Source organism: Stenella coeruleoalba, assembly GCF_951394435.1.
Source record: "Stenella coeruleoalba genome assembly, chromosome: 12".
Classification (NCBI taxonomy): domain Eukaryota; kingdom Metazoa; phylum Chordata; class Mammalia; order Artiodactyla; family Delphinidae; genus Stenella; species Stenella coeruleoalba.
This window is the reverse complement of record NC_137158.1, coordinates 51,909,842-52,051,426: the sequence shown is the minus strand read 5'-3', so window position 1 is coordinate 52,051,426 and position 141,585 is coordinate 51,909,842. Positions and strand designations below refer to the sequence as shown.

At 38.1% G+C, this 141,585-nt stretch overlaps 1 protein-coding gene across 1 annotated transcript; it reads right to left on the bottom strand.

The window, feature by feature from the left end:
• Positions 1–22,981: 22,981 nt before the first annotated feature.
• Positions 22,982–125,848, bottom strand: PKIB (cAMP-dependent protein kinase inhibitor beta). The gene is made up of 5 exons (XM_079939722.1): positions 125,548–125,848; positions 101,866–101,959; positions 43,620–43,724; positions 28,971–29,147; positions 22,982–23,882 (listed from the first exon to the last, which is right to left on the bottom strand). The coding sequence occupies exons 3-5, from the start codon at positions 43,702–43,704 to the stop codon at positions 23,815–23,817; spliced, it is 330 nt and encodes a 109-aa protein (XP_079795848.1). The 5' UTR covers positions 43,705–43,724; positions 101,866–101,959; positions 125,548–125,848; the 3' UTR covers positions 22,982–23,814.
• Positions 125,849–141,585: the final 15,737 nt, after the last annotated feature.

Below are 141,585 nucleotides of genomic sequence, written 5' to 3'. Positions count from 1 at the left end.
ACCATGTTCAAAATTGCCATTGTTTTGACTTAAAAATCAAGAGAAAGCATACAGTTTTTATCAAAGAGAAGATGTGTCATAAAATATTGAAGTAATGCTTCAGTTAAAGATCTTGGGGATCCTTCAGGAGAGAATAGTCATTCTGTCTCTTTAAACATCTTCTCAAAATTTTAACAGGTCAGAATTGAGTTAAAATTTATAAATTTTTCAGAAAAGATTGAATCACTATTACATGCAGTCTTTCCATTTAGAAACCATAAGGTTTTAGCTCTACTTATTCAAAGGTGTGATACTTCTTTCAGTAATGTGTTTATCTTCCATGTATAAGTTTGTGTTCCTAATCCTTTTACTCTCTTCAAGATAGCCTTTGGCTGCAAAAATAATTTAAAACAAAATGAAGCAAAACTGCATACTCCAGGGATTATCACTTTTAATCTTAAATCTGTGCAAATCCAGCATTTGGATAAATTAATATAATAATCCTTGGATGCCCTATATGAAAAGCCTATTAAGAGAGGATTTTCTTGTTTTGACTACTGTCTAGGTTCAAAACACAGGGTTTCTTCCACTATCTATCTGTATATTTACCCTTAGATAAATTATCTAAACACTTTAGCATTTGTATCATTGTCTCGAAATGATGATGTTGTTTTGGATCATCAATTAGTCTTCTTCTTTCTCTAATGTCCCGGGATTCTTCCATACTTCTACATTATGTTGGTCCATTTTCAAATTTAACTTCATGGAAACTCTGGCAGAGAAGTTACGAGAACTTTGACCTATTTATGTTAACAGTCACCTTGTAGGAGCTTCATACTTCATACTTCCTGCACTCATCCAGATGCACTCAGCATTTAACAATCACGCAAATGCACTCAAGATTCTAAATCAAGGCAAACAAAACAATTCTATTGATGTAAAATTTTGAGATAAACAAAAAAGTAATCTCTTTAGGAAGATGGAATTGGGGAAAAGAGAAAGAACTAAATAGCTATGTTTGAGTTTCCCAAGTAAATAAAGCTAAATTTAACCTGGAAATATCACAAAATTCTCTTCAACATGACTTTTATTAAAATTTTGATTATTTACTTAATGAGGAACTGTATACTAATCATTGGCAAAAACTTTCACTTAAAATTGATATAGTAATACATGTGCAATTAACTAGAATTAGCTTGCATGTCTAGATTTTCAGCTTGAGCAATGACAAAGGTCTTTCTGTAATTGATTTGCATAGCTGGCACACACCCTATGGGGAAAGACAGCAGCCAAATACAGTTCAGAATTGTTGCCAAGAACTCTTGTTACTTGATTCGGAAACTCTTAGGAGGAACCTCTGGGCTCTATCCTGTCGCACTTTACACATAGGAGATACTTAATAAGCATATTTGAATAAATTAATGAATGGGGCATTGTGGGACTCATTCTGAGTTTGTGACACTAGTGGCCCTGCTTTATAAATTCACAAAAGAAAAACCCAAGAAGAGAACAAAATATGATGCTGGTCCTAAAGGGACTTGTTTCTTTAAGAAACTTTTTAAAGTATCGTGTAGCTCTACTATTTCCACTCTAAGATTTAGAAGTAGACTTGCTAATTGCTGTCCTAATGAGCAATGATCTCTAAATATTTTTCATTTTGCATCCCATCAATAAAATATATTTATCTACCTCACATTTGTGTATTTATTTATTCATAACTTATGTACATATAAATGAACACAGTATGCATATTATAACATATAAAATATAAATTGAAAAGAATGAGATGAAGACAAAATAAATAAATTTTTATATGTTATTTTGCTAATTGTAGATGGCTTCATATTACTGTTAACTACTATTTCGAGGCCAAAATACACTCAGGGTTGAAATAGGATGAAAAATGAGGGACTCACTGACTGTCATACACTCTTCCCTCAGGATCCTGCAGGACAAGTGACTGATGTGTGCCCAAGTGAAGGACCAATGTCAATATATATATATATCTCAGTAAAGATTTAGATCTAATCTTATATAAAATTAAATATGAATGAGGGCATTAATATTTTCTTCTGGCTTCTTAATAGATCATCTTGCTGACTCACAGGGATTCCTGTAGCCTCCTTGAGCAGCCCGTCAGGAAAGAAGGCCCACAAGCCACATAAAGGGGACAGAAACCCCAAGGACAGTGGGTATGAATTTGCAGCCCAGAACCTATATATAATAACATCTATCTTTGCTCTTCTGTAATTGAACTTGATTACTAACTTCACTTCCCAGAAAACTTTATATGGTCACTTTTTTGCACATTTAGTAAAATTTGTGATTATTGAGACATTTTAGGTTTTCCCCAAGTCGATTCAAGGATTCCATCCTCCTTCTCCATGAGGTTGCATCTAAGGTCTAAAGACAGGGAATGAGATGAAAGGGCAAGGGGCCAGGGGCCAGGGGCCATGAAGGAAGTGCTTGTTGTGGTGGCATCACAATATCTAGTCCTCAGTCATCTTCTTTGGACATTGGCCGTGCTCACCCTGCAGCGTATACGATGCTGAGGTTTCCTGTCCCACGTGAGAGAAAGGGCAGCGTCAAGAAAGATTCCAAGATTTTGGCAGGAGCAACTTACTGAATTGTAATTCCATTCAGAGCATTTAAAAAACCTAGAGAAAAACTGGTTTTGGAGGGATAAATCATTTTTCATTTGGAAATGATAAGCTTAAGATGTCTATTATGGGGCTTCCCTGGTGGTGCAGTGGTTGAGAGTCCGCCTGCCGATGCAGGGGACGCGGGTTCGTGCCCCGGTCCGGGAGGATCCCACATGCCGCAGAGTGGCTGGGCCCGTGAGCCATGGCCGCTGAGCCTGCGCGTCCGGAGACTGTTGCTCCTCAACGGGAGAGGCCACAACAGTGAGAGGCCCGCGTACAGAAAAAAAAAAAAAAAAAAAGATGTCTATTATGTATGCAAGGCAGATATCAAGTAGCCTTTTGAATATGGCAGTCTAGAGCTCAGGGGAGAGATTTAAGGATAGGATATACATTTTGGAGCCACCAAATCATATAATTGATCTTTAAAGCCATGGGACTGGATTAGATCATCAAACTCTTACGTTCCGAAGAGTGGATGTGGACAGTACAGAGAAGCGATTCAAAGACTGAGCCTTAGGAACTCTTCATTAATAAATCAGGAAAAGTAGGAGGTTCCAGACAAGGAAGCTAAAAAAAAGTTGTCAGTAGAGTGGGAGGCAAACAAGGATGGTGTTATGTACCAGAAGCCAAAGGAAGAAGAACTTCAAGGGGAGGGACTGATGAACTTTGTCAAATATGGATGAGAAATTGGGAGAGATGAAGACAGAGCTGATCTTCAGACTGGGTCATCTGGAGGCCACTGACGCCTCTGATAGTAGTGATGAGAGTGGGTTCCAGAGAAACTAAGAGAGAAATTGGACGTAGTGAGTACAGACAAGCCTTTTGAAAAGTTTTTCAAAGACAAGAACACATAAATTGGGGAAGTGGCTGGAAGGTTATGGTAAGTCATGGAAACTGGTTTTGTTTTGTTTTTTTCCCGCTGCACCAAGCCTCATGCAGAATCTTAGTTCCTGACCAGGGATGGAACCTGTGCCCCCTGCAGTGAAAGGGCAGAGTCCTAATCACTGGACCACCAGGGAACTCCCAGTTCATTTGGTTTTTAAAGGGGAGTATTACAGCATGCTGGTATGCCAGTGAGAATCATGCAGTGGATTGGGAATGATGACCAGAGAGGCTTGGACAACAGGGACAGTAAGGCTATTCCTAATGATAGCCTCCTAGGGGCAGTCAGTGTCAGCCCTCTTTACAGCCTTCACAGTGAAGGTATCATTGACTGTCTGTGGTAGTATAAAGTGAGAGTGGTGGGGAGAAGTGGTGGTCTCAGCAGAGGCATGGAGCGCTCTACAGTGTGCCTTAGAGCTTGCTATGGGCAAAGTCAAAGTTTGACATTGTAAAACTTTGTACAAAGTGACACTATACACCAGAGTGCAATAGGATAATATACTTTGTACTGTTTAACCATTGTGTTTTTCACCCTGGGAATGCTCTTTTGTTCCATTACTCTTTCAAACCAGACTTCAAGGCACCTATTGTCACCACTGAAGACAGGGAAGGAGAAAGGCAAAAAGAAAGTTTTGGAAGCTAACACTTTGGAGTTGAAAAAGCCTGACCTTTTAAATTACTTGAAGTTCTCATGCAAATTAAGAAAAAGGGTATAATTTCAGGAGAGAAATCCTTGAGAAGGTGGAAAGGTTTGAGAACTACAGGGCAGTGAAGGAGTTGTCTTAGGAGCAGGGATATTTCTTCCATTGAAACAGGAGGGATGGCAAGCACATGGGCACAGAAGCAGGAAAACTGGTGGATTTAATGTGAGAAAATGAGAAAACACCTGCCTGATTTTCTTGTATGAAATACAATACATTCATCAGCTGAAAACAAAGTTTAAATGAATTGAGATTATCTAGAATTGACAGAGATTAGGTAGAAACCACTTTGCGGAACTCCTATTTGAAACCAAATTTGAATTTAGAAAAATAAAGTTACATTTCTTATACAACTGAGTCTTGTGGGCTAAAGCACTACCCACTGTATGCAGAAGCCTGTCTATAACAAATACATGCACTACAGAACCAGATCATATTGAGGTGATAGGTGGGAGAGAATTGGCATGTGGGGATGAGGCAGACTCCAAAGTCAATACCAATTTCAGAAAAACTGCTGGATTGAGTGTAAGCAGACTACTGATTGCTTTGCATTTTCTAGGTAGATGCAGGGGAACCTACATAAGGAAAGAAACAAGGGTCAACAGTCTTATAGATTGCCACAGAGATTCAATTCTCTGAATCCCTGGAGAACACCTAGGAAGGAGTGAAGGTTTTATTTAGAGCCCATTCCTTAGGCTCTGAATTTCTTTCCAAAGCTGTCTACAAAAGCACAGCAAGACAGAGCTCCAGTTACCTTGCAGAGCTGTCATCAAGCAGCCTGGTGACAGATCGCGCTTTGGGAGAAAGGTTTAGACTCCATGGTAAAGCCAGAGAGAACCGCTTAGTCCCCAAGAGAAAATTGTTTCAGACAGCTGTTAAGCTTTAAGTCTGGAATAAGCATTTTTCTCTTTCTTTGCCTTTATGGAAGCAGCATTTTATTATTGGCTGAGACTTAAAAAGAGACTATAGCTAAAACAACAGAGACCATGCAGGCTTAGGCAGACCCAACAAACCAGAGAGGGGCCCCCGGCCCTATGCAGCCCAAACTCAGCCAGCGTTTTCTTTTTTGTTTGTTTGTTTGTTTGTTTTTTGGGGTTTTTTTTTGCGGTACACGGGCCTCTCACTGTTGTGGCCTCTCCCGCTGCGGAGCACAGGCTCCAGACGCGCAGGCTCAGCGGCCATGGCTCACAGGCCCAGCCGCTCCGCGGCATGTGGGATCTTCCCGGACCGGGGCATGAACCCGTGTCCCCTGCATCGGCAGGCGGACTCTCAACCACTGCGCCACCAGGGAAGCCCCAGCCAGCGTTTTCTTGATGGCAAAAGAATAGGCCATCACTATGTGGAAGGAGTGGATACAGCTTTGTTTGTTGTGTATAAACTCTAAGTGCCATAAAGTTTGGTTTGCTGGGTGGAAGAGAGACTATTCCGATTCACACCTATTGCCCTGGCACAATTATCCCTTTCAAAGGTGTCAGAAGCTTAGACAAAGGGTACAAAGCACCCTGTGTATAAGCAAAGCCAACTCTTCACCTCTTATGCAAGAGCTTTTACTGGAGCTTATTCCTGAAGAACGGCTTCCACCTGCTTCACAGCCAATTCCCCAGAGACGGGGAAGAAAGGATGGGAGTTTAGGCCAGCACGCGAAGGTGGAAAACCCCTATAAAATGACTGTCAATGCTAGTGAAGGGCATTGCATATGAAACCCACTACTTAGGCTTAACACTGGAGCGAGGGGAGGAAATGTCACCCAGAGAAGCACAGGCTGCATTGTGTCATGAGGAAGTTATTATTCTCATGAAATAGATTCTGTATAAAAAACTGGTTTTCACCCTTTTGGAGACTGCAGACAGGGACAAACATACCTCCAGGAGAAGTCAGTTTTCTTCCCAGAACACAAAGACTTATTAGAACAAAATAATATTTTGCAATATAAATCATTGATTCTTTCTTTTTGCTCCTTAGCCTTCTAGCAATCAGATTAGTAAGTTACTTTGCTAGTCAGCTAAGCCTCCGGGGAGGAGCCGTGCCCACAGAGAAGAGCAGGGAGAGGGTGCTGGGGTGGAAAGCTGGGGAGGGGCAGTGGATTCTCAGTTACAGAAGCCAAAACATTTGGGTATGGGCACCCAGGGACATCAACAATAGATCTGCAGGAAAGCCTGAGGAAATAAGAGCCAGTCCGTTAGCTCAGATCTCAGAAGATCCATAGGAAGTAAAGATTACCTGGGCTGGGGGGAAAGGATGGGAGAAGAGAAAGAAGGAAGACGAGCAGGAAGCCAGAGAGCTTGGGAGCCAGTGAGTCCCCGCTAAGGCCCAGTGTCCTCCACTGGCTTCCTTTCCCCGGCCGAGTTCTAAGGTGGAATACAGGACAGAAATCCTCTACTATACATTTGGATGGATCTGAGAGACAAAGAGTCAGTGCCTTGGTGCTCAAATGGAGTGAAAGGAGTTGAGTTCCCTTCTTACCCAGCAGCACAGCTGAGCATTAAATAAAAGTGGCCTTTTCTATTATCTAACGTGTCTGACCCAGCATTTTCCCAAGCTAAATGTGCTGAAAAGAGGTGTGAAAATAGCTAAGTGTGAAGTGAAACCAGAAAGGCCTTGTAGACAGGATGTGGTAGTAACCTGAGTAGAAACTTTAAAGGAATGTGACTTCTCAGCAAGGATGCTAGCAAGCAGGCAAAGATGATGAAAATCAAGGACGAGATGCTTCCCCACCTACCGTGCTTCCCTATGACCCATCACCTCTTAGGACCAACGTCAAGGATGAGAGCAGAGGTAATAATACTAGTAGAAAACATATAGGGCTTTCTCTAGACCGAGCACTATTCTATGCAGTTTACATATATTAACACATTTAATTCTCACAACAACCCTATGATGTAGGTACTGCTATAAAACCTATTTTACAGATGAGGAAACAGACACACAGAGGTTAAGAATAAAAATCCTGAATTAATTTAGGTTAAGTAGAACTTACTGACATCAGTTTCATGATCTCTTCTATACTAGAGTGATCAAAGAAAAAATGTCAGTATACATATATATTCATGTACGTTTATGTGTGTATAAATTTATTATAGCTGAATTTTCACACAAAGATTTAAACTCACTAAAAAGATGACTAATGTGAATTTTTAATTATGAGGTATTATGTATAACAGGTAATTGAGAATCAAAGTAACAGCATATTTAGCACAAAAACACAGAAAAACTCAGAGTAACTTAAGCAATCCAGAAGAACAGGAAAAACTCCACAGCATAAACCTAGTCTTTCAGCTTTTCCTTATTCTCCCATTTATTAGCTACCTCCTGACTTCATTTATCTCTCTTCATGGGCCTTCCCCAAAAGTAAATCATTCCAGTCCTGCTCTTATCAACACCTTAAATTCTTTCATGACATCCAGGTTTAGACAAAATTTCTTGTCTTCTCTGTTCGTCCTGCCTTTAACACTGCTGGATCCCAGAGTAAGAGTAAAAATGGAGGCCCACATGCTGTTAAATATATGTCCTCTCTCCCTGCCTTGACAAATACACCTTCATAATGATTCCCTGCCTTGACAAATACACCTTCCTAATCCAAAGACATATGTAATTGTATGATTTCATAAGGATGAAAATTAGCAAAATGTCGAAGACCAAAGAATTGTTATTATTGCACACGTCTGATTGCACTGTTAATGAACGATCAATGGATGGATGACTGATAATGAAAAGCATAATTTATAAATTATATAATTATTCAAAAATATATTTTCTTATGTTCATTTAAGCAAAATAATTATATTGTGATAATCGAGATTTTTCGTTTATTTTGTGTTCTATTGGCAGCAATTATTCTAGAGGATTAAAAGATATGTACTTATATTCAAAGTATACAAAGTTTGAATATAGTTTTTTTTTAATAAATTAAAATTAGATAAACAATAAGGTCCTACTGTATAGCACAGGGAACTATATTCAATAGCCTGTGATAAACCATAATGGAAAAGAATATGAAAAAGAATATATATGTCTAACTGGATCACTTTGCTGTATAGCAGAAATTAACAACATTGTAAATCAACTATATTTCAATAAAATTAAATAAAAAATTTTTTTAAAGATACCACCATATTCTGTAGATTCTAGTAGTCCAAACGCCCTAATCTCATAGAACTCCACTGGATTACAAACATCAAAAGCGAAAAAATTAAAATTAATTCAAAAAAAAATTAAAAGTATTTTCAATGTTTTCAAAGCACTTTTCTTCTGAAATATCCAATTTTATCTATTAAAATTACAAAGCAAATACAAATTTAAAATTAATGAATATTAAATTTATTAAAATTAATGAATACTAAATATTTAATTTTAAAATTTACATAATCTCATATATGTTAATAAATTTAAAACTACTCATAATTCTAGCATTCAATTTTCATCTAGTTGAACTGGTCTCACAATTTACATGACATCTAAAAGTAATACAAATTGCTCTGTTCCTTGCCACTGTGGAGGGAACAAGTGTCAGTCCTGGCCAATCCAAGCACCTTCTTTCTGTAGCTAAAAGGTTCAGTACTGAAACATGTCTCAAGTCAGACTGACCAAAGTATTCCAGAAATTATTTGCTAGAACTGTTGGGGAACAACAGTCTCTTTCCCCTGTGGGATGTTTAAGCTGGAAGTCACGCATCTGGAGTCATTGGTAGCCATCTTGTCAATCATACATCTGGTCCTAGTGTGAAAAATCAAAGTCAGGCAGAGGTAAGCAGAACCAAACGAGAGGGTCAGAGCCCTGTTGACTTGCTTGAGCTCCTGGCTACAGCCAGGAATAAACCAAACACACACACGAGGGCTAAAAAGTGTAGTCAGAGCCCAACAGAATTATTGAAGGCTCTGGACCCCCTTTTTTACAAGTTGGCTACACTTCTGGACTTACAGTTATACAAATCAATAAGTTATTTTTGCTTAAATTCAGATTGAGTGTCTGCATCTTGCAATCAAAGAGCACTGCTGAATACTTTAATCTATAATAACACAATTAAGATGATTAACTATTGATTCATACAACAGATGGGTCTAGATACTATTTAGGCGTGCCAAGGTGGAGGAAGATGGAGCAGGAGTGTGTGCTCTGTCCTCAGTAGTGATGTGGGTGGTGCAAACTGTACCGTCATAAAGAGTGTGCATTACAGACCCTCTCCCAGCTACTTAGTAGTAAGTGAACTGTGAAGCAAAGGTTAATTGGTTTAGTGTCCTCAAATAACAGACGTTTAAGAGTTCATTAAAGGTTTGAAAATAGTGAAGGTACATGGTATGAATGACATCGCATGACACGAACAAGAAAGTCACCATTTCACTTTTTTGTTTTTGGCCTTGCCACAGGCTTGTAGCATCTTAGTTCTCCAACCAGGGATTGAACCCGAGCCCCCTGCATTGGAAGCGCAGAGTCTTAACCACCGGACCGCCAGGGAATTCCCAAAAGTCACCATTTCAGAACCCCCATCTCTGCTGCCAGCACCTTCTTATTGGTTCACACCTTCCAGAGAACTCAAAATCCTGAACTTGTGGGACAAGTTGCAGTATTCCAATTATCTTATTTTGAGAGATAGATGTTTTTTAAAAATAACAATGAGAAAACTGAGGCAGTAATATTTATGAAAAATAAAAGAAAAATGGAATACTTGGGAAAAATCATCTTAATTTACCAATCTGTGAGCATTAGCACATATATAAGAAATATTAAAATACAGATTAAATACAGCTTTTTTTCTTTATTGTGAAATATGCTTGACTACAAACAGCAAACTTAGAATAACAAATCATTAAGTTTTAAAATCCTGATAATCATTGTCTAAGTGACTATGTAATCCCAACAATAAAGTTGAATTAATTCATTATTGAAGAGACATGGAAAAATACTAATTCGATTACATTAAAATGTTTTTTGACAGTATATTAGAAATCAAGATTTAAATCTTTTCACTGATTTAAAGGCAATAAGGATGACCATAGGAAAAAGGTGTTATATATGAGAGCATAATGATAGCCAGTTTTTAAAAGTATGCTGTCATTCTTACCAGATATTAAAAACTTATGACAGATCTTAGGCTTGGTAAATCTTAGTTACTGGATATCTTTTATTTTTAATATATTCTCAAAATTCTGTAAGATACTGTGAAATATATAGCTAGAGATAATATAAATTTATTTATTTATTTATTTATTATTACATGGTAATTTTGTTCTATTGTGCTTAACTCATCTAATAGAAAAAGTATGTTCTTAGTTAAAAAAACATGTTTTATGCCTAATACCTCCATATTTCTTGGAAATTAAGTAGTCTAATTATAAGTAGCTATGGATTTATTGTAAATATATCAAAAAAACTAGAAGAATCTCTCAAGAATCTTAAATGAGAAATAATGTAATTACACCATCCAGTTACTTGACTAGTGAAAAAGTCAGTACTTTTAGGTAAACTTACAAGTAGTTGAGTTCTTAAAGCTATACAGCTAGGAATTTTAGAGACCTGTGGGCATTACCACAAAATTTGAAAAAAATAATAATATACCTCTGGAAAATACACCTGAAATAAATTTCTTAATTTCCATAAATAGAATCTCATGTTCAAAATTTCAAAATAAGATACGTAATTTAATATACAGTGGTGATAAAACAAACATTTTAACAAACATTGATGAATTTTTTATTTAGATTTTTGTTTTGTTTATATATATTACATACGTGTATATATACATATATGTTGAGGCACGTATTACAGCAAATATGCACTGTATATACATGTATGTGTATATACGTATGTGTATACATATATATATATATATATATATGTATACACATACATTCTTCACATAGAATGAAGTATTGAGTCAACACAGTCTAGAGTTAAGTCCTTGCTAAAGGAAAAATCTAGAAATATTTTTCATTGTGGTTCCCAAAATGAGATTGCTAGACCCATTTTCCAGTGTTATTAAAAACTATTTGAAGCATGTTAAGGACTACTTAATATTTCATCAATACATTATCCAACTGCTCATTAAAACATCTGTGTCTTAACAATTCCACCAGCATGAAACAATAATTTATTAAGATTAAACTCAGTATATACTAGGCTCTGTGCTAAGCACATTACAGTAATATCACTTAAACCATCGTTAATCTCCTTATGAGGTACATGCTAGTGTTATTTTCATTTTACAATGGGAAAACGGAGACTTGCCTGAGGTTTACCATCTTAAGAGATACAGCAGCTATTCCAGTCAGGTTTGTCTGTCTCAGATCTCATGCATTTAACCACCACACCATATTGCTTTAACTGGGCTAATTCAGTAGTCAAAAAAAAAAAATTTTGTATTTTATGCACATTCCCTTATTTTTTTCAGACATTTGTTTTTCCTCCTTTGTTAACTATTTTCTGATATCGTCGCTCATTTATTTTTTAATTTGAAAAATGCTTATTGTTTCTTTTATATTGTATAATTGTAAACATTTCCCTAATTTTTATCTTTCTTTTGTTTTATATAATGAATTCTTAAATAATAAAACCTACAGCATTTTTCAAAATAGAATTTTTAGAAGAGCATCTAAGCTAATTCCTTCATGTAATATTTGAGGAGAATCAAAGTCACACACTCAGCTAATTGCTAATCTCTGAGTATAGCCTGGGAAGCAAAGTATATACTATATTAATATTATAATACCTAATTTGACCAGAACTTTCCAAACTGTTTTATTACTATCATTAATGAATTACATTTTACTCTTTTGTAAGATTTACTTACAATTAAAATGTGTGGCTATCTTGCTCAACTAAAACATAAAAAGAACTAAAAAAAGTATACATACATACATAAGTTATGTTTAAGTGATATAAAATATGCAGAGATATGTAATATGTATCTGACTTTTTTTCTCATTTTCTATTTTCTACCTAGATCCAGGAATAAATAAATACAATTAAAGCAAAAAGCCACCATGATTTTCTTGCCTTTCTCTCCCTCATTCCTATTTTGGAAAAAATCTTGACCTTGATCCAGATAGGTGGCCAAAGGCTGAGTATTACATTTACTTTGCTTCCAGTCCTGCTGTGAACTTCTAGATTTACTTTTTTTCTATGCTAGATGAAAGAAAGGAGGGATAAATAATTGACAAAATGAATTCCAAGGAGGAAGTCCAAACATTTGCCAAAAGCAAAAGATAATTTTTTTGCTTTATGCTAAGCTTTTCCAATTTGTTGTCTATAAGCATAAATATTTATGATTTAGAGTTTATTCTATCCCACAAGATAGAATATGATTTTGGAATTTTCCCTCATAGATAACTTGTGTTCGTGTGAAGGAAAAATAGGGTGACACAAGCAAGGTATGTTTCCAAACAACAGCAAAAATTCTCACACTCTTAAGTCCTGTTTTTGTTTATCAAAAAGAGACGTTGTGGGCTTCCCTGATGGCGCGGTGGTTGGGAGTCCGCCTGCCGATGCAGGGGGCATGGGTTCGTGCCCTGGTCCGGGAGGATCCCACATGAGCCCATGAGCCAAAGCTGCTGAGCCTGCGCGTCTGGAGCCTGTGCTCCGCAACGGGAGAGGCCACAACAGTGAGAGGCCCGCGTACCGCGGAAAAAAAAAAAAAAAAAGAGACGTTGTGAATCATGGAAGGCAATCCCTCTCACTCCTGTTGCCACCTGCTCCCTCCCACACTACTCCAAACACACACACACACCCCACACACATGCGCACACCCCACACGCATATACAAAACCGAGAATTCAGCCCTCAAAATACAAGAGGAGAGATTGTAGAAATGGGTTTATATATAACAATGTAATATTAATATTTTCTGGAAAGTAGAGTAAGTTATAGGAAAGACAAATTCAAACAGGAGCAGTAAAGCATTGTTTAATGTTTTGGTTCTTTGTGACAGTGATAATAGGAGCTGCATTTTAATGGAGGGCAAAACACTGCTTTGTAATGTGAAAAAAAATTTTTGACTCTATACTACATGACCTCAAGTGTACCAAGCTCTTTACAGTGGAAAAATGTTTTTCAACAGCATACTTGGCAAACTGCAAAGATAACCTCACATTGCCAAATGGGCTCACAGCTGCTTCCTAATTTACTTTTTCCACAGTTTGTTACTCGATGTTACACATACTATTGGGCCATCCTAGACTAATCTGGCTTCTCAAAAATCTCACCACGGGACTTCCCTGGTGATGCAGTGGTTAAGAATCCGCCTGCCAATGCAGGGGACACGGGTTCAAGCCCTGGTCTGGAAAGATCCCACATGCCGCAGAGCAACTAAGCCCGTGCACCACAACTATGGAGCCTGCGCTCTAGAGCCTGCGAGCCACAACTGCTGGGCCCGTGCGCCTAGAGCCCGTGCTCCACAACAAGAGAAGCCACCACAATGAGAAGCTCGCGCAACACAACGAAGAGTAGCCCCCGCTCACCGCAACTAGAGAAAGTCCACGTGCAGCAATGAAGACCCAAAGCAGCCAAAAATAAATAAATAAATACATTTATATTAAAAAAAATCTCACCATGCCTGTGTTTCAATTTTACTGTTCCTCTCCTATTACCTTCCAAAATTGTTGAAGTCAACCATTTCTGTTCGCAGAAAAGCATAATATAGAAAATATGGTGCTCGTAACTAATGAGCATAACTAATAAGCTCATAACTAATATCAGCTCATAACTAATATGTCTGAAACGTGTTTGTTTTCCAGTTGATGCTGGTAGAGCCAACAGACTCTAAATTCGGTGTGTTCTTCAATATTTATTCAGTAAAGAGAGACCCATTCCTATGTGTTTCCTAGGCAACCATTTGGTGAAAACCCTGCAGTAATATAATTTTTCTCTCTATTTTTCTAGAACTGCCTAATTTGTTCCCCTTATTTTCCAATCTCCATTCCTCCTCACACTTCTCTTTATTCATTATCTTTAGTATTTATTCTTCTCCTCTTGCTTTTCTCTCTTATTCTCTTCTCTTCCATTAATTAGCTAACTTTCCTTTAGGAAAGAGTACAAAACCAATACTTGCCTTTAAAGTTGTCTGGTTACTGTTTCGTTCCTTTTTAGAAAATCCTCATAGGCCTTTCGTGGATTTGGAAATTCTACTCTCTTATGCTACCAGAGCATGGTTGTGGCCCCAGCTTACGAAAGTGCAGAAGACTTAGTGACAGAGACAAGAGGGGTTCAGACTCTAATTTCTACATCCACCTGCTTTCTCTGAAGACTGAGGGTATTTGAAATGAAATTTCTTAACGCCGAAAACAAAGAGAAAGGGCAAAGAGGAGAGATTGCTTGTGTTAGCAGATTACTAGCTAAGGTAAATTAGATATGCAAGAAATACATCACCTGTACCGGGAGGGGATGTGTGAAGGCTGAGCTGGCATTGTACGAACTGAAGTTTCTTGCAGCATCTAGGTCCTTTTCTCTGATATAGAGATTTTTTTTGACAGAGTCGGCCAGTTTGGGTTAGTTGCTACCCATTTCCCATTTATTGACTGAGCATAAAGTGTAAACTATTTTTATTTATCTTATTTAAGAAGATAAAGGAGTTTGATAGTTTCATTGCATTGGTTCACTACTCAAAAAACATATACATTTTTTTCCTGTTGCCTACAGGATAAGGTCCAGATGCCTTTCCCAAGTCTCTAGAATGTACTCTGAATCTCATTTCTCATCTTATTTGCCATACATCCCACTACTTCTTTGTGTACCTCAGTGCCAACCACACTGGCCCATTTCTCTCCAAATAGGACATGTGCACTTCGCCTCCTCTCAGCCTTTGGTCACATCTGAAACACGCTCTTCATTCGGGGAGGCAGTAGATACTCTACAAGAGCACCCAGAAAGGCAGCCACTGATGGTTTTCCATCCTCTCTCTTTTGACCACTGTTGCCAAAAGACGTCAAATGTGGTCAAGTCCAGAGACATCTAAGAATAGGGATCAGGTGGGGTGAGGAGGTACAGGGAGATTATTTAGAAGGGTGAAAGTCTTAAGAAAGGGAGAGGAACGTCCTTATGGTCGCCAGCCACTCAGATGGGGTGGCTCCTTATTTAGCGTGACGTGTAATGTACCAGGACATGTGTCGATGTGGAGCTGCCTATGTCTCTATCTCGAAGGAGCAGTGAGGGGAGGGTGAGGACAGCTTTGGAAGCCACTCAACCGAATTAAATTAAGTGAAAGTTTTATATGGCATTACTTGCTATAGAAATTCTGATCATTCCTTCACTTATTGCTGATAATTTATATTATCAATCATTTGTTGAGTATGCAGTTGTGAAGACTGCACACACAATGGCCAGTCTGTCTCTTCTCAGCCAGAAAACTGAAATAAACAGCACAGAAAAAATTAAAAACAAAACAAAATATGAATTTGTAAGTTAAAATATAAATGCCACTACTGCTGACAGTTTTATTCTCTCAAAATACCTCTTAAAAGGAGTCCAAAAATCAGAGGTTATCAGAATTAGAATTATTTAAAAGACTTTTCAATAACTTTATTCTACAAATAAGAAAGCTAAAATCCAAGAAATAAAGATCGCTTGTATTTGAAAAAAAAAAAAAATCTGTGAATGGAAAAGAACCTCTTTTTCTATGGGTCTATGCGCTCTGATGGAGCAATTTGCCCCGCCTCACCCTCCTCCTTTATACTATCTACTGGCCAAACACCTAAGCATCCATTGCTGCAGGGAAGCAGACGTTCACACTGGAAGAATGGGACCATTCATTTAATTACCAGGAGGGAGGATAAACATTAGAGGAGGAGACCCAAGGCCATCTTGGCTGTGGGAGCCTGGTAGGAAGATGGCGTCCGTGTAGGGAAAGCTGGAGCTGGGAAGCAGGCGGGCTACATTCAGTGTAGAGGAAGTTAGTGTTTCTTGTTCTCTACATTTAGTGTCATATTTGTTTTAAATCCAAGGAGTGACAAGAGGCAGGAAGAGAAGAAGCTCATCCCCATGATTAAACCAAAGCCACCAAAAAGAGGCAGTGTGGCAGGCTGGGGGCAGGGAGCAGCCTGGAAGGGGCAACATCGATGGAAGTAAGAGAACCCCAAGGAAAAGGAAAAGGGGGAAGAGGTTCAGAGCTGAATTCTGCACCAGCTAAGTATGCTGACTGAGTGGCTTAAAGTCTTGTCTTTGAGCACACCCTCAACTTCAATCATCATTTTAACCTTTTAACTAATCTGTGCCTGTTTCCTCAACTATAAAACAGGGACAATAATACCTATATCGTGGGGTTGTGAGAATTAAAAGAGTTAATATGGGTAAGACACTTAGAACAGTAACAGTGTCTGGCATATAGTGATCGCTGTGTAAGCGTTCTCATTTGGGGAGATGATCTAAGTTATATGTAAAAGCCCAGATTCTAGATTCAACCTGTTTTGGTTTGAAACTTGGCTTTGCCATTTACTAGTGTCAGAGAGGAAGAAAACCTCCTCTACCCTTCTACATTCTTCTGGTTGGTCTAAGAATTAAATTGACGTGAGACGTTAACAGGAGAAAATCAAATTAAATTTCATTAAGTACAGAACTCCAAGTACATGAGAGGGTCAGAGACAGGAAGGTAAGATGAGGTTTATATGCCATCCCGAGCTAGGGAATGGGACTGGGGCCTGGGGCTTCCAAGGAGAGGAAGGTCATTCACATGACATACGAGGAAGAGCAGATGTTGGATAATAAGATGTTTGCCCTGCCATATAGCTGGGGCCACTTAGATAAAAGTTATCTCTGGTAATAACTCTTTTTCTCAGAAAAATCCCCAACTTAAATCCTTTTAGGGAGTTAAGGGAGGGGCAGTAATTCCTCTTGAACCCATAGGGTCTCCATGGCCTTTAGCTCAAAATAATTTACATGCCAAAGTGGCTTATCCTGGGGAGGCCTGTTCTGAAACCTTAGGCTAGTGTGACCTTGGGCAACAACTCCTCCAGGCCTGTTTTTTCACATGTAGGGCTACGGTTAGAATTAAACAGACTCACATAAAGCACTGGGCACAGGGCTTCCCCGGTGGTGCAGTGGTTGAGAGTCCGCCTGCCGATGCAGGGGACACGGGTTCGTGCCCCGGTCCGGGAAGATCCCACATGCCGCGGAGCGGCTGGGCCCGTGAGCCATGGCCGCTGAGCCTGTGTGTCCGGAGCCTGTGCTCCGCAACGGGAGAGGCCACAACAGTGAGAGGCCCGCGTACTGCAAAAAAAAAAAAAAAAAAAAGCACTGGGCACAGTCTTTAATGCATATTAAGTGTTAGCTGTTCCTGCATTATCTGTCCCTTCTCCTCCCTCTTCACCCACAGGTGGCCCATCACTGAATGGGGAACTTCGCGTCCAGTGAAAACACTCCAGGGATATCAAGAAGCTGTGCTCAGGGTCTCTTACCCCAGCGGGTTCCTTGCCAAGACTATTTGGCCAGCATCTCCTTTGTGCACCCAACTTTCCCACACAACAGACAGAGGGATTTGTGGGGAGAGTTTCCCCTATTTCCCTTCCTGCACTTGGAAGACCAGGAATAATCACTAGGATAATCCTCATTTGGTTTTCATGAGACCCACCTTTCTCCTAAGTGGAAGGGGAAACTGTTAAGTGACAGAAGATATTTTGAATTAAATCAAAAATATAGCCACACATTCACATACCATTTACTGCTAGGGGCTTTTCAAAGTCTCAAAGTCACAATTGAGAACAGTGCTTTTAACTTGAAAAAAAAAAAAAAGGTCAATTTTTAATCTAAGATTGTAGAGAATTGAGAACTGTTTTTTATTTTATTTTAATGAATAAAGCATCTGTGCATAGCTATCTTAAATTTTAAAAAGAAAGAAATCCAGTCAACCCTGTTATACAGAAAAAAGGAACTTTTTGTTGCATAGAAGAAAAAGTTGTGTCTTTTTTATTCCTAAGAAGCGCATTTTTTAAAATGTATTATAGCACCCTCTTTTGGTATCTAAGAGCATAAGGTGTCCTAAACAATCAGTCAGAGATTAGCACACTTTTTATTATAATTTCCGTTCTAAACTGTCTCTTAGAAAAAAATCGTGTTTAAAACACTGTGGGTTTTGTTTGCTGCTGTTGGTTTACTTTATTTTTGCAACAATCCTGAGCAATACAAGTAGCAGAATTGGTAAAACAAATTGAAAACCTTAGGAAACCTGATTAAATTTGACTTTTGTTAAATTCATAAGAGATGTGATGCTGGCTCCACCTAGTGTCGATTTTGAGTAATTCCGAAAACCGAAAATTAAAAACGAAAATAATTTCCCTAGAGGCCTACAGTCAATTTAGGTTAAATTTAAGTTAAAATCCTAGAACCAAATCCACATTTCTTGACTGATAGCTCTCTGCTTTTTTTCCTTATTGCTATAGACAATATTCAAATATCAAAGAAAGGGAAGATTTAAAAAGCCAATCCCTTCCACTAACAGAAATCCAATTTAGGTGAAAATTTTATTATAAAACAAGAATTTTGAATATCTAATGTACCTAAAGCACCACGAGAGCCTTCACAGAGCTGCTGAAGTCAATTCCATACACTCTAAGTTGGGGCAAAAGTTTTTTCCTAGTTTCTAGCTCTGAGAAGAATGGTTCCCAAGACCTCTGTAGCCACCCCCATCCCCATCTAGCACTTTAGGGGCTTCTCTGCCATGAACACTGCCAAATATTATTCAGCCTCTGAATTGCATCTACATGGAACAAGGGAAGTCATTGCATTCACCTAGGTGGCCCTACTTTTAAGATACTTATAGTTAGTTCATGCCAGATTATTTTTGTCTCCTACAGAATGTCAGTGTGCCCTTTTCACAATCATGACCAGCCCCAGCACGAACATGAAATGCATCAAGTGTGAGCACGGTGCATCTCTTATTTTCAGTTCCACTTTATCCCCTTGGCCTCATTTCCGGGTACTTCCTCCCACCCTACAGAGCCATAGGCTCCTCACCAATTTTCCTTTCCTTCAGGGTCTCCCAAGTTAATAGCAAATTAAATGGTAATTGTGCTTGCCCTATAACATCTTTTCTGGAATAAGGTAAAATATGAATTAATGAAGGAGTGACTGAATAAATACATGCCAAACAAATAAATAAAATTGGTCGTGCTAAGATATCAGTGTCTTCTGCCTGTGTACAACTTTTCAATTTTCTTAGGAATCCTAAGTGGAATTCAGACAAATTTAATAAGAGTTGTGGATGGGACGGTCTGAGGCAAAGGGGCCATTTACAGCAGTAGAGGCAGTGCATATCCTGGTTCTGAGAGCCCTGTCCCAGACCACTGTTGCCATTTTCTTGCTTGAGTGAATTCCCAAAGGCACTCCCTGAATCCATTTTCTTCATCTGTAAAATGAGAAACATTAACAACCATTTTGTATGATTATTATTATGAAGCTTCAAAAGGATCTACTAGGGTGCTTAGTAATCACCAGACACTCAAAGTACGGCTATAATAACAATTTTTCCTATTACTGTGTACTCAATGAGCAATCTGTTCTAGGATTTTAACAGGTAGCAACAATACATTCTCTAGCCCTTTGTTTGAGCCAATGCTTCCATTTTTAAATAGCTGCAGATTTTCGATGTTCTGAGAGTCATCAAGAGTAACTCTGGGGGCTTCCCTGGTGGCGCAGTGGTTGAGAGTCCGCCTGCCGATGCAGGAGAACCGGGTTCGTGCCCTGGTCCGGGAGGATCCCACATGCCGCGGAGCGGCTGGGCCCGTGAGCCATGGCCACTGAGCCTGCGCCTCCGGAGCCTGTGCTCCGCAACGGGAGAGGCCACAACAGTGAGAGGCCCGCGTACGCAAAAAAAAAAAAAAAAAAGAAAGAAAGAGTAACTCTGGAAAAAACTGGAGTGCATTCTGATAAATCAGTCCTAGTTTTAGCTAAGGAGGTACTGCTCATGGGAAGAAAAGAGTGAAGGAACAGCAGAAAAATCTACCTTGGTAAATAACATAGAAAGACTCAACAGACCTCCTAGGGCGTTCACCTTGAAGTCTCCACCACCCTTTATGCTCATGCAATTAATAATGATAATAACTAATAATAAGCTTTTGTTATGTATCAGGTACTTTCCTTAGCAATTTACCAGTATTCACTCATTTAATTCTTATAATAATTCACCATTTTATACAGTGAAGAAGCTGAAGCACAGAGAGTAAAATAACCGAAGTCATGAGCACAAATGGCAGAGCTGTAATTTGAACTTGAGGTGTCAGGTTCCACAGATAAGGCAACAGGCTAGTATGCTTCAGTAATTCTTCCTCTTGTTCTCTCTCTGTTCTTTTTTTCTCTCTCCCCACCATCATCTGCCCAAGCTGCCCAAGCCATCTGAGCAGGCAAAACTGAAAGCTAATGCAGTGTTTCCTCTTGCAAAGAGGATGCCTCTCCCTGCAGCCACACATTCTGAGAAGGTTCAAGCCTTTCCAGTCCAGATCACACACACACAAAATCTCTGGGCACATGACACAATGGTTTTTGCTCTTTCTCCTCCTATGTATAGAGTCAAGTTTCCATATGGTCCCTTTATAGTTCTATTGCCCCCTTTTGTCCCGGTTTCTCTGACAGTATTAAGACTTTATAGCTATTGACTAAAGCATGTGGCTTGTAAAAAGACAATAGCAAAAATGAGCATGAAGACTTTCTTTAATGAGCCCCAACTAGGGGCTTTGTTGAAAGTGGCTACTTGCTACGACAAAATACTATAGGTTCTCTAAAAGAGGTTGATTTTTTTTAAGTTGGTTGGCAAATTCAATTTTGTCTTTAAAGTACTACTGACCTCTCATTCTTCTTTGTCTGTATTCCTTTCTCAGCCAAAAAATCCTTTTGTTGGCAAATATTCAACAAGCCTGATACCTTGTGTAATACAAAATATTACATGTATAAAATGAGACATTTATGTGTGTTGTGATGAAAAAGTGATTCAGGATATACATGATCAAGAATATATGTCATACGGGCTTCCCTGGTGGCGCAGTGGTTGAGAGTCCACCTGCAGATGCAGGGGACACGGGTTCGTGTCCCAGTCCGGGAAGATCCCACATGCCGCAGAGCGGCTGGGCCCGTGAGCCACGGCCGCTGAGCCTGCACGTCCGGAGCCTGTGCTCCGCAACGGGAGAGGCCACAACAGTGAGAGGCCCGCATACCACACACACACAAAAAAGAATATATGTCATTACTAGCAACGATGAGGAGGGACATGGCTTCATTTCTGGTCTTCTAAATGAGAGATAAATATCTTCCAAGTGAGACATAAATACTATGACTCAAGATGTTACTTTTTCTCTTCTACATTTTCATGGAACACATTACCACTCATTTAAATACTGAATCAAAATTCTGTGTCAGTAACTGTCATAAAACACTAGGGAGGTGACTCGTTGTTAAAAGGTAATACTCATCACCTGTCAACAGCTCATTAGCATGATTGAATAGGCACTAATGTGGTAATTACCATGAATTGTCAATTTCCATCAGAGTGTCTTCTCCCAGCCCTGAGTTTGGGGATGTTTGTGAAATCACAGAGGAAGGCAGAAGATGGCCAAGTTAACAAATACAGCTGCCCACCATCTCCACTACCAGAAAATAATGGCAAAAACATCTAGAATAAAAACAAGGATGATGATAGCTAATATTTATTGAATAATTATTCTCTGCCAGACATTAGCCAAGTGTCTTACATATTCTATTGCATTTACTACTTCCACTCACCCTATAAAGTATGTACTATTATTAATACTATTCCAAGAGGATAAAACTTAGAGACATGGTGTAAATTGCCCAAGATCATACAGCTAATGAGTAGCAGAGCTAGAATTCAAACCCAGGTCATCTGAATCCAAAATCCACATGCTTGACAGTTTCACTCTATTCCAGGGTTTTTCAGCCTCGGCACTATTGACACTCGTAGCTAGATAGTTCTTCGCTGTGGAGGTCTGCCCTGCAGGACTGAAGGACGCTTAGCAGCACCCCTGGCTCTGCCAACTAGATGCCAGTAGCACCTTCTCTCCCTGGCCCCCTCCCTACTAGTGGCAGCCAGAAATGTCTCCAGATGTTACCAAATGTCCTCCAGAAGGCAAAATTGCTACTCCCCCCAAACTCGAAAACTCTACCCTAACTCTTTATACTGATTATATAATATCATGTCATTAAATAACTTCCAGAAACCTAATTTTAATGGCTACAAGATTTTATTGAATGTTAAATTAGCACTACACCCAAAATATTACTTTTGATTATTTTTTAAAGAAAAATTTATGTTTAAGAACTTATAACAAGATTTTTTGAAATCTACCCCTTTGGTGTATTCTCAGATTTAAAGATAAAGTTTGTCAATGAAATGAGAAGCAGGAGGTGTTTTATATCGCAAAGACTATTAACTTCCTTTGCTAAAATGTGTCACTGTTTTTCACCTGTTATACTATAGGAGAGAAAATGAAGAAGCCTTGTGTCAGTAAGAAGTTTCTTTAATAGTGAAAGAGTTTATTTGATTACTGTATACAGACATGGCCTAAATCAACAATCAAATAAAATATGGCATGCATATATATCTGAAAATAAAAATAAATTCATTAGTCAGATTTTCTTTAAAAATTCAGAATTCTATGATTTTCCTAAAATGTCTAATAAATCAAAATTTACTAAAGCTTTGGTTTTGGTTTCATTCCTTTTAAAATATATACTTAAATAAATATTAAAAGCAAGTATTTTGCTATTTCTACCTATACCATTCACTAAATACTTAAGTGCTTACTATTATGTTAGCTAGTTTAGGAAAGGTATAAAAATTAATGTCTGCATTCCTGAGGAAATTATTTTAGAAACAAGTCACATACACAAAAGCCCTAACAATAAGAAAGGACAGTATAAAGCAACTAGTAAAGTGTTTTGTGTAATTCACATTAAAGAAAAATATATGCACACACACACACACTGAAGTTAAGGAAGATCGCGAGATTCATTTAATAGGCATATTCCATATAAACTACTCATCACAAATTTTCCATTTTAAGAGTCCACATGAAAAATCAGTATGCAGGGACTAGAAGCAAAATACATCAAACAAAAACTTCCTAGAGATGTCTGAGTTGTCAAATTTTACTACTTTTCCAAATCTTTGTAAGGTTTGAGAAAAAAAGGGTGCATTTTTGGATAAAAACAAACATACTTTTACTGATGCATTTTTTACTATTCTATCATTCTTTCTCACCAAAACCACAATTTCCTACAAACTCCATGAAGTTTTAAATTAATAGTGTTTGGCTCCTATTTACCAAGAAGTGGTTTACCCATCACCATAAAAATGGAATTAAAAATATATCTGGCTAAAGAAATCCAAAAGAGAATGTTGGAATTTGTTGGGTTTATTGACAATGATGTGTATTTAAGTGACCATGCATTCTTAACCTCTCTCTTGGGTGCAATTCGGTAGTAATCTGCCTTTTAATAACCTACACTGGACATCACGGTTGCAATCCAAGTGAGCAGTGTCACAACAAAATTATCTAGTACACACACGTTGCTTAGGGCAGCAATGTTACCATAGTTACTACCAGATCAAACGTCTCAGGAAAGCAGAGCCACTAAGTCTTTCAAGGTGCAGAAATTCAGCACTTTTGATAGGTAATGAGCCTTCATTTTCCTTCATCTTTGGGCTTTTCCAATTGGTCTTGTGCTGTTTCTTTATCTTTCTTTTTCACATCTAAAAAAACAAATAATTTTCCATCATATAGAGAATATACTGAAATCTACTTTGTATTATATTGGAATAAAACAGCTGGTTTTTCCTTTATGCATCCTAGTCATTTTCTACTTGATTAGGACATACCTTGCCGTCAGTGCAGATGTAGAAACTACACAAAGGAAAGAGATATGGGTCTGTCTCTTAGTTACCTTTCTCTCCTATTCTCCAGACTTATGTGCCAGGCGGTCTTCAAAGGTATTATTATTACAATCTCCATTTATAGATTAGTTTACTGAAGCATAAACAGGTTAAGTGACTTGCCCAAAGTCACCGAGCTAGTAAGTGACAGAGCCACAGTTGGGATGCAGACTGACTGACTCTGCCCTTCCCCATCTCTCGATGTTGGATCACACTCTCTAGCTTCCTTACACTTTTTATCTCCTTTGCTCTTAGGACTTAATCGCACTTTCTACTTCCAGGAAAAAAAAGTCAAACAATCAGATCACACAAGCTCGACTTTCTGCCACCAAACCTCTAAAATCCCCTGCCGTCTCGACTTTTTCCTTCTGCCCATGTTACAATGGAAGATGTGCTCCTCAGGACTGACTACATGAGTTGTTGGAACCTAGTGCAAAGTGAAAACACAGCACCCCTTATTCAAAAAATATGGAAAATTTCAAGGCAGCAACAGTAGAACAAAACCAAGGGCGAGCCTGTTACGAGCCCGAGGCCCTGCGCAGCTGCCCACCCAGCGCACCCTTGTAGCTGGCCTTGGTGCTGCTCCTACTGTCCAGGTCTAATTTCTTCACAAGCCAGGATCTTATCCATTTCTGCCTCAACAGCACTCTCAAGATCATCTCTAATCCCTGCATTTCACCTGACTTTTGCTCTTTCTCCTGGCTCCGTCATTTCCTCAAGTCACTACCATCTTCAAACTAACGAAGGCCTTCTTTCCACTGCAATTCCTCCACTTACTGGCTTTTCTTTTATCCTTCAAAATATATTATATCTTTTGCTGTCATCATTTTAAAACAAAACTATTGTTTCTACTACTTCCGCAAAATGGGTCCTGCCAAAATCATCAATGGCATCTTTGAAAAGAAAGCTGATAGACCATTCAGTTCTCCAACTTTCAAGCACTATGTACCAAGCAGTGAAAAAAAAAAAAAAAAAAAAACCAAACAAACATACATTCCAGCTCTCAGGGAACTTCTTGTGAGGAATATGGACAAGAACTAAAATAAGTAAAATGAGTGGCATGTGGGAAGTGAGAAGTGCTACAGAGGACATTAAAGATCAGGAATTGTCAAGAAGTCTTGGGGCCTGGAGGTTGCAATTTTAGATAGGGTTGGCTGGGAATGCCTCACTGAGAAGGGGGTCATGTGAGTAAAGACCTGAGGGGGTGAGAGAGTTCGCTAGTTGGGTAGCAGGGAGAAGAGCATTCCAAGAGGAGAAAACGTCAAGGTCAGAGGCAGCAACGTGGAAGAACTGCAACTGGGACCGTGCAGAGAAAAAAAGGATGGAAAATGGGGTTGGAGAGGAACCAAGAGACTAGATCTTTGAAGGAGAAAATGGCAGATTTCTGAACCAATTTTGAAAGTAGGGCTGACAGCATTTGGACGTCTCACAGGCCTCTTAGATGGAATAGGCAGGAAGCAGATATCACTCCTCTAACCCTCAAAATTGCTTTTCTTCCATGCTGGCCCTTCTCAGTATATGGCATCAGCATCTACCCTGCTGCTCCAGGAATTATCCTCCGTTTCTCTTCTTTATTACTTGTAGTCACCTCCACCACCTCCAATTCATCAGCGAGTCCTGTGAATTCTGCCTATAAAATATATCCCAAATCCACCCACCTTCCTCCATCTTCACTGCCTCCTTTATCCTTCTCTAAGGACAAATTTGACTTGGGGTTAATTTTCTGGCTCTGTTACCCTGGGAACCGGATTCAGGTGGAATGTCAGCCTGGTTACTAAGCGTATGGTAAAAATGACCCAAATGGTAAAGTACAACTGTCCTGAGAGAAACTATATGATAACTGTAAATACCTGGTAGGAAACCACAGCACTGGGATCCTGTAAATGCCATGACACTTATAACTGAGCATGTCCCTTGCAGAGAAGTTAGGAAGCAGTGTCCAAGGACTTGTTACAAAGTATTAGCCCCCATGGGACATGGGGCTTCTAACCCGTTGCCCCCATTGGTGCAGATCTTGTCCCCTGGCACCTGAGTTCTCAGTGAGGGGTGGGGTGAAGGTGCATAGAGACTGGCCCCCAGGACAGCTTATGTGGATCGCTGCAAGGACTTCCACAGAAGGAGATGGTGGAATGCAGCCCTTCTGACCTGCTGTGTTTCTAAACCTGTATACTTCTGAGCAGACTGGCACCAGATGTGGTCTTATGAGTCTGTGGTCTTTTGAGTCTGAATGTTTAATTTGGCCCCAAAACATTTCCTAATGGGGATAGCACCTCCTAACTCAACTATAGCCATTATTTCTCTTCTACAATCCATTCTCCACATAACAAAGTGGATATTCAAACAGGAACATCACTCCCCTGCTGAAAACCCTATTTAGAATAATATCCTCTTTATTCATCCAGGTTTCTGAAGCCCTAAGAGATCTAGTCCTTGCCTCCTCTGCAGTGTCACCTCTACCACTCTCCCTCTTACCCGCTGCCTCCGAGCCGTGGTGGCCAGATTTTATGCTTCTTGACACGTCCACCTTGTTCCACTCTAAGAGCTTTTTACAAGCTGCTCCTTCTGCAAAGAATGCTCTTCCCTCTGATTCTCCTGTGCCTGGACCATTCAGTTGTTATTCAAAACCTACTGCTGCCATTCAGATTTCAGTTAGGACATCTGGAATTTCTCAGTCTAAAGTAGCCACCCAGTAACTCTCTAACGCAGCATCCTATTTAATTCTGATAGAACATATCACCGTTGACTTTCATACTTATTTGTTTACACTCTAACTCTCCCATTGGAATATAAGATGCATAACAGTAAGAGTTTATGTCTGTCTTATTCACTACTATATGGCCGGTTATTAGAATGGTGCCTAGCACTTGGCACTAAGTTGAATGGTGGATCAAATGAATAGTTAGTGATGGTGGGAGGTAAGAAAGGCCCTTTGTGACATTTACAGTTTCCTACGCTGCCACCCTCTGTCACCTCTTGCTGATGTGTTACAGGGCATCATCGTCCTCTCTACCATGGTTATCAATTTGTAAGGGATAGATTAAGATGGATTATAAACTAGGAAGATTTCAGGCAGGTTAATTTCACACAGGATGCAGGATGTCTGCGATCCTAGATTTCTTCCCACTTAAGAATATCAAAAAACAAAAACGAAAGAGGATTGATCTGAGGGAAACTTGCAGATCTGTCCCAGAATTTCTATTTTTAAATGACTAAAACACTGAAATCATAATGTCTGAGACAGGCCCTAGATTTTTGCTATTAGCAATTGAAAGCTATTCATTTTAAATCCTTAATGTCTGTACTGAGCTCATAAAAAAAGAAGATAGACCTTAAAGCTATTTATGTATAGCTTTGTTGGTGACACATTGTCTATGCCATCTACCTACATAAACTTACTTCCTTTTTGTGTATTCTTTAACATCCGGTGTTACTATGTTGATTCACTTTTTAACATTTTGAGTTTCTTAGTTAATACCTTCAACTTTATTTCAAAATGATTTAAAGAAAAATATAAAAATAGAAACAATATTCTTTCAGATAATGGTCTCTTCAGTGAACAAAATAAAATGAAGACACTACTAACTTTCTTACAGTGTATTTGTTCTCTTTTGCTTAACTAAATAATGTCAATAAGCATTAAGGTTTTGTGTGTGTGTGTAGGGACTATCAACTTTAATTAGGCCTGTTACATGAACAAGTAACTTATCTTCTCGACCTCACTAGTTGAGGAGGCTCTTCAACAGCAATATCATGCCCTGATAATCAGATTACATTTTTTAACTTAAAAGGCCAAAAACATTACACATATTTTTATTCTTCTTCTTTCATTTCCTCCATCTTTTCTTTTATCTTATGATAGTTTACGTGTCCATGTATACTTTTTTACTGTTACTTTAGTACCCTTTATGATACGTACAATGATTTTTAGAAAAAGGTGAGGTAACCGTGGGACTCCAAGGTCTGGCCACAGTCCCTGGCCTAACAAGGATATAAGTATTTCATAAAGATCATACCAGGAACACTTGTAATTTTACCAGGTAGAAAGTCACCTCCTGAGGCAAAGAACTAAGAGCCCTCTTCTAGGGCTCACATGAATAGGGTAGAGGTGCAGAAGCTTCCAGCTCTCTCTTGCCTCATTGCCACCAGTAATAAATTTCTACACACACACTGGAGTCTACTTTGAAGTCTAAAATGGGGTACAAAGCACAGGTATGTTGGTAATGACTTGGTACTAAAACTCTCTTTAAGCTATTTGAATGTTTTTAAGTGAAGGGACTCTTAACACTTTACTGTAAGTGTTATTATATTTATTTTCACAAGACTAAACGCTGGAAGCTTTATGAACTGTATGTAAGCAACAGGGCAAAAGACCCAAGATTTTCCTTCATTGGTTTGACAGCTCTCGTTTTTTCTGAATTCAACTTTTTCTACTGATTAAAGAATGATCAACTTTTAAAGGTCCCGTCTCTAGTTGATAATAAACCTATTCTTAGCTATGAGAAATAGAAGAGCTTGTAGAATACTACAGTGAAGCAGAAGCTTCCAAAATGATTTGCCAATGGATGGCAGAAGAAAAATTACTTTATATCTTAGAACGTCTCAGGAAATTCTGTAAGCTGTTTGAAGGAATGGATTACATTGGTTCACCTTTGTATTCCCAATCATTAGGACTGTGCATAACTACACACATCCAACAAGTAAATAAATGTTCAGTTTCCACATTTAATCTAGGAGATAATAAGAGGAAAAGTCCACTTTTAGAAAGGCTGAAAAAAAATTTACTTAGCTTTAAACAAAAGCTGAGAAGCTTTAGTAAACAAGCTTAACTAGTTAAAGGGGAGACTGTTCCAGAGGGAAGGATGAAGAAGAGAGAAATGCTGCTGATTTTAAGAGGATTTTGAGTGTTACCTTCCTTCACGGAGAGGACCTCCGGTCTGAGGGGCAACTCCGAGGTTCCACCCGTGGCAGCTGAACCCTGGATGTCTGGTAGAGCATTCCGGCGGCCTGCCCTTGCTGATGATGCAAAATTGTTGACCATAGGCTCCACATCCGTCATTTTTGATGAATCTGTCCTCATAGCAACATCTACAAATAGAATGCGCACATGAAGAAGAGGATGAGCCTAGTCCAAGGTCCCCGTTCACACTGCTGGGGGTTAAAAGGCATGGCTACATCAACAACATGGAAGCTTTGAATACCTAATCATTGATCATACCCTGCATCTATGTCTATGCTAAGGTCCTGGAGCTTCTATTTGCACTTTTGTACACTCGCTGAATAAAGCAGGAAGGCCTCAGTGTGAGCCAGATTGCTATAAATAACCTCAGAGCCAAAGGAACCATTTGGATGCTTTCGGGTGCAGTAATCTCTTGCCTTTGATTCTGCTTTTCTATGGATGCATCAGCCAAACGAGGGCTTGGAAGGAAATGCAGACTGACTTGCTTGGCCACTCCTGTGGAGACCCTGCCTGCCAGGATTTGCTTGTAGTGCTTGCTTAGGCTGAAACCAAATCACTATAATTTGTAAGGACCAAACAAAACACACTTCTTTCTTACTCTTTAGAAATAAGAAATAAGAAATTCAAAGGCTTTTTACCCCAGTGGCAGCTGTGTATTTCTATCTGCTCTAGTCTCAGACCTAATTTTCAACAGACTCATGTCTGTGTTTGGGAGAGTAGAACCTGTGTTACCTTTTCTTGCCTTCAAGTGGACATGGTAATAACTAGTGCTTTTCTAAGCACCCTTTATGCTCCTAGCAATTGTCTCTCTCTATGAAAGAATTCTCAAGAGACCATTCACTATACAGCGAGGGAGGTAGCAGACATTGCTTATTCTAAAACTAGCCCTCTCTTTTATTTATTTATTTTTTTGCGGTACGCGGGCCTCTCACTGTTGTGGCCTCTCCCGTCGCGGAGCACAGGCTTCGGACACGCAGGCTCAGCGGCCATGGCTCACGGGCCCAGCCGCTCCGCGGCATGTGGGATCTTCCCGGACCGGGGCACGAACCCGTGTCCCCTGCATCGGCAGGCGGACTCCCAACCGCTGCGCCACCAGGGAAGCCCTAGCCCTCTCTTTTATATGATGTTTTCTAATGAATCTTTCCTACGAAGTCAACACTGAAAAGTATCTCAAAAGCAGCAGCAAACTTTCTTTTTTTTTTTTTTTTTGAGAACCCATTAAATGCTAGGCTCTCAGCTGGGCCTTGAGAGTACAGAGGAATGAGTTATTCTCCTCTTTTAGGGGACTTGTACTCTCCAAGGGGAGAAAAAAGGTTTACAAACAAGGATAGATAACATCATAACACAGAATGTGCTGAGTATCAACCAAGAGATGGAGATACTCATCTGTGATACTTGAGGGCTGAAATATACGAACCTTGGCCTACACGAAGCAAACCAAACTTCTCACCTCAGTTAGAAGGGAGCCCTTTCCCATCAGTTAACTGCAATTCAGGAAATGCTAAAAATGAAGTGAAACAGTCACAAAGTATGGTGCATTTGATATGAGCAACACAATGTCTTTGGTCCACAGCAACCAAGAAATGCACATCAAGCTTAGTGTGGGCCTCAGGAGTCCAGGAGTCGAGTCTAGGCTGCTTCCCCAGATGGTCTCATCTTTCCAGGAATCATGGACAATTTGAGAAAAATGCCAGATTTTCAGACATAAGTTTGGACTTCTAGCTGTTGAGTATTTGCCAATTGTCTGGTATTGACAACATAAAGTAAAGAGCACTGGACTATGAGTCAAAAAGAACATTCCATGACAGGCTTGCAAGGTGATATTGGTTAATTTCTCCGAGTCACAGTTCCTCCCCTATCTAATGGATATAAACGTTAGCCTGACTGATCCACAGAATTCTAGTGAAGAACAAATGAGATAAAGAACACGGAAACTCTTTGTAACTATAAAACCATATGTTTGGTTACCAGCATCACTGCTCATTTCTCTCTAAGTTTTATTTACGCCACCACCTCCTATGTACCCCCCTTAGTCCTAACAAGAACCATCTTCCTATTGAAAGACCTCTTGAGTTTTTTAAAAGGGAAACCAGAATTTATTCAATACTACATGAACACTTTTGTATCTATTATCTCAGATAAACCTCCCAATAATCCTTGTGAGGCAGTGAGAAATAACCCTCACTATATGGATGTGGTAACTGGGGCTCAGAAAGGTTAAGTGACTTATTTTAAGCTGAACAACTGCTAACCTAGTACACAAGGATGCAAATCCAGTTTCAGTTCACTCTGAAAGCAAGATGACATGGATTACCACAAAACTGTCTTTCTAAATCCTGGTGATACATATAGACAGCCAAACAACAGCTACTTCAGATTCTGCCCTTCATTACTTTTTAAATAGAAAAAAATATATACAGTTAACCCTTGAATGACACCAGTTTAAACTGCACAAGCCCACTTATATGTGGATTTTTTTCAGTTAACATGTACTACAGGGCTACACAATCCACAGTTGGTTAAATCTAGAGATGGGGAACTGCAGATATAGAGGTTGGATTGTAAAGTTATACACAGGTTTTTGGCTGTATGGAAGTCGGTGTCCCAACCTCCATGTTGTCTAAGGGTCAACTGTATATATATGTGTGTGTGAAAAAGAAAGAGATTCCCTGTCTTTTCAGAGGTATTCCTCTCTGGCTCGAATGTTTGGTTATCTGTGAGCCCCTCGCACTACTCCCCATGACACACAAATTTCAATTAGAGATTGCTTCTCTATAGCTCGTGAGGAGTACTTGACACCAGTTTGGAAACAGACCCCATTTGCAGGCCCCCATTCTGTCCCCAGCCAATTAACATCACATCAAAAGCCATGGCCATGATGAAGTGTTTATTTCTGTGAAGGATCTTCCTGCGTAATTGCAAAGAAGGTAACTATGCTAAGCTTGGAGGAGAAGCTCCACGAATACCCTGATTATTACTGTCCTGACAGTCCAAAATCGTAAAACTGAAGATAACAATAGATATAAGAATATTAAGATACACTCTTTAAAATACTTGAATGCTATATATTTTATGTTTAGCAAAATGGGATTTGTCAAAGGAGTACTGAGTTAGAATTTGCATATTGACAGAAAACTTCCAAAAGGTGGCCTGTCGAGTGGGCCATCAACATGGAAGAAGACATTCTGGGCTCCAATTTTTTTATTTGCTATTGGCTCCTATCTTGAAAGTTTTTGCTTTTGCCTTTATACTATTATTTCTGGCATAGGCTTTCTAAATGAGTCCTTTTTTGTCGATTGGTGTTAGAAAACAAGACCATCACAAGCCAAAAAGTTTGTCAACATTGTACACATTAATTACCATTTTAAAATCAAAACAAAACTGGATATGCAGGGAGGTCAAGCAACATGTTACTTTACTCCAGAGCTTTCCTTGGTCCTTTTCCAAACTCGTATTAGGCACCATCTTCCTTTCAGAGCCTGTCACTGATGCTGAGTGACCAGGATGTCAGGCTCCACCACAAGATGGATAGTTTGCCCAGCCCAGACCCACAGGGCTGTTGGGACAGGGAGCTTTCTGATCTTCCCGACAGAATGTGCCGGTGACTTAGAGACACTGGGAAGAGAGTCTGAATGCATAGGGTGATTCTTAACTGGGCTCTTTTAATCCCCTGGTAAGAAAGTTTATTGAAGCACTAGAAATAACCTGGAAGTCCATCAGGAAAGGAATGATTGAATAAACCATATATATTATATTACGGAATTTTATATGGCTCTTAAAAAGAATGTGTTAGATCCAGTCAGATCTACTTACTGAGATATGTTCTTGACACACTGTGAAATAAAGCAAGTTTAAAAAGAAATATTTACAGCATGAGGGGAAAGGAGAAAAAGTAATGAATGTAATGTAATCTCAACTTTGCAAAAAGAATAAAAATTCTAGTTTGGAATTTAAGAGAGAACAAGGAGAATACTAATCACTGTTGGTATCTCCTTACATATTTTAACTTGTAATAATGTGTTAAAATAATATATAAAGGACTTGAAACACATTCACCTGGCAAAATTATGAAAAACACCGAACGTCTCTAAAGTAACATTTTGATAATTTTACCCAAAATAGTATATCTTCAAGTGAAAGTCTCTCACTACCCCAACTAACCATCCTACTTGTCTATTGTTATTATCCTATGCAACACTGATTGCGTATGCAGTAAATATATATACACACATATTATATATATATATACACACACATATACATACATACATATAAAGTAGAGAGAATTGCTCTCTTCAATGCTTTGTGACATTTAAAAAAATATATAACCCATAGAAAGATGAGGAAACACTACGAAGAGAAACAAGAGAGATTAACTTCCATGTTCTTTCAATTTTCTGGGCTTAAAGCTAATTGTGTCTGTTTGCTAACCAAGGCAGCTGACTCACTAGCAACTCTTCCTCTTTTTCGTCTACAGAATTAGCAGTGGAATTTGTATGAGTTCTGCTTTGTCAACTGTGGCTGCTTACAGGAGCTGAAACCATTTGGACATTGGGAGATTTCAAAGAAGTCCTTGCATGGCCCATAGCAAGGTAATGTGATTTACAAATGCCTGGGACACACTTTCTTCTCTACCGAAAATACACAATTTTCAGGATGCCTTAACAAAATACCATTACACAGCCACATATACACACATGCCAGGATCTTTGCAGTCTCCAACATATGAAAATGCAACACCAGCATAGCTGAAGAAGACAAAGACATTCAAGCTAAATGGAGCACTGCAGGAATATATTTATATATAAAGAAAGCACTAGTCAGCTTCCAGTGGGCTAAACATTTCCTGCTAGGAGTATGTTAGTATGTTATAAGCATAATTATAAACAAATAGACATTTTTGCAACCTCTTTCCCTTTCAACTGACACAGTCCATCTTCTTAGCTCATACTCATTCTTTTCTCCAAGTTCATTATTGAAGCCCAGCCCACAAAGAGGCGGATACCTTTTTTTCTAATCTCTGCATCCACATCAGTCACGTCATCCACCTCAGTGAAACCACTACTCATTCTGCATGTAGGACTTGGAATAAACTCTTTACCCTCTAAATCAGTTCTCTGAAGTTATGAGTCAGGCTATCTGAGAAAACACTTAAAGTAAACAAACAAAGGAAGAACATGTATTTTGGAAAGTCAGTGCTTTTCTGGCCCAAAGACAGAAAGAGAGGTAGGGAGACACACACCGGTCTCAGCTGATAACCAAATATATCATCTGTCTCTCCCCAGCTTTCAAAATCTTAATACCTTATGCTAGATTTCTCTGGTTTGATTTTCTGTTTTGGAATATGCAAACCTCTTCCAAACAAGGCAAAAGAACAATAACAGCTGCTTTTTAATGTGGACCAACGAACACAGATAATTATTTATTCATCCAGTCAACATTTATCAAGCTCCTACTAAATTATTACGTGCCAGGCCCTGTGCTAGGCTCACAAGCTACAGAAAGGAACCCATAGTCTGGTGAAATCAAACACATTCTGGTCTTTTCAGTTACTTTTCTTGATCTTAAATCTTATTCTTTGGAAATAAAGTAAAAGTATCCACCTCTACAGGCTTCCCTGGTGGCGCAGTGGTTGAGAGTCCGCCTGCCGATGCAGGGGACGCGGGTTCGTGCCCCGGTCGGGGAAGATCCCACATGCGGCGGAGCGGCTGGGCCCGTGAGCCATGGCCGCTGAGCCTGCGCGTCCGGAGCCTGTGCTCCGCAACGGGAGAGGCCACAACAGTGAGACGCCCGCGTGCTGCAAAAAAAAAAAAAAAAAAAAAAAAAAAAAAAAAAAGTATCCACCTCTAAAATGTGAATCCTTTAATGTAGCTCCTATTCAACTCAGTATCAAGATAATTTTAGGCTAAACAGAGCTTACATGGAATGTATACATGTATAAAAATTGTTTTTTTTAACTTAGAGACCTTCCCTTTTTAAAAATTCCTCCAAGTTTCTGTGCCTCAAGTACAAGCCAAAGGGAATCCTAACTTTTGCCTGTTGACACACGTTTTTTTTTCCGTGCTTAGGTTCTTGCTTGCTAGTATTACAGATTCTTCCAACACATATTGATATGTACGTGGAAGCTATTTTTATCACAGAGAATTTTTGACAGCTTAAACCTATAAAATTCAAAATGCAAAGTCAAACTCGTTTTCCCATAATCTTCCAAGTAAAGCAGTAAACAAATGTGAGTACCTTTCCTGCACAATGACACTTGCTATACTAAGACAGGGCCACTTAGAATAATAATATACGCTGATGTGGCTACAGATGAAAAAGATCTACTGCAGCAAACCATGCAACCCCCTTGAGCGTGGGAGTCACTGTCACTATGAGATTTGCCACAATCAGTAAGGACTCCCCTGCCCCACCTGAAGACCTGGGATGGTGGCATGGCAGGCAGCTCCTCCACACGCACAGAGGAGGAGTGGTTAACTCCACAGGAGAGAAGGGGGCCAGACTTCATGGGAAAACAGCCTCTGAGTAGGGTCCCAGAGAATGAGCAAGCAAGTGCCAGTGAGAGGCTGCTCTCAGGCCATCCACTTTTTTTTTTTTTTTTTTTTGCGGTACGCGGGCCTCTCACTGCTGTGGCCTCACCCCTTGCAGAGCACAGGCTCTGGACGCTCAGGCTCAGCTGCCATGGCTCACGGGCCCAGCCGCTCCGCGGCATGTGGGATCTTCCCGGGCCGGGGCACGAACCCGTGTTCCCCGCACTGGCAGGCGGACTCTCAACCACTGCGCCACCAGGGAAGCCCGGCCATCCACTTCTTATCTTGGCCCTTTCCAACCACTCTTGGGACACAAAGTGTTCCTATATTTCAAAAGGGGCACAAAGACTCTCCAAGCTCACAGAAGCCCAAGTTTTGCACTGGTGAGAAAATCATACAATTTTGAAGTTCATGTGATCTGTTTGCACCCTTCCTGTCTCACCATGAACACAGGACCCTGAGAAGTTGGTTCTCCTTTTAATGAGATAGTGGTTTTTAAATGTCAAGTGACTGTTGATGACATCAGTAGGAAGGGGAGAAGGGGAAGTTAACTCTGACCGATGTGGTCACAGTAGAGATGGCTTTGTATCCCCCTGCCTGGTACATGGACTGGGACATAGTTGTCTAATAAATTCAATTAAAGTTTAATTAATATCTGATACCTATAAATTATGAGCAGGCAAACATAGCCTATGAAGGTGCTTTTAATTATTAATATTCTTAATAAAAGCTGAAAGTTCAATTATTAAATATTAAAATGAAATTGGTTACATTAACATTAAAATAGCTTTGGAGGCTATTGGCAAATACAATGCCTTGCAGGTGTAAGTAACACTGACAGTCATATGCAGAACAGTAGTTAAAGCACAAACTCTTATAGAACCACCCTCATCCAGAGCATCTGGATACCAGTCCTCTCTGGAAAAGATCCATATACGTTAAACTGTCAACAGCCTTGCATGCAGGACCACTCAATCCTGTCTGAAACATCCACAAGACATTTGTTCTACACCGAAAGGTCCTTGATATTTGTTCATATTTGGTCCTTTCCAAAACATCCATGGAGACATTTATTTGGTCTTGATATTTGGTCATGTCCAAATCCATTCGGCATGGACCAAATATGCTCATAGATGATTTGTATAGGACTAAATTTCAAGGATATTTAGACATGGACCAAATGTCTCGTGGAGCTTTGGAAAGGACCAAATGTCTGCTGTGAATAGACTTGCCAACCTGAAGTCAGTTACATATAATTCATCAGGCTTCCCTTGTACAAATATGCAATCCTCTAATACTTTAAAAGACCAGATCCTATCGTCTTAATTCTCCTTTACCATTTTCATGCTCAACAAGCGGAAAAATAAAGCCCTTTTATCCTCTGGGCTTATTTTCTTTGCCTACGATTACTGTCGAGAGTGACCCACTGATGACAAAAAATAGTCCCATAATTACTCTTCCAATTTAAAGGTAATTTAAAGCAGTATCTTAAGCATGGACACTTTCAATTACATGCTTTTATTTCAGAAAACTTCATAGCATATATGCTTATCTGTCTTCAAAAGGAAAAATGCAGTGTGATACAAAACAACAGAACTCTTTTTATTAACATACATGTGAATGTGCACCACATCCTTCAAAGGAACTTTAGGGAGCTACATATTTATTCCACCTCTCAGAATATTTCTGTGACTTCGTAAGTGCAGCTCATTTTATATTCATATATAATATAATGATAAAATATTATTTTTAAAAGGCAGCATTATATTCTACAGTTTTTAACTATAGTTCTTAATTACCAACTGTGTGTCCCATTTGTTCGCCCATCTCTTTCATTGCACTTCAGTTTCTTTTCAAAGCCTCCTTAAGTAATTTAGATTTGCATAGATTCAGAAGAAAACTGAATTTTCAGTTTTCTGAAGATTTCAAAGCAGTTTTGAGCAGTGACAGCATTACTGAACTACATTAGTACACCCTTGGGATGAGCGTCTTTAAATTAGTCCTTATGTTTGTTAAGCCGTCCATATGGAGCAATGAAAAGTCTGTCCACCTAAAAGTGTACATCCCTGATGTTGAATCCTGCATTGCCTTCTAATAGACTTTCGACTTCCAGAAAGGCTTCTCAGTTAATTGTTTCCACATTTATCAGAAGTAGGATTAATATTACCTATTCTACTACCTTGGAGTCGAACTAATGAATATAAATGTGCTTGGTTAACAACTACACAAATGAAATTTGTTTAGAAATCAGTCATATTAATTTATAGGCACTATAATAGATTATCATTATGAACATCAATTACCCTGTTAAACTATGGTGTTGATGTGGCTCTGCAGACAGCCTCTGATGATGTGAGTTACAAAGACAAAAAAAGATTAACACTGAGACCTTGCCAGAAACTTGGTGTTTAAAAACAGAAAGAACATTAAAAAAAAAATTATTTACAACCTCCCTTCCACCTCCCCATTGACCAACCCAGCCCCACAGACACACACACACCCCTCAGAGTTGGCTACTTTTCTGCAACAGCTGTACCAGATAAGCCACCTGTCACGGAAAGCCACATCTCCCTTACACTGTTCATTAGAGAGTTTCTCCCAGAAGGTGAACTCCCCATATACTTTCAGCACAAACCCTGTTTAAGTGTTTCCTTAATAGGTAATATGGGATTGAAATTCTCAATTTCTTCGTGATGCCTGAAAAAGAATTCTTCAACTGCGTAACAACATAATGACATAACATGGTGAGGAAAGAAGGGTCGCAAAAGATCATGTGAGAGAGCTCTGCTTTCTCAGTGAGGCTTGTCCTGACCACCCCATTAAATGGTGTTCCTACCCATAGCTCCTGAGAGTCCTTGCCTCTCTCTCCTTTCCCTGAGCTCTTAGTAGCTTCCAACACATATTATAATTATAACTTACTAGGATTGTACTTGCTGTTTACTGTCTCCCTCTACTGGGATGTAAGCTCTACAAAGGCTTTCTGTGGATTTTCACTGATCTATGCACTAAAGCTATGCCTGGCACTTAGTAGGTACTCTATAAAGTTTGTTTATTGAATGGAACAATTATCTTTTCATTTTTCTTTTTCAAAATGAATTCTTTTCTTTTTGCATAAGAAAATAATACTTGTTCATTATTGGGGTAAAATGACGATTCTGAAAAGCATAAAAGAGAGAAAACAAATTGCCTTATATCCCATTATCCAGTGACAGCACTGTTATAATTCTGGTGCATATCCTTCCAGAAGGTTTTCAGTGTTCACATACACAAGCATATCACATACATATCTTATAAGTATGTATTTTGAAGTCAGATTATTTTTATTTTATATCATGTTGCTATTATATCTTAAAACTACAATCTTTTCCAGGCCAAGATAATTCTAAATTTTTAGTAAAAGTTTTGAAAAAAGAAAAATTTCTAGAAAGCTAAAATTTCAGGATATATACCGCCTATAAAATATGCATAGCCAAAAGCCAAATGCAATAGCAAAAGTAAGGGACATGGCTAAGGACTGAAATCATTCACAAACCTTTCCTTAATTAAACTGAATAAAGTTAATATATAGGTAAGAGGCTTTTGTAAGTGTACACAACTTTAAAAGTTCCAGTAGTGTCTTTTTCTTCTATTTCCTCAATTTAAAGAAAAATTCTTTGGGATGTCTCTTAGCGTCTTTTTGAACGAATTTAATTTTCATCTTTTTTTTTTCTTCCAACTGAGAAAAGGGGGAAAATAATTGAGTCTTTTCAAGCTCTGATTTGTTCTCTAAGTTCTCTTCAGTATTTTATATTTCTTTGCAGGAGAAGAAATCACTGTAGAGTTTTATTAAGCCCAATATTCAATCAAAATCACAGTGGCAAAAATTTTAAAGTTGTTTTGAGGATTTTCTGGGTCATATGGGTCAAACAAATTCCCAAATAGCAAATACTTCAGAAAGAAAAATCATACCACTGAAATATTTTTGTTCATCAAATTATGTATATTGGTATTAACCTACAATTAAGTTAATAGAAGTAAAATTATTTATATGGATGCATTTAACTTTTACAGAAAACTTTTTAAAAATAAAAAGATTCTGTTATTATATTTATTTGTTATATAAGCTCAAAAGAAAAAAGTCCTCATGAAAAATTGTGTCTAAAATATATTCAACTGACATAACAAATAAAAAAGTTTAAAAACCTATACATAAATGTATATATATACACATAATATTAATTTAAAAAATATATGCACAGAAAAACATGGCAAGGGAAATACACCAAAATTTTAGCAGTAGTCCTTTCTTGGTAGTATTACTATAAATGTTTTCTATCTTTTTCTTTGAACTTGATTGTGTTTTCCAAATTTTCTATAATGAAGATTTTTATAATATTAAAAATGGCACAAACGTGTTGAGTACTGTTTTAAAGCCTTTTAATGAGAATAAGCTTATGAGATTCTGTGCTGTAGGGAAGTCATTATTGTCTTTATTTTAAAGGTGAGGAAATCGAGGATCATAGAAGTAAAATGATTTGGCTACAAGCAATCCAGCTAGCAAGTGACAGAGCACAACCAGAACCCATTTTATTGGGTTAGCCAAAAAGTTCATTTGGGTTTTTTCCGTAACAGAACTTACGGTCAATCCAATATCTGACACCTCATTCCTTGCTCCTTCTATTACACCTCACCAAATATTTGTTGAAGAAAGACTCAGTCTTCATTCAACCGATTGTTACTAAGCATCTAATATATCCTTAACTCAGTGCAGAATTCTGGGTAAGTAGTGCCAAATAAGACTAAAGACCGTGATAGACACAGTGGGGATACACAAAAGAAGCATAATACAAGGTCCTCACTCTGGAAAAGTCTGTGACCTAATATACAAATAAAATACACACCATTAAAAGAAATGTAAAAATAGAAGTCAATATATGATATATTTAAATAAGTGGTATAAATGAAAATACTATAAAATGTAGAAATGTTATTGAATTTGGGGGCTATTAAGAGAGACTTCACAGAAGCTGTGGAACACATATTGGGCCTTAATATTTGAGAGGGTAGAAAGAAAATAAAAAGGCTTTACCAAGCCAAAGAAATCTTTAGCTAAATCATGAAGATGGGAGTGTAGAAGGCAAATTACAAATAAAGGAAAAGGAAACATGGGGCTATAATAGAGTATTATGCTATATAGAGCTGGAAAAATAAGTTGAACCATGGTCATAACTAGAACCCAAGTTGCAATGAAATGAATTTTATTATAAAGGATACTGTATTTATTCCTGTGAGCCCTGGGGAACCATGAAACTTTCTAAGTCACATAATAAGGATGTGTACTAGATGCACTGTTTGAAAACTGAAGTGAAGGAGATTAGAAGGCTATTAAAAAGGGACATTTGTAAGCAAACCCACCATAATAGGAGGGATAAGCGCTTTACAAAAAGTATCTGTAAATGCACAGACCAAGAATAGCTTCTTTTTTAAAAAAGAAGAGAAAAGATAGGGCACCATCAGTTCTGAAGATTCATTACAAAGTTTCAGAATTTATACTTTCAGACATGAAAATTCATTACAGTATATGAGTTACTAAGATAGTGTGGTATTCTTCAAGGATAGACAAATAGAAAAATAGAATAAAATAGACATTCCAGAAATAGACACATATACATATGGTTCCTTGATTTGTGACAAAGGGAGTAACTACTAATGTGATCTCTTGTAACTATGGCAAGGGTTTAACTATTGCTGGTGGACTTCGAAGATTCACAGACAGGAAACTAGATATTGATGGGAAGGTTGTCAATCATGGAAAAAATGGTGCTTAATATATGACTACATATGAATACAATAAAATTCTAGGATTAGTAAATAAATGGCTTCAAGTTATAGTGTATTCCTGTGAATCTTGTATTTAAATATTTTCATACAAGTTGAAAGAACAAGGTATAACCTCCACTTGATTTCAACAATTGTTAACAATTTGCTATATTTAATCTCTCTCTCTAAACATACACACACACACACACACACACACACACACACACACACACTTCTCGTTCAACCAACTGAAAGCAAGCTGCTAACACGACACTTTCACATCTAATATTTTAGCACATCTTAAGAACTACATTCTTCTATATATCCATAATAACACAGTTCCACAATGTTCTTTTTTGCACATTGCAATTGTGACATAATTCCGCCTTTTTCCTGGATATAATCCGGCCTTTAGGAATTTTTGCAGGGGGTGATCATTGGTTTTTGCATGTCTGAAAAAAACTATTTTATCTTCATTCTTGCAAGGTATACCACTCTACGTTGAAGTTACATTCTACAAGCACTTCATGATACTATCCTCCTTTATCTCTTTTTTGTTGTCAGGACGTTTGCTGATTGTGATGGTTAATTTTACGTGTCAACTTGACTAGGGAACAGGGTACTGAGAGATATTTGCTTAAACATTATTCCGGGTGTGTCTATGAGGGTGTTTCTGGATAAGATTTGAATCAATAGACCGAGTAAAGCAGATTGCCTGCTCCAATATAATCTAATCCACTGAAGGCCTTAATGAGACAAAAGGCCGAGTCAGAGAGAATACGCTTTCTGCCTGACTGTTTTCTAAGACATCCATACATGTTTCCCTATCTTCAGACTCAGACTTGACTGGAACTTACATTATCAGCTCTCCTGCTTCTCAGGCCTTCAGACTTGGACCAGAACTATACCATCAGTTCCTGGGTCTCCAGCTTGCTGACTACAGGGCTTGGAATTTCTCAGTCTCCATAAAAGCATGAGCCAACTTCTTATAATAAATAAACATACATCTAGACATATATATTGTCTTCATCTGCATCTAATCTGCTGTATAAGCTATACACCAAATTGTAATTTCTAACTATTATATTTTTCAGTTTTAGACAATCTGGCTCTTTTTCAAGTCTGCTTCATTGTATTATAGTATCTTATTCCTTAGTTACACATAATTTAAATATACTCATTTATTCTTTTCAAATATACTAAACCTACGTTTCTAAATGCTATATAAGTAATTCCAATACCTGAATTCTTTATACTAGTCTGAGCCTGTTATTTATTGTTTATGTAGAATCTCTCTCACGGTGGCTTATTTCCCTGCATGTTTTATGATTTTGGGTTGTAAGCTCATGTTTTTTAAAACTTTTTCCTTGAAATTATGTGAGACCTGACTTAAAGTATTTTCCTCTACACAGGCTCTGAATTTGCCTCCACTGGGTGTCTGGGGAACTACCAAATTCATTAGCTTTAAATTCTCAGCATGGAATTTTTCAGACTAGACAGACTACAGAGCTGCAGACCTGTGTGAGGTTCCACTTTTGGTAATAAATGATCAGGACAGCCCTTTCCTCTTTACCACCCAAGGCAAGGCCAAGACTGGTAAGTATTCGTACTGTCTTCGTTTGAAGGTTAGGGGTTGCCATATTACCCACTGAACAGACTAAAACTTATGCTGATTTCCCAACTTGAGTGGGTCCTAAAAGTTTCTTTCCTTGTCCGCAGATAACAGCTCTTTGAAGCAAAAGTGTGAGTCACTAGGGAACCCAGGGAAGCCTCTGAGTACAGTACTCACCTGCCTCTAGATACGTGGTTTCTCATTGTTCTGGGTTTATGAAGTATTCTCTTATTTGCCAATACAAACGTTCATTTAAAAAGAGTTTTGAAAATATTTTATCCTACCTTTTAGGGTGCTGTGTACTAGTATAATAGAATTGTTAATTGACTATACCCAGCACAATGGTGCTGTCAGGTTTAGCCTGTGTTTGGCAGTTGGTCTCTGAGGCTCCCACCTGTAAAGGCAGTGAAAACGCAGCACGATAACTAGTCAGCGCTTCAGTCTTGTTTACCAAGGTCAAGCTAGGTCACTGAGTCTAGCCTGGTGACTGTCCCTGGCTGCTTGGAGAAGCTACACAGACATCGTTTGTAACTGTGCACCTCTGGAACAGGCCCAGAGACAAACTTCTGTGAGGTCTGTAACAAGAAGGAGCCTGCCACCCCGCACAAAATTAAGCATGGCATCCTGGTTGGTGTTTTTGTTCATGAAAGGGTAGTGACCTTGCTGGTTTCCTGTGCTGCTGCTTTCCTTGCCGCTGTTGCTTGTGCTCTCCTGACCCCCAGGGTTATCGAGGTGCACATCCATGGTGGTCTGTGGCCCAGGGGCTGATGAAAAAAAAAAGGGAACAGGAGGAAGGAGCATTTGGTACTCGACTGCTCTCCCAATGTAAATCCCATAGCCAATGCACCTAGGCTTTGCCTGGCACTCCTGCTTTCCAGAATACCAAAGGGCTAAGCTTGCAATCATGGGCCTTATGGTCTCCATCCAAGTCATAGGCAAAATGACTCTACTAGATGTGGACTCTTATCCCAGGGATACTGTCATTCCCTGGAGGAAGAGATGCTCACTGATGAGGGAGGCCATTAAGCTCCTGAACCTTCCCCATAACCACCCAGAAGGTCTGCACCACAGGTGATAGTGCAGACACAGCTGAAAACTTCCAACTTTACATGGCTAGAAACCCAAAATATTCCCAGGAAATTTGTACAGAGGAAAAAAAAGAAAAACAAGACAGGAAGCTCACATGATAGGAAAGGGACTATAGCAGAGGATGGTTTTGATCCATCAAGTCTGGGCTGTAGGCCCAGCACTTCTTCCCGCAACGCTCTGCTGCTTATGTCTGTTGCAACAAAGATTCTAATTCTCGGGATTATAGGGAAATACTCATGGTGCCCTTGTGGTGCCAGATTCAAACCCAATCTAGGCCCAGCGTCTTTAGATCATATAAATCAACCATTGCTAACTCTGTCAATACTAATTTGAGGGTCTCTGGAGGAAGCAACTTATAAATATAATCAGGGTAGAGAGGACCCCCCCCGCAGGTATATCCAGTGACCAAAAACAATAATAAGATAAACAAAATACGGAAAGGAAGAAACCTGGATACAGGGAGGAGGACACTAAGAAAACAACAACCTAAAACAAAGGCCCACAATTTGACCCAATTAAAAATATAAAATTTACTGAACGAATTTATATAGCAGATGATGAAGGTTCACTGATTGCCTTCTGTGCCTCTCCATATAGGCTTTGAATTAACTCTAATATCTGCTGAAATTCACCAAGTGGCAAACATTTATGGCTTTAACCAATACTAGGGCTAAAATTACAATTATACCTGGGAATTCCATTAATTTAAACATCATATCCCCCATAATGGAGTATTTACCTATGGGAGTTACTGAATATAAAAGAGGACAAATAGGCATGCTTCACCTTAACCATCAGAACTCTGTCTTGCTTAAATTCTCCATGGTTATAGCACTCATCGCTCTAAAATATCCCTTGGGCATGGGCATGGATACTCTGACCCAATGAAAAATAAATGAAAATTAAATTAAGTCTTTGACACTTACAAATTGGTTTGACAAAATGAGAACCCATGACCTTCCCCACCCCTTCCCCCAGTTAAAATAGTTAACATGACTCAAGGTAATTTAAAACAGGGTCTTCCAGTATTAAAACTTGTTTTATAAGAGGAACTGAGTGAAGGGTTGTTATTCCCACTGTTTCTGCATTTAACAGCCCTATTTGGCCTGTTAAACCTGAAACAAAAGAATGGTGCCCCATAGTGGATTGCTGCAACTGTAAAGCCATGGTCCCATCCCATTAAGGCCTCTGTACCCAACAACTTAATTATTAAAGTTGCTGACTCCATCCAATCAGCAACCGGTCTATATTTTGCTGCTATAAATTAGGCTAATATGTTCTGTACAATGCCTAGTTCAACAGCCTCTCAGCCACAGTTTGCCTTTACCACTGAAGGGACACAATCCACCTTTACAAGGATACCCATGGGATACCTCAGCATCCTTGCCATTGCACACAATCTCCACAGGCAAGATCTTAACTGTATCCACCTTTCTCCAGATATGACATTACATCAATGACATCCTCCTCCAAGGAGATTTGTTTGACATACTCATTAAAGACATACAAATACTCACAAAGGAGCTCCCAAAAAGGGGATGAACCATTGTCCCACACGTAGTGCAAGGCCCTGCCACTTCCATTAAATTTCTGAAAGTTACTTGGTAAATTGAAGGTTCTCTGACATTGTCATGAAACAGGTATTGACCCTCTCAGCAACCACAAGGTCAGTACAAATTCAACAACTTTTAGCCCCTTTTAGGTTCTGGAGGCAACATATTCCTCATTTACAAATTTTACTTAATGTCTTTGATGCTGTTTCTTCTAAATGAGCCTACCTCAAAGGGGACTCCTTCCAAAAAAGGCTCTAGAAATCTGTCCAAATTGAAATCAACAGGCACTCTAGTTTGTGCCCTCAGAGCCCTCTTTACTGTAGCTATAGCAACCTCCTCTCTTGCCTCCTGGAGTCTCTGGACCACCTATGAAGGTTGTAAGTTGCCCATGGACTTCTGACGCAAGAAACTGCCTTTCTCAGCCTGGCACTATACACCATCAGGATAGCCACATACTGGCCTCTTCTGGAAATAGAGGCTCTCACAAACCTTGAGCCTGCAACCCTCTGTGCCCAGCTACCCACTATGCCTTGAGTTATCCAAGCAGCACTTCAACAGCTTGAGGCATGGCTCCTGAGCCTTCCTTGCTACAAGATGGAGTCACACCTGGGCCTTCTGGCACATTTCCTCTGTTGGAGGGGGTGGCCTCCCCTGTTCTCAGTCCCTTCACTAATACCACTATGCTAGAAGAGGTCACCTCTATCCCAGAGTCCTTTGATACCTGGGGAGCCTTTTGGGGATCAACTGAATGGACAGAAATGGAAGTTTGTACACTTTACTAATGCTGGTGCCATCATGATAAATGATGGAGCTCGGAGAAGAGCTACTCCTTCTCATCATTCAACCAAAATGTCCCTGATAAAAGATAGGACCCAAGAGTCGGTACGACTGGCACACTTCAGGCAATCGACATTTGATGCCATCTATACATTTTTACAAGTTCTTAGACCATGACCTAAGAGTTGCCCCCTTTGGGGTAAAGAACTCCAGGAATCTCTTGCTCCACAGTTACTCAGAATAAATCAAGGTAACAGATTACTCTACATATACTAAGGCCATGATACAAGTCCTCTGCAGGATGCTCTGTATCCTCTTTGGAGTTCTAGATACTACCAAGAGTGACCAAGACACTCATTTCACTTCCAGAATACACAGTGCTGGGCTCTTGAAGAAGACATTCAGTCAAACTTCCACCTGCCCTGGGGCCCCAGGCAGTCAGCTCCAGGCAGCTGGTGAAATTGAAAGGCTTCATGGGTTTCTTAAAGAATTCCTATTCGTCACAAAGTGGAAAATTCTTGCTCACCTCCTGGAGATACCTACTCCTTACACCAATGCCACACGGACCTCTCAATTGCCTTTATTGATTGCAAATGGGGGCACCTCTAAAGTTCCTGGTCAGGTGCCTACTTTGTTCCCTAAAAGTCTCAGTCATCACCAAGGTTTAAACTCATGTCAAGGGATCAAGGGGTCACTTGTGGCACAAAACCAAAAATTAAGGATTAGTATAATGTGGTGCCTTGACATTTGATAAAATAGGTCTCTAATGGCCTAACCTAAGTTCCCTTTCCCACTCAGTTCCCATGGGTAATGTCCCCTAGCCAAACACCCTCCTTATTAAAGGCATCAGGCACAATTCCTGCTCATCTCCGAGTAGCAGAATTATTCAAACAAGCCAATCATATCCTCCCACAGGAACCAAGAAGCACCCCACCCTTACTACTGCAAAGCCTGCCTCTCACAGCCCTGGCTGTTCACTTTGTTCCCAAGTGTATCCCCTGTGTGGCCCTGCATGGTGTCCTCTTCCCCAGGCTGTGAGTATATATGATGAATAAACTGCTGTCCATTTCATCTGATCTCGCCTGTCCAGTGCCAGGTGTCATGTATTTAGCCATCCCCATAACCCTAGGGTGGGAATCCCTCTTTCACCAATGGGGTAAACAGGAGTCAATTTAAATACCCTACCACCAATACCACTTTCCTTTCCCTCTTGAAAGGGAACGGTAAGTATAAGGAGGACAAGGCATCAGGTTCACGTATATTTTGTGCCCATGCTGACCCTCACTGAGTTGCAGCTTGTCGTGTTTCATCACTGTACACTGGGATCTACTGCTGCTGTCTCAGGTACAACTATAACCTCAACTAGAGGTAAGTGCACCTGTATGCTCTTTGTTCCAACCTCAGGATATTTAGGGTCCATGGCCTATTTAAAGCACTCTGTGTTCTTCTTGAGGTCATTTCAGTCTCTCCTGCACCCCTCTGAGGGCGTGGGAACTCCATGAAGCAGCACTCAGGCCCATCTGCTGAAGCTCACCATTGCTTCTCTTTCTAAGGTTATACAGGATATGGAACTTCTTTAAAACGCTCAGTTTCCCTGGGAATTAAGACCTAGTCCTTTCTACACTTGGATTTCCTAACGCCATTCAAATTTCTACTGCTTAAGTCTCCTCTGGCTCAACTCAGTGAGTCCTGGGCACCATCCCAAAGATTCAGACATTGCCTAGGGTCTCCTCACATCTTGAATTCTTCTCCTACCAGCTAGTTAGTGATTCTCTTCCCTCCCAGAAATACCAAAAGGAACTCTTATGTCATCATATACTCTCTCTCACTCTAAGGTCTGTTCTCAGTTCTCTAGTCTCAGATGGCTCAAAAAAAGCTTTTGCTCTCAAAAAGTCAAGTTATTTTCTAGAGGTAACTTTGATTTGCAAAACCTTGCTCTTTGTTTTCATTTTAAAAAGCTAATCAAAAAGTTAAGCGAACTTTTAACCTAGATAATGTATATGACTCCTCAGTGAATAGTGTCTATAGAAAGCATTAAAGGAAGTATAAAGGAGTAAAGAAACCTTAGTTGATAATTAAAATAATTATCATCTATATGCATTTAAAACAGCTACTCTTAGTAGAGTCCTTACGTAGCAAGGTAGTGAATTGCTTCATATACATTATTTTATTTAATCCTTATAACAAACGTAAGAGATACAGAAGGGGGGGAGGATTATCTCCATAATTCAAATGAGACAACTGAAATTTTGTCTTCCAAATATTAGGAACTGTCTCTAAATTACGATCTAAAGCCCTGTTATGTGTGATTCCAAAACATGGTCTTTTAATTATTTCATTATATTGCTGCCCCTCTATTGGGTTGGCCAAAAAGTTCATTCATGTTTTCCTGTAACATCTTATGGAAAAACCCAAATGAACTTTTAGGCCACCCCAATAGAATCATAGGCCTTATAAATTTGGAAGAGATTAGAATAGAATAAAAATAACTAGAGTAATGAAGTTAGGGATCCAGGACCCACTTAAGAGCTCACCTACTATGCTACTACCATATGCATATTTTCTCTCCTTGATCAACATATTCTCCATAACATTAAACCAAACTCAAGACATTGTTCAATTCATGTGTTATGAAACTTTAACTCAATTTTGAATCATAAAAATGAAGATCATGTGATTGAAATAACATACACAAGTTTGAGTAAAAATTACTTCTTGTTTTCTTTATACTTCTTATTAACTATTACATAATATACCTACATAGTATAATTATATAACCTGTGAACACACACATTCAGATGCCTTAAAATCCTTTTACAGAATAACATGGAAGCAAATTCCTATTGCTTATGGTATAATTTCATCTATAACTTAATTATTGTTGTGTTTAGTTGTGTTAGTTTTACCTTGCAACTTTTCTTCCATGTCACAGCAATTAGCAGAATTCACTGAAAATAGTAAAAGGTCAATATAAATGTTTGTTTAAAGATTCTAAGATTTTGGGGAGACCTTCAAGATGGCAGAAGAGTAAGATGCGGTCCTGCCCACCAGAAAGAAAAGATCCAGGCTCATCCACCAGAACACAGGCACAAGTCCTCTAAACAAGTCCTACAAACAAAAGACATAGACTAGCTGAATGGATACAAAAACAAGACCCATACATACGCTGTATACAAGAGACCCAATTCAGGCCTAGGGACACATACAGACTGAAAGTAAGGGGATGGAAAAAGATATTCCATGCAAATGGAAATCAAAAGAAAGCCGGAGTAGCAATTCACATATCAGACAAAATAGACTTTAAAATAAAGACTATTACAAGAGACAAAGAAGGACACTACATAACGATCAAGGGATCAATTCAAGAAGATGATGTAACAATTGTAAATATTTATGCACCCAACATAGGAGCACCTCAGTACATAAGGCAAATACTAACAGCCATAAAAGGGGAAATCAACAGTAACACAATACTAGTAGGGGACTTTAACACCCTACTTTCACCAATGGACAGATAATCCAAAATGAAAATAAATATGGAAACATATGCTTTAAACGATACATTAAACAACATGGACTTAATTGATATTTATATGACATTCCATCCAAAAACAACAGAATACACATTTTTCTCAAGTGCTCATGGAACATTCTCCAGGATAGATCATATCTTGGGGCACAAAGCAAGCCTTGGTAAAGTTAAGAAAATTGAAATTGTATCAAGTATCTTTTCCAACCACAAGGCTATGAGACTAGATATCAATTACAGGGAAAAAAATCTATAAAAAATATAAACACATGGAGGCTAAACAATACAGTACTTAATAACCAAGAGATTGTTGAAGAAATCAAAGAGGAAATAAAAAAATACCTAGAAACAAATGACAATTAAAACACGACAACCCAAAATCTATGGGATGTAGTAAAAGCAGTTCTAAGAGGGAACTTTATAGCAATACAATCCTACCTCAAGAAGCAAGAAATATCTCAAATAAACAATCTAACCTTATACCTAAAGCAATTAGAGAAAGAAGAACAAAAAAACCCAAAGTTAGCAGAAGGAAAGAATTCATAAAGATCAGAACAGAAATAAATGAAAAAGAAATGAAGGAAACAATAGCAAAGATCAATAAAACTAAAGGCTGGTTCTTTGAGAAGATAAACAAAATTGATAAACCATTAGCCAGACTCATCAATAAAAAAAGGGAGAAGACTGAAATCAATAGAATTAGAAATGAAAAAGAAGTAGTAACAACTGACCCTGCAGAAATACAAAGGATCATGAGAGATTACTACAAGCAACTATATGCCAATAAAATGGACAACCTGGAAGAAATGGATAAATTCTTAGAAAGGCACAACCCTCCGAGACTGAACCAGGAAGAAATAGAAAATATAAACAGACCAATCACAAGCACTGAAATTGAGACTGTGATTAAAAATCTTCCAACAAACAAAAACCCAGGACCAGATGGCTTCACAGGCGAATTCTATCAAACATTTAGGGAAGAGCTAACACCTATCCTTCTCAACCTCTTCCAAAACACAGCAGAGGGAGGAACACTCCCAAACTCATTCTATGGGACCACCATCACCCTGATACCAAAACCAGACAAAGATGTCACAAAGAAAGAAAACTACAGTCCAATATCACTGATGAACATAGATGCAAAAATCCTCAACAAAATACTAGCAAACAGAATCCAACAGCACGTTAAAAGGATCATACACCATGATCAAGTGGGGTTTATCCCAGGAATGCAAGGGTTCTTCAATATACACAAATAAATCAAAGTGATACACCATATTAACAAACTGAAGGATAAAAACCACATGATCATCTCAATAGATGCAGAAAAAGCTTTTGACAGAATTCAACACCCATTTATGATGGGTGGGAGGGAGACGCAAGAGGGAGGAGATATGGGGATATATGTATATGTATAGCCGATTCACTTCGTTACAAAGCAGAAACTAACACAGCACTGTAAAGCAATTATACTCCAATAAAGATGTTAAAAAAAAAGATTTAAAAAAAACGATTCTAAGATATTTTTTTAGTTTAATTTTAGACTTTAATTTTTGCTGTACTTTTTCTTTTCATATTTTAACCAAAAACTGCAAAGAAGTTTGCACTTTATGCAAAGACATTTTCTGATTACTAAGTAGAGAAGACCCCAAAGAATGTAGCAAAGGAAACCCACTATTACATTCCATAGGGGTAACTGACAGTTGACTGCACTGTATTTACCAGATCTTTTAGTCATCTTTATACATTTTAAATTTTTCATTTTATACAAATAAACATGCATTTTACTGTAAAATTCTGAACTCTACCCTTGAAAGCTGTAATTATGATTTGGTGACCTTCTCCCAGCCGCCCTAGCTGTATACACCTTGGCCTGAATATACTTTTAGCTCAGTAACTACTAAATGATCAAGCACTCTGCTTCATCCATCTGCTCTAACAGTGACCTCTTTTGAATTTTTTTTTATGAGGTTTGGATATTTCTTTTTATAGCTTTGCCAACGTAATCATATTACATTCTGACACCAGGCAGTGTAACTTAATTCTTCTTTGTATGAGCCACTCCACAGAGAAGAACTAGAGTTTTCACCTTAACGCTTGATTAACTTGTGGGAAAAAGCAGGCAAAAAACATGAGGTCTCTGGGAAAACTGTTAGCTTGCCTATGCCTGGAGACTAACACAGTGAATTTAAAGCAAATTAGCGCTTAAGATTTAAAAAAAATTCTAATGGGGGAGAGCGGGAGAAATAGAGGGTGGGTAAAAAGCCTATTTACCTAAAATTAATCTTATGCCAGATGAACTAGAGCAGTGTTTCCCAAACCTGCCTGCTCAGAAGACTCACATGGGAAGTTTGTTAACAATACAGGTTCCCAGTGCCTTCCCTAGAACCTTGAATCCTGTGTGTTTGACACCATATGTATTGCAAACACTCTGGAAGATTCTTACTCCCACCCAAGTCTGAGAATAACTGAACTGGAGTAAAGGCTGGGTCAGATTCTTCTCCATCTTTCTCTAATAATACACTGAAAAAAATCTATAAATGATGTTGCTTCAGGGTCTAGGAGTATGTATCACCCAAAAGAATGGACTGTTTACTGGTGGTTTTAGCAAAGTATACCAACACATGCACACAGCTTTGGAGATCTACACATCCAATCTTCGACCTTATTAAAATTACCTTGTAGTAAATTAAAAATTAAATTATAAAACTAACTTTGTCCCGACTTGCTCTATCAGGACACATACTGATGGCCTTGGTTACATCAGTCATCCCCTGGGCAGGATCTTTCACCTTTTACTCTGATAACCAACCCTGAAGTTCACCACTAAACTAGTTTAATATGGTTTTCGCTAAATGTTCTATGTTGGTGACTTGTTTTACTCGCAGAAGATCACACCTCTAGGGTGGCAAGAACAAATGGGGTCTAAGTGTGGACAGTGGCTAGTAGGCGTTCAATGAGTGCTTTTTGGGTTAACTTAACATCGATCTAACTGTGCAGTCCACCTCATCTGCAGATCCTGTCTGTGCAGATAGGAAGCTTACGTTACTGAATTTGATAAAAGTGCTCTGTGTTGGCATTTTAAGCATTGCTGCTTTAAACCCTAGGCTGGCAGTGTTCCTGAGCCAAGAAAGACCTTTCGAGTCATCCTGCCACTTTGATCCATTTCACATCAGATTTTTATTGTTATCCTTTGACATCTGATTAAGGATAATGGTGACTTTTAGTAGAGAAAAATTCCCCCAAATTCATCATAATTAAAATAACTGAAGAAAACACTACAAAGCTGACTCTGTTTGTAATAATCTGAAGAGTAGAATAATTACAGAAAATTCTCAAAGATCCTCACTAGCAGGGGTAAAGTGAAGCGAAAAGGAAGCATGGATAAATACATGGATACATTAAAAATAGCAGAAAGAACTACTCACTAAAGCTTGTTGACCCTGGAGAGTCATTTTGAGAGGTCAGAACATCCTGGATGATACTGACTAAAATATCTCTCTCAGTCTCTCAAAGAGATTATAAAAAAAATGGACTAAAAAAAGTCAAGATTGAAGAAGATCTCATTTAATTCAACTATATTTGGGAGGAGCATCATTTATAGATGTGCACCTCCTGAATAAAAAAGATCATAAGTAATGTTTTGAAATGTGGTCAATGTAAAACAGCTGTTTATAATAGGACAAATGCTGAAAATGAGTACATAAAAGGCAGAGAGTAAGGGAGACACAGCATGAACACATCCTGGAGCACAATTTTATTACAACAATATATCTAACCTCTGGTCAACTGCAGACTCTTCCAGACCAAATGCTTTGCACCCTTCACTGTCTTCCTTCATCCATTTCCTCTTGTTCTCCTCCCCAGGCCCTGCTCCTGCTATAGACCTTCCAATGTCCTCTTCCCCTTCATCCTACCCAAACCAGCTTTTGGAAAATATTTACTTAATTTTTTCACAGGAACATGATCTATGTGTGGCTCCCTACAAGGAAAACTCCAAAGTCTCCGACCAAAGAAGCAAACTGTCAATTGTGGCACTTCCAGAAATTAGCTAATGGAAGAGGAGTGGTATTTGGGAAAGACAGGGCAAAGACTTTCCTGAATTCTCAGCATTTTATCTTCCGCCTGTTTGTAAGGTTGGTGGGGGTGTTGGAGTCTAATCTGTGCTCTTGGTACCACAAATTGCATGACATTGGACAGATTCTTTAACCTCTTTGAGGCTTAGTTTCCCTCGTCCCTGTCATGCAATGTTTCTTCAACGACTAAAGTATGCCCTTATTTTTCATTTGCAGTGTAGGCAGGAGAACTTAGATTCTTACAGTTTTATTTCTAGTAATTAAGTAGCTTTCAGTTGTTACCTCTTTCACTCCTCTTACCTTACACACTTAAACCCACATAAACGTCCCAATCATTTAACAAAAATAGGCAGGAAAGAAAGGGGAAAGCAGTGATTAAAGCTATTCTAATTCATTTATAAAATTTTAAAGGCCAATTTGTTTCACTTTTAAGACCTCTGGACTAGGTGTACTTGTTGCAATAACCCCCCAAACTTGGAATTTTCTGAGCTAGATGGATAAATTTTACTAAAAAAATTTTACTTCTACTGAAAAGTGTGAGCTTAAAGAAAAATCCATCCAGAATGTATATGACAGCTCTAGTTTCATTTGAACTACGAGTGCTCTGGTTCACGTTACTTATGTGTCACCAGGCAACTGTCCCTGAGTCTTTCAGTCTCAGGGGTGTTGACTCTTAAATTCCAAGCTACATACTCCACCCGAGTACTGAGGTTTCTGAAAATCTCAAAACTTTGCACGCTGGGGTGTGCAGGACAGTGACGATATATAATCATACTTCATAGGGTATGGAGAGTGAAGTGTTCTGGCATTTTCAGAAGCCCCTATCACAGGTGTGGAAACAATGAAAACAATACAAGTGTTCATAGGTTTGGGGGTTTTTTTGTTTCCTTGTTTGTTCTTTACCTACTTGTGTTATGTCACTTTCCGCAGCAAAACCTCTCTGAAGCATGGATAGAAAGCAGAAGTATCTATCAACTGTTAACTTGAATAGTCTTCATATTTTAAAGTATTTTAATTGCCAAGATTAAAATTTGAAACCTGTTTCCCAGTAACTTCTAAATCAGGAGGCTTTCTGTAGTCTGAAACACTATGTTTCTTTGATGTACTTTTAATTTAAGATAAGCTAGCCCTGTCAAAGCAGAATATTTTTGCTATTTTTTCCCCACAGGCATTTGTTCAACTGAGGCCAAGCAGAATGGCCATTTTGCTGCTGCATTCTATGCATGAGGTAAACTCTTTTGAGCTTAAGAGTGTTCTCTTTCTTTTAATCCTTTCTATAACCTGCCTCCAGATTTATCTGAGAAACATATGTTGAGTCATTCTCATCTCTATTTTTCATATCCATAGTAGTAATTATAACTGTAAATAGAATTTTTAGTATTCTTAAAACTGCATTTTTAAAATATTAGCTGCAATCTGTCTGTCTCTCCCTTTAATTTATTCCAGTGGTAACTTCCATTTTTAAAATTAAGGGTAATATGTAAACATGTGATTCATTTTCTAATTCTATCACCATCTATAACTGGGGGCAAGTGACTAACTTCTCATAACACATTTTTAATGACCTGTGAAGTTCAGTAGCTGGGTGAGGATTAATAAGTATGTTTTCCAAATTTAAAAATATATAGAAATATTTCAATAGGCTAATTTAAAAACTTGAAATGTAGCATTTTACACGAGACTCATGAGTCTCAATGTGACCTTAACCACAGCATACCTTATCTAGTTTCTTTTTCCTATTTTACAAATTAATGGAATTGATGCAAAGTCAAACGAATCAATGCCATTAAAGACTGTCAAGAGAAACCAAAAAATGACAATGTATAAGTAACTTGGAAATATCTGAGAATTTGGGGGCTAGAAGGAACTCCGGTCATCAGCAAATTAATAAACAAAAATTAAGCAAACGGACAAACAAACAAACACAAAGCAACCCTGAATTCAAAGATGAGGAAGAGACCAGATTGCAGATACGATGGAGATCTGGTTAATTTCAGAATCAAGTCTAGACATCATGTCACTGGACATCTGGGCCAGTACTTATCCCACAATAATGACGGTTTCTAATTGTTTTCAAGGATAAAAACTACTTTTTAACATCATATCACTAGTGGATATGGTGGGTGTAATCTGTAAGGGGGAAAGGCCCAGCCTCTGGGGTGTGTGCAGGAGAGCAAGGCAGCCCTTCTGCTACCGCACTCGATGAAGGTCAGGCCTTCCTGTGGTTAGGGGAAGGTTTCCGCTTGTAAAGTCTATTAGGGAAGCACATGTCCATATCGTGACCTTGAGCCTTGCTTAGAAGTGATTTCTGCATTCTTCTAAGGCTTTATGAAAAAAATAAAAGCATTCACCTCCTTCACTGGAAAGCACTCTTGCTTGAGAGTAGACTGTTGGGGTGGAAGGAGGCTTAGTTAAATGAGAATTCCAGTTTGGAATGATGAGATTCAGGTCCTAACAGTTACTTACTGTTGTAATTTAAAAGTTGTATTCATTGGGGTATGAATTGCATAAATGCCAAATATATAATGATCATAACATATACTGATTTCTCTATGTGTAGGGAGAGGGATTCTAGCCTAGATTCCAGGGAGGCAGAACAAGACTGAAGAACCTTGCCTGTGGAAGGTGGGCAGAAACCTGAAACAAGGTGGTCGGCTGGATACTAAGGAGAGAGCCAACCAGTAGTGGGCCCCGGAGAATGGGCACAATGAATGGACTTGTGTAGTAATGATGTTGAATATCTAATTCTAGGTTTCTTTTTTCTGCACTATAATTCTCTCATATTATCCTCAAGTCTTTGGTAAAGTTTACTATGCACTACAACCATCTTAGTGATATCTCTGCTTTGGGCAACAAAGGGAGTACCCTGGGGACAGTCTAAGATGACATAGACTAGAGAGAGTTGCAACAGCATCAAAAAGCTTTAGGAGACAGCAGGGAATGGTGAGCAGGGAGACCAGAGGACCAGACCAGAAAAAGTGACAGCTAGCACCCAGGGTAGATTCATAGACTCTGAGGATTCTAAGAAATAGTAGGTGTGGGGAAAACAAACAAACAGAACAGATTGTACCTCCTGGAGTGTGGAAGCTACAACTATGTTTATTGAGGTTTAATAGCAAGATGACTCCTCAAAGTTGAAGAACCTACACTTTTTAGATATCTGTTGATTGAGAAAACATTTAACAGTTGAAAAGGTACTATAAAATAAACATTTTAAAGAAATTAACCCTTATTTTTATAACAATAATCTATATACATTTGAAAAATGTTAGTATATATGATATGTGACAGTATTTATTCAGACACAGATGCATGGCTTTGTGGACCCCCTCGACTAATTCTATAGAATTCTAGGGGATCAGGATATTCATTGTTGGCAAACACTGGACTGTATCATAAATCATGGCCTAATGGCCAGCACCCGTCTCCTGTAACAACCATAATTTTAATCACTAACTTGTCAGCCTTCTTCTACCTACCTTTAATTCCGCCCTTCTTCCATGTGGAATTATAGGCTATTTAAAAGTTTTAAAAAAATGTTTAACACTTGGGTAATCTAAGTCCCTCAGATAGCTCTTAGAGATCGAAAGGCTAGATAACCATGATTGTCAATGTTCAGTAGACAATTCCAGAGGGTCTCAGCAATATATGGGTAGAACAGAATGCAAAAATCTCTCGTGCTAGATTCCATCCCACAGTCCCATCATTTGTTCAGCGCAGAGTCCTGGGAGCCTATTTTGAGTACTGACAGCCCACCTCCAGTTTCGGGCTGTGGGCTTACACATTAATGGCATCCTTGCCTTATCCAAGCGTCATTTGTTAGGGTATGATAGTCACATGACAGAGAATCATTCTTGAGGGGAAAAAAATAAGATATCACTCCTGAAAACTCTAAATTATTTTCAGCAAGGCTGAGATGGAAAGTCTCAATTAGCAAGTGCAATAAAGATGTGACATTTAAAAACAAATTATAACACATTTCCATCCTTCATTGGAATACTGAATGATGACATATTGTTCTTTTATAGTTGCCATTTCCAAGTTTTAATTGCCTTGGTTTAATTGGTTGTATCCAAAGAAATGTCAATTCGGTAATTACCCCTATGCTATTGGAATCACCTTCATTTAACGAGCAAAGGAAAACTGACTTCTGAAAGGGAAAAACAATTAAAATATAATACCGGGGAAATACTGTATCATTGAGGTATTAAAAAATAATATTGTATATGACTGAAACTCAGTTTATTTCATAGGAATCAAAAAAATGTTCTTTTTAAATTCGAAACAGTAATATACCAAATACATAATCAAACATAAATTAGTTAATACAGAATCATGTTCATTCATTTATAAATTTATTAATTCACTTAGAAAATATCTACTGAGTGCCAATGATATGCCTGGCAAGAATTATATAACTACTTTCACGGAATCTAATGGGTGAGAAAAAAATAATCAACACAAATCCGTGTATGAATACAAACTGTGGTAAGTCGTAGATGAAAAATTATGTGGGCTTATGTGAGTGTATCAGAACCTGACGCATTGATAATACGAGCTGAGATATGGACAAAAGGAACATCTGGTATAGAGGTAGAAAGAGAGTATTTCAAGCAGTAGAGAAGAGCACAGCACATTTCAGGAACTGAAGGAAGGCCAGTGTGGCCCAAACGCAGAGAAGAAGGTTAAGAAATGGCACAAGATGGAGTAGCTCACTTAACAGGGGCTACATCATTGAGGCGTGTTAAAGATTGGGTCTACTATTCTAAAAGTACTGGGAAGCCACTGAAGTCTTTTAAGCAATAGCGTGACAATCAAAATTGAATTCTTAGATCACTTTGGCTACAGTAAATGGAATAGACTGAGAAAGAAGAGTGGATTCAAGAGATGAGTTTGGAGGCAGCTGCAGTATTCCAAGTGAGACATAATAAATTAGAAGGTAGAGTTTACGCCTTCGATTTAACAATCCATAAAGTCTACAGTTATTTGTGTTCTACAAGTGACCTATTTTCAAAGAATTAAATGTGTCGGAGCTAAAAGGAAAGCAGAGTGATAGAATAGAAGGTATGTGTGCTTTAGAAGGAACTACAGCTGGCTTAGCATTCTGGTCTGAACTTTTCGCTCCACTCCTTGTTAGCTGAGGGATGTTATGTGAGGCATTAAGCTCTCTGAGCCTCAGCTCCCACATCTTCTGAGTGCACATAATAATACCTCCCACAGTTGAGAAGATTAAGTGGGACAATGTGTGTGATGTTCTCCGCGTGGAAGGCCAGTTAACACTGAAGAGCCCAGGACACATCAGCGGGTCTCATCCCCTCCTATTACAGATCTTCATCTTCCTTTTGAAACTTGTTCCTCCTCCTGTGTTTTCTTTCTCAGTGAATAGCACTATAATCCAGCCAGTTGCACAAGTCAGAAACCCAGCAGGCATCCTTTCCCCTCACCTTCCATGATAATCAAGTCATACAAAGTCTATTCTCTAAATAGCTCTTGAACCAATGGACCGACTGCTCTGCTCTTTCACTACCCTAGTTAAGGGCACCAGCCTCTCTAGATTAGATGATCCTCTTCACTCATTACCCTGCCTCCATTTTGTTGTCCCCTAGTCCATTCTTTACACTAGCCAAGCAAATATCACTATCTCAGTTCTCTGACTACTCCCCTTATGCCAAGAAAACGTCATCCAGTTCCTTAGCATGGCTAACAACACCCTCCCTGATGTACACTCCGCCTACTTCCCATCCTCACCTCTTGCCACTCCTCCCCCCACCTTGGGTCTGGCAGGTGAAAGAAACTGCTCCCCATTTAGGACGTGTAGCTCCCAGACGTACTCCCTTCACCTCCACATTCAGGCCACCGGCTGGAGCACTCTCCCTCCAAAGCTTCTCTTGATTAGGTCAACAACTTCTCAACACTGAGCCTCAGCTCAGAAAAAAAAAAGTGTCTGGGAGGCACTTTTGCTCCACTTGACTGTATCCCAAGTATGTTGGACAGCCTATAACATGAATTTCATTATTTGAATGAATTGAACAAGCGGTCAAATGAGGTCTAAGGAGTCTGATTGGATTGGCCAAGGTTACATAGGTTAGGGGTTACTGTGAGGAGAAGATCCAGGTCTTCGGCCACATGTTGCAGTGTCCCCTTCTCTCCATCATGCTGACATTTTGCCTTATTAATCTCAATTGCACTGGCTCTCCTCATTAAGCCTTTGAAACATTCTCTTCATGTGGTTGCGAAATATTGCTCATTTATACCGAGGCTTATAGTTTTTGCACTCAAAACAGATCAATGTCCCCTCCTTCCAAAAGCCTTCCTGGACTCCCCTAAGAAGTGGTAGCCGTGGCTCGTGTGACACTCTCAAGCACTCCTGTAGCATTTTTATACTGCTCTCCCTACCTGTGATACTGTGAATTCTTCCGAAACTAGGACCGTGCTGGCTTCATTTTACATCTCTGATACCCAAGACTGTTCTTGGGACAGAGTAGTGGTACTTGATATTTGTTGATTGTAATGGCTCTTCAGAGCTGAACAGTATCCAAATAAGGGCAACTAAAGTGATGTAAGGAATGCCAGGGGGAAAAAATGATGCAAGAATAAGAAGACAGACTAAGATGATGATGGCTCTGCTATATAGAGATAGGGAGTTTGAGAAAAGGCACAGATGGCTCTGGCTAAGAGGAAGAATCGAGAAGGTGATTGAGAAGATGATGCCACTGCTGGAACAGGCTTCCTCTCCTAGTGAGAACCTTCAGTCCCTCAGAGACCTTACTGCTTCTTTTTATTCAGGACAGAGAACTGGAGTCAGAAAAGAAGAAGCTCTCACTTTCAGACAGCTGGAAAGGTAAGAAAGCTGAGTCACAGAGCACTTTCTATGCCTGCTGGGAAGCCTACAGCCAACACTAGAGAAACTGGTTTCATAGGTGTTGCAGGTTCCTGAAATGGCAGAATCATAGTCAGCCGATTGTGATGGAAATAGAACTGAGCTGGGGGCAGAAATCCAAGTGTTGGTCCTAGTCTTGCCCATAGCCTTGGGCAAAGCTCTGAGCCTCATTTTCCTCCTCTGTGCAATATAAGAGGTTTGAACTAGATGGTCTCCTATAGTGCTTTCTCATGCAGGGATTCTTTGATGTATGGGCTCAGCACTTGGATTTACTTAATGCAGCTATACAACCAAGGGTAAGAAGACTGTTGATCTGGGTAATGCATGCAAAGGCAGACATGCAACCTCATCCTTTTCACTCCTGTAACTTGATGTGGACTAGCTGAAGCACGTATCCACAACGGTATTTCCTCGTTCATACACAGTAAGCACAGCCAAAAGCTTTATGAATAAAAAATTAGAGATACGGTAAGGCTGTAAAGCAGTGGTTCGCAAATATCAAAATCAGTGTGGTAACTTTTGGAAAACAAGTTCCAACGCCTTGCACCAGATATGCCAAATCAGAACCTTCAAGATGGAACCCTAGGAATGTTTTTTACAAAGCTCTCATGTGATTTTGATGATGAACTAGTTTGGGGCTCATTTATAAAGGAAAATTAGTGTTTCTCAAAGGGTATCTAAGATGCTTATTTAAAATATCTGGGGGGCTTCCCTGGTGGCGCAGTGGTTGAGAGTCCGCCTGCCGATGCAGGGGACACGGGTTCATGCCCCGGTCCAGGAAGATCCCACCTGCCGCGGAGCGGCTGGGCTCGTGAGCCATGGCCACTGAGCCTGCGCGTCTGGAGCCTGTGCTCTGCAACGGGAGAGGCCACAGCAGTGAGAGGCCCGCGTACCGCCAAAAAAAAAAAAAAAAAAAGAGTTCAGGACAACCTTTTAATTAAACAATTTGCTGAGATCTTATCTGAGGAAGCAAGTTAGAAATATGTCTCTGTTCCTGTTGGTTGGTTTTTTAGCTAAATCACAAATGTTAATGTCATTATAATAATCATAGATTAGGCAAGATATAATGACTAGTACCTACTAAGCAACAATATTTAAGGGACATCCTAGAATCATAAAATGATCCAAGGTAGTCATCATTTCTAGTCAACAACCTTCAAAACAAATATTTATTGTTGAGAAGCCCAGAAGTATGCTGTCCAAGGTCTCACCCAGCTGGTGAGGAGCCCACCCAGCTCCAGACCTTAGTTACCTGACTCTGCTTCATTAATCTGTCTTTATACCACGGGCCCTTGACTGTGTGCTCTTCAACTCAGTAGGCCGACTGTTTGCTTCAGTGCTAGAACAGGACTACATTAGACCTGAAATATCTTTCAGAGAATACAATATAAAATGCTATTACTACAGATAGATTTTTTAGGACAAAGCTTTTTTTCACCCTCATTAGTTCTTCTCAATTCGTCTAATAAAATATGTTTGTGAAAAGACGTGCTTGTCTTGATCTCTTGCTAAACTGAAATAGGAAATGTCTCCTAGAGTCCCCATTCTTGAGTTGACCAGTTTTGGGTATAGCACAATAATAGGCATTTCATAAATATGATGAAACCAAATGGACCATAGCTATTATGAGATCTAGCTTTGATTTTTTTTAAAAAATTCACTAAAAGCATTAATGGAAAAGACCAAGTTATCCAAAGTCATATAACTTTTAACAGAATTCAAATTCTTCCCTTTTCCTGTTTTCATACCCTACTCTTTTTCTCTTCCTTCCCATTGATGTTATAGACTCTCTAAAAATATGTGAACACACAGATATTTTCACAAAGGGAAAAAAGTAAGGAAAATGACATCAAGAAAGAGAAATTGCAAGAAAATAACTTAAACATTCACTAGCTGTAGATAGATTTGGTGAAGGCTTTCTGACTGAGGATTTGGTTGGTTTTGTTTTTTGAAGGGTGAGTTTTGTGTCTGTTTTGCTCTCATTCAAATTTTGCATGCCAACTCAGATTGTGTTGCTATATCCTGTCAAGTGTTTTATTGTGGAAGTCATTTCTTCCACAAAATCAATATCTAATTTCCTAAATAAAGAAAAAAATACTTACAAATCTCTGATTAAAATATGCTGCTATTTCTAAGTCAGGTTTAGCAAGAAATTTTGATAAATCTTTTTTTCCTGTAAATTAAAAAAAAAACTATGAAGAACCAGAAAAGGTGAAAATTAATTTAGATTATCAAATTTTAATCATTGTCTTTTTTAAACTTCAAACTGGTAAACACCATGACTTGCTTGACTTCCTTCAGAAAAGCAGAGCCTCCAATTCTACAATAAAATTTTCTATTAAAAGTTAAGCGGCTTCATTTCAAATAACAAGTGTTAGTACCTAGGACTGCCAGCTACAAAATGCAATGAATAATTACTGCATCAGTGCTAGTAGGGATTAATGTCAAGTTAAGAAAGTCATCACATAAAAATAACCGTCCATTACAGCAAACATTTGTAGTCACAGAAAATGACTGTAAAAAATATTTGGCATAACTACACCTTTATTTGGCAAAACATACTGCACTTTGGGGATATGACTGTAGAGAATCTTTTACATCTTTCCCAGGTGCCTTGAAGCGCTGTACCAGTATTCCTAATACCCACATGGAGACCACGTGGAAGAAATCCAAGCATCTTGCTCCCAGAAATGAAGATAAACTATGTACATATAATTCTTCTTTACAGATTGGGCCCTGTATCTCAGGGCTGAGCATCTGACCCAAGAAAGGTGAAAAATAACAGGAGTATAAACCACAGGTATTTACATCAGCCACTGATAGCAACAGGGCACTTTGCAAATACCCTCCACCACACTCTCACTGCCCTAGCTCGGCCTGCCGTTCACTCTTACTGGAGCTTTGCAACAACATCCCAAATGACTTTCTTCTATGCATTCTTGCTTCCTGCAAATCCATTCTTTACAAAGATGTCAGGTGGAATTATTTCAAAGTAAATCTGCCCATGAGCATTCTGTGATTAACTAATCCTTCACAGGCTTCCCATCACCTACAGGATCAAGTCCAAGCCCCTTCACAGTGTACATGATGCCCTCCAGAAGCTGGCCCCAATCTACCTCTCCTTCATTTTCACCCATGCCAGATCTGGGCTAGTCCTAAAGCTCTGCAGTCACACCTTGCCTAAGCCCCCTGTGCCTTGTTTATAGTGCCCTGCTGGCTGAGGTTCTTTGCCCTCAATCCCCTCCCCATCCTCTGGTTAACACATATTCATCCACTCAGGGTTCATTTGTACGCCCCTTTCTCAGAAGGCTACTATGCCCCCTTGGACGAGGCAGGTTCCCTCCTCTGTGCTCGAAAACACTCTGGCCTATCTCTATTGTTGAACTTATCACCTATATTATTAATTTCTGATTAGTGCCTGCCTCTCACCTCCCACCTCACACAAGTTTTTTAAAGCCTTTTGAGGGTATAGACTGTGACTCATTCATCTTGCGCATGGTAGGAGGGATGCAATAAATATCTGTTGAATGTCAAGGTTTGTGAGGTGCTTTTCAGACTCAGAGTTGCTTGAATGCATACTTATCACTGTGGAAGAATTTTAAAACCAAAGCAGACATCTTTTAACCGCGTTCCTCTACCCAGCTTCCTATATGGTTTTCACTGTTCCTCTCACTGTGTATCTGAGACCATTTCCCTTCAAATGAGTCCTATTTGTTTAGACTGAATAAAAGAACTGAGAAGAGGAATTGAAAAATAAATGAACAAATGATCTTATGGGAAGTAGTAACAAAGTTAAAATGTATAAGCTTCAAAATTTATGTAACATAATGCAAATATGCACCCCTAAAAGAGCAAGATTAAGAAAAATACTTCTGTAGCCCTAATTTTTCAAACATTTGCATACGGCTCTTGGCAATGATCTAGTAGAAACTGTAAACAGGAATCCAGCTTAAAGTCAGTTAGATAAAACTAAACACTGTTATTTGTCTTTAAAATGCATATTTTAAAAAATCTCTATAATTTTATACTTTTTCCAGGATTAAATTTGGTTTTATTTTACAAATTTCCACCTATCTCTGCCCATTGTACTAGAACCAAAGAAAGAAAGAAATAGAAGAGTGACATAGTTATTTTTCCCTCTCCACTTCTTTGCAGCTGCAGCTTATGTTACATTCAAATATACTCATGCAATGAACTTTAAAAATACTATCCACTTGAATTTTTGATTCCTCATATACATCAAAATTCAGATTTATGGAGGATATGCTAAACACAAATACGCTAAATATTAAGAGACTGAGTCTCTACTTATCCTTTAAATTATCAATTATCAAAAACTTTACTAACAAAAGAGATGTAATTCCTGAAAAGGTTTTAAGAACAATGGCATGCCCTTAACAACAAGAACAACAAGTTGTTTTGAGCACACATCTCTTATTTATGAATATTTATTTTTATAAATTTATAAGTATCACTCTTCTAATGACTAGTATAATTTATATGTTATATTATCATTATCATGTATGTTAAATACATCAACAGAAATGTAAAATAAGATAAGAATACTGTAAATATAACTAGGTGTTCTACTATGTTCTTCCTGAACTTCCAGATTGGATGCAGAATTTATAAGACATTGCTACTACACAAGATTTAATTCTCTCTCCATTATCTCTTGGAACTACAGTTAAATAGCAATATACATATAACATATACTGGCTAAGAGATTCCCAAGGGGAGAAGGCCAATGGTCTCAGCAAAGGTTATTATAGGCTTTGCAAGGGGAGCAGATCTAGATATGAGTGGTTCAGCAGAAATTCATCGTATTAGAAAACATGCACACACAGGGTTGTGAATTAGCAGAGATTTTGAAAATCGGCTAGTTCAGTGATTTTCAAACTATTAAAAAAATTTTTTTTTTCCCAAATGAACTCTTTAGCAGGTGGCCAATATATAAGACAGATATAAGCTGAAGGGCTCTGGCTAATGCAGCTTCAGTCTCTACCCACTCTCTCTCCTTCCTCCTCTCCTCTCCCTCCAGGAGTGCAGTTTGAAAATTACTTGACAACACTGTCATTTTAGAGATAAGGCTACCAAGCTGTAGATGGAACAAGAGAGGCCATTTTAAGACAATGTAATAGATAAAGTAGCTGAAATTATTAATCCTGGACACTTGGCTATACTCCCTTTAGATGCCCCTGCCCTGTCTTCATGAACTGGCTTCCCTGCACATTCCCTATCTGATCTCATTTGCAAATATAAATTTTTAAAGTATGATCTGGTAAGATTTAAGGTATTTTTGCTTCTAGAGTTTGGTAAAATGATGAATACTTATTTTTTTCTTTGAAATATATATTTTCTAACTTGAAAGTTTTCATGACTCAAGCAGTCAGCCATGTCAATATGCAAAACTCTGCATAAAGAAGAAGGATCCAGTGCACTTTCATACACAAGATTTCAGGGGGTCCTGCAACCTCAAAAATCAAGATAAATAATAGTTAAAGCAATAGTTTTTTAAAAATCAAAATTAGTGCAAAAGATCTATGATGAAAAACATCAAATTTTAAAATAAAGATCTTATTCTGCACTTATACAACTTGGCCTCACGTACCTCACCCTAGCCCTGGACCTGGTCTGGGAACTTCTTTGAAAAAATGAACTACAAACATAAAAATGATGTCTGGTTAGTTGTATTAAGTAAATGTCTGCCTCTATAATACCTAGGATTGTAGAAGAAGGAAATGTTGTTTGGAGGGAGGAAAAGCCCAGTCAAGGTGTGCTCTGCAATATAGACCTTACACCTCAGTCTGCAGGACTCAAGATAAAGTTAAGTTGTTTGAGAACAAATAAGCATCTAGAGAACTACATGAGGTAATACTCAGTCCATGGTTGCACTGAGCTAGTTTACAATTTCAATGAGTTACTAAATATAGTTATAGCTGCTTCAAGGGGCATCATTTTCCACTTTTGTTTTTAAAGGCAAATCATAGTTCTAAAATGTGTAAAGACCTGAACATTCAAAATGTCAGTTGAACTTCATCTGATTCCTAAAAGCAAATCGACCACTTCAACTGCAAGACCCAGTTTTAAAAGGCTGTCTCCTTAAGACACATTTAATCTCTCAAGCATTATAAAGATGAAAACAACCATCAAAAGATGAATCACTGTGACATGAGAGAGCACAGACATTCGTGAGGATGTTTTCTATCCATAGAACTCAAATGAACTAGCTTAGGAAAACAAATGACTCTATGCCTGACACAGAGTAGGCACTCAACACATATTTACTGGATAAACGAAGAATGAATGAAAGTTGAAAAAAGATTAGAAGCAAGTAAAATAGGACCAGATTATAAAGAACTTTGAAACAGAGACTTTATGCTGTAGGCTTCTAAGCTGAGGTTTAACAAGACAAAAAAAAAAAGTGGCTCTTTAAAATAAAGAATGGGGGCTTCCCTGGTGGCGCAGTGGTTGAGAGTCTGCCTGCCGATGCACAGGACACGGGTTCGTGCCCCAGTCCGGGAAGATCCCACATGCCATGAAGCGACTAGGCCCGTGAGCCATGGCCGCTGAGCCTGCGCGTCCGGAGCCTGTGCTCGGCAACGGGAGAGGCCACAACAGTGAGAGGCCCGCGTACTACAAAAAAAATAAAATAAATTAAAAAAATAAATAAAATAAAATAAAGAATGGGTGAGTTGATAATAAGCAAACAGTAAATCCAGCTGCAAGTCTCTAGAAGTAATCTTGGCATTGGCAATAAAGGCCCACCAAAGGGGAAGACAGTAAAATTGAATTAAGGAAGGTGTGGCAGAGACTGCTAGTTGGGCTCCCAATAGCTCTTCTCTCCTTCCTCTCTAAGAAATAGGAAGTTTAGATGGGTACATAGCTAAGGACCACATTGCCAAGCCTCTCATGCTGCTAGATATGGCCATGCAAATGGATTTTCTCATTTAAACATGAGCTATGAGCAGAAGTGATGTATGCAATTCTAGGTTATACTCTAAAATAGAGGGGAGTGTGGCCCCTCCCTCTTCTCTTCCCCTTTCTGAAAACTGGACTGTATCTGTGTGGTGATATTCACCACGTGAACAAGGAAACCACTTTGGGGATGACGAAGCAACAAGATGGAAGGAGCCTGTATCCCTAACATGGTTAAGCCATTATACCACCTCTGTACCATCTACCTGGGCTGTAATAAGACAGAACTAAACCTCCATTGTGTTTAATCCACTATTCTTTGGGGACTTTATTATAACTGCCAAACCGATATCTTAACTAATTCAGATGAATAAAAAAAAACATTTCAAAATGAAAAAATCCATGGAATGTGGTAATAGGCTAAGGTGAACGAAGGAGGGCAACGAGCTGAAACAACTGCAAGGTTTTACGTTTAGGGAACTGGATCACAGAATCACTAACAAAATAACAGATGAGAAGAAGAGCTAGTAAGTTTAGATGCTGGCAATCTTGCCAAGGGGACAGCAGAGTAACTAACTGGAACTATGGGCCTGGAACTCAGACAAGAGGAGAAAATTAAAAATGGAAATTTCAGCAATTTTGTATAGTATATAGAGTTGACAAGATGAGAATTGATAGAATCTCAGACTAAAAGAGATCAGAGTGTGTCTATGAATAATAGCGTGTTCTCACAGGAGACAACAGAAGAAGCAGTAATCAGAAAAGGAAAAAAAATAACATTATTATCTTAATAAAGAGAAGGGTAATGATTGAAAACATGGAATAATAGAATTAACCTTGATCCTAGATGGCAAGCAAATTTAAAAGGAATCTGATGTGGTCAAAACTTCTTAAATCTGTTTAAAGGTATCATGAAAAATTAATCATTTCTTGAAATAGAAAAGCATTAATCAGAGTTCTGAACAGGTCAGGTCTCAATCATGCTTTAGTTTCAACTTAAACCTCCAGAGTTTCAAGAGTGCAAAGAACAAACGACAGATACTTATTCTCTCCTTTTATCATTCTCATAAGAGAGGAAGCAATGAGGAGAAAGGAAGAAAGGAAAATGGAAGCAGAAGTGTTTTGCGACTGCCCTTTTCCTTTCTAGGAGGCTGATGTTTACAAGTGTAGAAATGACAAAACGAAACGAAGCCTCCTGCCCAACTTTTATTAATTTACCTTCAAAGATGTAGTGGATCTAAATTGCACATTTAAACCTTAAAGTTCATCTAAGTTTGGCAACATGAAAGTCAACTGCTACTTATATGAAGCAAGAGCTTGGGAATGCAATCTGTATCACTTACCAGATGCATTCCAATTACTGAAACGTCACCAGTATTCCAAAATATTCAGGCACTGTTGTGGTACCATGCCCTCTAACAGTCCTTCTTCCCCACTTGGCCTCGGCCATCCAACCAGAGGGTATTATTTAGGAAGGAGTCAAATCAAAGATTTCTGTTTTTTTTTCATTCCACTGTCCACTTCACAATGATGAAGCTCACCATCGTAGCTTTTTCTTAAGATTATTTTCTCTCTACTTTAGCCTGAAGAATGTACATTTCAGCCACCCAAAAGACAACGGGGAAAACTCCAGGATTCTTTACCACTACATTTTCATTGCAACCAATCATACTAATTCACTTTGTATGAGAAACTGATATTCCCCTCCTCTCCTTTGATGAGATGTCTGTTAGTAATCTTTTCCTCTGCTCATAGTGATTGTATTATCCATGGTCTTTAAAATGTTTTGGGGATAGTTTTGTCCTTGTTGTTTCTAGCATTATACTTGAGTTTCATAACCAGTCTTCTCAAGTTCTTAATACTGGCTTGAATTTTGGGATTCCACAGCCCCTCTTTTTGTTTCTTTTTTTTTTTACATAATGACCAGACATTACAGTTCATTTCTCCAAGTAAATCAGAGTGGGAGGGCCTGCCCCCAAATGACCTCTCCCTTATAAATGGTTGCAAAATACCTAAACAAAGGTTGCTGTACATCACCAAATTAGCTTGCGGAAAAAATAGTCTTTTTCTTACCTTGAAGATGGTATCAGGGAAGAGTGTATGTGTGTGTTCCACAGGTGGGGCAGGAGGGAGGATTGCCCTTCATAGGGCTTAGAATTCAATGTGGACAACTGCCTAGCCTCACTCCCATCGGTTCTGCCCAACCCCTCAGGCGTGGCTTATGTGGTTCTAAAATTCCTGGCATTTAACACAAAATCTGAAAGCCACTCTGAGCATTCAGTAAAGCCCCTTTCTCCACCGTCTTACCACGTGTCATATAAAAACCACACCATAAAAGTACCAGACACATATTTATTCTAAACTACCCACTGTTTCTTTATAAAGCTTTAATAAAGGAAGTACCTTTTAAAAAAAAAAAAAGGAAGTACCTTTTAAATTTCTCCAACAACATTAAACTTCTTAGCCTATATTACTTTCTTGCCTGTATTATAATCTTTAAACAGCAGAAAATCAACTCATAAGCCTTACATGTGTTCCATATGACTTACGGTATTTTAATAGGTATGCCTGGGTCTAAAGAGAAAACTGTTAAGCATCACAGTTAATACGTAATTTTTATGTTAATAATAAAACAGTTAAAATTTTAAGTACTACATCCAATGTTGTGATATTCACACCAGCAGATTTAGATCTGGTATTCAAATATTTATGCTCACAAAAGAAAGCCGATGAAAACTCATATATGAAAGTGATATACCAACTCATTGGGAGGGAAGGGAGCAAACAACTGCTGAGTGCCCGTGATTTTCCAATTACATCTTAAACATTCTCTCACGGAATCCTTAAAAAAGCCCTCAGAGGTAAACATTAATACCATTGGATACCTGAGGAATTCCAAGATTATAACAAAGCCAGTGCCAAGCAGTGTCAGGATTTGAATCCACAAAGTCAGACGAACTCAGTAATGATAGTGGTGCTTGACTAAGTCAACCCACAGGAGCAGCACAGAGTAAACACATGGGAGAGCAGAGCTGATGAACCCTACTTTAGAGGTCACTTTGGGTATGCCACCTATTTTTTTTCAAAGTGGTTTTGATGAGTCATCCTATTAGCATTATATTTTAACACCAGATGCTCCATCCTCACCTTGGTAAGATCAGTAACCTGTTCAAAGGAACCCAATCTGTTTTTTTAAAAAGCACAGCAATGTCCTTGAAGGCAGTTCAGGACTAGCATTAAATGTGCTGTCACCTGGCAAAACTACCGGAAAGTGATTTGACAGACTCCTAGAGTAACACAGGTGGGAGATGGGGGCGGAGTACAAAAAAAACCATCATAGATCCCCAATTTCAAAAAATTGTTTTTGAAATAGATTTGGTGCCCTCTGGGGTAAGGCAAGATGCTCTTAGGAAATGGACATAATGATCTCTTAATAGTAAACCCTTTGGACTTCCGTTTCCATATCTGCACAGATAACCCGTGGGAGCTTTATGGGCTTCTGCAATGTTACCCTTCGAGTCCGGTTGAGAGGCAGTGTCAGTGCTGAGAACACTAGACAAAGAAATTCAGACGATCATAAAAGTTTGGTCAGAGAAGGCTAAAGCTGGGAGAGATTCTAACACTAAAAACAGTATAATGCTAAGCACATGTACTCTGGAGCCAGATTGGCTCTAGAACATAACAGCTATATCTTGGGCTACTTCAGGACAACTTTTCTTATTTATAATGTGAAAATAAAACTTCTGCCTCACAGAGTGTTACAAAGATTAAATGAGACGATGAGACAATGTCTGAAAAGTACTTAGAATAAATGCCCTAATAAACGATAGTCATTATTATTAGGATGTTCTTTGCACCAAAGGAGAAACTGCACTGTAGAAGGTTAATGAGTAGCACAAGATCACAGGCCATTACTTTACTGGGGGCAAAGGAGTATAAACTCAGCTTCATCTAAAACCACATTGCCTCTAAATAACCTATGACCAACAAAGGACCAGAAAAGGTCTGTGAAGATTTCAAATTTAGATATTTTTTTCATTAATAAAATTGGTTTATAGTCAACTTTTTTTCCTCTTCCTGACCTCCATTTCCTTTCAAAACTAACTCTGTATGAATTCCTACGTGGTCTTGACCCTGTTATTTCCTGGGCCGAAGGGCTCCCTTTTTAATCTACTTTGTCCTAATATTCTCAGTCATGGCTATTTCTTTCTCCTACAGTCTAGGAAAAACACATGTAGAAAAAATGTATTAGAGAAGCCTTATTCTGAGGCATATATCTTTGCTAACTATTTAACATCCTGCAGATTTAGATGCTTCTACCTAACTAAAAATTAGATTGTTAGTTCCATATTTTAGAATAGCATTAAAAAAATCTGAAATAGCATTTTGAGATAAATTCATTCTTAAAGGGTCTTTTGAAGAGTGACTCTTGGGCACTATCTATAAGAACTCTCTCTGAAGAGCAAACCGACCAAGATTTCAAACTTAGCTCATCAATAAGTAGGCTTAGACTGAAATGCTCATTTCTGGTTTTCCTATTTACCTTTACTAAGGGATGCAGCCCAGTCTTGTTTCTCTTTGTCATTGTTGTCGACGTCACCAATTTGAGGATTTTTTTTTTTAAATCCAGGTATATGGGTCAACTAAAAAAACCTTCACTTTCTTAATTCATGATCTGTCTAGAACTGGAGATACATTTATAGCAGACTAATACGATAGGCTGTACAGAATGCACTTCATGACTGGAGCCCAACACTCAGCTGAATTTAAAAACTGCTGACATCATTAAAGTACAAAATTAGAATAAAGGAAAGTCTGAATATGCTTTTCTACAAAGATGTATTTTTCCCTAGAGTGTTGCTGACACACTGAATTCTTTACATTAAATTTGTTTTTTAGAAGATGAATTAACTTATTTAAATATGCTTCACTTTAAGACATTAAATTCAAGGCAAGAAGATTATGGACAGGACAAAAAAAAGAGACAAAACTCAACAAAGATATATTTAATGTCAAAATTACCTCCTTCCTTCCGTTCCTTGAATTTGAGAATGACTACATGTCTCATACTGAGGTCAGTGACATTTACTACTAGCTGAATTTACACCTCCTATACCAGCACCTCGTTCATGTCAGGATTTATCTGGCTCAGAGAAAAATGGCAGCTGCAGCGGTGATTCACTAAAACTAATTCTTAGTGAAGCAGCTGCTGCTAAACAGCAGCACCAATCACACATCAATCATTCGCTGATTGTCACAGCTAGTTCAGGCACATCATCTGCTTAGTCTACTGATTGTGTGGTTGTTGATATTTGCATCACATTGCAGTGTTACTGTTGTCATATCATGCTGCACTAGTTGAAATAACATCATCTTGTGGACCTTATGAGAAAATCCACATAATCATGAAAATACAACCATTTTGTGAAGGAGCTGATGAAAAGAGCAATCATTCTAAATGCTAAGAGACTAGCTTATTTTCAGTAGTGTGATTCTATCCACCTCTCATTGCTCTGAGGGACTGACCTCAGTCAGTCACACTCCAGCAGTATTATAAGTACCAGATTTGGTGTTATGGGTTGAATTTTGACCCTCAAAAAGAAACATTGAAGTCCAAACCCCAGTACCTATGACTGTGATCTTACTTGTAGATGTAACCAAGTTAAAATGAGGTCATACTATTGCAGGGTAGGCCTTTAATCCAATATAACTGGTGTCCTTATAAAAAGAGGGGGAAAAGGGAAAGGGAGGTGGGCGGAGGGATAAATTGGGAGGCTGGGATTAACATGTACCCACTACTACATATAAAATAGATAACCAACAAGGACCTACTGTATAGTGCAGAGAACTCTACTCATTACTCTGTAATAATCTATATTGGAAAAGAATCTGAAAAAGAATATATATATATCTGAATCACTGTACTATACACCTGAAACTTATGCAATATTGTAAATAAATCAATGATACTTCAATAAAATTTTTTTTAAAAGGGGGGGGGAAATGTGAAGACACAAAGACACAAGAAGAACATCATGTGAAGATGGAGGCAGAGACTGGAGTGATATATCTACAAGCCAAGGAATACCTGTGGCTGCCAGAAGGGACCATGAAGGATCCTCCCCTAGAGGCTTTGGAGAGTGCGTAGTCCTGTCAACACTGTGAAATAATACATTTCTGTTGTTTTAAGTACCAGTTTGTGGTACCCTGTTACAGCATCCCTTTTGGGGCATCCATCTGGGGATGGTGAAAGAATATCAGCAGCTCCTAGAGGGCACGGGTATAAAGTGTGTTGACTTAGGGAACCATAGTGACTTAATAAACTCTCCTTTCAAGCCACATTTACTCAGACTTTACTCAAATCAAAGCACCCCTAAGGGCGTAGATAACTGAGGATAAACAAAATCAGGATCAGACTAACAGGTCTTAGATTAACAAATACGTAAAACTGGCTTGAGATGAACCAAATATCCCTTAACAACTTGCATGTCTAGTGCTTCCTGATATCTCATGACCTGCCGGTATTAACAGATATCAAGCTGTCACCATATTTACTCATGCCTAGAAGTTCCAACACACTCAAAAGAACAAACAGGTGTATCAGAATCACTACATTACCTATTTCCATAAAGTTTTTCAAAGCCAAGGAAGTGCAACAGAAATGGTACAATCAGAATAAGGGAAATAAGAAATATGCTTAAGAGATTAAGCCATTAAACTAAACCTTCATAATCTTGCGTAAGCTTTTATCTTGGAAGGTGGTAAAACACAGCAGCTAGACTCAGACACCCTTGAGTCGTGCTAGCTCCACTATTAACTAGCTTTATATCTGTAAGCAAGTTATATACCATCTCTAAACTTCAATTCAATCATTAACAAATGAGACTAATAATGCTACCAACTTTATAAAGAAATCATTTGGTAATTATCAGCAACTCTTCTTATTAGTAATCTCAATGTTAGCTAAAATTGCTACTTTACTTATGGAAGAGATATTCCTCCAGGTCTCTGCTTTCTGTTTCTAAACCAGGAAGAAATAAAGCCAGCTACCAAATGGGTCGACTCCAAAAAGTACCCATAGTGCCATAGTCTCTCTTGGACTATATGCAACTGGACAGAAAGATTAAATCCTTTACAAATTTTGTTGATAAGAATTGTTCTAAAATGTTCTAATCCATTTCTCCTGTTTGGTAAATAGAAGATACTGGACATGACAGTATCTTTTTTAATCTTTCAGCCTCCTGCAGTTTTTGATGGTCATTATTCAGAGTAGCAAATATTATTAGGATATTTTAAAAATAATCCTTTAATAAGTGTATCAAAATAGCCTCTTACAATGTACAGAGCATGCTCATAGTACTGAATCAATCCCCTTATGACATCTTATTCTTTTGCTTCATTTTGTTTCACCTTCCATACGTGGAATTTCAGATACCTAAAAGGCCAGCCATCATGCCCTAAGTCTTTTCTTCTCAAACTAAAATAAATATATGCAATACATAATTTGCTATTTTCAAAACCTCTTCCAGGGCTTCCCTGGTGGTGCAGTGGTTGAGAGTCCGCCTGCCAATGCAGGGGACACGGGTTCGTGCCCCAGTCCGGGAAGATCCCACATGCCGCGGAGCGGCTGGGCCCGTGAGCCATGGCCGCTGAGCCTGTGCATCTGGAGCCTGTGCTCTGCAACGGGAGAGGCCACAACAGTGAGAGGCCCGCATAACACACACACACACACACACACAAAAACCCTCTTCCAAATTGTTGTTGAGAAGTTAAATTTTTTAACCTAAATATATTTACTTCTAAGGCTTACAAATTTCACATTGTTGATTATAGTTCATCAATCTGGTCTGAGATAAATATCAATTCTACTAAATGCTGCCCTCCCCAGTCTTGTGTAATCAACAAAGGTGAAAAAATGCCTTCTAATATTAAGCAGAGTTCTGCCAAGAACAGAGCTATGGAGAATGTCACTAGAGATGTTCCTTCACCTTGAAATGGGTCCATTCAAGAAAGGAAGATAGAGTTTATAGATAGAGTTTGGATCTAATATGGTTAAGATGGCAATACTCCCCAAATGGATCTACAGATTCAAGCACAAGCCCCATCAAAATCCCAGCTTGCTTTTTTTCAGAATTTGAAAATTGATTCTAAAATCCAACTGGAATGTAAAAAACATAAAATGGCCAAACAACCTTGAAAAATAACAAAGTTGGAGGAGTCACACATCTTGTTTTAAAACTTACTACAGGGCTTCCCTGGTGGCGCAGTGGTTGAGAGTCTGCCTGCCAATGCAGGGGACACGGGTTCGAGCCCTGGTGTGGGAAGATCCCACATGCCGCGGAGCGACTAGGCCTGTGAGCCACAACTACTGAGCCTGCGCGTCTGAAGCTTGTGCTCCGCAACAAGAGAGGCCGCGACAGTGAGAGGCCCGCGCACCGTGATGAAGAGTGGCCCCCACTCGCCGCAACTAGAGAAAGCCCTCACACAGAAAAGACCCAGCACAGCCAAAAATAAATAAATAAATGAAATTTAAAAAAAAAAAAAAAACTTACTACAAAGCTATTGTCATCAAGATAATATGATACTGACATAAAGATAGGCAAGTAGATTAAGGCAATAGAATTGAGACTCTACGGAAAAGAGCATAGATTATGGTCAACTGATTTTCAGCAAAAGTGCCAAGATAATTCAATGGGGGAAAGAATAGTCTTTTCAACAAATGGTGTCAGGACAACTGGATATCAGATGCAAAAGAATGAAGTTGGACCCATACCTCCTACCACACACAAGAATTAACTGAAAACGGACCACAAATCTAAATGTAAGAGCTAAAACTATAAAACTTTTAAAAGAAAAATAAAGAGTAAAGCTTCGTAACCTTGGTTTAGGCAACAGTTTCTTAGATATGACACCAAACGCACAAATGACAAATAATATAAATTAAACTTCACCAAAATTAAAAACTTTTGTGCATTAAAGGACACCATCAAAAAGTGAAAAGTTACCCACAGAAGTGGAGAAACTATTTGCCAATCACTTATCTGATAAGTGACTTGTATCTAGAGTATATAAATAAGAATTATTACAACTAAATTAATAAAAAATAACCCAATTTAGAAAATGGGCAATGGATATTAGGAGACATTTCTCCAAAGAAGCTATTCAAATGGCCAATAAGGACATGAAAAGATGTGCAACATCATTAGCCATTAAAAGATGCAAATTAAAACCACAATGAAATACCACTTCACACCCACCAGGATGGCTGTAATAAAAAAGATGGTCAATGACAAGTGTTGACAAGGATGTGGAGAAACTGAAAGCCTCCTTCAATGCTGGTTAGAATATAAAATGGTGCAGCTTCATTGGAAAATAGCTTTCCAATTCTTCAAATTGTTAAACAGAGTTACTATATGACCCAGCTATTTTACTCCTAGGTTTATACCAATGACTAATGAAAGCATATATCCACATAAAAACTTTCATGGGAATAACATTTAATAGTGCTTCATAGCAATGTCCTTCATAATAGCCAAAAAGAGGAAACAACCCAAATGATCATCAATTGATGAGTGTATAAACAAAGTGTAGTTTATCCTTACAACATAGTATTATTTGGCAATAAAGGAATGAAGTACTAAATCACTGATGCTTGGTAACATTACACTGTATGAAAGAAAACACATGTATGGTTCTGTTTACATAGAATGTCCAATACATACAAATTTATAGAGACTAAGTAGATTTGTGGTTTCCTAGAGCTGGAGGGGGAGTGGTTTTCAGTGAATTGAGGAGTCACAGCTAAAGGTTTTCAGGTTTCTCTTGTAGTTATGAAAACGATCTAAAGGTGACTGTGGTGACTGTGAATGAACATACTAGAAATCATTGAATTGTATACTTTAAATGGAAGACTTTTATGGTATGTGAATTATACGTCAATAAAGATTTGTTTAAAGTAAATTTACCGCAAAACATTCTCAGAGGATGTTAATGTTCAGTGTCAATATCTGAAAGGGGATTAATTTACAGTATGCCAATCATGTTTATCCATAGAGCCATTTATTCCTAAAAGCATTTTGAAAAACACATTGATTATAGATCCCAACTTGAGCTTGTTTTCTTTTTTCTAAACACAGAATGTAGGATTAGGATGTCAGTTTGTTACATTTTACTTATCTTGTATATGTTCTATCTTTTGATTATTCTTCTAAAATAGTGAGAAATGTCTAAGTATGAATAGTCAATCTGCAAATATAAATGTTTTGTATACAGAAAGGTTTAGTAAATGGTTTTTTTAGATGAATGGTAATAATATTGAATGCGGGAATATGTCAATCACTGAGATTTTCTCTTTTATTTATAATTCAGTTCCAAATCTGCTTTCCTGAAGAAGTCACAAGTTTCCATATGAAAGCATGTTCTCTTTGGTCACTTAATAACTAACATACACAATCATCCTTTAGACTATAAAACGGCATGGGGAGGGTGTTGCCTCGTCTTATTCTGATCAAGAATATCTGCTTAGTGGAACAGGAACTTTCTAGTGTAAGTAACCATGTGCTTATTTAATTCCAAGATATTCATGTCTTTTATGCTTTCCAGTGATTAGCATTCTAAACATAGAGTAAGCTCTTTTGGCCATGAAGTCTAAGCAAGGAGGATGCTACTGTGTCTACAGTTCAGTTTGTAAGAGAACAGCAGAATACACAGCTACAGAATGCTAGACTTGGCAGGAGCCTTAGAGAAGAATATATTTAACTCTTTAATCTCAGTCCTCTAATTTCAGAATTGAGGCCCTATATACTGAGGTCCTGAATAAGTTGCCAAGATGAAGAATAGAGAAAGAATTAGAACCCAGGTCTTCTGAATCCTCCCCAGTGTTTTATTTTTACATCATCTTGTCTTTCAATGCATAACCCAACATGGGTTTCTTTGCTCTTGACTATGTTGTCAACAACAATGAAAAATGCACACAAGTATGATAAACCCACCGTGTTTTAAGGCGCTTTCTTATGCATGCCAGAATCCTATAGGTTCTGCTGTGTTCAGAAAACAACCGCTAATGATTCAGTGCTTAGCCTTCTCATTCACCCAGAAACGTGTTTGACAATTGTAAAGGCAAACTAAAGTAGATAATTCATTTTCATGCTCTTTCAGGACATTTTAATATCATGCAGCTCAGGATAAATGTTTTCACTTTTTATTTTCTTTTGTGCAGGTCTTTCTATTGTTGACTGTCATTCTCTATGTCTCTTTTTATACAAGGTTCTTGGTTCTTGTTTTTTTACTGTTTTCCTTTGTGTCCTCTAAAGATAGCATGAGCACAATTCTCTCAGCTAATAGATTTTCAAATTACTTCATTTCTGCATTTACAAATTCCCCTCTTGCTACTTCATTAAGTCAATGCTATTCACAGAGACAACATAACCCCAAAAAAGTTTGAGACTGAAAGTTTACCAAATTACAATTTTAAATGCTAGTTAAGAATATATCTCCTTTCAAACAGTGAAATTCTTACCATGAGCCTTAAGGGTGACAGAATAGTATTCTCCTTTACTAAGTTAAAACTTACTCAGTGATTGTGTGGAAAAAATAAATCAAGTATCTATAAATAAATCACATAACAGCAAAATGGTCTTGCATAATGATTTCACACTTAGTTTGACTTATCAATAGATTCATCATTCACAATGTTTTTTAAAAGCATAATTAAATTCTGCATCATCTCTGAGGGAAAAAGCATGGTAAGGGCTGAATACCCCTGACGCCAACAATTTTGAAACTATGTACTAACTCTATATCTAGAAAATTTTAAATACATTCAAGTATATTTTATGTATGTATATAAAGACTTATTAATTTTATTATGTAAATTAATAGAGTAAATAAAATTCTAATGAGAAGTAGAGATCTTCAAACTTTTCAAGAAAACAAATTATTTTAAAGTATTCAGAAACACCCATTTTCGTGTAAATGATATGAAAATAAAAACATCTTTGTTCACTTAAAAAGTCCATATGATTTCTATTTGGTAAAGTCTAGTTTTTGTTCCTTATGAAAAAAATTGCTTTGATTAAAAATATTAAATAATTCAAGCCTACTGTTTAATATTATAAAATGTTAGTTCCATTAGGCTATGATTCTGTTGTATATAACACTATATCCCCAGTGTCTAGAAGAATGCCTGGCAAATAGTAAGTAGGTGCTTAATAAGGATTTGTCAAATGAATGCTAAATAAATGAATAGCTGTCACTGTTAATATAAAATCTAACATTACCAAGTGCTTCAAATGTGCCAGGAACTATGCTAAACTCTCTATTTTCTTGCTTTTTATTCTCAAACAGCCCTACCAGAGAAGAACCACTATCATCTCCATTTTATAGATGAGACTAAGTTCAGAGAGGCTAAGTTAATACCCAAGGTTAAGGTTGCCCATTTAGAAAGTTTAGGGATTTAAACACAGTTCTCCCTAACTATAGAGCCTGAGCTTAATTTCTATTCTATAGTAACAACAACAATACTAGCAATGAGATAATAATAATAATAATACTGTTGAGCCATTCCTGTGTACCATGATTTTAAGCCTTCACATATGTTAACTCATCTAATCCTCACAACAATCTTATAAATCAGATACAACTATCCCCAATTTACAGATGAGCACACAGAATATGTTTTTCTGGTTTCCCCTCAATTATTTCCAATTATTAGGCTTGTTTTTATTATGGCCCTTTTTGAGTAATAAGCCAAAGAAGAAAGATAGTTATGGTCTTCCCCAAAAACTTTGTCTTAAGTCCTGCTTTTGGTGGGACCCTGGACAAGGCATAAACATATAATAAAAATATCTTCTACTGAGAAACTAAAATACTCTAGGCAAATAACATGTACTATTATCAGAGTCCTCCTGAGATTCTCAAGATAGGTATGATTATCCTCATTGAGAAAACAGGCTGCGAGAGACTACCCAAGCCACGGGCTTGGTTAGTGCCAGGGTCAAGATTCAAACTCAGGTTTGAGTCCAATCCAAACACACTATCCAATTATTACTGGTACTTCTCATTTTCTGGGGATAAAGATTTTCCTAGAGCTTTGACAACGAGAACTAACCCATTCTTGAACTCTCCCAAAAAGCAGCCTCTTCTCTACAAGCCTTACCACTGTGACTTCAATGACACATCAAAGCGATAAAGACAGAAGGGGCACATATCACTGGGATTCTTTTCAATAGAGAACCCAGAATACTTCCTGGATAACAAAACCATTAATGGTTACCTACGTTGTTTTCACTCCTTCTCATGGAATATAAACTCTTCCATTTGCCATTAGTAATGTTAATGCCTTATAGTTTTACATTTTTCATGTTTTATCACATCCAAAGTCGACCAAATCCATTCCTAGGAATATCTCACTATTTCTCACAACTTCTCTGAGATCACAATACATCTTTGTCTGCTTTGTGATGCAGTACAGAGGCAAAGGCACAATTAAAACAAATGCTGAGAACTTCCCTATTGAAAAGATCCTATTTCCTCCACGTTTTTGCCTTCAGCGAACCCTGGTTCAGAGTTAAGGTAAGAAGATGTAGCAGCCAGTGCTGGTCCAGAGTCAGATATGCTCTTGACAAGAACACGAAGCTCTCCCCTGGCCTTAATTTAGGAAGAGTTCTGCACAGAAAGGGTCCTTAGTAGAACTAAGGAAAAGTCAAGCTTGAATTCCAACCTTGTTAAACTTCTACAGTGATGTGCAAATTACATCATAATGAGAGCAATAATTGCTAGCTTGAAAAAAAGGAAAAATGAGTGTATAAATGAATGAAGGCAATTAGTGAGAAGTTCAAAGTCAAACAACCGGTTTTATTGCACTTGAAGGGATTTAAGTCATAATCTTAAATCACTAGGCAACCTAAGCCAATACATTTCCTACTCTATTTCAGAGTAATATGTAACTAAAACTTCTATATATCATTACTTTTCTGAATGTTAATTCGAATCTGACATAATTTAATAAGGACCATTCAATTATCATAATTATATAGTAACTAATCCAGTGCCCATATGTGCAGGTGTTGTCAAGGCATAATATAAATGACTTCACCCAAACCACTTCTGCAAATATAAGTTATATTTAGTATTTCCTACTAATTATTCCAGAACTAGGACAAAACCACCTATTCCAAAAACATTTAGACCTGCAAAAGATTAAAAGTACATAATATTCCTAATTATTCCTAATTAACAAACCAAGGTTCTAGGCAGATTTTTCTTTGAAATTTGCATGAAAGATTAGTAAATATAATTCTAATGTATATCTTAGTCAACATGATGTAAAGAACTTAATTCAGAGATTCAGGACAATAGCAGACATTTAGAATTCGAGAGTATTTCTTTAAGGTTAGCATACACACCACCACATATTCGATATTTGACAAAGCCCTTATCTTTAGTTATGTTCCTTAATTGCGCTAGCAAGAGCTGCATTGTTCATAGTGAAGCCGGGCTGAGAGAACTTTTACTGACTGTATGAGTACATTGAGATGTGGCTGAAAGCCAGTGTTTAAGTTGAATTACTCCCTAATCTTTCAAAGCTAAGAAACACACAGCTGAAAAAGAGCTCAGTAAATATCAATAGAGTTCACTGGAAACATCAATGTGAAGAAGATCCCAAGCAGCTCTTCATTAACAACGATGAAAAAGGAAGCAGCATGCAGATGTCTCCAAAACCAGAGACAAGCCAAACTGCTCTATAATCATTCACTCATAAATTCTCCTCATTACCAAGTCTACATATTACTCTCAAGACTAAAGCTAAATTAACCCCCAAATATAATTTTAAATCAGTAGTAGGTATCAATAAAAAGCAATTAATAAAACTAACATAAATCATGATCCTAAATTAGGATGAATAGCTGCATTTTTGGTGTAAGCAATCACCAACATCTATTGCAAGCCGCCTGAACAACCACTCTGAAAAAAACATGGACATTTCTGAGCATTTTGGTTATGTTCATGAGAGAGCCAAATAAATAGCCAAGAGCAGCAATTTATTTTATTTTATTTTTAATAGTTTGCATCTGCTAAACTCAAACTCCCGATCCCTCCCTCCACCCTCCCCCTTGGCAACCACAGTCTGTTCTCTACATCTGTGAGTCTGTTTCTGTTTTATAGATAAGTTCATTTGTGTCATAGTTTAGATTCCACATATAAGTGATATCATATGGTATTTGTCTTTCTCTTTCTGACTCAAGTTCTACTGAATAAAGGTTAAAGCCAAAAGCAAGCAATTGAAAGTTTTGATCGTAATTCATTTAACAGTTATGTATTGAGCAACTAGAAGCTAGTAGAGGGTAACCTACACAAGAAAGACAAGATGCTAAAAACAAAGGAGATTACAGAACATGTAAATAATCAAACCCATAATTTACAGTTTTGATGAGGGTTATGAAGGGGGAAAATAGGTTGTTAGAGAATAATTAGAATTCAGGACAATCTTAATTAGACGGAGAGATAGCCTCTCTGAGGAGATGAACCAGATGGAGCTGTATGTGGCAAATATACCAAGTGAGCCGTGGAGCAAATATAAGGATTACTGGTGACCTTGTCTTCATGGATACAGTGATTTACTTTCACCTACCTGCCAGTTCTGCCTCTACACCCTCAGTACCACACCTACAATTCAGGAATGGCCTTGTCTCCCATCTCTTCTACTCCCAGGAGTCCCAACTCCTCCTTCAACCTCTTTGCCCCTTCAGCTCCCCCAGCTGGGCTTCACGCTGGCTGACTGCATGTGTAAAGCTGTAACTCCGTGGTCCTGCTGCTGCACTATGATGTCAGAGTCAGAGACGTGAGAACCAGCCAGGTGACACACACAGAGACAAATCTCAGCACAGATAAATCAGTTTGACTAAAAAGCTTTCCCTGATGTTATAGGAGCTAGTCCTTATCACAACTGTTAGGCAAAATCTATTTTTCTCAAATTCAAGTACTATATTTAAAATCTATTTAAGTAAACAAAATTTTTATTTAATTCCCTATGAACTGATTCTTTCCAATTATTTATGCTTAAAGTCTTAGTGTTCAGCTTACCTAAAACAAAAATGAGATTTATGCTATTGTTACTATTCTTTAAAAGAGTATTTAAAGTTGTCTACAACATGTCTACAACACAATATTCTTTTATGTAAAAGATTTACCAGATCTGTTATTTAATGGAGATAAACATTACCCTAGTCAGACTCTGCTGGCATACGTAATAGCTCAATGACCAACTGTTTTTCGTTACAAGCATTTGCATAGGCTAAACCAGAATATTCCTAGTTAGAAAGAAAAAAAAAAAACCTCTCCTAAGAATATTGTACATCCAGGCAAACAAAACTCATAATAACATGAAAATGAATTACTAACACGGTAGAAAAAAATGCTATATTATAATAATACTATTGTCATTGGGCTCAAATTTTGCAATTTCAAGCACCTTCTTAAGTAAATTTCAAAGCCCTACAGCTGGACAGAACATAAATAATTCTTTCTTTTTCAGTGTTTTAAAGATAGAAGAATAAAATGTAAAATGACTGTTTTCCTATGAATTTCTTTTTTTTTGCGGTACGCGGGCCTCTCACTGTTGTGGCCTCTCCTGTTGCGGAGCACAGGCTCCGGACGCGCAGGCCCAGCGGCCAGGGCCCATGGGCCCAGCCGCTCCGCGGCATGTGGGATCTTCTCGGACCAGGGCACGAACCCGTGTCCCCTGCATTGGCAGGTGGACTTTCAACCACTGCGCCACCAGGGAAGCCCTGAACTTCTTTATATAGGCTATCTAAGTTGTTTTTTTTAAATTAAGTTACTTTTGTTAGTACTATTAAGTGTATTCTCTCTAGCCATCTACATTTCTTTCCATAATATTCATCACAATTAGTAGCTATATATTTGTATGTTTATTTATGTCCGTCTTCTCTACTAGACTGTTACCTCCATGAAGGCAGATACGATTTCTATTTTTGTTTCATATCCTCAGGCCCTACTAGGCCCTCAATATATTTTTACTGAATGAATGAATACTCATGATGATAAACAGACTATATATATGGTACTTAAGTATAAGAATTAAAAATCCCTGGATAGAAGCTGAAATGTAGGAAGGAAAACATGAAGGCCAAAAATAATTTAAATTTTTAACTATATTAGCAGTATAATCAAAAATGTGAACTGAGCCAAGCCATAGTTTTCTTGTACATGATACCAATAAATCCAAAGTGTTTAGAAGATATCAAAATTTCCCTTCCCAAAACTAGCATTGTGAGAGGGTATGGAATTAAAAAGAAATAAAAAGATAGTATAATATATTCCAACAGGTTATAAGTAAATCAATACAGAAAAATGTAACAAGGACTGGGAACAAGGCTTCCATCTGACTTTAGAGTTTGAGGCTAGACTACCAAAATGTCAGTTACATTCTTGAAATCTACAATCGCACAATAATGCCAATTGGTATTTATGCTTCTCCTTAGCCTTGGTTCAAAACCCTGAACATAGCAGACTTTCAAGAAAAACCTATTAATACAAACAATATACTAGAGGTAAATGGTAACTAGCATGGGTTTGCCCTTAGAATGTAAATTATGGAGCCACAGATGAAGTACTGGAGGAAATGGCAGGAATGAGAACTCTCATCTCCACCCTAACTGCTATTTTTGTACATAATTCTATGTTCAGGAAGTCAGGGGTGGGGAAAAGCAAGGAAAATACATTTTAAGTGCCTACCCTGTACTACGCAGTTTTCCTACACATGATCTTATTCCAACATAATGCTCTGAATTATCTGCACTTTCTTTATGAGGAAGCCAAGGTTTAGAAAATGCTACTAACCTCTTAAGGTAGTAAGAACCCAAACCCTGGTCTAACTGACTCCAAAGCTCAACTTCTTTATACTACATCACACTGCTGGAGCAGAATATCTGACGAGAGCTTGAGAAAGACTGGAGAGGAGACAGATGGAATTAACTTGGCCTCAAGCCCTAAGATTATCTGGTCTAAAATCAGAGGTGATGAGAAAACCATAATTCAAAAAGAGTCATGTACCACAATGTTCACTGCATCTCTATTTACAATAACCAGGACATGGAAGCAACCTAAGTGTCCATCAACAGATGAATGGATAAAGAAGATGTGGTACATATATACAATGGAATATAACTCAGCCATAAAAAGAAACGAAATTGAGTTATCTGTAATGAGGTGGATGGACCTAGAGTCTGTCATACAGAGTGAAGTAAGTCAGAAAAAGAAAAACAAATAACGTATGCTAACACATAAAAATAGAATCTAAAAAAAAAAAAAAAGGTTCTGACAAACCTAGGGGCAGGACAGGAATAGAGACGCAGACGTAGAGAATGGACTTGAGGACACGGGAAGGGTAAGCTGGGACGAAGTGAGACAGTGGCATGGACGTATATACACTACCAAACGTAAAATAGATAGCTAGTGGGAAGCAGCAGCATAGCACAGGGAGATCAGCTCGGTGCTCTGTGACCACGTAGAGGGGTGGGATAGAGAGGGTGGGAACGAGACACAAGAGGGAGGGGATATGGGGATATATGTATACGTATAGCTGATTCACTTTGTTATACAGCAGAAACTAACACAACATTGTAGAGCAATTATACTCCAATAAAGATGTTAAATAAAATAAAATAAATCAAGTCAAATCAGAGGTGATGTTCTGCTTATGACCGATGGAGACAGGGAAGAGGGAGGGGGTGGCTGATCACTCCCAGGAAGACACCCCCCCCAATTCTTTTTTTTTCTTCAAACAATCCTTTCATTGAGTTTCATTTAATTGTACTAAATAGAATGTGGGGCGTTAATATAGAGGAGAGAAGTACATGTTCTGGAATCAGATTCCTCCTCCTCCACTCTCCCCACCACCACTGGTCTGAATTATAAAGCACCAGGTAAACTGCCCCAGAGGTTTCTCCCAAAAATCTCTGTCACAGCCATAGATTGCACCTGAAATCTTGTCAAAGCAATTAATATCTTGCCTCTTGGCCACTAGAGCATACATAAGAAGATGGCCCAACACACACCATTATTCCAAATAAACAAGTCACATGAGCTTGGCTGAAGGTTGTAGCCACCTGGAGCAATCAATCCAGGAAGCCCTGTCACCTCGTTATGTGATTAGCAACCAAATATTCACTCAGGAATGTGCCCCTTTCCCTCAGCAGAGATATTTTAGTTACATGCCGACTTAACTTTTTTCTAAAAGTACATTTTAAAACAACATACTGAGAATGCTCAGCTATCCAGGGAACAGCTTTCTGAATTCTCAAATTCTAGAATTCTTAGTTGAACAAAACTAAATTCTGAACCTGTTAGCAGAATCAGCCCCTCAGTAGGCAACAATGAATGAACACAATAGAAAAACTTACTGGTCCAGTCCCAAAGATCAAGGCTGACCCTCTCTATTATGGATGTTTTAACAGTGTGTTAATTCAAAGATAATAAGAGCCACAGACCACAAATAAGATGATTTTTGGGAGGGTGAGAAAATCTGTTGAGAAAAAGCCACTACAGCTCTTTTTGCAAAATAAATGAATCACATCGTGCCACCAAAGAGCATATTGTAGCTGCAACACTTCATTCTATTTTTAAGGAGAAATAAATGACTAAAGAACAAACTATCATCTAGAAGTTTTTCAAGACACCAAGTTTTAGAGCCTTTTCAAGAAACCAAGTTTTACCAAGTTTTAGAGCCTGTGCTTGGGTAATTAGCCATAATCTTTGCGTATACATCCTTTACATCTGCCTATACGTGGGATGACTATGAGTAATCAAGAATAAAATTGGACTACTGGAACGGTCAGTTTTATGGGCCAACTTGGCTATAGTCCCCAGTTATTCAAGCAAACACTAATCTAGGAGGAACATCTATAATCAGCTGATTTAAATTAAGGAGATTATCCTCAATTAATCTGGTTGGGCCTGATCCAATCAATGGAAAGGCCAAAATAGGGGAAGAAGAAATTCTATACCTGTAGGCCATGGCTTCAGTTCCTGCCAGAGAGTTCCCAGCCTGCCAACCTGACTTTTGGACTTGCCTAACCAGCCTCCATAATCACATAAACCATAATCGTATCATCTCTTTCTTGGTTGGTTGCTCCAAACCATGCTGTAGAAAAGGGAAAGAAAAGGACACACTCAAGGCTTGAAATTCCTAGTTCAAGTATCTATGTCTGCCCAGAAGGAAAAACCCTTATCTCCTGTAGCTGTAGGGTTGAGATTTCAAACCCAGAATTTCAAGGTGTAAATTGCTGAATGACAATACAAATTGAATTCCCAACCTTGCAGAACATCATTATTAAAGTGAGGGCACTGATTGAGAAGGAATAGAATCCTGAAAATTGAAATCGATACATCTGGGAAATCCCAGGGAAACTGAGGATTTCAAAACCCCAAATTCTGCTGAGTCATTTGCCAACAAAAGCCACCCTCCACCTCTGCCTGAAGCAGTTAACCCCTGTTTTGTCTTGATGAACCTGTAATAGTCTCTCCTGAGGTTATCTGCCTTGCAAGACACTGCTGATTCTCCTCAGGATTTATCCTTGCCACCCCTCTTTGCTTATAGATGTATAAGTAGACTCATGTTCCAGCAGGCTTCAAAGGGTGAGTTACACAGTGTGACCCATGTGGAAGTGTGCTACGCACCAAAAGAAATGCATGATTTTTCCAATTTACTCCCCAGATAGAAATCTGGGGAATATGTGCATGAATGAATGGATATGAAGTGTGTTGGATAATTGTGGAAGAACATAAAGTTAAATCAGAATGAATTTATTGATATGGGCTCACTAAACAGATTCCGGATTCAATGTTTTAGCTCCAGGGGCTAGAAAGGGGTCTAGCATTTTGTTTGGTTGGTTGAGACATGGGCCAACATTAAATGAAATCAAAATGCCAGAACTGACTGCCTTGGTATACTGTAGAATAAATGTTAAAATAGCTTTATCATGTAAAACCTGCTGACCTACCCCAGGAGCATCCGAAGGACACACTTTTAACTATGACTGTAAGAAATACATTTGTGAGAAGAGCCCCAGCATCCCTGAAAAACTCTGGGGTCACTCTTTTCTATAGGTCAGGAATTACAGTGGGAATCGCTGCCACTGAGCTGGGATCCCTAAATACAGTGGGGAAAGTTGGGTGCCAGGGTGGCAGGGTCAAGTGGCAGCACTTAATTACCAAAGACAGATGTGGTTACTACAATGGACAGCAGAGCCAAAGCAGTAACTAGAATAGTCTGTCTTGCAGAGAGAGACCTATGGTTTGATCACGGTGTCCCTACAAAATAAATAGATGGGCAAGCTCATCAATGCTACTGGATCTGTATAAGCATAAGCTTTCTAGGACTACCGAACAGAGGTCTATCTTGAATCATCAGAACAGTGGAAACGTCTCCATCAATTCCTAGTCTTGACCTGGTTTACAGACCAAGAACCCCTTGAATGAAGGGGAGGCTAACTCCCCTTGAGAACCTGCTGTACTGCCAAACAATCATATTGCTGATCTTCCTCCTAGCCTTTTCCCTATGAGTGCCAGTGGCAGACGGAGATGCTGTTTGGAGATCTGGCAGGCCCCTATTGGTGAATCATAATGCAAACTCCGAGGCTTTTGTAACAAAGCCCTATCTTCCTCCGCAGGTATCTACTCTCTTTCTGAGATTTTGGCTTGCTCCTGGGCCTGAGTAGAAAATGAATGTCTAATCATGGGCCACCAAATTACCATGACACCTGAGCTGCCCATCACGAACTGGCTGCTGTCTGATCCACCAAGCTATACAGCTGGGAGTGCACAGCAGCATGCCAATATCAACTGGAAGAGGTACATATGAGACTGAGCTCAAGCAGGCCCTGAAGGCATAAGTAAATCACATGAGGAAGTTGTCCAAATGCCCATGGGCCCTACTCCTGCTACACTACCTATCCTCTACCAGTCCATACTTTCGCCTCATGGGGAGTTCCCTAAAACCTGTTGACTGAGGAATAGAAAATGTGGGCCTGGTTTACAAATGGTGTGTATGATATGCGGGCACCAACTGAAAGTGAACAGCTATTACACGACAGCCCCTTCCTAATACATCTCTGAAGGACGATGGTGAAGGGAAATCCTCCCGGGGAACAGAACTGCTAGATGTTCCTATTGCTTGGAAGGAGAAATGGCCAGAGGTATAAAACTGTACGAATTCATAGGCTGTGGCCAATGGTTTGACTGGATGGTCAGCAATTTGGAAAGAAAATGATCAGAAAATTGATACAAAGAAATTTGGGGAAGAAGTATATGCCCTATGAATGGGCAAAGAATCTGAAGGTATTTATGTCCCATATGATTGCCCACCAAAGGGTGACCTCAGCAGATGAGGATTTTAATAATCAAATGGACAGGATGACCTATTTTGTGGATCTGTGCCTCTTTTCCCAGCCACTACTGTCATTGCCCAATGGGTTCATGAACAGTGACCATTATGGCAGAGGTAAAAATTATACACGGGCTCAGCAACATGGAATTGCACTCACCAAGGCTAGCCTGGCTACAGCCACTGCTAAGTGCCCAACCTTTCAGTAGCAAATACAACACTGAGTTCCTCATATGGCATCATTCCATGGGATGATCAGCCAGCTATCTGGTGGCAGGTTTATTTCACTGGACTGCTTCCATCATGGATAGGGTGGTGCTTTGTTCCTACTACAATAGACACCCTGGACATAGAGCTGCTTTCCCTGCAAGCAGTATTTCTGCCAAAACTACCATCTGTGGATTTACAGAATGTCTCATCCACCGTCATGGTATTCCACACAACATTGTTTCTGATCAAGGAGTTCACTTCACAGCAAATGAAGTCCGACAATGCTCATTCACTGGTATTACAATTTTCTCCATCATCCTGAAGCAGAAAGCATGATAGAACAGTGACCTTTGCTGTTCAACTCGGACTCCGACCCCCTGCCTATCAGGACAGCCTCCTTTGAAGACTCAGTTACAGTGCTAGCGAGGTGGCAGTATGTGCCCAGGCTCTGGAAAGAGGTTTATAAATACTATAAATCAGCATCCAATATGTGATACTCTGGATTCATGGGTCCAAGAATCCAGGGGTGGAAATGGGAGTCATGGCCAGGATTCATGGGTCCAGGAATCAAGGGGTGGAAATGGGAGTGACACCCCTCAGTATTATCCCTAGCAATCCGCTAGCAAAATTTTGCTTCCCGTTCCTGTGATCTTTTGTTTTGCTGGTCGAGAGGTCTTAGTTTCAAAGAGAAGAATGCTTCTACCAGGAGACACAACAACAATTCCATTGAACTGAGAGTAAAGACCACCACCAGTCACTGTGGGCTTCTCAGGCCTCTGAATAAATAGGCAAAAATGGAGTTTTTATATTGGCTGGGGTGATTCATCCAGATTATCAAGGGACAACTGGGCTGTACTACACGATGGAGTAAGGAAGAGTATGTCTGTAATACAGGAGATCCCTAGGGCATCTCTTGTTACTACCAGGTTCTGTGACTAAGGTCAATGAAAACCACAATTCAATTCACAAGTCAGTGAAAACCATAAAACAACAGCTAATGGCCCAGACCCTTTAGGAAGGAAGGTTTGGGTCACCCTGCCAGGCAAAGAACCATAATAAGCTGAGGTACCTGCTTGAGAGCAAAGGGAATATGGGATGTATGGCTTGGGTAGTAGAAGAAAGAAGTTATAAATACTAGCTATGACCATGTCACCAGTTCCAGAAATGAGGACTATTAAGTTATTTGTACCCTTCCCTTTTCTGTGATAAATGTTTGTGTGTGTGTCTCAAATATGTGTCTCTTTCTTCCCTCTCAAGTGCTTGTCTTCTAACATAAGATATATTAATAATAGTGAACTTTATATCACAGTATTTTAAGTTATGGGATATCAGAAGAGTAAACCCCCAAAGACCCTGTACCTCTTCTGGGGAAAGGGTTAGCATGATTTCAGTTACACACAGGATAGCTTTAATCATGTCAGGTGGAAGTATGATTTTGTTGTTGTCATTATTTTGAGATTAGGTATGATTTAAGGAAATGTGTACAGATGCCAAGTTGACAAGGAGTGGCCTGTGAGGGTCAGTTTAAGCTGTGATCCCCAGTTATTCAATCAAACAGTGAATTAGGTATTGCTGTGAAGGAATTTTGTAGATGTGGTTAGCATCTACAATAAACTAATTTAAGTAAAGGAGATTATTCTCAATAATCTGGGTGGGCCTGGTCCAATCATCTGAAAGGTCTTAAGAGCAGAACTGGTTTCCTTGAGGAAGAAGAAATACCACCTGTGGCATCAGCTCCTGCCCCAGAGTTTCCAGTCTGCCCTTCCTGCCTTAAGATTTCAGACTCTGCTAGGCAGCCTCCACAAATACTTAAGCCAATCCCTTTCAATAAGCCTTTTGATATATTTTTCCTGCTGGTTCCGTTTATCTGGTGGAACTCTAATACAATTATGTTCAAATTATGAGGGCATATAAGAGTGGGACATATTAAAGTCATTTTCACTAAAAAAAATTCCATTAAAAAAAGGAAAACTTGGTTAACCACTGTGATTCCCAAGGGTGTACCAGAAATACAGTGTTTCTATGAACATGGTAGAAACTGAGATATGAAACTAAAATCCAGTATAGTAAATAATTTGCCCCAAAGTCACACAGAAAGTCAGAATTTTAAGCTAGGTTTCATGACAGCCGAGTTTATCTTGACCTTAATTACATAAATTAACTTTCATTTGATAAATGAATGCTTAGTTTCTCTACACAATATTCACCATTATAAAGAAAGTCTATTAGAAAGAACCATGGATTTTCTTCTGTTGAAAACAGTATTTGGAGAAACAATGATGAAGCTTTGGAATTTCATAATAACCAAGTAAAAATTTTTTTACAGGGGACATCAGCCTAAGATTTATTTCAAAATATAAGGAACAGGAATGCTTCGATTTTATTTTATTTGAGGGTTTTTTCCTTCAATCACAAAGATGTCAGTAAGCATAAAATCTAGATCCAAAGCAGAAAGCTGTTAAAAGCTAAGACACGGGCAAAAGAGTCAAATCCCATTTTCTCTCTTATTCCTTGGAGGTGGAGGTCCTGATTTGAGAAACAGCACTCCCAAGTAACATAACTAGGCCTGAAACGACTTCTAGGGAAAGGGCCATTTAACACTCCATGTCATTATAAGGAAATGAATTTCAGCAACTACCATGCCATTTTCTCCTCCATTTCAAGCAAAGCTCAGCCAGAAACAACCACTTACTTGCTAATCCTCTCATTTTATACTCTCTTCTCTGATACATGACTTCTTCCTCAGGATAAATCCAAGAAGAGTAGGAAATAAGACCACCTCTATATTGTATGCTTCACTTAACCTAAGCCCCATGTGCGCGGTTTCAACTGCATGGAATTCATTCTGATCTGAAAGGTTCTGCAAGCTTTATAAAGGAAAGAAAGAAAAAAAAGAGGCAAGGCTGATTACCTCAGAGTTGCCTTCTAATCTAATTTGTTAGCAATAAAGTAAAGCACAGTTTAGTAATCAACACATTTGAGTGTTTCAATTTTCAAAAGACAGACACATGAATCTATACCAAGCACTATCAAAGTCAGCATCTATAAAGACTGGCCTGGTTCCCTATTCCAGCATCCTTCCAGGCCACACAATCCCCAAAAATGAGGGTGCCGCAAGTCCCCTTTAACCTGTGGTCCCACGTAACAAACTCTGTGCTCCAATGCCCTGGATAGTACCCTAGTCCCTCCAAAACAGGCCTCTGCACTAGTCTATCCAGTTTTACCAGGGCCTGAATTTCATTCCGAAACCCCAGCCCCAACCCTGGGGCCATACTATCTGTGAACAGACCTCTCTGTTTATCTGCCTGGATAGCACCCGTTCCCAGACTCTGCGTCACCATCGCCCACCCACCTGCTGGGATACCATCTGCTGCACCTTGCTGGTCAATTCGGACTCCGACCCCCTGCCTATCAGGACAGCCTCCTTTTGCTGTCATCATTCTCTCTAGATGATAAGGCCACTAGCTTAGCTGGACTTTCTCCCATGGGCTAAAACGAGTTCCAATTTCAGTGGCCTCTTTCACCCTGGTGGGTATGTCCTGTTTTTAAGAAACAAACTTATCTGTCTTTCTACCACCAAGCTCTTATTCTGACATTGGACTGCTCTATGCACTACAAAATATTTCAATTTTAACAAGTTTCAAGCTTAACTAAAAGAAACTGAGAACTGTTTAAGAGTTATGGATGTGTGATAAGCTTAAAAAGATAGAAGTCATGTACCAGCCTGTACAAAGGAAACCTGATAAACAGTGGAATTTTTTCAGTGACACTACAGAGGTGAAAAGTAATAATCAAATTCAGTTTTCCAAATAGCCTTTCATCCAATAGTGCATTTATGAAGACAGAAATTGAAAAATGAAATAAATTAACCCTTCAGAAGGTAAACAAAATGTCTACACAATACAAACACAAGTTCCAAGCCCAGTTATAGAGATTGTCTCAGTCAATACAACTATGAGATATATAGCTATTTTGGCTATATTTTTAAAAATTCTTTAGTTTTGCACATGTGCCTTAATTTAAAACAAACAAAAACAAAAAATCATTGCTGTTAGACCATATAGCCACTAATACTTTGCATAGAAACAATATTTTCACCAGCATCAGCTTAGCAAAGTTAAAGGTACACTGAAAACAAAGGCAAGAAACAGAAACTTAATGTAATCGTCAAACTGGAAATACTCATATAGAAATCAAACCCAATGAAGTCCAATCACAGTAAAGTTTTATTAAACAATCAATCATAAAGGCACTATTCTAAGTGCTTTATAAATATCCATTGATTTAATCTCCTTAATAATTTTATGAGAGGAACTATTGTCAGTTCCATTTTACAGATGAGAACCTAACCTTGACACAGAGAGGTTAAGAAATTTACCAACTAATAAATGGCCCAAGTTGGACTCAAATTTGGTAGTCAATGATTTGATCCACTGCACTGTGCCACATCTCAGAATGACTTGCTAAGACTCATGCAGCTGGATGGGGGCAAAATAAGGTCCAGAATAGAGATCTGACTTCCAACATTCAGTGCTCTTTCCACCAATTCTTCCATGTCATTTAAATATTCAGCTAGTGTCAGAAAAACTACGAAACGTCATGTGATGGACTAATAAATAGCCACAAGCAAAACAGCCAAAGAAAAATGATAAAGTACTGTTGAAATTACAACTTGGTGTGATGTGATTAAGCTATGATATGCATTTAAATACCAAAAGCAAACTTTAGAGACTAACATAGGGCGTAATTTTAAGAAAATGGATTAAGTGGCCCCCTAGCAGTCAGCTCACAAAGTTGAGCCATGTTCCACATGACATACAAATAGCATATAACCACCAACCAAACTAAACCAAAGAGGAGCCACCACAGATAGGCGATGTGGATATGACCTTGAGGGACATTGTCCTTTTCGCCACCTTGCTGCAACCATGCCCACACATGGAACGGTTACACACTGAACACTTTAATAATAATTGCAGCTAAAATATTCATGATGTCTTCCAGCAATCTGAAGATACACCACTTGAGACAAATAACAAAAATCAGCTCATGTGCAACTTTTGGACAATGACTTCATTTTCTCAGTAATGATATCCTTGACCTTTTACGGTTGTGTTTAGAAACAGCCAAAAGCACTCCACTTCCTTTCCAATGGATTCTTACTTTTTGTGACTATAGTTACAACGTCTATGATATTTACGTGGTAGGATAATAGGCTGACATTAAATTAATCAAGAGTATTTTGTTTTTTCAAGCATTTGTAAATTAGGATTTTACAGACTGAACTCATTTGTAAGATAATCAAATTACCATAATTTTTTAAGAACATAATCAGATGAAACTTGATACTTTTCACATGATAAATCTTTACTTTCAATGTATTAGGTTGGCCAAAAAGTTTGTTTGGGTTTTTCTGTAAGATCTTATGGAAAAAACACGAATGAACTTTTTGGCCAACCCTATATCACTTAACTTCTATAGACTACTTTAGCAATCAAATATTATTGCCAGCAGATAGTCAAGAAGACTGGTTTTATGTATCTTATAAATGTATAAAATATATTGGAAAAACTAAAATTTGATACGAGTAAAACTTTAAAAATATTTGCAAGCCTTTCAATCCTAGGTGTTGTATTAGTTTAAAAGTTTAAAGTAAGTAATGAAATGATGAATTATTTGTCCTAACTCCATGTAGGATAAACGATATAATTCCAAGACCACCTCACTATGAAGAACACCTGAGACTGGGTCTGGTTAAAGAAATTGCAGACCTAAGCTGGCACTAAAAACCCCTGCTTAATTATGAGTCAGTTCTCTGTCTTCTGTACAATCTTAGCATGCCCAAACCTTGCAGAAACAGCCATGTCACATTCATTAACTAGCCAGCTGTTAACAGGACAAGTATAGGGCAAAGGTTAGCTGACAAGCAAATGGAAGGGATGACTTCTAATCACCAGTGAAAACTGATTTACCTGGCCACATTCTGCTACCTAGTGGGACAAATGGGACAGGATACTTTATCTAGTGGAAAGAGGTGATAATTATATTTACCTGGGCAAAGAGAGAGCAATCATAAAAAAAAAAAATTGATGCATTAAAGCTTCAGCCATTCTGAAGGCAGGATATCAGGCAATTTGGCCCTAGGAATCCATCTCTACATCTTTATCAAACATAAGAAACACCATGATGAAAAGAACAATGAACTGCAAAGCATTCTACATATATCTTATCCCATGCAATTGTTTGATTCTAAGATTTGGGCTGGTATTTCGAGGACTGTCACTAACAAGCTGTGTAGCCCAGAAAGTCATTTCTCCTCCTGCAGCCTTGTTTTCTTCATATGCAGGCTAATCCTCCATTCTGGTTTGCCTAGTTTATTTACATTGTCCTGACTTCCCCTCTGGCTTAGCTTTCGTCATTTTCAAAAAGTCCCGGTGTTGACAATATATAAAGACATAAATGAGAACGTTTTCTCCTAAATCCTCCAGCAATAACATCCTGTCATCCACAGGCCCAATTTCGGAGTAAGGAAGGCCACTAAACGTGAATAGTAAACGTCTTATCAAAAAACCCACACAGGGCTTCCCTAGTGGCGCAGTGGTTGAGAGTCCACCTGCCGACGCAGGGGACACGGGTTCGTGCCCCGGTCCGGGAAGATCCCACATGCCGCGGAGCGGCTGGGCCCATGAGCCATGGCCGCTGAGCCTGCGCGTCCGGAGCCTGTGCTCCACAATGGGAGAGGCCACAACAGTGAGAGGTCCGCGTACCGCAAACAAACAAACAAACAAACAAAAAACCCGACAAATTTCACCTAGGAGAACAGAGCTAGAACTATATATATATATATATATATATATATAACTATATAGATCTCAAAAACACGGTGTCGTGAAAAGCAGTGATATTATTTTTGTAAATTTTAAAAACACAAACCAGGACTAAATATTGGAATGGTTGCATAAATACGTGGGTAAAAGTATAAAATGGATGGGAACAATACACACTAATTTATAGATGCTTCTGAAAGGAGACTTAACTAATTGTGCCATTTTATTTCTTTAAAACGGAAGACTAAGCAAATATTATAAAATGAAATGTGTTAATTCTGAGAGGTGGGAGTTAATTCTATTCTTTGTTCTTCTTAGCATTGTTTAAATGTCTCAATATATAAATTATACTAATAAAACACAGAACATGGATTACTAAAACTTTGAGTCTAAGAGTTAAGTGGAACGCTGGTGGGCCTGACTCCCTAGAGCCCCTCATTGTGTTGTCTTCAAGGGAGCCCTTCCCACATCAACGATCTCAGTAACAGATCCAAGAACATTTTATCTTCAGAGATGAGTTAATCACCAACTCTCCATCCACAGCCCCTCACCATTTCATGTATGAATTCCTTGTGCTACTTTCCTTCCTAGTGGTACCAAGCTTCTGGAACTGTCTCAGGTACCAGAGGTAGCCTGTTATAATTTCAGACAGCCATTCCTTTAATTAAATAAAAATATGTCTTTCTCTGATTCCCATCCACTCAACCTAGTTTTGCCTCTTCAATCATACAGATGATATTCCTCATATAATTGAAGAAAGTTAGCATGTCATCCCTGAGGACCTTCCCAAAGCATTAAACGTCAGCCACTCTTGATGTGACCCTCCTTGGGTCTCCTCATGGCCCTGTAGTCAATTTTTCTCTGTATCTCTAGATCCTGCAGTTTACAAACCCCGGGGAATCGCAAAGTATCCTCAGTTCTGCACCCTCAGTGCTCACAACTGGCACAGAGTAAATGGGGCAAGTGCTCAATAAATACTGAATGAAGGAATGAGAAAATGCGTTTTGCAAACACTATGAACATTAAATGGCAGCTATTTTGATCACTAACAATTAGTGCTAAACTGTCAATGACCACCTCCTTTCTTTATATATATGTTTATATTTCTTTATATATACTTGTATGAATTATAAAACTATCTAGTTGAAATCCTTTACTCTCTTGGATACTATAATTCAAATTCAGCTGACCTTTTTAGATGGAACAATCCTGACTTCCATGTCATTATTTGGTCTTCTCTAGAATTCCATCTTTGAAATTTGCTCTGTGTCTATAGCACAGTATCCCAGAATGGGCTTCCCTTTTTTAAGCCTTCGAACAGTAGTGTATTTAGAATATAAGTCAGAACTTGCTGATTTATTAATTCTAACCCCAAAAAAATCAAGAAAAGAATTTTCAAACACAGTGCTAGGCATGCTGCTTGAGTCTCCTTTCTATTTTTATGTAAAAAAGTTTTAATATGTCTCATAGTCAAGTCTATCAATCTTTAATTATGGTTTTTGCCTTTGATGTCATATTAGACAAGATTATAAATTATTCACCTATTTTTCAGTTATATCTCATTCTTCTTCTTCAATTAATCTGATATTTATCTGTATTTTGTATAAATAAAAGATTCAACTTTACAATTTTTCCTAACAATAACTAATTATTTGAATTGTATTCTTGTAATAATACCTTCTCCACCAACATGAAATTCTGTGTTTATTATATGTTACCCTTATATGCTTAAGTCTATTTGGGGAATTTTCAAGATGATTTAGCCTCTCCTAAGTCTCTATTTTAGTAAAAAGTAACATACTGCCTTAGTAATAGTAATTTTATAATATGTTTTAATACTTGGAATTATAAGTTCTTTCTTCATTATTATTCTTTTTCAAAAATTTGCTTTTCCCAGTCTGTTCATTCCTCCAGATGAATTTTAATAATCATTTTGCCAATCTCTCCCTAAAAATCTCTTTGTGGTTCTATATGGAATTGTATTAACTTTATAAATTAATTTGGGGAAGCTAACATCATTACATTATTTATTATTCTCATCCAGGAATACAATACCAATCTCCATTACTGCTAATCTTATTTTGTGTTTCTCAACAAAACGTTATTTTCTTCATTTAAGTCTTGTACATTTCTATTACAGCTTACTCATAGATATGGGATTTTTTCATCATGTTTTCTATTTGTAGCTCTCATAGAAAAGTCGATTGATTTATACACATTTATCTTTTGTATGACCACTTAACTGAAGTCTCTTATTCTAATAGTTCTCCAGTTGATTTTCTTGGGATTTGTAGTAAATTCATATAAACACACACACACACACACACACACACACACACATATATGTGTGTGTGTGTGTGTGTGTGTATATATATATATATATATACACACACTTTTTTTAAGGAGAAAAGATGTCATCTCTTTTCTAATAATTGTGAACTTTGAGAGGTAGCATATGATAGGATTTAAAATTAAAGATTCATGAGTTAAGCCACTTGAGTGCTTATTCATCTCTACCACTTATTAGCTATGTGACCTTGGCCAAGTTACTTAGCTTCTCTGGGCCTCAACTTCCTCATTTGTAAAATGAGAATTATAGTAGTCAATATTCCCTAGGATTGTTATGAAGATTAAATGAATTAATATTTGTAAAGTATTTAGAACAGTTTCTAGTATATATATTAAGAAATTTTAAAACGTTAATCATTTAAAAAATTTTATTGCATTGGCTAGAATTTATAGAATGATGTTAACTATAAGTGATGAAATAGGGCATGTAGTAAGTGTCTACGGTTTTTCTGTTTTTTCTGCTTTTTCACAATTTAAAAATATCTCTCTATACCTAAATTACTATGTTGTATATATGCATGTTCTTAAAAGAAATATAGTTACATTTTATCAAATGTCATTTGAAATCTATTAGGAGGTAAAAATAGCAGTTTTATCCTTTAGTCTATGACTATGAAATTATAATAAATTTCTCAATATTGAAGCACGTGTACATTTCTAGAATAAACACGATTTTCTTGTATTATTCTATTTTGTTGATTTCTACATTCCTGTATTTAGTATTTCAGTGAATTTTTGTGTGAATTTTTGTGATTTTCTTTTTTGTGCTACTTTTTTTAGTGTTTTTAATTTTTTTGTTTTTTAGTTAACTGTTTTTTTTAGTTAAGTGCTTTTCATTAAATGAATCAGAAAAATGTTTCATCTCTTTTGTAAAGTTCATAGAGTATGGGATAATATGTTCCTTAAAAATGTATATTTTCAACCATCGATTATAAATACCTGATGCAAACAAGATACTTTGCTCATCTAAACAGAGTATTTTAGCTCCTGCCGAATCTCCCTATCCAAGCTGGTCAAGGACATAGGCTTAAGCATCAGACAAAATCTGGCTCAAATCCTAATTTCACCACCCACTAGCTAAATGTGTGCACTTGGCAACGTACACTTTTGTCACAGGGAATAACTATGCCTTCTTTACTTTTCCCACACAGTTATCGTGAGGATTACATGAGATCATGTTTATAAAGCACTATCCACTCCACTCACAATAAAGACTCAATTATTTTATGTTAGTCTTAATTTTCTTTAAATACAAAATTAATGTTTACAAATGTACGTGCTGGTTTTTCTTAGTATGGAGATTTCAATTGTTTATATAGAAATATAAATGCTTTTTGATACAATTTTTTCATGACATTAGTTCATAATAAAAGGTAGATTTCAATTAAAACATGTTATTCTCCACTGACACAAACTTAAAAAGTTGACAAGAAAGTAGTAAAATGCTCAGATAACAAGAAAATGAACCCACTGCCATTGTCTAAATGAAATCGCAATGGGTTAATAGGAAAACTGTACTGGTTTTCAGAAAACCAGGCAATGAGCCTAAACCAAATGTAATGTCTTCCACTCTTTCCTGTTCCCTTGGAGCTTTGTTCTCATGGGAATCCAAGAGTGGGAGGAGGCTTCCCACAGGCTGAGGTTTACTCCATGGTCTCTGATTTGCCATCTTCACTGCAACAGGGGAGCAAATCTCTCACTCTGAGTGGGAAAACACAGTCCTGAGGGGCTGGAGGGGCCTCAAATACAACAGCAGCACACAGAAAACCGTTTCTCAAAAAAGCATTAGAGATTTATGTCCACCAGTCAGTGTCATCAAGACTATTTACTTGTATGTATTGATAACAAAGCTGTCACTAGGGTCTCTAAGGAGATCCGTATTAGGTGAGTAGTAAGTTTATAAGATCTGATCGGTAATACTATAAGCTTTTCTTCTGTTTTAAAGGATATAAATTTAAAACATTATTTTGGTGGGCTAGCTGCCTCCGTGGAGAACTATTTAAATAAGCTCAGCTAAGAATGTAAATATCAAACCAAGCTCAGTCTCTGTACTAACCACTGGCCCCTGGCAGACACAGGATGGAAATGCCTAGCTCAAGTTCTTGGCATGCATGCTATTAATTTGACATTAACAATAGACTCTATCAAGCTTCCATTTAACCATATTGATCTGTTTTCTAAAATAAAAACCTCCCACTTTATACCTTTTCCTTGGTGTCCTCTGGCTTTATAACAACAAAGATATTTTCAGGGACACCCTCAATAGCAGGATTGATGGATCAAAAGTGTACCCACCTCTGTCTTTTCTGCCCCCTGTGTGGCCTCAATAACTTGATAGTTTCCAGCTCCCCCCAGATTTCTCGAGTGCTTTTTCAGTATACCATGACCCCTGAAGGAAACAAAGGGAAAAAAAGATGTATTAAGATAAACATCCTCCTTCCTTGTCTCTTTCAGGAAAGAACAGATGGTTCCTTGAGCAACAACATCCAATTTAATGACAAAATGAGACACAATTTTAAAACAACGTTCATTGTTATTTTTTCATTCCTCATCCTGATTTCTTTTATACGTTTCAGATTTATAACAGGAGCAGGATAAATTTCCTTGAGTAAGCAGCTCAGCAGTCTCATAAATGAGGAGTGTGTTTCCTCTTATTATTTTGTTCCCTTTTCAAACCCACCAATTGTATTCTGATCAATCTTTCTTGTGTTTTGCCCCAAGACTGTGTAACACAGGCGGTCAGAGACATACCTACTAAATAGTAAAATCAACAGTATAGCAAAATATATTTTTTTCTTCAGCTTTTCAACTTTCCATTGAAAATAGTTTCACTAGCTGAGTGACAGCCTTTCTCAGATGTGTGACTTGAAAAGCCATAAATCCCTGCTTTTGAATTTCAATGCCAAGGAGCAAGGACACTGTTTTCCTCAATTATATAATATGGAGATTGGAACTCTGGAAGAGAAAATCCACCCAATAAAACCTGGCCCACACATAATGCCTCAGCATCAAAAGGTAACTTGAAATTTTGCTATGAATAGGCATCTGATGCACTCGCATGGTTTTCCTGTTCCTATCCTTTTAGATATTTCTATATCAAAAGCCCCCACTTTAAAACTAATAATACAGAAACCAACTGAGTCATTTCCATATATACTCCTGAAGAGGTGGCTACAACCGATCGCTGGGTAAACCAGGCTCCCTTTAACTCAGGCAGTCTATATATTTGAGCAGACACATAACAAATGCTTAGTTGTCCTAGATGAGAGAGCCATGTTTCTTTCCTGTTATGGAAATCATCTGTTCCTTTTTCTATAAAGCGTGAAACCAGGAATGTCAATATTCCTATGCTTGTATGTGCTAACTTTACTAGGGTTATTCAGAGCAGGACAGAGTCTAGTGCTGGTTGCTGTTTTCTTCTCTCCTTTCTATCTAATAAACCACCAAATTCTGTCTATTCCAGGCTCAAAATTGTCCTTGAACTCACTCTTCCTTCCAATTCCATTCCCACAGGCACCATCAAATTCCACCCTCCTCACCCACACCTGCCTCCATCCCATCAATTCTTACAGAGATTATGATATCTCTCACTAGTCTCCCTGGTTTGAGAAACAACCCTTCCAGTCCATATTCTACAGCCCACCACTCACTTTGGGATAATAACTGAACTTGTGATTGGTATAAAACCCAGGAATTATACGTGGTAGAAGTATTTCACCATGATTCTCAAAAAAAGTCTTTTTCTCCAAATGCCAATAGCATGTTAGCCATCTTTCAAGTTCATCTGTAAATAATTTCATTACTGTTCTTTCCTCTGCTTCCCACATTTCCTTATAGCTTACAAGTAAGCCAGTAAAAGAAAGTCCTCAGGGCTTGTAACACAGAGGGAGAAGCACTGAACTCAGTTCTAGTTCCAGCTTATCCCTGTATCAGCTGTTGACTTTGAGGAATCATCTTTTTTGTAGGTAAATGACAGAGCCTTGCTTATCAAATGGGATGGAAATATTTACCCTGCTTATCTCTCCACGTTGTTTTGGGAATCAAGAAAGATCACATACAATAAAATACACATATGCAATGTTATTTTATTACTCTTCCTGAAGTACTACAAAAGCAAAAAATGTGTTTCTTGTGTTTAACACTAGACTCAGTTTGGGGGTCCTAGAAAGGTAGCTGTGATCACACTCCCAAGACTTACAGCTTCCTTTTGGGAGTGTGATGGTCTCAAGAGTTTTGTTTTGGCTTGCAAAGGAATAATAAAATACCAAAGGAATCATACTCTAGCATATTTGGATTCCCAAGACATACTGAAATCAAAAAGAGGAAGAAAAGGAAAAGGGACTCAAAACAATGAGAAATCTTAATTGGCTGAAACTGCCATTTAATTAAAATAACTCAACTGTCACTTATGGCACAAATGTTAATACAATCTCTTTAAAACCCAGCTGAATCCTCCAGATATCACTGGACACTTTGCAATAGGAAATACAAGCCCATTCCCTATCACTGTATTGTAGGTTTTTAATTGGAGAATGTATAATGTGTACAACAGGATGAGTTCATTTTGCTTCTAAAGAGGAAATAAAAAATATCAACCTGAATATCACTCCACATATAAGCAGGACTGTAGGCTCCGTTTAAGTAGGTTTTATTTTAGACTAAAAAAAACCCACCAAAGGCATATATTTGAACTCATGCATCTAAACAGACCAATGAAAGTGTAGAAATTAAGTGCAGACGGGGAAGCAGAGAATGGTAGGAATAAAGTCCACAGCTGTGTTTTCTTAAAATCCGGTGAGAGGAATGTTAATCAAAGTTCACAAAGTTTAAATTCTCCTTTGAACTGCATAGGTATAATCAAGTAAAGAAACACAACCCTCACTGAAGTATAATTTTTTTAATTTGAAATTATTGTCCCATATTAAGAAGGTAAGTTTGTTCATTCATTCATCCAGATACTCAAAAACCAATACTTACTGATTAGACTTTGTACAAGATGTGATAAAATGTGCTGGTTTGAACCCCTTGGCCACATGGGGCTAGCAACAAACACCAAAAGAATTGCACAAATAGGCCATATTAAAAACTTCCTGTTTCTTCCAACCAGAATGCATATCATCCCCCTGTGCTCTCACTAGTAGGCTCTGGGCCATCCTTAAAAGCCCAACTCAAAGGTTGCTGCTTTTGTAAAGCTCTTTGGAACTGCACAAGTTTGGTGTGAGTCGTAACCCCTGCCCCTAAATCACTTTGTTCATAACTCTCTGATGCACTTATCACGGTTGACTTCACATGACAGCTCTGTGTGTGTCAGTCTCCCCTAGCAGGCGGTGAACATCTCAAATGGCAATTTTTTATTCATCCATCTACAGCACTTGGCACAATATATTGTAGGTACTCAATTAGTGATTATTGAATGGAAAATTCATACATCTTTACTTGCATGAGCAAAAGGTATAGAATAACTTTAAAAGGAAGAGTTGCAAATATTTTACACTTATTCTTGCTACATGTAGTTCTAAAAAGATGAATTTATACCATGAACTTATACCTTTGTGAAAATATGGAAAATTCATGTATTTATAAAAGTGGTCACAACAAAATTAGCATTATTCTCTTCAAATTCCTTTATTTACTTATACTTAAATTTCCCTCTTCTGACCCTTAGATTAGTATCCTCTATTTTTTCCTACTTGATTGATTTGTATATGCTTGATTTCTATAATTGTGATAGCTTTTAAGCTAACCTACTAACCAGATCCTTGGCAACTGCTACATTTTCAAAAGCTTTAATAGCTATTGTATATACATAAAATTGCAAATAACCTGTTTTATCCCTTCCATCTTTCAGCAAATATTATTACCTACCATGTGGTAGATGCCACAGAGAAAACAAAGACCCTGTTTCAGGGGACAGAGGGTTACAGCTAGAGCAGGCGATAAGAAATATACAAAAATGACCAAACTCAGAAATCTATCTAAGTGCCATATCTCTAATTTATCTAAAATTATTAACTAAAAAAATTTTTTGAATGAAGCCTCAGTAGCTGAAGAATGAATTAAGAGGAACTGATGAAGATGACTAAGAATCAGAAATACAATCATGTTTCAGATTCATTTAATACTAATAGTTAAACATCCTGTCTGTCTCCTAAGATTCAAGTCAATACCATAACCATAGGCAAAGTAAAATCAGGTTTTCTTGTTTTTTGATATTGAGCTGCATGAGCTGCTTGCAAATTTTGGAGATTAATCCTTTGTCAGTTGCTTCATTGGAAAATATTTTCTCCCATTCTGAGGGTTGTCTTTTCATCTTGTTTACGGTTTCCTTTGCTGTGCAAAAGCTTTTAAGTTTCATTAGGTCCCATTTGTTTATTTTTGTTTTTATTTCCATTTCTCTAGGAGGTGGGTCAAAAAGGATCTTGCTCTCATAGTGTTCTGCCTATGTTTTCCTCTAACAGTTTTATAGTGTCTGGCCTTACATTTAGGTCTTTAATCCATTTTGAGTTTATTTTTGTGTATGGTGTTATGGAGTGTTCTAATTTCATTCTTTTACATGTAGCTGTAAAGTTTTCCCAGCACCACTTATTGAAGAGGCTGTCTTTTCCCCACTGTATATTCTTGCCTCCTTTATCAAAGATAAGGTGACCATATGTGCGTGGGTTTATCTCTGGGCTTTCTATCCTGTTCCATTGATATATATTTCTGTTTTTGTGCCAGTACCATACTGTCTTGATTACTGTAGCTTTGTAGTATAGTCTGAAGTCTGGGAGCCTGATTGCTCCAGCTCCGTTTTTCTTTCTCAAGATTGCTTTGGCTATTCGGGGTCTTTTGTGTTTTCATACAAATTGTGAAATTTTTTGTTCTAGTTCTGTGAAAAATGCCAGTGTAGTTTGATAGGGATCGCATTGAATCTGTAGATTGCCTTGGGTAGTAGAGCCATTTTCACAATGGTGATTCTTCCAATCCAAGAACATGGTATATCTCTCCATCTATTTGTTTCATCTTTAATTTCTTTCATCAGTGTCTTATAATTTTCTGCATACAGGTCTTTTGTCTCCTTAGGTAGGTTTATTCCTAGATATTTTATTCTTTTTGTTGCAGTGGTAAATGGGAGTGTTTTCTTAATTTCACTTTCAGATTTTTCATCAGTAGTGTACAGGAATGCAAGAGATTTCTGTGCATTAATTTTGTATCCTGCTACTTCACTGATTAGCTCTAGTAGTTTTCTGGTAGCATCTTTAGGATTCTTTACGTATAGTATCATGTCATCTGCAAACAGTGACGGCTTTACTTCTTCTTTTCCAATTTGGATTCCTTTTATTTCTTTTTCTTCTCTGATTGCTGTGGTTAAAACTTCCAAAACTATGTTGAATAATAGTGGTAAGAGTGGGCAACCTTGTCTTGTTCCTGATCTTAGTGGAAATGGTTTCAGTTTTTCACCATTGAGGATAATGTTGGCTGTGGGTTTGTCATATATGGCCTTTATTATGTTGAGGAAAGTACCCTCTTCCAAAAATGGGCAGAAGACCTAAATAGACATTCCTCCAAAGAAGATATACAGATTGCCAACAAACACATGGAAGAATGCTCAACATCATTAATCATTAGAGAAATGTAAATCAAAACTACAATGAGATATCATCTCACACCAGTCAGAATGGCCATCATCAAAAAATCTACAAACAATAAATGCTGGAGAGGGTGTGGAGAAAAGGGAACCCTCTTGCACTGTTGGTGGGAATGTAAATTGATACAGCCACTATGGAGAATAGTATGGAGGTTCCTTAAAAAACTAAAAAATAGAACTACCATACGACCCAGCAATCCCAGTATTGGGCATATACCCTGAGAAAACCATAATTCAAAAAGAGTCATGTACCAAAATGTTCATTTCAGCTCTATTTACAATAGCCAGACATGGAAGCAACCTAAGTGTCCATTAACAGATGAATGGATAAAGAAGATGTGGCACATATATACAATGGAATATTACTCAGCCATAAAAAGAAACGAAATTGAGTTATTTGTAGTGAGGTGGATGGACCTAGAGTCTGCCATACAGAGTGAAGTAAGTCAAAAAGAGAAAAACAAATACCGTATGCTAACATATGTATATGGACTCTAAAAAAATAAAAAAGAAAGAAAATGGTCATGAAGAACCTAGTGGCAAGACAGGAATAAAGACACAGACCTACTAGAGAATGGACTTGAGGATACAGGGAGGTGAAAGGGTAAGCTGGGGCAAAGAGAGAGAGTTGCATGGACATATATACACTACCAAACGTAAAATAGATAGCTAGTGGGAAGCAGCAGCATAGCACAGGGAGATCAGCTCCCTGCTTTGTGACCACCTAGAGTGGTGGGATAGGGAGGGTGGGAGAGAGGGAGATGCAAGAGGGAGGAGATATGGGGATATATGTTTATGTATAGCTGATACACTTTGTTATACGGCATAAACTAATACACCATTGTAAAGCAATTACACTCTAATAAAGATGTTAAAAAAATTAGGTTTTCTAATAATTAAAAATGTAATGCTTGAACTGTAATATTGCTTTTACATAACAACTTGGCAAAGTTGACCAAGAGTCTTTAAAATGTTGACCAGCTTTGACCCCACAATCCCACTATGAAACTCCCTTGACCTTTTAGGTCCCTAGGATAACCCTCTTTTTACTTTGTTTTTGCTGCTGCTGGGAGAGGAGAAAAAAAGATTTTAGCATTCAATAAACACCTGTTCTGTGTCATGAGCCTTGCTAGACGCTTTGCATTTTATTCCACTTAATCACAGTTAATCTTTGTTTTAAAAAAAAAAAAAAGAAAAATGGACTTTTTTCAAAGCTTAAAGATGGTGAGATACCTCCCTATGGTCACACAGCTAATAAGTCACAGAGGCAGGGTTCAAGTTCAGCTCTGACTAGAAAGCCTGCGTGATCCACTAGGCATCATTGCTTCACAATATTCCTGGACTCTTGACCTAGTTTTACATACAACTTTTCACCTGTATTATTTTTCTCATGACTAAACAGCAATTCCTTGATGCCTTGTATCTCAGAGCTCTAAGAAACATGACTTTTTTGGAGAATTGATCAAAAACAATTCACTTATTCATTTCCTCTATTTTTTCTTTTAACCATTTCCTATTCCTTCACATCTCATATACCAAAGAAAATATACCTAACATCTCATCCTGAAGAGAAACAACTTCAGTGCTAAATGCCTACTGAATTTATTTTGCAAATTCATAGAATTTGGATGGATATAAAAAACTTTGATTTAAAAGGTTTCTGGCTGTGGACTATAGACCCAAAGAATAAATTAAACAGACTTTGTTTAGTAAAAGATTTCATAGTTTTCACTCTCTTTTTCATTCTCTCATTATATCATTATAACCTAAAAACAAGTTTGTTGTGAATACCGTTTCATGTTGCCCTCATGAAATAATATGGCGCTCAAAGTATAGCATAATGATTGAGAAGCAGAGTTTCTAAAGACAGACTTTCTGATTATAAATTTTTAGTGTATACATCTGGCCTGGTTACTTGACCTTTCTGGGCAGGCCTAGACTTCTCCACATGTAAAATATCCATAATAATAGTACCTCTCGTATACAGTTGTTGAGGAGTGAAATGACATACTAAATTTAATTTGCATAGAACAGTACCTGGCACATACTGTGCTTAATATGCTTTAGATTTATTAATACTCTTATATAACAAAGATAAATAGAACGCTTATGATATGAATGATATGAATGATACATATGATAAAAACAATAAAAAGTTCACATTTAAATATTAAGTAGCTTTAAAAATAAGGCATCTTAAAAAACATTTAAATTTTCTTACTGTTGATATACTATCTCAGTTGTACTCTAATTGAATGGCTTAGACACATTAGTGTGTGTGCATGTACATGTGTAAAACAAAAATCTGTGTGCAATTCTTATGAGGAATTTTTAAGTTTTCAAGTATTTTTTTCAAAAAGAATATAGGTCCCTCAAAGAGTGCAGACCCCAATGCCAACAAAGAAACCTCCCACTTTGTACCCAAAGCCCTGCTTCCTGAAACCTTTACAGGCAAACAGTTACAGCACAAGGCCAGAAATACTGAATGAAAAAATAGGGAGAGAGGGAGATAAGAAAAGATTACGTCACTTCTATCTAGCTGGCCAGTGTTATTTCTCTGTGATGGATGTTCATTCCTCTGCTTCACGCTTTAGCCTTTCATGCAGCTGTGTGTTACTCCAAAATATTGAAAGAGCTCAATTTTGGCCATTAAAATATGTTTCTGGATCTCCAGGAGAAGGTTTACTTAATATGGGCAACTTTAAATCCTAAAAGAAGAACTTACCCTTCTTACAAGAGCTGATTAGTTTTGACATTTTATCCACTCTCCTGAAGAGTCATTTATGGGCTATGTTAAATACTAAAAAATAAAGTAAGATGTGGTCCTGGTGAATCTTCTACAACAGAGAGAAAACTCAAAGCAGTATCTCAAATATTAGTAGCAAGTTCTTGCATTGATATTGAGTCAAATACTCTGCCATGCAGGCCCACTTGACCAGATCGGAGTTTAGCTTGTTGTTTTTTCTCAAATATAAACATTTCCTTGTTAATAGGGAAAGTTACATATTCCATGAGGCATAAAGAAAAATTACTTTCCATTGACCCAGAAAACTTACCTTGCAACTATGCCTGAAGGAGAAAGGAACTGGAATGAGAGTATTTGAAAAAAGAACTCTGGCTGCCACAGCTACCTACCTTGCTCTAAGTTCATGTTTAATTAAATTTACATCAGTAATTCCATAAATTGCTTTCATGTTCATAGAACTTAAGTTATCATCTTTGATTCTAAGGTCAGACACTTACTGCTAACAACGCTTGTGCCTTTGAGGGAGGCTTGGTCCTCTGCCAGGCTGTACTGCTTCTCCCATGGAGATGGGTCCACCACGACTATACAACTCCATGGGGGACAATGGGACACCACCAGCCCCCTGGTTGCTCAGCAACAACCCATTATGACTGCTCCTCTTGGACTACTAGGCAACAGCACTGAGCCTGACTCAGCTGCTCCCAGGCACTGCCTCTCAAGAGGGCCAGGTTAACAGGAGGCCAAGGGCCCTAAGTGACTAGTTACATAATCTAACACATTTCTCGGGATGCTCTCCAACTAAAAAATCAGAGCAGAGTTAGTTCCTACCCTGAAGGGTACCCTTGACCGTATCCTTAATTTAAACTCTACCCTTGAATCTTTAGAGAAGCTGACAGAAAACTAATGCATCAGAGTCAAAATCTGTGGCCAAAAAAAGTCTATTAAAAAAATCCCACACACATACATAAAGGAGGCCATTCTTTTTTTAATCATGTTTAAAATATGACTTTCAAACCTTTCTTAATTTCAAAGAATTTTACTATTTACATACTTTCTGTTAACAGGCCCCCCAAAATGGGGAAAATATATTAAACCACTTACTTTTATGGTAAGACTGTTCCTTAAATAGCTTAACACATAACTCTAGGTATAGCAATTTCTAGGAAAGATCTTCAATTCTTATCTATAGTTTAACCCACATTTATGTCTTCTTAGTTCTAGACTTTTAACAAATAGAAATTAGGCATATTTTTCCATCCGTTAGCTGACCTACCTTTTAGGACAAGGGCAACAACCCAGTCAACCAACCTAAAAACTTACCCACACATGGAAACATGAGTCCAGCCTTGCTCCCGTCTCCTCTACTGTCACTTTCCTCTTTGTTGCAGAAAAAGAGATGTGTGCTCCAAGAGACGTGGACTCACAGCCAGTCTACCACGGTACAAATACGATTCTACTGCTCCACTTATTCAAAACCTTCAGTCAACTCCAAGCAATTTACCGTGAAATGCAAGGCACTTCTGAATCTACTTCCCTTTGAATTTCCACCCATATCCGCAGCTGTCCAATATACTGATCTAATTGTAGTTCCCTAAATACATCACACATTTTAAGCCTCTTTCCTCTTCCTAGGACATATTCCTCTTTGCCTGGCAAACTAGTGGTTATCTTTCAAGATCTAGCAATAACATCACCTCCTCTGAGACACTGTCCCTGGTTTTAGAATTTCTTATAACCATCTCTGAGCATCTTCTACCTGATTCACACTGCTATAGCGGCATTAGTCACACTGTTTCACAGTAATTTACTTACTCAACATTAATCCCATGTCCTTCAAGGGCTAGGACCTTGTTCTGTTCAACTTGGTCTCCTTGGTGCCTGGCATATTCCTTTGCATTAAGAAGCTGTTTACACTATGGCTTTATTAATGATTAGAGAACAAAACTCCTAGGCAAAATTGTAAAATAGATGAGGAGTGGGCATTATTAACCTCTTAATTAACCAGGGATGGGTAATAAAGCAATTCAAATCAAAACAAAAACTTAATCTCCTGACTTCTGGGCTGGTCCTCTTCCTAAATTATGATGAATCATTGAGAGCAAATAAGTAGATACCTCTGCAGTGATCCAATCCATCCAGCAATATGGCTAAAATAATCAGATTTCCTGTGTCCCTTTTTTTTTTTTGCGGTACGCGGGCCTCTCACTTTTGTGGCCCCTCCCGTTGTGGAGCACAGGCTCCAGACGCGCAGGCTGAGCGGGCATGGCTCACAGGCCCAGCCGCTCCGCGGCATGTGGGATCTTCCCGGACCGGGGCACGAACCCGTGTCCCCTGCATCGGCAGGCGGACCCTCAACCACTGCGCCACCAGGGAAGCCCCTGTGTCCCCTTTATTATAATCATAATAACATGAAATTCAAGGGAGCTACATGGTCAGGTAACCAAATCACTAAACGGTGGTCTGGAGCTGGTCTCAGGGAAGATAATTTCCCATTCAGATTAGCAACTCTTAAAGCAGTTTTTGCAGGAATCTTGGTGCAAGTAAAGTAGGGAAGAGAGTAGAAAAGAAACCAAAAATTTTAGAGCTAAATAGAAAGCAAGAAAAAGCTATTCTAATTTTAAAAACCTCCTAAGAAATACTTCACAAAACAGCACTTACTCAACATCTGTCTCCTGCAAAGCACTAATTTAAAAAAAAAAAAAAGGAACATGAGCAAACAACACACAAAAGCCCACAAATGCAGCAGCCAAGAGTAACAGCATGAAGCCACTCAAACTCTTACTTCACCACTTCAGTAGCTAAAGATATAGGCCTCCATTTTCAAATATAACAATGCTTTTATGCTTTTTCTACAACTTCTTAGGTTCACATATGTGTTTATCTAAGATACTGCCAAATTTTTAATATTAGCAGTAATGTGATTGTCTAAAATAATCCATGCAATACAAACTCTAATCAACGGACATCTAAATTTTTAGCTTATCTGTGTTAAGCTGAGAGGGAATTCTTAGTCTATTACAAGCTTGTGGTTCTAAATACCCCTAAGTCTGTGCTTCATCAAAACTAGGAAACCTGCACCCTTGGAAATACCAGAATGTACTCACAACCACATGATAAATTTTGTTTATCAAAGGAGTCTTATTGACAGTATATATTTAAAGCATGTTTTTATACTAAAACAAAATGAACACATTATAGAGTGCATAATGTATACAAATATGTAAGATGAATATGAAATGTCAAAGAAACTTTGTACTTTTCTATGGAGCACTGTGAGTTATGCCTCTAGATTTCTGGGAGTTCTTTGGTGGAAAAGCATGAGAAGCCCTACTCTAGGGGATTCCCTCCTAGATGCTGAGGAAAAGATTACTTTCATGTAAAAAATATACATCACCTTGGCTCTAGCATACCACGACCACTGAACTCAAAAAGTGCTACCATACTTAGACATACCATTACTTTTTTTATTGGAACTTAACCTTTATAACAACTTTTTTATTTTGAAGCAAAAACATTTCTCTCTCCAACAGTCCTAAATCTTTCTGCAGGTACCCCACAGGACCAGTCTAAACTCCTATATATGTAAGACCGTCCTTCAAATAAACATAATAGTCACAAGTAATGGAGGCGTACTGGATGCCAGGAAACGTGCTGGGTACTTGACAATCATTAATCAAAAAATAAAACTGCAGGTAAATAGTATCATCTTTATTCTACAAAAAAGAAGTAGATGAAGAGGAGGAGAAACGGGGAGGGGTTAAAGGGAAGGAGAGTGGGAAAGGAAACAGTTTACAAAAGGATAAGCAATTTTCCCAAAATAGCACAGCTCATTAGGAGCAGAGCTGAGCTCTAACTCCAAAGCTTGTGCTTGTTTTTCTCTTTCTTTATACATCATGTTATACTACATTTCCATGCCCACTTTCCCAGGTGTTCATTTCTCCTAATGAAATATCTCCATTTTACAACTATTCCTTCCATCACTTCTGCAATAACAGACCATCCTGATCAATGTTCGTGTGTGTGTATTTATTTGTAGGAGTAAAATATCCCGAACAATTTGGCCACGGAAGAACATAGTTGGGCTGTCACTTCCTTTGCTCTGGATAAGATACTGCTATTGATACAACTTAAAAATATGCTACCTATGTTGGATAACCACTTGCCATTATATTGAATTGGCCATAAACCAAAATTCTTTAGTATTGTTTTAACAGATTCTGCTAATAACCATTTCTTCTCTAACTGGTTTCTTTTTTAAAATGTATACAACTCTTGTATTTACCTACATATAAACAACCTGTCAAAATAAATTTTTATTCATAGTCATAGATTATATGACTCTCTACTACTTTCAAGGATAAAAATTAGCTACCGGGGCTTCCCTGGTGGCGCAGTGGTTGAGAGTCCACCTGCCAATGCAGGGGACACGGGTTTGCGCCCTGGTCCGGGAAGATCCCACATGCCGCGGAGCGGCTAGGCCCGTGAGCTAAGGCCGCTGAGCCTGCGCGTCCGGAGCCTGTGCTCTGCAACGGGAGAGGCCACAGCAGTGAGAGGCCCGAGTACCGCAAAAAAAAAAAAAAAAAAAATTAGCTACAAATTTAAGTCCAAAGTTTTCATCCCAGCACTTAAGATTCTTCACTACAGCCTCAATGTATCTTTCCACCCAGCCCCTAAAATTTCCACCCAGCCCCTAAAATTCTACACAGCTCTGTCTCACTCTTTTCTGTATTTGTACCTTTATTCATGCTGTCCTCTCAATCAGGAATGCTTCGTCGACTCATTGAAATTTTATCAGTCCTTCAAGGACCATCCCAATTACTACATTGCCTTTAAAGTCTTTCTGATTAATTTCAAAATTTATCTTCTTCTTCTTTGAAACCCCACAGCTTTTTTTTAGTTCTGTCCTAGTATTAGGACAGAAATGTCCTATTAAATGTCTGCCTAGCAGGAAAGGTATGTATATTATTTTCTCTTACCTCCCCCAAACAGATAGAATCCTAAACTTCTTAAAAAAAGATGGAGTCTCATTCCACTTTGCAATATATCACTAAACACAGTAGCTGAACCCAGGAGGGTGCTTTTTAATAGATGTTTATTTGAATTTAGTTAACTATTCATCTCAGAGATGCATGTACTGAGTTCTAAAATTCATTAAAAACTTAAGTAAGGAATATCTATAACCAACCACAGAAAAGAACCTGAATATCAATGGGTACATATAGCACTAAAATATGGAATTATAGGCTCTGTTTAGAATAATACAGGTATTTTTTTCACTATATTGATCTCATGATGAACTGAAATCGCACCATTCATATTGGTGTAATCATGTTGACAAAAACTGAAATCTCAAGAGATTAAGAGACTGCTTCAGGGTCACATGACTAATTAAAAGCTGCGTTGGCCTTACAACAAAGCTTTCTAATTTCTAGCTTAGTTATTTTTCTCTACTATTATCATCCAAATCATGTGTTGATACGTTTTCATAAATATTAGCTGCAAAAATAGTTATGTAAGAGAGAAATATTCTCTTCTTTCTTATATATTAATAATCTTAAAATTATTATTTGTACAGGTAGAATTTAAAATAAAATTCATTAATGATGATTAAAGAGGATTATAATACACAAAATTTATTTATACAAATCTTACTTATTTTGCAACTTAACTACAAAGACAACAGTCAAGAGTCAGGATATTAACAAATGTTGTTCAGTCAAAATAAATGTCATAAAACCTATGTCGTAAAACCTATACACTAATAATATTCACGGTCTTTACTTATAAGCCAGTCCTACAGATTTAATCAGAGCCTGTTTATGCCTCTGGTTTGTTTTTAACCTCTTGTCACCAATTTAGAGGATAGTAAAAATTTTGCCTGCCCAACATCCATTTCCCCTTGAGAAGCCTTTCCTCCTATAGTCACTGCATGTGATTCGTTGTTTCCGAGAATGAAGTTGAGACTCAGACCTGACATATCCAAGCTCTAAGTGCCCTGAGCCACAGTGGCTCAGAAGTGATACGTGACACAAACCTGCCTCAACAGGCTTATTATTACGTTTTTCCAACCCAGCAAATGCTTAAAGACTGGGTTTGTGGTGCAAGTTAGTCCACCTTAGGGCTGGTGCCAAAGCTACTAAGTGAAGACACTTTTTTCTCTTTGAATTTAAACTTGAGGAGTTAGGCCTGGAGCTGTTGATAGCAATTTTGTCACCAAGCAGAGCTTGAGAATGAAGCCAAGTTGAAAGAGAGTAGAGCCAAGAAGTAGAAGGGAATAGGGTCCTTACAAAATAATGTGAGCTCTAGATCAAGCCGTGACTGAAAGCTGGGTTACATAAATCTGATAAATTCTCCCATTCTCCTTAAGCCAATTTGAAGTGGATTTGCTGTCATGAGCAACTGTAACATTCCTAACTAATGCACTCAGGTATCTGACTTTCTCAACCCACAACAGATTCAAAAGGTCATAAAGAGAGTGAACAGTAAGAGCTATTACATACATCAGATGAAGTAGCAGCTTGCGGTTTGAAAGTGATGATGAAGACAGGTAATATGTAAAAAAAGAAAATAAGGAATTTCAAAAGTGTGGAGTCTTTTAGTCAAGGACTTACTCCACATATCATCCTGGGAAACCTCTCAGTCCCAGAAAAACCAGGATAGTTGCCATGCTATTTGGGAGCACAGAGATTCTTGCAGTGATTTGCATAAACAAGAAGATAAGGGGTCATTAGGTCACAGAGGACTCAAGGCAGGTGGTGGTGAGGCTCTGAGGTTGCTGTACTTGTAGGGGAGAGTGTGGTAAGCACACAGAATTCTTAGATTCTCCACTGACTTGTACTAATTGGAAACGTGCAATCCACTGAGAAACATCTTACTCCAAGCAATCAGAGCATGGAGAGTAAAAAATAGATGGATCAAAGAATCGGCCATCCCAATGAAGCCAAAGGACAAGTGTAGGTGTGAATCTTTGGATTGGTGTAAAAAAAAAAAACAAATATAGGATGCTATGCCCAGAGAGTTTCAGAATTTGAGATTTTAGGAAGGAACAATTTCATATGATAAATCCAGGTTGTGACTACAGAAGGGGCTGGGTGAAAGGAAGTAAAAGAGAAGACTACCACTTGAAACTGTGGAGGTCACAAACTGAGAGGCTGTGGTGTTGGGTGTAGACATGAAGTCACCCAGATTGAGGACAGGAGACAGGTGGGAGAAGATGACTGTACACTGTTGCTGGAGTGTTCATTGAAGGAGGGGTTTGTTCAGGTGGTGAGTAGATCACAGGAATGAGCAAAGGTAGTTGATAGCATAGCCAGATGGCTCAAAGGAACAGGAATGAGTATAAGAGTGTAGAGAAACAATGGTCTACAGGTGGGAGGGTGTATGGAGGGCATGTGTCCCACCTCCCTACCCTGAGATTCATGACCTATGGAGTAATCAGCAGTCTCCAACAGGAAGGACTCACGGGGAAGTGGGATACCCCTGGGAGAGTCAAGATTCAGGGCTAGAGAAAAAAGTGGAGGTTAAGAGGAGTTTACTGGGACTGAGCAGGTGTTCCAGAGGGCATGACAGAATGGTTTTGAAGGAAGAATAAAAAGCAGAGATTAGGTCAGGGAGAGGCAGCACAAAGCATAACAAAGTTTCAAGGCAGAGAGGAGAAATGAGCAGACAAACGATAAAAACAGAGATTAAGCATTAGAAAATTAACTGTTTTTCAAGGCTAATACAATTACATGTTCCAAAACTGGTAACATGGGAATTTAGAAAGAGCTAGCAGCTATGATGTGGGATGTGGAATTCCTTTTCCTCCTGGGATGAGGTGGTGAGTGACAAACGTGGGTCAAGGAAGTTTAGGGAGGCAATTGAAGAGCCTGCAGTCATGTGTAGGAATGGTGGCCAGGAAGGCATGTGAGAGGGAGTTCTGTGGGACTTCAGGATGATAGGGCCAGTTATAACGAGGTGGGCTCCAAGGAGGTGCAGGGGCATGGGATGCTATTTCAAATCAGCGGGGAAGGAATCAATGACAGAACAAACGAATTTGAGACAAGACTAGTGATTAAAAAATGTTAATAATAAAATTAGATTACCTACTTCATCCCCTACTAAAATAACTTCTAAAGGATTAAAACTTTAAATTAAAAAAGACATCAACAGTACTATTAAAAACATAGATGAATATGTTTAAAGGGGAAAGTCCTTCTCAGAAACTATGCGAGAAGAAATTGACAGCTTTCACATCCACAAAATTTAAGGATTTTACAAAGCAATGCTCCCTAAAATAGTTAATGGCAAACAAACGAAACTGATTAAAACATTGCAACATAACAGACATACAAAGAGTTAACATCCTAATGAATAAAAAGCTCTTGAAACAAACAAAAAAGGATTAAAAACAGGCAAAGAATACTAAAAAGCAATTCGTAAAACTAAATCCAAAATATCCAATAAACATACTGACTAACTAAAAATATTCGGCCTCATTAGCAATCAAAGAAATACAAATATGAGGTATCTTTTCCTACTGATTTCTAAATTTAAAATTTTTAAACAGTATTAGTATGTTGGTAAAAATTTTGAGTATAAATTGCTGCAGGCTTCCTGGAAAGAAATTTTGCAAAATGTGTCAAAAATGGTTAACAAGTGAATATCCACTGACCTAGCAAGTCCATGTCTAGAAGTCTATTCAAAGAGATTAATAAAACAGCCATGTACAGTGTATAAAGATCACAAACAGAGTTGTCTACTATAGTACTGTTTATACAACCAAATTTGGGAACATTCTGCATATTTGCCAATAGGGGTTAGTTAAAATTTTAATAGAACACTATGTAGCCATTAAAAATATGATTTAGCACCTTGACAAGATATAGTAAGATGAAATATTAAGGGAATATGATATACCACTTTTCTTTTTAAAATCTACATATATGCAAAGAATTTTATAACTAATGGTGGAATTTAGGTGGACATTATTTTCCTCTTAATACAATTCTGAATATTTCTGATTTTCACTGCAATGTGTATGGTCTCAGAAACACTATTTCAAAACTTTAAAGTTTAAAACTTAGTGGTATTTTAAGTGGCAAACATTACCTGCTCAGAAAAATTACATGTGGAATAACCCATTATAATGTAATAATAGGGAGCTGACAAAAGGGTGAGACTGAAAGAAAAAAATCACCTGATTATATTTTGACATCTGTGATTCTTGGTGAATAATTTATAATAGCAAGCATATATTGTCCTTGGAAAAACTGAATTCTACATTTGAACATTGCCAATATTTAAAGCAATGCATTTTAATGATTTGTTTTCCTTTTCTTATTTCTGTGTTAAACTGATGATTGCCACAGGGTGCAGCAAAATTAAAATGTGGACTAACTGGAAAATTCTGTTTCATACCCTTAAGAGCTGAAATTTTATCTAGCCAAAAACTATTTCATGGGTCACTTTGAATAATAAGAAAAACGTTATTTTTTAAAATTTGCTCTTCCTATTCACTTGTATTCTGGTAATAATAATTTTAAGAAGAAAAAAATAATTTACAAACTGTATACCATTATTACATTAATATAAAAACATTCTTACAAATGGACAAAGACTGGAAGATACTCAATACTGAAGCAATTATGTTTGAATATTAGAATTGGAATTTTAAAATCTTTCAGTGTTCTTAATAGTGTGATGGTTTTATGATAAAAAATATCTGCAGGAAAGAAGCTACCTAATAAAGTAAACTTTTAACAATCCTTTTATAAGATAATTTGAGATGTCCTTAGATATAACTGAAACTGCTGTCCTTAGTCAAAATCATATTTCATTAATCCATATTTTAAGTGGATTACATTGAGACAAAACCCACAAAGTGAAGAACTGAACCAATTTGCTATTAGGACCAATAATAATTATTGACAGGTAATATGAAATTTTTCAACAAATTAGGTAAATTAAGATACTTTTTGAAAGAGTTGGTAAAAATAAGCATCTATGAGTAAAAAAAAATGCTTTGTTTCCTCCCATTTTGCAGTTACACCTGAAAAGTTTATATTTCCTTTCAAAGCATTCAAACCTAGAACCCAAACATGGACTTCTCACAGTTGCAACAACCTATGCCGGGTTTTACTTGAAGCTTAATATCCTTTGGCAAAAATCCACAAACATCTCAGGGAGCTGACCCAGATGTACCCTGTGAAGAAAGTATTCCCTACTTCCCCCGAAAACGTTCTCCCACTCCTCCCTGAGGCAAACGAATACAAACTATGCCCCCCATGTTGCAGACTGGTCCCATACCCATACTGTCAAACCCATATGGTGCAAAATGAATGGAAAACCTGAAATGACCTCATTTATATCTATGGCTGGGTTGGTGGCAGAGGGACCGTGGATGCACTGCCCAAGTTATCACACTGCTTATTTTATCACACTGCTTATCTTTACAACTGATACTGAAGATGGGCACATTTCAAGCGGCTAGCAATCCAAAATCCAGGTATCAGGTTTCTTCTTGGGAACTCAGGAGAATCTGTTCTATGCCTCTCTCCTAGCTTCTGGTGGTGGCTGGCAAGTCTTGGAATCCCTTACATCTGCATAACTCCAATCTCTACTTCCACTGTCACAGGCTTGCCTTCCCTCTATGAGTCTCCGTCTCTGTGTCTCTTCTTCTTATAAGGACACCAGTCATACTGGGTTAAGGGCCCACCCTACTCCAGTATGACCTCATATTAACCAACTACAACTGCAATGACCCTATTTCTAAATAAGGGCTCATTCTGAGGTTCCAGGAAGTACATGAATTTTAGGGAGACATTATCCAACCCAGTAAACCCACCAAATCTGCCTTCATTCTTCTATTGCCACCTTTGTATATAGTGCTGGTCCTCAACCTCAAGCCAAGAAGCTGAGAACCACCCTTCATTCCCACCTCCCTTTAAATTCACATCCCAGTTATCATCAAGCCTGATCATTTTCCACTCCTAATATTTCTAGACTCTGCTACTCCTGTTTATCCCTAATCCCTGAATCACTCTCTAGCACCTCTTGCTTGGGCTACAGCAGTCTGTCCAGTACTCCTCAAATCCAATCTTCTCCAAGCTACAAGAGTATATATAGATATATACATACAGCTTCGTGGCATGTTAGAAAGATGTACAGTTGCTTTTTTTGGTTTGTTTTTCTAATTTTTCACTACCGTGAAAAGTTCTGCTGCTTTACTGCAATGCGCATAATTATGATAGACATCCTTCTTCAGGGATACAGAAACTGAGAGGCAGAGTGGTTTGTGTGCAAGCCCTGTCCTTTGTAACATCTTCTCCTGACTTGATAGATTCTTTACAAACCTTCAGAATGCAACAAAATCCATTATATCTATAATCTAGCTTTTTATAGATTTTATTAGATTTGGGAAAGACAGACAAGAGGGGCTTATTTCAGTGTTTTGAGATTTAATATTATACCTGGCTCCAGAAGCCCCATGATAGAAGTACTTATTCTCATTTTTTAAATAAACAAAAATAATAAACGAATGTAATTGCATGAGTTATAAGCCATCCTTGTTTACACACACACACACACACACACACACACATACACACTGATTTTAAGAACAGTGTTTTCTTCTGAGACGTATTAACCCAGCCCATAAAGATTAGTGAGAAATAAATCACTTCATAGTCATTTGATATAAGCATGTTTGGGAAGACAGCTTAACTCCTTCCTGTCTTCCACGAATTTATTCCTGAAACTATCACACTGAACCTCAGTTTCTTCCTTTCCTTCACCCAAAAAGTGAAAACTTACAGTTAACCATGCTTATTTCCACACTCCCAAAGGGGATTCTTTTTCATCAGCACAGTAGATTTTAGGGCTTAGCAGGAAATAGGGGCTATGAGGAGGCGGAATCCAGGAGATAGAGGAAGGCATTTAGCTCCATTTATATTGTCTATAAACGCTTCTGCTGTTGCTCCCCCAAACAAGTGTTCAGGCTGTGTTGGCTCCAGACTACACAGTCTTAAAGTATTTCTATTCCCTTGGCCCACTTTCCAGTCTGAGAAATCCTATTTTAACTGATCCAGGATCCTAGGTGAGATTCCTTCCTCCTATTCAGGAACATGTACAAATGTGAATTGCTTTATTCTTATATAGACAGCTCTGAACTTCTTTTCCAACCAAGCACCCAACTCTTGGACACCATCACATTTTAAGAATAGGCGTTATTGGAGAACACATATCTACTCTGATTTATAAAGTCCGTAGCATGCTTTATACCTGGACAGATGCATAAAACTGCTATTTGCCTTTGAGAGCATGAATGAAAAATATATCCCCCTTGAGTATAAAGTAGACTACCTATTTGATTTCTCAAAGTCAATTGTACTTCCAATAAAAAGAAAAATAATAATAACCACTTTGGTTTTCTGGGTATGTTCAAGTATTCTCTTTATGTAATGTCACTAACTGATAATGACTTATAAAAAGTACATTGATCCTCTTAATATAAAAATTACTAAGACCAACAGGATTCAGAGAGCATGTACTAACCACAGAAGTTTTACAACAGTAAGATAGGAGCCCTGGATTTATCCCTAATACATGATTTTTGCACATGTCAATCACTTAAACTTGGGCCTTAGATCTCTATATCTAATAAAATATGTTTAATTAGTACTTAGAAGAATTATGTGGCATCATAATTATGGATGCTTATTTTATCATAGGATTTATAGGGTTTTTCTGATATTCAGAAAGGATTTTTTTTTCTAACTCAATTAAAATCTTGTGTTGAAGGAATGGAAAACCACTGAATTTACTATCAAGCCATTCAGGTCTGAGTCTCATCAACATCCCAAAATACGATTTTCAAATTGCTTTATTTCCCATTCTCAATGGAGACTGCAGGAAATTTAGTCTTAATTAAGCCTGATTTACTCTCATTTAGCATTAAAAAAAAAAGACACTGGGGGAAGGGATGAATAGGCAGAGAACAGAGGATTTTTAGGGCAGTGAAAATACTCCCTATGATAGATGAATACATGTCATTATGTGTTTGTCCAAAGCCATATAATGTACAACAACAAGAGTGAACCCTAAGATAAACTACGGACTTTGGGTGATTATGATTTGTCAATGTAGGTTCATCTATTGTAGCAAACATACCAGTCTGGTGAGTGAGGGAGGCTATGCGTGGGTAGGGGTAGGGGGTATTTGAGAAATCTGTACCTTCCTTTCAATTTTGCTGTGAATCTAAAACTGCTCCAAAAAAACCTGTCTTTAGAAATATTTTATTTCTGAGAAATGTTACACTTTTTTGCAAATTTGTTTGCTATATCTGAGCTCTAAATTTGAAAGGAAGCAAAGTGTTTCCCGTCCAACCATCTCTCTATGTATATATCAAATCATATATGATCTAGTAAGAAACATTTATTTCTCCAGAATTTTCTACATTTTGTAAATACGTAACTTCTACATAAAATTCACTCTATACTGCTCTTAAAAAGTTAGACATACGTTTATCATACAACCCAGCAATTGCACTGCTAAATATCTATCCAAGAGAAATGAAAACATGTACTCACAAAGACTTGCATGTGAATGTTCTTAGCATCACGATTCACAATAGCCTCAAGCTGAAAACAACCCAAATGTCCATCCACTGGCGAATGGATAGACAAAATGTGGTATATCCATACAATGGAAAACTTCAACAATAAAGAGGAATGAAACACTGATACACGCTACAATATAGATGAATCTCAAAAACAGTATGTTAAGTGAAAAAAGCTATAAACAAAAGATCCCACATTTTATGATTTCATTTATATAAAATGTCCAGAGAAGGCAAATCTATAGATACTGAAAGAAGATTAGTGGTTGCCTGAAGCTGAGCAGAGAGTAATTATAAATGGGCTTGAGGGATCTTATTGGGGTGATGAAAATGTTCTAAAACTGAATTATGGGGATGGTTTTACAACTTGGCAAAATTTCTTTAAAAATCATTGAAAGGGGTAAATTTCTCAAAATTTAAACTTCTAGTTTAAAATTGACTAAAGAGGAGAGAAAATTCTTTAACAAAGAATGAAATTTGACACAATTTTAAATATCCTGCATACGGTATTCCATTAGTCTTTGATATTTTGTTGAAGAAAGTTGTGGTAAAGATAAAACTAAAAAGTCAATTACTAAAAACTTTTTGCAAACTTTTTTCCAATATATACTTTGTTTCAAAATTAAATCATTTGATCTTCCAAAACACTGTTTTAGAAAATGAACTCCCTTAACATAGTGTCAGCAGAGGGTTATTGACCAGCACCTGACATACTAACAGGAAAACAAGGTTTTCCAATTGCTGGTCTAACTAACCTTGATCCAGAACCTACGCCATTACAGCACTTCCTGTGAGATTTATGGCCATCAGATCTCATTTTAACAATCCAAATTCTGAGCTTTCTGAATATTAAATCCCAGAAGGAATTTTTTTATGTGTAGCAATGTCAATAAGAAGAAAGGCATCTTGTGAAGAGATAAAGTGGACAGATGGATTTTGAATCTACATGTACACCAAGAGAAATGCAATACTCAACAGTAGTTCTAATCCATACTTTTTCAGTATCCAAACCATTAATATGAGTGTTTTAGTATTTAGTTTTTCTAGTTGAATGTTTAAGTGGTCATCGGCATCGAATCTCCATTTTACAGTCCTGCACAGACTCTAATAATTTCACCTGCCGTTTTTTTTTGGTTTCTGTTTTCTTAGTGTTTCCTGTGTGCCCCACTTGTACCAAGCGCTCTTCCAAAGAAACCGTGTTCGGATGTGTTCCCTGGGATGAGCTCTACGAAGATGAAACTGGCCCGTTCATCTCAGCCTCACTCGTCAGGGGCTGCCAGTCAGGACAGCTGGTAAATTGGGGTCATCTCCCCCTGAAGGCAACGAGTTGCTATGGCATCAGCAGTCAGGACCCACGCCCTCCATCTCCTGAGCCCCTGCGACCACACTGCACTCCCGTCCCTCCCTGGCTGCCGGCCGGTGTCCTAGGCTCGGTGAAAACCCAGTAGTTGCAGAGAACTCTTGATTTGACCCTATCTAATCATTCCCATGTTTTATCAAATAATGGATGGAGACTGGTGAGATGAGGTGACTGGGCTAAAGCCACACAGCTCGACGCGGGCAGAGCCGGCGAGAACACTGGTCTCTGCTGACCCGGCGGCCGCGAGCGGCTGCCTGGGGCTGGGAACGCGCAGCCCATGGGAACGACGTGGCATTGCCCGTGCGAGAGGCGAAGGCTCAGCAACTTATGAGAGGATATCACCAATGTCCAGCTTCAGGGCAGAGTGGGCAAAAAGAGGTGACCAGACCTCCCTGGTTACGCCTGTTGGCCTGAGCGTCCCCTTCCACTCCGCAAGTACCTCTGCATGTTAAATGATGTGGTCGCTCTGGCCAAAGAGGCGTCCACTTTGAATTCCCCCCATGCTCGTGCGGACTGGCCGGAAAATAGGAAAGTTGCTATAACCACATCTTCGCTCTCTCAGTCTCCCCTGACTGCCCAAGTCCTTTCCCTCCATCTTCGCTCCAGAGACCCCCACCACTCCCGACTCCCCTTCACCACGTACGTACCAGCCGCGCGCAGAGCTGCTCGCCGAGCCTGGGCTGGGTCCCGGTGCCCGGGCTCGCCCGGCCTCTACGTGGCCGCGAACTGCGACGCGGGCTCTAGTTCGCTGCCGCCTCTACCGTCCACGAGGGTGCGACGGCGTCTGAGCTGCTGGGCTGGGGCGCAGCCAGGAAGTGGCTGCTACTCCGGGGGCGGAGAGAGCGGCTGCCGGGACCCGCCCCCGAGCGTGCGGGGCCCCTCCCCCCTCCCCCCGCCCGGGTCTTGCTCTCCGTGCAGCCACTCCCGCCAAGGGGCTCTCGGGGCCGGCGCGACGGTGGTTCTTGTCTTTTGGCTCCCTGGGCAGCGTTCTTTTTCCTGCGTGCGCGTTAACAATCATCAGAGATCATCACAGAACCCATGCCCTCCTCGCCTACCACTCTCAGTTCCCCTCGGGGAGGATTAAGGTTCTACTAAGAATTTACCTGATGTGACTGAGGGAATTTCGCGTCCCTCCCTGCTCCCGGAGGCTTCCTCTGCAGACCCTCTGACCCATTTGTGCGCGCCCCCGAGCGTTTGTGCTCCAGGTGTCCTAAGGTTGCACTTTACTCGTGGCTCCTTGGAGAAGGTAAGAATGTGCATGGTTTTCCTATCTGCACCCGGATTGTGGGTATTCGTGGGTTTTTTAACGCATCATTTTAACAGATTGAGAAGCCATGTGCAATGTAGACAACTTTTGGACAAAGAAAAGCAGAAATCAACGTCTACCGAGTTTCACTTCAAGGTTCTCACTAAGAAAAATGAAGTCCTTACTATTAAGGTCTCATTGTGTCTTTTAGAAAGCATAATAGAGAGATGATGATACTGTTCTTAAAATTAAGGTGCTCTTCTCTGCTTCCTGAGAAGGTGGTTTCTCCTCACTGAAGTCCTGAGATCCCCTCTGGTTTCCTGAAAGACATTATTAGTGTCCAAAATCTGCTTAACACCAATATGTTCACAGATACTGTGCTCTGGCTTCCTACCCAAGTCTATAACACCTGTCATTTCCCTACTGACTACTTCCAATGTTTTCATAGGCTATGTGATATAGAAAAATGTTTTATTTAATGTATCTGCCAGTGGTGCTACCCTTAGGCTCTTTAAATTATTTAATATTCCTACCCCCACAATGTGGTAATACCACCTCTGTTTCCAGATAAATAAAGTGAGGCTCAGCAGGTTAAATAATTTGAATAAAGTGAAATCGCTAGGAAGACTTCAAGTCAGTTTCTGAGTTCAAGTCTTCCTGCCTTTAAGGTTGACGTTCTTTAAATTATACCTTGTTAGTAAAAGTTATGATTTTTCTAAATGCCGACACTGGTACACTTTGTTTTATAAAAACATGGTTATTTGTATGGTCATACAAATAGTAATTAAAGAGATTGAGAGTTATTTATATCTTGAGTGTAATTTCAAGTGTATAATAAAATATATTATTATTATTTAAGGCAAATTATTCTAAAGCCTATTTATTTTAGAGAGCCTGTGTTAGAGATGCTAAAATGTTTGGATTTAGGAGTTACAGTGCAATGATTGGATTTTTATAATTCTGAAACTGTACTCCTTATACTCACAAAATTTGTCTTGTAAAACCTGTATTTTGGGACAGGTTTGATAAAACTGTTAGCCCTCGCTGATGCACTTTAAAGTTAACGTATTTGAAATCATCTGAACCACTTGAATGTTCGCTCCATGAAAGCTGTATCTTCGCTCCATGGAAGCTGTATCTTCGGTAGCTAGAATAGTACCTATACAAAATAGCTGCTTAGTAAGCAGTTTTTAAATGAATAAATAGAACCTCATTTTCTTCAGTTAAGACAAAATAATGACTTAATAAAACACTACTTTTAGTTTGCTTTTGTCTATTTATAGTAGATTGAAGATTTTTGATAGCTTCTCATTTCTACTATGAAAGGAAGGAAGATGAAAGGAATCAGGTAGAGCCTGAAGGTTTGTAGTAGCTGCTGTTGGGAATGGTAGCAAAAACCTGACTATAAGTACAAAAAAAAAAATCTTTTGAGTCAGGAATTGGTGATAGCAGTAGTTCCACACAGCTGTGAATTTGTGTAAAATATATGACTGTAAATGCAGAAAGTTTCACTAATCCCACTTGGGGATTTTGCCGAGTGATTTGATGGAAAGGCAAGGAGAAAGCTTGGATGCTATTTTTAAGAGAATGGTTGAAGGACAGAGCTGTGAGGTTCACTTAAGACTACATGGGAAAATAAGTGAAGACATAAAAGGGGAGAGAAAAAGGCAAAGAAGTACAAATCTCAGTCAAATAAGAGAGATGGAAAAATAAGTTGTAGTCAGGAGGGGGATAGTTTTCTTGAAGGATTTAGTAGCAGAATAATGGCAGGGTTATGGAAGAGCTGTGGCTGGGGTTAGCTGTTCTTAGAATGAAGATCAAGCAGTTGGAGACTAAGGTATTGGAGAGGCTATCCACATGGACATTGAAGCCACCAATGGTGATGCCATGGGGTGGAGAAGGAATGAGTCAGACACCAAAGGCTTTCATGACTGTGGTGGAATAATCAGGAACTGAGTGGATGACTGTACAGAATTGGGACAGAAGGTACATATCCAGGGAACAAGAGCCTAAATGGATCAAGGGCTGGTGTAAGAGGGGGTGCACGGTTCAAAAGCAATACTGGGGAGCTACAAGGATGCCAGCGCTGGCTCTCATGGTCCTGGGGTGTGAGATAATGAGCAGTCTACATTGGAGGGAGATCCAGAGGAAACTATTCTCAGAAGAAAGCTGATTTTTACCTAAAGCAAGACAATGGAGGAAGCATTATGTGAATAGGTTATGAAGGTGGAGGGATTTTTTCAATATTGAACAAGGATTCCACAGGGTCAGAAAGGATGGATTTTAGGAGGTAGGGCCAGCTTCATGGCACTACAATCTGTGCAGTAGGACAGGGCTCTACTTCTAAGAAAGCCCTGTGCTTGTCTTAATGTTCTGCTGTCCCTGCCTTGAAATTCTTAATAATTTTTTAACAAGTGACCACACATGTGCATTTTGCATTGGTCCCCACAAATTATGTAGCCAGTCCTGTTTAGAAGAAGTGGAGAAATGGGAGTGTACGTGAAGCAAGAAGTAGCACCAACCTTCTGAGGAATAAATTATGGGAGAGATTAAATGCAGGAGGTTGTGTTTTGAGGAAAGACCAAGAATGGTGGGAGAAGGGGTGTGGCTGCAAGGTTCCAATAACATCTAGGTTCCCTCTCTTTAGGGCAGGCTAGCTGAGACCTGGGTGGGAGAGGCAGTCAGCAGTCCGCATCAGCCTCTTCCAGGTCTGTGTAGTGTATTAGTTTGCTACGGTTTGCTGTAACAAATTACCACAGATTTTGTGATTTGAGCCAGCATAATTTTATTCTCTCACTGTTCTGGAAACCAGAAGTTCGGAATCAAGGTGTTGGCAGAGCAGTGCCCCCTCTGAAGGCCTTAGGGGAGGATCCTATTTTGCCTCTTTAGCTTTTGGTGGCTATAGGTAATCTTTGGTATGCCTTGGTTTGTGACTACATAACTCCAATCTTTGCCTTCATCTTCACAGATCCTCTGTGTTTCTTCCCCTACTGTCTGTATTCTCCTCTCCTAACAAGGACACTTTTTGGATCAGGGTCCACCCAGGTTAATCCAGGATGATCTCATCGGGAGCTCCTTACCTTAATAACATCTTCAGAGACCCTTTTCCAAGTAAGGTTACATTCACAGGTACTGGGGTTAGGACTTGGACATACCTTTTGAATGCTGGTCTGAGACCAGCATTCAGTCCACTAGAGCGAGGTTGGCTGAGGCCACAGGAAGAGCCAGGCTGGATGACACTGGCATCTGATAACTTTTCAGGTCTGTTTGGCAAACCAAGGTATTTATAATAATATGAAGTGTACCAGTGTTTCTAAAGCTTTCCAGCTGTGAAATTTAATACATACAAAATCTAGAAGATTAACACTGCCCAGAGAGACTTTCTATCCCTAGAGGTAGTTATCTGTCCTTGGGGACAAAATGAGACTGGGGAGAGAAGTCGTGTACCTTGGATCGTGCCAAGTCTGGTTATAGGGAATTGAGGAAATGAGATTCTCCACTCCTTCTTTTCAGCCACTCTCCATTCCAGAGGACACATGTGCTTCCCTGATACAAAAGGATAGCTTATGGGATGACCGCATTTCGTCCCTCTCCATAAATATGAGCTTTGGAAGGACCGGAGGAGTGACCTTGTGCCTCTGTGGCAGAGACCCAGCTAGCTTCCCAAGCCATGCCTTGTAGAGGACAATCTTAACCCTCGGGGTGGGGGTGGGGAGAGGAAGAAATGTTGAAACTGTGTTACTGTGCTAACTGTGCTGTTAACTTTATTCTCCTCCTCCAGCTGGCAGGCGCTCTGAGAGTTAGCTGAGTAGCTGGAGCCAAATGGAGCTCTCCTTAAAAGGCATCACACTCATTGGGCCTTGCTCCCTTCTGCTCATGACAGAACAGGAACCATAAATTCCATCCATTATTTTCTAAGCGTTGCCAGCGAGAAGATCCTAGATTGTGGCAGTGGGGCAGCAGCACAGCTACACTGAAGTTTGGACCCCATAAGAGCAACATCCCTCTTTGGGTGACCTCTAAGGAAGTTGCCCTGAGATCAGGCTTGGGTAATATACTGGCAGATGACAGAAGGGGGTGGAGCCTGAGCTGCCCGCTGCTGACCCTGCTCCTGTCGTGTGACAGAAATAATGCCACAGACCCACATCCACCGAGGGAGAGGTTGGGCATTGAAAAGAATGGGGCACAATTGGCTTTCAGGAGATCAGAGGCTGTAGCGTGAGAGGCAGAGGAAGAGGAAGAGACTGCTTTCCTTTTAGTATTTAAAGTAGAAATTTCCTAAGAAAGTATTCCAAATTATCATTGTACTCACACATCTCTGCTGTTCCTGGTCAATGGGGCATCCCTTTGCAGAGTATCAGGGTATATGAAAAGGACACTGAGAATCTTGGGTTCTAATCCCAAGTGGCAATGCCACTGATGGTGTAAAATTTCGGTAAAGGCAGTTTTCTCTGAAGGGAAGGTTAGGACTAAAGGATTGCCCTGCTCTAAAATTCTCTTAAGTTTCTGAATTTGCTTCCTTATGAAATTCAAACTCCTCAGCCCAACGTTTAGAACACTTTACCCACCCATCTCTATCTCATTTCTGTTCTTATCATTTTCCAGTACAAATCCTGTTTTCCAGATAAGCTAATCCACTTGCCACTCCTTGTGACCTTCTCATTCCAACATTCATAACTGGTGCAGGAGGATGTGTTTTTTACTATCTTCCACTCTTAAGCAGTGTCACTTAATTTCTTCAAACTCCTGTTCACAAATAATCTACTGATGGAGATCTACTGATGAATTTTTTTCCACCCCTGATCAATTCATTCAAACATGTGCCAAGTTACTATCTAAATTTTATAGCCTTTCTTCCATGTGTTTGAGGAGTACAGCAATTTTAAATTAAAATATTATTCTCTTTAGTTTTTGCCACATCCTTAAAGCCTTTTCATGTGTATTAATTCCTCCTAATTATACTGTATGTTTCTTAGCATGAAGCTCTTATATTCCATAATAGTACTTTCTGATTTCTTCCAATAAATGAGACAATTCTGAATGATGTATGATTAGTTTTAAAAATTGCTAGCTATTGAGCAATGGCACAGCATCGACAGGTGGTTGGTCCAGGGTAAGCATTCAGTAACTATTTTTGCATGAATATATAAGTAAATTCTCACCTTTCTGCTCATAGTTATATAATTACACACAAAAACGTCAACCATTCTCCCTCCTTTGTTCAATATAATGAATTTAACACTTGGCAAAAGAATAAAATGTTACAGAAGTCTAAAAGTTAACAAAGATACCTTTGTGATTCACCAGTATGTGGTAATTTATTTGCCCAAATAAGCTTTATTTTTAACAACATATATAAGAAATAGTTGAAAACAGTTTAATATATTTTATATGAATTGCTTCCATGCACAGATTCATAAAATCAGAGATGCATGATTTAAGATTAGATGATCATAAAAATTAAAAAATTAACTCATAACTTCTAACATAGGGGATCTTGGTGTCTCTAAAATTGTCTCTTAGTATATTAGAAAATATACATTTTATCAGAACTCCAGTAAAATTTTCATAATATCTATTATATTATTCATAGTAGATATTTATTATGGTCCTGAATTATTCAATAACTATGGATAAATATAATGAATGCTAAGCTGTCTTATACGTTGGGTCTTTTTTGATTTGGGGAAAACTCTAATTTAACATCACTGAAAGAATTTAGGGTGGGTGGAATCTTCTAAAAAAGGAAGTTCTGAGATGTTCCTGGGGTATTTGGATTTGAAGGCTAGCCTCTTAAAAATTTCCTTGAGAACTGAGAACTTAAACTTAACCCAATTGGGACACTTTTTTTGGTAATTTTCCTTACACTGTACAGGAGTTAGAAAAGCTATAAAAATTAACATTAGCCCATAAATCTAAGGCAGATCACAATAAAAAATGTATTCCTTAATTTAAAGTATTTTAAGAGTTGAAATATAATCTTTATCATTAACATTTCACTGGGTATCTTGGATTAGATGCATCTTAGCCATGATTCTCCTTATTAGATGCAGTGCCAGATAAAGTTTTAAAATAAATAAAGCCTATCCCCTTTCTGCATCTTTTTCTTCTTTTCCAACCATTTGAGGTTCTCCTGTGGGGAGTGAGTAGATTTTCTAAACACACTGACCCTCTCCTTAACTTCTGGAAAGAAGGAGTGACTGCAATCAGTCATGTTAAAGATTTACCAGACAAGACCCATGCTTTCCTGATTTCAATCTATTTAATGAAGATTTCTTTCCTTACGTAAAAAGGAAGATTTTGATATAGAATTCTGGGTTGACAGAATTTTTTTCCCCATAGTTTAAAGGAGTTGCTGTGTTTCATCCTATGTATAAAATATGTCTTTTATTCTGATTTTAAGAGTTTCTCTTTACCAGTGATTTTTAAAAATTTATTTTATTATTGGATGCATTGGGTCTTCATAGCTGCGTGCGGGCTTTCTCTAGTTGCAGCGAATGTGGGCTACTCTTCGTTGTGGTGCGCCCGCTTCTAATTGCGGTGGCTTCTCTTGTTGCGGAGCACGGGCTCTAGGCGCGTGGGCTTCAGTAGTTGTGGCGCACGGGCGTAGTTGCTCCGCAGCATGTGGGATCTTCTCGGACCAGGGCTTGAACCCGTGTGCCCTGCATTGGCAGGCGAATTCTTAACCACTGTGCCACCAGGGAAGCCCTTTACCAGTGATTTTAAGTAATTTTATTATGATGTTTTTGGTATAGTTTCTCTCATGTTTTGTGCACTTCAGGTCCATTGCACTTCTTGGGTTAGAAACATTTCATTTATTACTTCAAATAATTTTTCTGCTCACCCCTTCTTGAGGATTCCAATTAACTCATATGCTTAAGCTGCTTGAAGTTGTCCCACATATCATTGATGTTCATTTGTTTTTGGTCTTTATGTCTCTGTTTGTTTGTTTTAATAGTTCTGTTGCTACGCCTTCAAGCTCACTGATTTGTTTTGCTCTGTAGTGTTTAATTTGTTAATTCTATACAGTGTTTGTTTCATCTCAAGACATTAGATTTTTCATCTCAATAAGTATGATCTCAGTCTTTTTCATGTCTTCCACATTAATATGTTCAATCCTTCCTCTACTTTCATAAGCATATGGGATATAACTACAATGAGTTTTATAATGTCATCACATACTAATTCCATTGCCTGTGTTAATTTTGGATTGTTTCTATTGATTGCGTTTTCTCTTCACTATATTTCCCTGCTTCTGTACGTGCCTGGTAATTTTTAATTGGATGTCAGACATTATGGTTTTGCCTTGTTGGATGGGTGATGGATATTTTTGTATTCCTATTAGTATTCTTGAACTTTGTTCTTGGCCATAGTTAAGTTACTTGGAAAGAGTTTATCCTTTTGAGGCTTTCCATTAAGTTTTATGAGTTAGGATTAAAGAGAAGCCATTAGTCTAGGGCTTACTGTGCTCTCCTGCTGAAGTAATAACTTTTGGGGTCTACTGAATGTCTCTTGAATTATGACTAAAATCCCATGCTTAGGAACATGAAATACTCTCAGCTCCGTGTGACCTTTGGTGATTGGTCATTCTACTCCTGCAGGTGGTTCTTGTTTCCTTACATGAGTAGACTGATTTGTACCCAGCTGAAGACATGAGGGGATCTCCTGGAGATTTCAGGAGTTTTCTCTGTGCAGATGTCTATGCACAGGGACTCTGCCCTGCAACTTCTAGGTGCTCCGGCTCCCCAGATGGTCAGTTCTGTTTCTTCAACTCTAAGAGATAACGAGACTCAGCATGAGTTCCCCCTCCCTGCACTATGAGCTGGAATCTTTCTTCAGACACTGAGCTAAGGGAATCTTGGTGCCTATCTTATTTGTTTCCTCTTTCTCAGGGATCACTGTCCTATGGTGCCTGATGTTCAATATCCGAAAAACCTTGTTCCATGTGCCTTGTCTGCTTTTGTAGTTGTTTCAGGAAGGAGAGTAAATCTGTTCCTTATCACTCCATCTTGACTAGATGCAGAAGTCCATTTAGTAATTTGTTTTTGCTGTTTAGTTTTAGTTGCTTTTTCATATAAATCCTTTTCCCCTAAACACTTAGTAATAATTCACTGCACACAATGTACTTTTATAAATGGATTTTGATTGAATGAAATGAATCTTCAAGAAAAAGGGCAAATTCTATTCACCAACATTTTGCTCAGAGGAAAACTTATCTGGAGAGTTTAGTGGAGGACACAATTCTGAGATAACCAGTTCTATTCTCAACTCTGTTCCTAACAACTTCTGTGGAACAGAAGTTGTTAGGAACAGAGTTTTATGCCTAAATTTTCATATAAAACGGTAATGGGTGTTGGCCTTCCTCTCTAAAATTAAGAAAGGTTTTTTATGTTAGGTCAAACAAGGATAGTCTTAACTAGGATTATACTGAAATTCTATCTATATTGCTTTTGAAGTACTTTTACAATTGTGAATGTTATGTGTTTATAAATTATTCATTACCAGAAAAGGAGCTGATTCCAAGTCATGCTCCAGGAATCACCTGATAAAATCACTGTTAATAGCAACATGAGGCTACATCTCAAGGAGGGGAACCAATAAAAATTATTTCTCAGTTCAACAGTGATATTATTCTCAGCTTTTTTGTTAACCTAATGACTGAATGGGTCCTTATTAATAAATGTTCCCATTTTTCCACAAACATTTCTATGATATTTATAAACGGCTTATACAGATCTCTGCTGTACTTCAAAAGAAAATTAAAAGCGTATAAACTTGCTGCATCCAACTGTTTTCCCACCCTTCCCCTGGTTCATATCATGCCATCTGGGGCATCCAAAATAAGGAAAATGAAATAACACAGATACATGAAAGAATTCTGTATATATCCCCAAATCCATGTGCACAGATCTGTAAGCACAGTTGGCTTGAGTTGTTAGAAGATTTAGTTTCATTCCGGTAAACAAATCCTCTCAGTAAAGGGATGATTTATGGCTGAAAACATTAGCCTGGCACTGCACACCTTTGCCATCAATACTTTTAGTCTGTGAAAGTTCATGAGAGAAAGTGGCCTCCAAACATTCTTAGATTTCAAATCCAAACATTCTTAGGTTTCAGATAAAAAGTATTAACTTTACCTGATCCTAAATAGCAGAGTTATGTTCATCATTGTTACGCTAGAGTCCCGACCGGTAGAATTTGTACCAACAGGGAACTTGTTAGAAAGGTAAGATCTCAGACCCCACCCTGACTTACTAAGTCACAATGTGCATCTAACAAGAGCCTCAAGTGATTCCTATACATGTTAAAGTTTAAGAAGCACTGCTATACATCACCTTGCATCTTTAAACTCAGTCATTAAACTTGAGGTTTTATTCTAGATAAACTGTACTTCTCTTACTCTAAGAGGCGTTGTACCTCTTGTCATTGTACAACAATCCTAGTGCTGAATGAATTGAATCTGATTTTTGTGATGACAAATGCAACTTACAGGCAAAGTTTCCGGTGGGTGGATGAGGTGCTGTGGAAAACCATTCAAGAAAGCGAGGTTCTTTCTTTCCTGAGAATGTGTCCCAGATCTCTTGATTCTGAAATATCAGATACTGTATATGACTACACAATATTAAAATTGCAACTCCTTCATGATTCTTTCAATGATTAGAATTTTCCAGAATTTACTCAAGCCTCTAACTTAAAATAAAACCAATTTTAATTGTTCTGATGGAAAGGTTGCATATAGTTGTTCAAAACCTCAAAACCTTTCTTAATACTAGAAATTTAGATCAGGAAAGGATGCTAGAGGTTAGTTAGTTCTCCTGTTTTAGACCACAACCTCTTGCATTTAAAGGGTAGTATTGATAATTTGCAATAAAAAATGTGTTATTTATCCTTTATTTAACTGATATCCTATCAGCTTCCAAAAAGAATTTATTATTATAGAAGACCCTCTATAAAATAAAATTAAGCTAGATTTGTATAACAATGTATAAAGGCAATGAAATAAATATATCAACCACTTTGCCTATGTTTACTGAGATTAAACATTAAATTTGGTTCTTCATCTCTTGGAAATTAAAGCAAAAAAGGTACACAGAACAGAGTGTAAAGCAAGTTAGCTTTTGCAACCCCATGTATAGAATCCCAGTTGGGGATATTAATAACAACATAGTTCATTTCACTTTTTAAAACCTTCTATATAGATAATCACTCTTTTGAACCAAACTTTTATCTGAAGGGTTATATTTCTGCAGTTAAATGGAAGATGCTTAAATTTAGTTCAGTGTCATTCTAACTGTTGGGTAAAGTCTAATATACAAGAAGAATCCAAATCTCATTGGCTAAATCCTGAATAAATGAAACTGGTAGGAACAAAGGTTTAATTTTTTACAAAATAAAAATTTTAAACTTTGACTTCCTAATGTTTGATAAAGTTATATCTACCTGGCCAAAACCTTCTGGTTAGGTATCCATGAAACAACTGGTATTATGAAAATACAGTGCTTTTTGCTCAGTACAAGTATTCTGTCCTTCCCCAGATGAAGACACTTTGAGAACCAATAGTTTTCATGTACACTTACTTGTATTGGCTTATCTTATGTCAATGTTGGTATTAAGACCAGAAACAGAATACTGAGTTCCTGACTTGGATTCCAACTACTATCTTGACAATTCATTTTCAATGCATTCTAATCTACAGACAGTTATTTTACAAAGAAGGGTGAATAGACATTTTTTGTTTCTAGTAAAGGAAGCAGTAGAAATAAGTCTATTAATGCAAAAAAGCAATAATTTCTAGTAGCCCTTTAGTTATTCAGAGGAAAAGCATAGAGTCATAAAAAGTTTTCCTAATTAGGCAACAACTGTGTATATGCATTGGAGGTGGGGGGAGAGGATATGTGTGTGTGTTGAGAAATAGGAATTAGATGAAAGGACTTCCTAACTGTAGAATTATTTAACAAGGAGAAACTGCAGTGTGTGATGTTTCCCACTTGAAGATAACTTTAAGAGGTGGATAAACTGTAACCTGCCCATATGGATGAGATCCATGTGTTTTTTAAGTAAAGCTCATGATAGATACACCTGTGAGGGGAAGGGGCAGTTCTAAAGGAACCACACAGCTGTGAAGTAGTTTACCACTGGCAGATCCTCTTCACGATTTTACCTACTTCAATCTATTTTCTCCCCCAATACTTGTCCATAGACGTCAGTTATCATCTGTGAGCAGAGGACAGCCCTGATGACAGAACAGTGAACATTCATCATCTTCCCACTATCACCATTATCTCCAGTCTCTCTCTGGCCACGTTCTGACTCTTCCTTTCTCCTTGGCCCAGCTAAACTAAGAAAAATGTCTGATTGTTCTGCTCTTACCTAAAACCTGAAAAGCTCACCTTGGGAATTAAACCATTGTATCTTTTGTGTCTGTATTAATCAAATTAACTAAAGAGCAAAATGATCACTTTGTTTTGTAGAACACTGTTAGAAGGCTATCATTTTACTATCTGTCTACGTTTATGTACTTCCACTGGAGGGGAAAAAGTAACTCTTCCCTTGCTTACTGAACCCTGCTAAGCGAAGTGCTTTTCTTTCATTACCTTCCGCCACCCCGCCAAAACAATCTGTGAGTTATACAGTGTTATTGCCCTTAACAAAAGAGTAAACTGAGGCACAGATAAGTTAAATAAAATTTACCCAAGATCTTACAACCTTTAAGCAGTGGAATCACGTTTCAAACCTTAGGTATGACTAAGCACTAAGCCTGTGATCTTAACCTCCATGCTACATAACTTCCCACAAATGAAACTCACAGAGTATCGCTGTGAATTGTATCCGGTGTAAAATAGCTATTCATGAAGCTCTTCCTAAATAAGGCTTCATTTGAAGACATCATATTTGCTAGCAGTAGGCTCAGAGCTCAGAAAGATAAATATTTTAATTGGACACCACTCATCTTTACCAATAATTTAGGATTTTTGTATACTTCACTGTTTCTTCCTAACTATATGTCTAAATATCCCCCCTTTTTTCCTGGTTCTGATTTTTACTCATTTCTTCTGATTTTCATTGATGTCAAAACATACATAATGATTAAGGGCAGAAACAACAAATGATAAAATATTTCAGAATAGCCAAAGCTTGAAAATTCTGATCTTTTTTGGAGAATGTGATATAGTGAATATTTGAGGATTACTTATCCAGAGTTGAAAAAAATTGGTTTCTTATTATTAATAAATAATTCTTTGTTGACAAAAGCATACTCAATTTAGCCGTCTTCTTTCATTACTGCCCCTTACTCTTTTTGTTTCCTATAATAATTAAATATCCGTATCTTATTTGTGTTATCTCTTTTATAGAACTTGAGCCAGCTTGGAATGACAACCACCTCTTGCATATCTGCATATTCTTTCCTAGCCCCTAGTGTAAAAGAATGTCAGGATAGAGACATATTAAGTCTTTATTGGATAACATACTTTTTAAAAACTTTTTTTTACATTACACAAATAACTTATGAATATATCCTATTTTTTACAAATTTTAAACATGGAGATGAAATCAAGCCACCTATGAAAGCCACCTTCAACTTTTAGTCCCCCCTTCTCCATAGATAACTGTGGCTATCAAAAATTTAGCATATTTATTTCCCACCCTTTGTGGATAGTTTTTAATATTTATTTATTTATTTAGTCTGCACCGGGTCTTAGTTGTGGCACACAGGATCTTTTTAGTTGCGGCATGCAAACTCTTAGTTGCGGCATGCATGTGGGATCTAGTTCCCCCACCAGGGGTCGAACCCAGGCCCCCTGCATTGGGAGCGTGGAGTCTTACCCACTGGACCACCAGGGAAGTCCCCCACCCTTTGTTAATGCTTTTACAGAGATGTCAAGTGGATCCAGAATTACTATATATATTGTTTTTCACGTCTCTGTGTTTTACATACCGTAGATAGTCTGCAACTTTCATTTTTTGTTGCTCAATGTCTTAGAATTCTGTTGCTGTTACCAAACATAGGTATGGCTCATTCTTTTTAATTGTTGCATAGTATTTCATAAAATAAAAATATCAAGACTCGTTTAACCACTCACCACACAGAAAAACATTTGAGTTCTTTTCAGGATTTTATTATTATAAAGGTAGCTGAAATAAACATTTATTTTTATGTATCTTATATACATGTGTTATTTTAGGGTAGATACTGAGACGTAGAATTTCTGGGTTATGGTATATGTCTTACTCTAAGAGATATTTCCATAGTAGGAAGTTATATTGGGGTCAATAGGTTCAGGCACAAAAGTAAGAACTTCCTCAGTCCTGGAGTCAAGAGTCATAAAAAGTCTATCAATTTAGCAGCAGTTGTATTGAATATTTTTACAATGGAAAACATATTGTATGAAAATCAAAGGAAATGGATACTAACTCCCCTCTGCAGCTAATTAGAAGTTATGCAACCTCTCCAGACTTGCATTTCCTCAACTATAGTATTAGGATGGGATAGGACTAGAGGACTTATTTCTCAGAAATGTTCAGTTCTACATGGCGTATTTCTGTTCTTCATTTATTCGTTCATTCAATAAACATAAACAAGGCATATATAAGAATCCACAATGTTTCCATAAGGATTTAACAAGAAATAATACCAGGAAACAAAGCAATGTATAAACAGATAGGTATCATTTAAATAAATGTATCTAGGCCACAAAATGTGTGCTTTCAAAAAAAAAAAGAGAGAGAAGGGGTACAAAAGATAAACACTTATCATTTATTTAGTTTGCTTTATTTATCCAGATGTTCCCCTAAATACAAGTCCTCTCATCTGCTACAACTTCAACTGTATGTAGTCCGTACACACACTGAATAAAGAAGAGGTCAAGAAGGAGAAGGTATGGGGGAAGACCTTCCTGAAGAAGAGACTTATGAATTTAATACTTGTTAAAGACAAAAAAGAAAACTCTAACCATTTTTATCCAGTTCTTAAAGATTCCTCTCATTTAGCACTGAACCTGTACATCTCTTCATTTATTTAAGCTTTCTTTGAAGTTGTAGTAGCTTCAAAGGCAAAAGGACTATGTGAGGACACAAAAGAGATGAATCAAAACACAGACAACATAATTTATAACATTGAATTATCAGTCCACTGAGAGGACAGCCAGAAATAAATTGTATAAAATATAGTTATATTAAAATGAGGAAAACATATGATGGTATCAAGACAGCATTTAATAATTACCAAACAAATGAGAAACCTAACCAAGACAGAATCATAAATAAGTTCCTGTCTGTCAATGCCATCCTTAGCTCAGTAGATCAATTTACTTTCAATTTAGACAGCTGAAACTTACCCACCCAAAAAGTGGAAAATTGAAACCCTCTCTGAATAGGCCATTTCAAAGCATGATTTCACTAAGCCTTTGTCAATTACATCGATTTGGTTAAGTTTAATTCATTTCAGAGGACATTTATCATGCCCTATGCATTCTAGTAATTGCTAGGGACATAAACATGACAAAACATGACCCCTACCAAAAAGAGTTTACCTTCCATTGGAAATATTTCAAAGTTCTCAAATCTCAAAACCAAATTAATTTGAGTGTGTCATCTTTAATCAAAGAAAAGAAAAACAAAGAGGGAGAGAGAAACCGTTTACATATATATTTTGCAAGGACTTAGCATGATTGGTTACAGAACACACCAACAACAACAACCTGAGCAGATACCAAAATCTGGGGGTGCTCTAGTCCCTTTTATAAAACAACATTCCTGCTGTACCCAAGTTTCGGCTTCCACAGTTCCAACCAACCACGTTGAGTTAATCTGCAGATGCGGAATCTGTGGATAAGGAAGGCAACTGTACTTCCATAATTTAATTTTACTTCTATAGACTTAACATTCTTTAGCTGTGAGAGAGGAAGAGAATTAAATAATCTATGGCCCCTTTCAGCTTTAACCCAACAACTGAGTCAGCTATTAGGCTTCCAGTTGTTTGTGTAGAAAAGTAGCAGATAAAGGCAGCCCAGATAGGTCAGTTCAGTGAAAACCATGTCAAGTTAAAAGGTGTTCAGTTATTCAGTAGACCATATGCTGCTCTTTGTATATCTTACCTCACTGTGTTGGATAAATACTCTCCCACTGATCATAATACTTTTCAAGTAAGGTATTTAATGGATTTAATATTTTAGAACAATGGTAAATTCATCAGATAACTCATACTTAATCTCAACCTTCCATTTTTAAATCCTTTCTTAATAAACTGAGGCCACTTTTCTGACCATGAATAAATAATATGGTAAATGTAATTTAATATTTTTTTGGTTCTGTTTATTTTTAAAATTTTACATAAATCTCAGTGGTGTGAAAGTTAATAATATCTAAGACAGGAGATAATTTTACTTAGTATTTTTGCATCTTTCTTCTAAATGTGGAATGTAGCAAAAAAAAAAATCCA

Coding starts and splice junctions, on each gene's coding strand:
- PKIB (XM_079939722.1), bottom strand. CDS start 43,704: ATGGATGTGCACCTCGATAACCCTGGGGGTCAGGAGAGCACAAGCAAC. Junction 29,148..43,619: donor CAGCACAGGAAACCAGCAAG/GTCACTACCCTT, acceptor TTCTATTTGTAG/ATGTTGCTATGAGGACAGAT. Junction 23,883..28,970: donor GGTCCTCTCCGTGAAGGAAG/GTAACACTCAAA, acceptor TTGTTTTTTTAG/ATGTGAAAAAGAAAGATAAA.